Here is a 144,179-nt window from a genome sequence, read left to right on the forward strand (position 1 = left end):
TGTAAAAGTTAGTCTAAGGAATGCAAGTTAAAGTCGGTAGGTTCATTCACACTCTTTAGAAACCTCAGCAAGCGCGATGAATGTTACTGAAGTAGGTATATAAAAAGTTATTGTTACTAAATAATAAATTAAATACAACATAAATTAGATCAGTTTTTGGAAATATTTTGAAATTAGCGCACTAACCTTGCAATTTTTGTAATTCAAGATATATATATATATATATATATATATATATATATATATATATATATATATATATATATATATATATATATATATATATATATATATGGCATAGCAAAAACATATCTGTGTGAGAATTACCACAGTCCAGGAATATTTTCCATATGAAAAAAATTGTATATTAAATGAATAGTAAACAATACGCGCATTGTCTGTACTATAGAAATAGTTCAAATTATGAAAGTTCAAGTCACTATAACTGGAAAGAAAACTGTCAATGCGGCTGTCGTTGACTCGGGGCATGGTGGAGATTTCGCTGTTGGACCCATGGGATTCTCTGTTTTGGCATGGATAGATGTATTTCAGCCTGGGTGGTAAGTAGCTCGAATTCAGGACTGGACTGGGTATAGTATGCATTCGATATATCGGGAATTTCAGGTGTTACTGCAAGAAAAACTCTCACCGGCGATGTATACATGCTATGCTGGAAATCGTCTCAAGTGTGATGTGTTCATTCCCGTTTTAATGATCCTAGTGCTGATGTTTCAGAACGGATCCTTCTTGTGGGCGAAAACTACGAAATTCACAGAAGAGTTGTCCAGTCGTTCCGGAGTTGATGTAGCATAGCTGGGCAGCGTTAAGTCTGATGGTCGCAAGAATTTCGGTGCGAGTCTGTTCCGTAGATCTTAATTATGCGGAGTGACACTTTTATTCATGATATTCTCCACTATTCTTTTGTTTATTCTCCACCAACATTTATGAGAGAGAGAGAGAGAGAGAGAGAGAGAGAAGAAGAAGAAGAAGAAGAAGAAGAAGACTCTCTGAGATGTCACTCATAACAGTGTAGATACGGCTACATCTTGGGGAATATGGCAAACGGAGGTACGTCGAGATCAACTGTAAGAAAAGACAGACAGAGTCTCCTAATTCCTCGATGAATGATTCTTTTATTTAAATTATATATATAATGCATTCTAGAGATACATCTATAAGGCCTTTGTGTTTAAAATTTACGAATTACATATAAGATTACACTTTTCTTTCGAGCTTACCAACTTTATACTTTTATATAATTTCGGCATTTTAGAATATAATACAGATAGTTAAATCTTGATTAACTTGATGACAGCCAAAGAGTATACAATTCAATAGTTAGGATTAATCCAACAATCATTTTGACGAAATGAATTTCATTAAATTAAAAATAGAATACTAATTTGGAATAGGTTACTAAACAATATTAACCGCTCCGGTGGCCTAGTGGTTAGAGCGTCCGCCTCGGATGCGGGAGGTCGTGGCATCGATCCCCGGCCGAGTCATACCAAAGACTTCTAAAAATGGTACTAACAGCTGCCTCGCTTGGCGCTCAGCATTAAGAGTTAGTGTTAGGACTGGTCGTCCTGTTTTCAAGATAATGTAATTGGATGGGACATCATGATACATGTCTGCGGCATGATGCCCCAGTGCTAGACATTACTATAAACTGCCATAGGCAGTTGCAAAAATATTAACTTTACCGCTAAAATCTAAAATATTAAAAAGTGCATATTCTTTAAAGAAGTTTACTAACACAGACGATTCTTACCTGTAAGAAAAGACAGACATAATCTACTGATTCCTCGATGAACGATTCTGATTTTGCGCAAGCTTTTCTCTATTTATACGCAATTCTGAACCTATGCCCATGGCCAAATATGGACACACATCTAGATTTCTTGCGTTCGTTCGTCTCAAATCAGAACGAGGCTCCCGTCTCTTCTCACAGAAACTGACTGTTGACTACGTCATCAGACAAACAATTCTGCCACACCAGCTTGCTTAATCATTCAGAATAAATGTTTGGAATTCATTAGTCACGCAACCTGCACAACTCCCCGAATGTAATTTGTTTTCTGACTTTACCATAGAAGAGAAATGTATAGTGAAAGAGAGTTTTGCCTTTGTTCATAAAGACGAAATCTTTACTAAAAAAGTATATAGTTGTAATACAGAAATAAATAAAATTAATCTCAATATATTTTAATAGAAAATTACTTTCAATATAATTTAATGGAAAGTTACTTTTAACACAATTTAGAGAAAATTTCAATCTTATTACTTTTACAAAAAACTACTTTCCTAATATATATAAAGAAGTTTCATAAACAAATTTTTCATTACTGTTCCAAAATAATCTTTGGAAATCTATTGTCAAAGTTTACAGTTGTGATCAGATATAATTCTAAAATAATTATTTTATTTAAAGATTCATTGTAATTGCAACGTGCTCATTGACTTTTTGGACTAAAACACTCTTTTGGGATTATTTAGAACTCATTCAAAGACATTCTGGATTACACTTTTTTGTACAGGTGGCGCTATACAGTTTCGTATTTTCCACTGGCTATTTAAAAAAAGACCTTGTATATCTTAGGTATAATTAAAATAACCTTTAATTCCCTTTATTTGGTGTATGATTGATGGGTGTACTATGGGTTATAGAGTATACAGCTTGGCCTTACTTCAAATGTGCACCTTTCAAAAAAGTGCTAGCTCTACTTGGTCATTTTCACTTCCTGAACTTCAGAGGTAAATTGTATAAAAAAGAGCCGATAACTTTTTTTTACATTTTATATATTTGGTAATTCATTCATTGCACTTTCAGAAGCTGATATTGTCTAGTCTGGCAAAATTCATTTTCCCTATTTTAATAGCTGCTATGTATAGTTTACTTTAGACTAATTCAGGCTGATTTTTTAACACAAGGGAGCAGTCATTTTAGTTAGCAGTGTGCTTAAATCATGTAAAATTTCCAAAAGTACAATATCCAAAGAAATATCATCCACATTACATTACTGTAGCATATAGGTATGGCAACATTCTCTCCATTGTGCATGTTTTAAATGCAAACTACTTCACCTTACATACGTCACTCTCTCTAAAGTACTTATTAATTGGTGAGGGCGCCCACATCTGGACATTCAAGTCTATTTGAATTCATTTGAAACATCCTACAGTTCTGGACTTGTAACATTTAGGATTATTTAGGATTTGATTCACATAACCGTGTCTTTTAAATTTTCACCTTGGATTCTAGGAAAATTAGGAAAATAAATTGTTGATTTTCAGTTAAATTGTTCGTTTCACTTCCTTTCTGTTACACATTTTAAGACATAGAACCTTAATAACACACACACACACACACACACACACACACATATATGGTCCACGCTGGAATACGTGCCTATGATAACGACATTATACCTAGCTCTCGTTCACTAGCGCCTTGACCAACACGACCATGCGCTCATTCCCATGGTGGAACGAGGACAAAGGAAACAACTGGACGAATACGAGAACACACTCGCTAGGCAAACGGGATTGTACACTCAGATAAATGCACAAAGCCCCATTAGATTTGTATTAAAAGTGCAAGATATGAACAAACAATATGAATTATGAACACACAGACACACACAGAGACAGATATATATATTATATATTATATATATATATATATATATATATATATATATATATATATATATATATATATATATATATATATATATATATATATATATATATATATATATATATATATATATATATATATCATCATCATTGGCGACTCGGTCTCGAAAGACCATGCGAATAGCGCCCTTGGGGTGTTGCCTGTCTCTGTTGGCAACGTCTGCTGTGGCTGTGCAGGCCTATACGTGAGTGACAGTCCCTACTGCAGTTGGTGCAGACATACTGGGAAGTCTGCATTACTGTGGTTGCTGTTGCGTTCTTCTTTCTCCTACGTTTCTCTGCCACCAACTGGCCTCTCCTCGCATCAGCGACTGATATGCCATTGTTTACCATCAGTCTCCAGGTGCCTCGGTCCTCAGCCAGCTCTTCCCAGCCATCGGGTGAAATGTTGCATGCCTTCATGTCCCTCTTGCACACATCTTTGAAACGGAGTGAGGGGCGTCCGACTCTTCTCATGCCAGTGGCCAGCTGTCCATATAAGATGTCCTTTGGCAGCCTTCCATCCTCCATGCGTCGGACGTGACCCAGCCATCGAAGGCGGCGTTTAATTAGCAGGGAGTACATGCTGGGGGTTCTTGCACGCTGCAGGATCTCGCTGTGTGGAACACGGTCTTGCCAGCTGATTTTCAGGATGCGTTTTAGGCACCGTATATGGAAGGAGTTGAGCCGGCGTTCTTGCCTCATGTAGGTACTCCACGTCTCACTTCCATATAGAAGGGTGCTGAGAACGCAGGCCTGGTAGACTCGGACCTTGGTGTGCTCTGTCAGCGCGTTGTTTTCCCAAGCCCTCTTTGTTAATCGAGCCATGATGGTGTTTGCCTTTCCAAGCCTTCTGTCCAGCTCCATATCAATCGAGAGAGTGTTGCTGATGGTTGACCCTAGGTAGGTAAAGTTGTTGACTGCTTCCAGGGTGACACCGTTGATTTTGATTGAAGGGGCAATGGTGGTATCTTGCACGCGACATTTGTTTTTTCCAAGCTGATTGTGAGACCAAAGTGCGTGCAGGCAACAGCAAAACGGTCTCCCAGTCTCTGGAGGGCTTCCTCGGTGTGGGCCACAAGAGCTGCGTCATCTGCAAAAAGCATCTCCCTGATGAGCACAGCTCTCACTTTGGTCTTTGAGCGCAGTCGTGCCAGGTTGAACAGGCTCCCATCAGACCTGGTGTGTAGATATATGCCATCCGTGGACGTGTCGAAGGCGTAGGACAGGAGCAGGGAGAAGAAGATCCCAAAAAGTGTTGGTGCCAGCACGCAGCCCTGCTTCACACCACTGTTAATTGGGAAGGAAGTTGAGGATGATCCATCATACATGACTGTTCCCTTCATATCTGCATGGAAAGAGATTATCATGCTGAGGAGTTTTGGGGGGCAACCGATCTTACTCAGAAGTTCAAAAAGGCCCTTCCTGCTGACCAAGTCAAAGGCCTTGGTGAGGTCGATGAACATCATGTAGAGTGGTTGACCTTGCTCTCTGCTCTTCTCTTGGAGTTGTCGTAGGGAGAAGATCATGTCTGTCGTCGACCTGCCTGCTCTGAAGCCGCACTGTGATTCCGGGTACACACGGTCTGCCAGCAACTGCAGCCTGTTGAGTATGATGCGGGCGTACACTTTACCAACAATACTCAAGAGCGAGATCCCTCTGTAATTATTACAGTCACTGCGGTCGCCCTTGTTTTTGTAAAGGGTCACAATTGTGGCATCACGCATGTCTTGGGGGACTACTCCTTCCTCCCAGCAGCGGCAAAGTAGCTCGTGCAGTGGTTTAATCAATGCTGGTTTTCCACGTTTGATAGCTTCGGGTGGGATGCTGTCACTACCTGGTGCTTTGTTGTTTGGAAGGCAGTCGATTGCTTTGCTGAGCTCCTCTAAGGTTGGCACTTTGTCGAGCTCTTCCATGGTGGGCAGATTCTTTATGCTGCTGAGGGCTGCATCAGTGACTGACGTTTCTCGGGAGTATAGTTCTGAGTAGTGCTCCACCCATCTGGCCATCTGTTGCCCACGGTCTGTGATCTTCTCTCCCGTCAGGGATTTCAGGGGAGCGACCCCTTTCACTGTAGGGCCTAGAGCCTTCTTGATGCCACTGTACATGCCTTGGATGTGTCCGGACTCGGCACTTCGCTGGATCCCTTCACATAGTTGTTGCCAGTACTCGTTTGCACACTGTCTAGCAATGCGTTGGGTGTTACTTCGGGCACTTCTGAGAGCAGCAAGCGTCCGTTCATTAGGGCATTTTTTGTAAGCTATGAAGGCTTTTCGTTTCTCCTCGATTTGTGGTTCCATCCTTGATAGGTGTGCATTGAACCAGTCCTGGCTGGGTCGTTCCTTCTTGCCAAACGTTGACATAGCTGTACTGTAGATGGCACCCTTCATGGCGTTCCACTTGGCTGTAGCGTCATACTCAGGCAGGTCCTGGAGAGCATTGTTCAGGGCAGACACATACTCCTCTACCTTGGCGGGGACTGACATCTGTGCAGTGTTTATGCGAAGACATCCTTTTGGTTTTGTGCGGTGTAGCACATGTGGCTGTAGTCGCACTCTGCTGCTCACAAGGGCATGGTCGGAGTCACAGTCTGCACTGTGGTAGGTTCTGGTGGAGAGGACGCTGTTAAGGGCAGAGCGCCTGGTGATGACCAAGTCGAGTTGGTGCCAGTGATGAGATCTGGGGTGTTTCCATGACACTTTGTGTTGTGGCTTACACTTGAAGAAGGTGTTTGTGATGCACAGGCCATGGTAGGTGCATAGCTCCAGCAGTCTCTGGCCGTTTTCGTTGGTCTTTCCAGTGCCATGATATCCGAGGCAGGTAGGCCAGGACTCGTGGTCCGCACCTACTCTGGCATTAAAGTCGCCGAGGAGGAATAGTGGTTCATTTTTGGGGCATCCTTTGATCTGTTCGTCCAGCTGCCCATAGAACTGATCCTTCACGTCTTCTGATGACATGAGGGTTGGGGCGTAGACACTGATGATGTTGACAGGACCTGAAGTAGTGGTGAGGCGGATAGACAAGAGACGCTCAGTGCCCCCTGTTGGAGGTTCAACCGAGGCCAGGAGATTGTTTTTGATGGCAAAGCCCACTCCGTGCTGACGGGGCTCCTCAGGTTCTCGACCCTTCCAGAAGAAGGTGTAGTTTTCCTCTCTGAGGGAGCCACTAGAGGCGAGCCTGGTTTCCTGGAGGGCAGCTATGCTGATATTTAGTCTGGTGAGTTCTCTATCGATGATGGCCGTCTTTCTGGTGTCGTCCACTTCTCTGAGGTCGTCGGAGATGCCTGTACACATGGTGCGCACATTCCAGCTTGCAAATCGAAGAGCTGGAGTCTTCTTTATTGGTTTCTTGTTTCTTTTGTCTGGTGTGGAATTACCGTCTGCTTGTCATGCTGAACAACACACTGAGCTCCAGACACCCACTGGAGCAGGCAGACGATGGCGGGTCAACACCTTATTGACCGGGGGCTGCCCGGCTTGAGGCGGGCGATAGTTGGCCAGTGGGACACGATGATCCCTCCCACCGTCAAAGCTGACCCGTGGCGCCCCTTCCCTACGCCAATCGGGTGGGACTTATAACCCGTAAACTGTCAGCTTCCGTGTTGTTTCCTCACTCAGTAGCGAGACTGGAGTGTCCTCTCCAGGGCGCAAGCCTGGGCGTGGAATATGGAGATCCTGGGCTGCCCAGACGTCAGGATCCCCCTCTCGTCCTTGCTGGTGGGGTCCAAAGGAATGCTGAGCATGACATTTGGCACCAGTTTGGATGCAGGAGCTGCCGGAAGGAGGTCGTAGTCCACCCCCAGCCGCCTTAGGGGCTCCACTCCTGATTTTCTGTCTGGGTTTACTCCCGTAGCCTTTCCTTCTCCCGAAGATATCCACAAGGCAGTGGAGCCATAATCCAATGGATGGGACTTGGTTGGTTTTGAATCAGAGTTTCCTTCTCCTAGATGAACTGCCTGACAAGGCTAACGAGCTTCATCTGCCCGGGTTTGGGGTCAGAGTTTCCCTTCTCTTAGACTGGTTGCCTGCCAAGGCTAATGAGCCCAGTCTGCCCACCCAGCTATACCGCCGGGTACTCGGTCGCGCCACACAGCAGGCTCTGTTAAAACAGGGGGCACCGCGTGAAGGTGCTGCTGTGGACACAATAGTGTAGGAGAGGCCATATGCAAGTAACCTCCTGCCCCGCAGAGCGAGACAATGGTCCTGCGGCGATCACTACACCTGGGAAGGAGAGGCTATGAGACGCTTCACTTTCCTTTGGCAAGCGGGACGTCATATATATATATTCGTATGTATATTTAATTTGATTTTTTGTTTGTTTGTTTTTTAAAATATTTTTTCTCTCATTATATACTATTGTAATATTGTAATGTTACATTGTATGTTGGATTCAACCTTATCCAAAATCAAGTTTATTTTCTACTTAACCTGAATGTTTGACATTTTAACAATATTTTTTGAAAATTTTATTCTGTAAGCAACTAACACAGAGCTAAACTATTCTCTGTGTGTGTGTGTGTTTATTATCAGGATCGTTATTAATAGAAGTAAATATGTTTATTTGGGTATGGGTCTAGGTTATTGGGACTCTCCTACAATTTACCTCGTGTACCTGACATTGTTCAAGTTACCTGTTACATATTATAATTGTAGTTAACATTTTTTTTTGGTAAACATTAATTCAATTCTAGAAGGTTATTCTCCATTAGGTAATGTTTTCGTGTTAGAAAATGCTAAATGTGACATGAGGTGAAGTAGAAGTCTATATATTGTTTTGACTGTCTATTGAAAGCCAGCTCTCGACTGAATTATTCTGATTTTTTAAATATATACTGGGAAAACCATTTAAATTTTCATAAGAAGCCCGGAACTGCTTGCACAACATGTCATAATTATTATAATCTAGACTGTGAGACATACACTGGTTACAGTGAGAATATTGTTAGCAAACGTCAACCGTGCGAATAGTCTTTGTTAAATTTATAGTTATTTGTGGTTATAGTGGTTGGTATTTCGCACGTTTTATATAATCATGGAATAACCGACGTTTATTTTAACTTGCAAGAGCATCCGCGTCATAACCATTCACCTTATGAAGAACGTTAGGCTTCCACAAGTACTAAATATAACATTTCGTTAACACTGCACTCACCGTTGACGACTTTGTTTTGTATAAATTACAGAAGTTTTATGGTGACGGAACAACGTTTGTTTTGAAATGTTAGTGTTTGAAGGGATTACATAGTCATCAGCTGTTGAAGTCGGATTCAGTCTTGTTATGCTGTTTTAGGCATGGCTTCTCATTAGGAATATTTCTATTTTTCCCGCGAAATTCGGTTACAATTATCGGTTTTTAGTCATCAGTCGTAATTTTTTGGTTTCTGAACAAATATATTACTGAATTTATGATTATTATAAATTCCTGAGCACCAAAAGAACACTATCATATATGTAAGTTTGGAGGGAACCCATTAATTTTGTCGTAAATTCGAGTGAGCAGTTCCATGAGAGTGTTCCGGAACGCTATATTATCGCGGTACTTAACGTTCTTATCGGTATAGTCTAACGCTCTATTATCGCGGGCTCTATATTATCGCGGCAAATGGGATTTCCCGATTAATTTTGGACACGCGCCGTCTAGCAGTTGTTTACATATGTAAAGCTGTAGCCAGTAAGTACGCAAATATCGTACAGCACAATATCCTCTAAAATGTCTACATTTTTTATAAGTTTACAATGAAAAAGAATGAACATCACTTTTTTGTAAAGTACATTAATTTACGTTTATCATCATATAGAAAACTCCAGTCGAATTTGATATACCAGAATCGGCTTTGATTATGAAATATATTCAGCGTATTGTCTGATGTTTGCTGAGTATAGGTCATATACTGCTTGTGTCATACATGTCCTTACAAGGTTAAGGTTGCAATTTCATTGCATGGTAGCCAATATGGACCAAAATTTACAAAATGTTACTTATCATTATACTTCTCGTATATATATTAGATCATACTAACATTTAAACATTATTAAAATCAGTAATATTTCAATAATAATATTACTAATAGTTGTTATATATTCACAATTCATTGCCCACATTGCATTTAAAATTCATATAAAGTTAAATAATAATTGCTTTTAATTTGTAGTTTTGTTATTCATGGAATTACAGTTGAATTACATATGTGTGTTTGATTTTATTATTGGATCCTTTCATTTATTTTGGAAATATTATGCCAGTACAAGCGTGGACATTTCTTTTCATAGGTAAGTGGTATTTTATATTTATTATAATACCTGCGTGCTACCATACGTAAATTAGGCAAATACCGCGATAATATAGAGTTGTTTCCCCATAGTACGTTAATCTTGGTCAGTCACCATATGCTGTTATATTTACATTTATGAGCTTCGATTGACAAATATTTTTATAGGAATATAAAAAGGGAAAGTCATTGAAAATTTATAAATAATAAGTAAGCAGCAATAGAAAAACAGTTTTAATAAGTACCGATAAGAACATTAAGTACCGCGATAATACAGCATTCCAGGCTACATATTAAATTTAAAATTGTTTTGCTATTGCTGCTAACTTATAATTTGTAAAGTTTCAAAGACTTTCCTTCTTTCTATTCATGTTAAAAATTTTGCCAATCGAAACGCGTAAATGTAAATAAAGCAGCAGATTAATGTACCATGGGGAAACAACTTTATATATCGTGGTATTTTGCCTAACTTACGTATGGTAGCACGCTGGTATTATAATAAACATAAAATACAACTTACCTATGAGAAGAAATGAATGCGCTTGTACTGGCATAATATTACCACAATAAACGAAAGGATCCAATGATAAAATCGAACACAAGTGTAATTTAACTGTAAATCCATGAATAACAACAGTGTACTTCAACGCTGTATTATCGAGTGCTCTATATTATAGCGGCAAACGGGATTTCCCGATTAATTTTTGACACGCATCATCTAGCAGTTGTTTACATATGTAAAGCTGTAGCCAGTAAGGACGCAAATATCGTAAAGCACAATATCCTTTAAAATGTCTACATTTTTCTTATAAGTTTACAATGAAAAAGAATGAACATCGCTTTTTTGTTAAGTGCATTCATTTATGTTTATCATCATAAAGAAAACTCCAGTCGAACTTGCTATGATTATGAAATATATTCAGTGTATTGTCTGATGTTTGATGAGTATAGGTCATATACTGCTTATGTCATACATGTCCTTACAAGGTTAAGGTTGCAATTTCATTTCATGGTAGCCAATATGGACCAAACTTTACAAAATGTTGCTTATGATCCTATTTCTCATTAATATATAAGAATATAATAACAGTTAAACGTTCTTGAAATCAGTAATATTTCAATAATACTATTAATAATAGTTGTTATATATTCACATTTCATTGCCCACATTGCATTTAAAATTCATATAAAGTTAAATAATAATTGCTTTTAATTTGTAGTTTTGTTATTCATGGAATTACAGTTGAATTACATATGTGTGTTTGATTTTATTATTGGATCCTTTCATTTATTTTGGAAATATTATGCCAGTACAAGCGTGGACATTTCTTTTCATAGGTAAGTGGTATTTTATATTTATTATAGTACCTGCATGCTACCATACGTAATTTAGGCAAATACCGCGATAATATAGAGTTGTTACCCCATGGTACGTTAATCTTGGTCAGTCACCATATGCTGTTATATTTACATTTACGAGCTTCGATTGACAAAGCATTCTTATAGGAATAGAAAGAGGAAAGTCATTGAAATGTTATAAATAATAAGTAAGCAGCAATAGCAAACAGTTTTAATATGTACCGATAAGAACATTAGGTACCGCGATAATACAGCGTTCCAGGCTACAAATCAAAAGCAATTATTATTAAACTTTATATTAATTTAAAATGCAATGTGTGCAAAGAAATATAAATATATAAAAACTATTGTTAGCATTTTTATATTGAAATATTATTGATTTCCAGTAAGTGTAGTGTAAGCCGTAATCTAATTAGCTTTGAAATATCACTTGACAGTAAAAGTAATCAGATATCCCACACTGGACTAGAACTGATACACACCAACAGCTGGTTTATGTTATACATTCACTAGGGTTTAAGTTCCATGGGAAATATACGTTCAGGGCAGACTCTACTCCCCATCCAAGCTGTATTGATGTCTTGTATTTAATAAATACTATAGAACGCCTTCTGCAGTTATTCTTCAACAACAAATAACATTACAATAAGTTTAACTGTTATTATATTATTTATGTACGCGAAATATGATCATAAGCAAGATTTTGTCAACTTTGGTCCATATTGGCAACCATAGAATGAAATTGCCTGCTTAACCTTGTAAGGACATGTATGTTAGAATCAGCATATGACCAATAATTGAACATCAGACAATATACTGAATATATTCAGAGTTGGAATTTATAAAATGACAGAAATTGACTTCGGTAACCCATTTTTTAAAAAGAAGCTACAGCCTTTGTTGAGTTACTATTTTGTTTCCAATTTTATTGACTCTGTGTTATCATTGGAAGTGCAAGCTGCTTCTAATTCGGACCAAATTACAGACTGATAAGGAAACAATGTCATGCTGATTCAGACCTTTCATCTAAGATATAAATGTGACATTTACACTTGTTCAGTAATATTTCTTATTATTTCAAAGTTATGTTGAGCAGTTCCAAACTTCAGTTAGGAAAACAAAACTCTGATTTTATGTGAGATAATGAAAATTTTTTCCCAATACAAATCAAATGAAACGTAGCCTGGAACACTGTATTATCACAGTACTTAATGTTGTTATCGGCACATATTAAAACCGATCTGTTATTGCTGCTTTCTTACAAATTGTAAAGTTTCTTTGACTTTCCTTTTATCTATTCCTTTAAAAAAATCTCAGTCAGTCCAGTCTCATAAATGTAAATAAAACCACTGATTGACGGCTGACCCATATTACCATACCATGGGAAAACAAATCTGCATTATCCCTGTATTTGCCTAACTTAAGTATGGTAGCACACGCATATTATAATAAACATAAATTTCAACTTACTGATAAGATGGAATGTCTGTGCTTGAACTGGTTGAATATTTTCACCAAAATATAGGATCCAGTGACTAAATTAAATACACTAATGTCAGTTAAGTTGAAATCCATGATAAAAACAGTAGAAATAAAAAAATTTAAAAATATATATATAATTTTGTCTGAGTTTTAATTGTAATGTGGGCAAAAAAATCTATATATACACTGGAATCTATTATTAATGTTATTATTAAAACTGAAATATTACTGATTTTCAAGAAAAGTTTAACTATTATTGCTTTCCTATTTATGTAGGTTAAGTAGGATCATAAGCAACATTTTGTCAATTTTGGTCCATATTGGCTACCATGAAAACGAAATTCCAGGCGTAACCTTTTAAGGACTTACATCGTCATTGGTATATGACATATAATCATCAAACATCAGATGATACCCTGAGTGTATTTCATAATCAAGACCAGTGCAGACATAGTACGTTTGACAAAAGTTTTATATCTGATGATCATTGGAATTCCATGCACTTTACAAAAAAGCAGTGCTCATTGTTTTTCAGTGTAGAATTGGCAATAATGTTGACATTTTTGACGTAATTATGTTTGACAGATTTTAGTGATCCATTGGCATATTTACTGTAGGATAGCAGATTAGTGATGGTTGGGTTTTAGTGATCCATTGGCAAAATTACTGTGGGATAACAGATTAGTGATGGTTGGGTTTTAGTGATCCATTGGCAAAATTACTGTAGGATAGCAGATTAGCATTAGTTTTGAACCTGTAATTATAAGACTGCCATGTATGTTGGTCCAAAAAATTCTATATACATATCCACTGTGTATGTTGGATGAGTCTAAACACTGGTAGTCCTTTGGAGTGCCTAAAGATACTCATTTTAATTGAAATATCACAGATGATACAGTGGCTGTTGTGTCTGTGACATTATACAATATATACTAGCTATGAATCAAATTCAGAATTTGGAATTTGTTAGAATTTGGCATTTTGGCAAATCCTGACTTGACCTGTCACAGACAACAGTCAGAGTATTGCTAGCCCAACCAAGAATTCAACTTTGCCTACAAGACTTGCTCAGTTCTGATGATGTTGGAATCAACAATTTAACGTGCTATGTACAGCAGCTGCATGATTTGCTCAGCTTTGATCTTATTGGAATCAACAATGATTGTTATGTGGCACTTATATGTAGCTACAACAAATTGGTCTTAATGTCTGATGTTTTACTTACATGTAGGTACAATAAATTGTCTTTAATTTCTGATGCTTTACTTACATATAGGTACAATAAATTGTCCTTAATTTCTGATGCTTTATTTGTGCTGTTGAAGTAGAGGTTAGAGGCAGTTTCTCTGATCATGCTCAGTTGGTGTATATAACTCGGACAAAAAATTATCTATTTTGTAACTGGTGCAGTTTTAATGTCATGTTTAGGTGTTTTATGTTTGGTTTTGCAGACCAAGTTGCAACAAACTTTTGCCTTTTATTGCCTATCAAGTTCAGTTTCATATCACATATATATCTTTAAATATTGGTGAAGCAGCTGGCAAACGACCCAATGTTGTTAAAAGTCCTGAAATAAGACATTTATTGCATGAGATAATTTAAGTCCTTTTAATGTTGCCATGAAGTACTTTGTGCACACTGTACAATATTTTTAAAAATCTTTCAGATCTGTACCATTGTTTGGTAAATTAACCATACTATAATTGATGTTAGTAACATGGAGTCCCATCCTCTGTATGGCAAGAGAAAGAAGAAGACTGACAAAAATACAAATTCTCTCTTTATTAAATGGCTGACAGAATGGAGAGATGAAGCGGCAGAGAAAGGCTGTAAGAGCCACTTCACATTTAAAAAGGTAAGATATATATATAACAGATAAAGGTAATATATATAACATATATAGGTAACATGCTTAACATATAAAGGTAATATATGACATAAAGATAACACATATAACATATAATGGTAACATAACATATGAAGGTAATATGTATATAACACAAACGTGTTATATATAACTGGTGCAGAGTTTGCAGGGCTGGAAAATTTCTTTTTTTTTTAACTAGACCAGAAATGAAATTGTTACTGAATAGTAGAAGAATCAAAATCCCTCTAGATATTGAAATTTTAGAGTGCAGTTCTAGAAACTGAAGGTCCCAGGTGCAAACACATTTATTACATAGAGATATGTTGCAATCTTGCTTTGATGTAAATTTTTAATGGGATTTGGGGTGGGGAGTTTGAGTTAGTAAATTAATAATTACTTGTATTTTATTTTAGTTAATAATATAATAATAATCCTTGAGCTATTCCAGATGTGACAGGTTGGGCAGAAGGACCATTCGCCTAGACCATGTTAAAATTCAGTATAGAATACCTCATGAATACCTTATACATGCACTTGAAATAGAGAGAGAGAGAAAAAAACTGGAATTCGTCCACTCATAAAGGTTTAAATGATTGGTTTGCCTTCAAAACCCCCTGCTCTCCCAATGTTTTTTGTGTAATAGCTTGGGATAAAACCATGCTGTTTGTGATGAGATTTCTGTTTGGTTTAATTTTTGAAAACTGGTCACAGCTTGTGAAAATTTACCCTGCCACATGAAACAAAGAAATTACAAATGGTAAAGTCACTAAAATGAAAAGCTGAATTTGTAAGAATAAGAAATTTGGAAAAATGTTATAATTTTTTAAGTGTTTATTATTTTTCTCCAGGCTCTTTCGTCCCTTAAGAAATTTCCAGTGAAACTGGAGAGAGGAAAGGATTGTAAAATCCTTAAACATTTTGGTAGGTTGTTTTTTTAGTAACTTTATGTTTTGTCATGTATTACTCTGGGCCTAATCCTTGAAGGTTTCATATGCCTCAGTGGTATTACTGTGGCCATCCATTTAGTACGTATGCAAAACAAAACGGTCATTTTTCACCCCCTGCTCATTGCATTGTGTACTTTTTTCTACCTATCCCTCCTCCCCCATGTGTATATATGCATTTGCTTAGTACCCAACTAACGCTTCATAGTTTTACAGTTTTAACAGCACAATCAGCGGTGATATCCTCAACTGCCAAATCAGTTTTGTCATGTTCATTCTTCGTGTGGTGTTTGACACAGGCTTGGGATGCATGATAAATGCCACATCCTGGGCATATTCATTTCTTAATCTCACTGTTTGAAAGTGATGGATATGGACAGTACAGATCGAAGGAAGATTCCATTGGCACTTTTGCTGATACATATCCAATACACTGTGCCAGAGAACAAAAGTATGGACTCTTCTGGAAGTGCTGCTTGTTTACATCAGGAGCACTACTTGGTTTGAAATGCCAATAAGTTGACAGTGTTAGGGACCCCCTGGTTAGAAATTATAAATTCTTGAATGAAATGACTAAGTTTTATACGTTTTTTTATTTCCTTGAATCTGTTTGCTTTTAAAATATGTATGGGGGCACAAGCAAACAGGAAGCCCAAAGGTGTGCAAAAACTATAGGTTTGTTGTTGACTAAGGCACATATGTTTTACTCATAATAACTATAATATTGTTTGTGTCATTATGTGCGTATGTACTAATTTATCATATACCTCCTCCCCCCATATGCAAATATACACAAACTTCATTCCCCCTTCCCCCTCCGTATATACATACTAAATGGGTGGTCACTATTTCCTTATTACTGGATCTAATTCTTGAAGGTTTGGCATGCCTCAGTGCTGTTAAATGTTTTAACTACTTTTGTCAGAATAATCGGATTGTAACATACAGTGCAAACCTGCATGCTGCAAGCATGACCTATGAAATGTTCTCAGTCATACAGCAAGCAAGCATGGCCTATGAAGTGTTCTCAGACATACAGCAAGCATGCATGGCCTACGAAATGTTTTCAGTCATACAGCAAGCAAGCATGGCCTTTGAAATGTTCTCAGAAATGCAGCAAGCAAGCATGGCCTTTGAAATGTTCTCAGTAATACAGCAAGCAAGCATGGCCTTTGAAATGTTTTCAGTGATACAGCAAGCAAGTGTGACCTATGAAATGTTTTCAGTGATACAGCAAGCAAGTGTGACCTATGAAATGCTCTCAGTGATACAGCAAGCATGGCCTATGAAATGTTCTCAGTGATACAGCAAGCAAGCATGGCCTTTGAAATGTTCCCAGTCATACAACAAGCAAGCATGGCCTTTTAAATGTTCTCAGTGATACAGCAAGCAAGCATTGCCTATGAAATGTTCCTAGTCATACAGCAAGCAAATATGGCCTTTGAAATGTTCTTAGTGATACAGCAAGCAAGCACAGCCTTTGAAAGGTTCTCAGTGATACAGCAAGCAAGCATGACTGTTGAAATGTTCTCAGTCATACAGCAAGCAAGTATGGCCATTGAAATGTCGCAGTCATACAGCAAGCAAGCATGGCCTATGAAATGTTTGCAGTCATACTGCATGCAAAACAATATTTTTACCTCTTTTTGTGATGTTAGATGAGGTCATATAGAGTTATATTGTTGCCTTCCGTGCATCATCCTATAGAAATACATCTGTCTTACATGCATCAGTCCATAGTGAGATACAAGTCGGTCTAACTCCTTGATATACACAGTAAAAATCATTATTGCTTTAAGTATCAGGTCATAGCGAGACTTAAGTCTACCTTATTCCTTGATACACCACAGTATAAGTTATTGCTTTATTTATTATGTCATTGTGAGACACAAGTCTACCTTACTCACTGATTCACCACAATACAAGTCATATAGTCATATTAGTGACTTACATGCATCAGTCCATTTAGATCATGTCTATAATAATAATCTTTATTCAATGAGGATAATACATTTGGTCATAAAAGTCCCATCTGCCACTTACTGCTTTACCTTTTAACAGGTTATGTTATTAAACAAAATGACTAAACACACTCAGACATCATTGCACACTTTTATAAATTGAAGGTTCACTTACAGATTCCTAGATTCCACCCTTTTGGTTTTGAAAACCAAGGTATTTTACTCTAGTTTTGAAATCCTATGGAGAATCTGAACCTACAAAGTCTCCATATACAGTTAAGCTAGTCTGAACATGATGTTATGGGGAAGTTAAGTTTACTACAGTAATTATCCTTGAATTTTATTTTCCAGGTGACAAGATATGCAAGATGTTGGATGACAAACTTGATGCATACATTGCTGCAGGTGGTAAGTTGTTGCCTTGGCAACTAGAGAAGCTACATTTGGCCTGCCACAGGTCATTTTTTTTGGCCCGTGCTCACACAAAGTCAGTTATACAATTATAGTATATTTACATTTACTTATATATATATATATATATATATATCCCACAAACTTTACATTTTTGGTCCATGATGCTAAAAATGTTGGATCACCACTTGTTAGATAATGCATGGAATCCACATCAATGAGGTTAGCTTGCAATTGATTATTGGTTGAGCTTGTTACTTGGTAAATAGGCTTAAATAATTAAGACCCTGGATGAGTACAATAATGAGCAAAGTCCATGAATATTAATGAGGTGAACTTGCATCTGATTGGCTGAACTGGTCAGCATTGTAGCAAATCTGTTTCTGGTCATATTTCTATCCAACTTGTTAATTAGGCTTATATCATGAAGAGATAACATATTTTATTATGAGCACAATTTACACCTATTAATATGGTGATCTTGCATATGAATATCTGAGTTTCTTACCATTTGAAGGACTATTTCTGACCTAGTTTTAATCTAAGTTGGTAATATAATACCATCAGATGATTGATCATTATGAGCAAGACTTGTGCATATTTATGCGGTGATCATGCATTAGATTGACTCATTTGTCTACAGCTCTGGACACTGTATTTTTGTAACTTCATTACAGTCTCAGATATAATATGAGTATAATCATGGATCCAGGTGTCAGATATAATGAGTATAGTCATGGATCCCAGTCTCGGATATAATTTGAGTATAGTCATGGATCCCAGTCTCAGATATAATATGAGTATAGTCATGGATCCCAGTCTCAGATATAATATGAGTATAGTCATGGATCCCAGTCTCAGATATAATATGAGTATAGTCATGGACCCCAGTCTCAGATATAATATGAGTATAGTCATGGATCCCAGTCTAAGTTATAATATGAGTATAGTCATGGATCCCAGTCTCAGATATAATATGAGTATAGTCATGGATCCCAGTCTCAGATATAATATGAGTATAGTCATGGATCCCATTCTCAGATATAATATGAGTATAGTCATGGATCCCAGTCTCAGATATAACATGAGTATAGTCATGGATCCCAGTCTCAGATATAATATGTGTATAGTCATGGATCCCAGTCTCAGTTATAATATGAGTATATTCATGGATCCCATTCTCAGATATAATATGAGTATAGTCATGAATCCCAGTCTCAGATATAATATGAGTATAGTCATGGATCCCAGTCTCATATATAGTACGAGTATAGTCATGAATCCAAGTCTCAGATATAACTTGAGTATAGTCGTGGATCCCAGTCTCATATATAATACTAGTATAGTCATGGATCCCAGTCTCAGATATGAGTATAGTCATGGATCCCAGTCTCATTTATAATATGAGTATAGTCATGGATCCCAGTCTCATTTATAATATGAGTATAGTCATGGATCCCAGTCTCAGATATAATACAAGTACAGTCGGATTATGAGTATAGTAATGGATACCTGTAACAGATATAATACGAGCATTGTCATGGATCCCAGTCTCAGATATAATACGAGGATAGTCATGGATCCCAGTTCCAGATATTATATGAGTATAGTCATGTATCGCGATCTACAAGTTGAATTATAGTTTTACAAATTTCCTCATAATTTAATTTATTTTCGGTTTTAAAATAATAGTAATCCCTTGCAATATAATTTTACATGCAATATGCCCTGACATGTGGATTTGCAGTGAATATGCCCTTGATTACGGTGTTGACTGATGTACTCCAGGACAAGGGAGACAACTCTTTAACTCATTACAGTGTTGTTTTTTATGTACACCAGTACAAGGAAGACAGATCTCATTATACATTTATGACTTCACCTAACACCTTTAAAATAAGGAACAAATGATTGTCCTCTCATGAAAAGTCATTCCTCAGTTTTCAGGGCAAATGATTGTCCTCTTGTGAAAAGTAATTCCTCAGTTTTCAGGGCAAATGATTGTCCTCTCATGAAAAGTAATTCCTCAGTTTTCAAGGCAAATGGGATGACCTCATAAGTGAAAGATCATTGTATTTATTTCTTCATAACAGGGAGTGCAGTTACAGAGACAGACAGCACCTCACAGGACTCAGATGAAAGTGTACGGGTTGAAAAATTGCAAAATAAGAAGGTGTTTAAGCAATCCTGCAAATCCAGCTATCCTCAAAAAGTGACCAGCTCAGAAAGTGAAAGTTTTAGCAGAATACTTGATGTTAGTGAATCAACATTAGACAAAAGGCCTGCCTCAACATCATCATCAACATCAACATCCTTGGATTCTGAGGAGGAGCATGAGGGGAAGGTAGAAGAGGAGGGAAATGGACCACCACCATCCGTATGTATTCCTCATGGATTCCATGAGTGGAAAAATTTGAAAATCTCCCACTTTCCTGGAGTCAAGATTTTCATGAAAATGCAATCAAACAAAATCCAAATACTTACTCCATATTTAATTACAAATTCACAACAAGAAATTAAATTTTTTTACATGCTGGTAAAATGTTCAACCTTTCATATGTTGCAGGACAGTATATTTATTGACCTTGAATTATAAAAGAAAAATGTTCTAGGTCATTTTCATCTCAGATTTTATGTGGTGTCTTTTCATAGCAAGATTTTGTTTCAACTGATAACAAATGATGTTACATTTTAAAGGTCAATTGCAGACTGATGCACATAATTGAGTATGTAGTAAAAAAAAATATCTAATGTAAGCAACTAAGTTGTGGATGGTTAAATTGGCTTGAAGTCATTTTGCCTTCTATTGGTAGCAAAATGTATTTTCCTATCTTATGCAGGAATCTTTAATCCTGAATTGCAGAATCATGGAGTTTTCTCATGTGACATGATTATGATTAATCAATGAAATAAATATTTGTTAGTTAAATTTGTCTGAATCTTTTATTGATTAACAAGGGAAGTAATGGTACAGGATTTCTGTCATAGTTATACTGTTTAGTCTGGACAGTCTCTTTTTGAGATAAAGTCAGACTCTCACAGGTAGCCTGTATAAATTCTTCATTTAAGTTTGCTCAATAGAAGGTGTATTACCAGATTGGATTAAGTTGCATTGCTTAATAGATTTAATAGAACATTAGTAATCATCTTCTTGTGTAGTGTTGTCGGTCTTGGATCTATATGTCTTAGTCATGATTACTGCAAATCACTATGTTGTAGAGATGATGACTACAAATCTGTGTTTTAGTGATGATGACTGCAAATCTATGTTTTAATGATGATTACTGGAAATCTGTGTTTTAGTAATGATTACTACAGATCTGTGTTTTAGTGATGATGACTGCAAATCTGTGTTTTAGTGATTCTTGCAGATCTGTTTTAGTGATGATGACTACAAATCTATGTTTTAGTGATGCTTGCAGATCTGTGTTTTAGTGATGATGACTGCAAATCTGTGTTTTAGTGATGATTACTGCAAATCTGTTTTAGTGATGATGACTGCATATCTGTGTTTTAGTGATGATGACTGCAAATCTGTATGTTTTAGTGATGATTACTACAAATCTTTATGGCAGACCTATTCACAGGAAGTGAGTTTGAAAATGGACTATTGCAAGTAGTAAAAATACAAAAAAGAAAAACTTGTTTCATTGCAAAGAATATGCATGATGTTTGCTTTGATGCTTTACAGCACAGCAACACACAACACAAGTAGTTTATTTAGTGCTGAGGCAATTGAAGTAAAGTGTCTTGTGAAAGGACACCATGGTAGATGATCCGGTAAGTCTGATGGTTGGATTTGGACCTGGATGCTTTTGGTTCTGAGTCTGGCATGCTAACCACTGAGCAGCCACAGCTCTATGAAGATTTATTTTTAAATGATACAAATGTGCTGTCTTAAATAATAATCTTACTGGCAATATGTTTATGTGTCAAACACAATATTTCTTTTATCAATGAATTTATTGACTTTTATCTTTATAATAGCAACACAAGTCATGTAATTATTGTTACAGAAGAGACGAAGATCTGGAGGAGGAGGAGTGAGAGGAGGGCGAGAATACATCCCCACATTTAGATCTGGAGGCTATGCAATACTACTGACATTGTATACTGATATGAAGGTATGGTCATTATTGAATTAGGGAATAGTTTCCACGTGGTAAGAATGCACAAATGTAAAACATAACAATCAGGCTTGAATTAAGTACTCTGACAGGTGTAATATATTCAGCCCAAATCAGGTCATTTGGATACACGTCATATTTTCAGCCGAAATCAGATAGTTTTGATATTTGTAATATATTCAGCCCAAATCAGGCCATTTGGATACATGTCATATTTTCAGCCAAAATCAGACAATTTTGATATTTGTAATATATTCAGCCCAAATCAGGTAATTTCGGTACTTGTAATATTTTCAGCCAAAATCAGGCAATTCGGGTATCTGTAATATTTTCAGCCAAAATCAGGCAGTTTTGGTACTTGTGATATTTTCAGTCAGAATCAGGCAATTTGGGTACTTGTAATATTTTTAGCCAAAATCAGGCAATTCAGGTATTTGTAATATTTTCAGCCAAAATCAAGCAATTTGGGTACTTGTAATATTTTCAGCCAAAATCAGGCAATTTGGGTATTTGTAATATTTTCAGCCAAAATCAGGCAATTTGGGTACTTGTAATATTTTCAGCCAAAATCTGGCAATTTGGGTATTTGTAATATTTTCAGCCAAAATCATGCAATTTTTCTACTTGTAATATTTTCAGCCAAAATCAGGCAATTCGGATATTTGTAATATTTTCAGCCAAAATCAAGCAATTTGGGTACTTGTAATATTTTCAGCCAAAATCAGGCAATTTGGGTATTTGTAATATTTTCAGCCAAAGTCAGGCAATTTGGGTACTTGTAATATTTTCAGCCAAGATCAGGCAATTTGGGTACTTGTAATATTTTCAGCCGAAATCAGGCAATTCGGGTACTTGTAATATTTTCAGCTAAAATCAGATCATTTTTGTACTTGTTATGTTTTTAGTCAAAATCTGGCCATTTGGATACAAGTAATATTTTTAGCCAAAATCTGGCCATTTGGATACAAGTAATATTTTCAGCCAAAATCTGGCCATTTGGATACAAGTAATATTTTTTGCCAAAATCTGGCCATTTGGATACAAGTAATATTTTCAGCCAAAATCAGGCTACTTTGATACTTTTTTAAAATCTAAACTCAGGCTATTTTGTTACTTTTAATTTTTCATCCAAAATCTGACCATTGTTATTGTCTGCCAGCTTATTTTATCTGGTTGAAACCATTGTTTGGTTAGGCAGTTGTCCATGCAGTATGGGTTTCATTAAATACTTTGCATTTATATAGGAACTTGTGGGGGGATTAGAATGGCCATTACAACCAGGTGACTACTGAACATAGGTGACTGTTAGGACAGGTTTGACTGTATTTTTATTACAATAGTTTTGAATGTCAACCATACTAATAGAAGTCTAATAATTGAATATGAGCAGGAAATTTTGTGTTCTTTTCTTTCTATTTTATTTTTTAAACTATGAAAAATCTACCCATCTTATAGTTTTGACATCATCTTAGATAGCAATGTTCAGATTTGTTAAACAATAAAATATGACTTTTAAACTTTTAAGATTGCACTCAGTGCCTTTATGTTTTCTGATGGTGCTGCTTCTAAAACTTGAGCCATGTGCACAAAGTAACAAAAGCAGTTCTCCAACTGAGTTGGATATTACACAACAGCAACAACATATCAGTGGTATACATAGCAGAGTTTCTAAATATTTCACTTTTTAGACACTGGTACAATCTATTACCAAGACAATTTAAAATTAGTTTGCAAAACAAAAATATGCAATTCACTGACATTTCTTAATGAAGCAAATTAGTTCTGGTATCTAATTTGGAGTTTGAAACTGCTGAACTGGGCATTTTTTCCCAGCAATTTCCAATATACAGTGTGACCCCGCTATAGCGTGCTCCATTATAACATGAATTTGGATATAACACGGTTGTGGTGTGGCTCTTGAAATTTCATATACATGTATTTTTCTTGTACACAAAAAAAGTCTTTCTTAAAAGTACGAAAAAAATAGTAAAAGCTTTATTATCATTTTGGGGAAGAGATCACATATAAATAATACAAGACGATCATGGCGTGGCTCCTGAAATTTTGTATGTATTTTTCTTGTACACGAAAAAGTAGTTTTTTCTTCTTAAAAGTATGAAAAATAACGCATAAAAAGTTTATGCTGGGATCGCATAGGTCTTTGCCAATGTTGCAAATTTGGATTGTTTTTCCTTATTGGCGGCAAAACATACCATGTGGCGATTTTTTTTTATTGCCGATGTTGTTGGCTGTTTAAACTTTTATATACAACCATTGGTTTGGAGTGCAGAAATTCAGAGGCCCCATGAAAGGAGGCCGCAAACTGGATATAAAATGCACTGAAATTTATCTATTGTTACATAAACAAATTCTTTGTCCATGTTGACATACCATTTAAACAGTGCAGTGTTATATCATAATCCACTTATCATGACATCTAGCATGAGTACTGTATGTTGTGAAATATCCACTTTTTTGTTGTTGACATTACTGGTAACGGAGATCAACTGGATGAGGTATTATCTCGTAATCTGTCTTTCATTGGATTTTCGGCCACTCCTTAGTAATTAATATATTTACAAAGACTGACATTTGTATGTGGATGGTAAGTAAAATTCCTTTTCTTTTCACTCAGAATTAAATCCTTCAGAACACTCACATTTTCTGTAATAATCCCTGTCATCAAACCAGAACACCTGCATCTCTATCGTCCGTTGACCCTTTGTTAATTTTCAGACACATGCGTGAAAGGCAGCATCACGCTGCTACCACAAATGTGGAAGAAAAAAAATAAAAAAATAAATACAAACTACATCCTACTTATTGGTTTATTCAGTAGGCATGGAGGGACAGTAACTAGATTAGTCCAACCGACAGCCAATTCCTTTTTAAAAATGTACCCAGATAAGATAGTTTGCTGAAATTTCAAAGGAAACATTACCTTTGAAGCACTGATTGTTATGAAAACGTACTCAACAAATGGAAAAAAAAATCAGTCTCAGTCATGCAATACAATTATTTGATGTTGCTGCCACAATAAGAAATGGGCATTTGTTTGGTTTTCCAAGGCTGTCCTTTAATGGTGACTTCAATAACGCATGCACCCTTCATCAAAGAAAGACGACTACAATTTTTCAATAAAACAAAGAACTTTTCATCAAAGGTAGTCAGTACTAGACTTGTATGAAAGTGATGGAATCTGATGGATTTTTGCATTTTCCAGTGTGACTGGAATGTGTTAACTGTGCTGTGAAAGTTTTCTTTTTGTAGGGGAAAAAGTTTATGTTTACGAAAGCTACCAATGGCAGCTTAAAACGCAAACTAACTTTTACCAACTTGGGACATACTGAAAAGTAAATGTGCTTCGTCATTCATTATGTGATTGTGCTACATTTTCCCACTGAATTCAGACCAATATGACCTGTGACAAAATTATTGAATATTTTAAAGCTGTGTGTGTGCATATTTTTGATGGAATCACTTGTATTGTGGATTCATTGTATATGATGAGGTTCATGGGTGAGTACACGGTGTTGATACTATTCATGCTATACATTAGACATATATATATAAACAGTATTCATGTATATGTACCAATTCGTGGTTCTCTAAAGTAAAGTAAACTATTATGTATGTCTTCGCGGTTTTCACTACAGGTGTATTTCTCATTTAATATGCATCAATTTAAGATGATAACTGTGCCGATGAAGCACATATTTTACTGCCTGCATTTATTACCTACACCCCCTCCCCGCATTTTTTTTGTGTGGTACATGCATAATTTTCTTCAGCTAACTGACCTGGTTGCTTATAACAATGTTCGGTCTGTAACGTGGTCGGGTTCTATGGCTCCGAACTACCGTGTTATAGCGGGGTCACACTGTACCACCCATGTTAAATTATCATTTATTTTGTATTAAATTGAAATCTATAGACACTATAACTGTGAAACAGATTGATTAGTATATTGAGTTTCAAAACTAATTAACACAGACAGTCATAAATTTATCCATAGTGTTTTTCTTCAAGAATGGAAGAAAATTACCCTTATTCAGTATAGTTCTTTAACTTAAATATATTTTCTTGTCCAGGTTGTTTCATTTACAAAGATGTTTTCATGAGACCAAATAATTATATACACAAGATTTTGGGGTTTTGAGTCATAGTCTACCAGATTTTCAGGTTGTGAGTAATGGTATACAAGATTTTCAGGTTGTGGATGATGTTATACAAGATTTTCAGGTTGTGGATGATGTTATACAAGATTTTCAGGTTGTGGATGATGTTATACAAGATTTCAGATTGTGAGTAATGGTATACAAGATTTTCAGGTTGTGAGTAATGGTGTACGATATTTTCAGGTTGTGAGTAATGGTATACAGGATTTTCAGGTTGTGAGTAATGGTATACAAGATTTTCAGGTTGTGAGTAATGGTATACAAGATTTTCAGGTTGTGAGTAATGGTATACAAGATTTTCAGGTTGTGGATGATGTTATACAAGATTTTCACGTTGTGGATGATGTTATACAAGATTTTCAGGTTGTGGATGATGTTATACAAGATCTTCAGGTTGTGGATGATGTTATACAAGATTTCAGGTTGTGAGTAATGGTATACAAGATTTTCAGGTTGTGAGTAATGGTGTACAATATTTTCAGGTTGTGAGTAATGGTATACAGGATTTTCAGGTTGTGAGTAATGGTATACAGGATTTTCAGGTTGTGAGTAATGGTATACAAGATTTTCAGGTTGTGGATGATGTTATACAAGATTTTCACGTTGTGGATGATGTTATACAAGATTTTCAGGTTGTGGATGGTGTTATACAAGATTTTCAGGTTGTGAGTAATGGTATACAATATTTTCAGGTTGTGGATGATGTTATACAAGATTTTCAGTTTGTGAGTAATGGTATACAAGATTTTCAGGTTGTGAGTAATGGTATACAAGATTTTCAGGTTGTGGATGATGTTATACAAGATTTTCAGGTTGTGAGTAATGGTATACAAGATTTTCAGGTAGTGAATAATGGTATACAGGATTTTCAGGTTGTGAATACTAATATACAAGATTTTCAGGTTGTGGATGATGTTATACAAGATTTTCAGGTTGTGGATGATGTTATACAAGATTTTCAGGTTGTGAGTAATGGTATACAAGATTTTCAGGTTGTGAGTAATGGTATACAAGATTTTCAGGTTGTGGATGATGTTATACAAGATTTTCACATTGTGGATGATGTTATACAAGATTTTCACGTTGTGGATGATGTTATACAAGATTTCAGGTTGTGAGTAATGGTATACAAGATTTTCAGGTTGTGAGTAATGGTGTACGATATTTTCAGGTTGTAAGTAATGGTATACAGGATTTTCAGGTTGTGAGTAATGGTATAGAGGATTTTCAGGTTGTGAGTAATGGTATACAAGATTTTCAGGTTGTGGATGATGTTATACAAGATTTTCAGGTTGTGAGTAATGGTATACAAGATTTTCAGGTAGTGAATAATGGTATACAGGATTTTCAGGTTGTGAATACTAATATACAAGATTTTCAGGTTGTGGATAATGTTATACAAGATTTTCAGGTTGTGGATGATGTTATACAAGATTTTCAGGTTGTGAGTAATGGTATACAAGATTTTCAGGTTGTGAGTAATGGTATACAAGATTTTCAGGTTGTGGATGATGTGATACAAGATTTTCAGGTTGTGGATGATGTTATACAAGATTTTCAGGTTGTGAGTAATGGTATACAAGATTTTCAGGTAGTGAATAATGGTATACAAGATTTTCAGGTTGTGAATACTAATATACAAGATTTTCAGGTTGTGGATGATGTTATACAAGATTTTCAGGTTGTGGATGATGTTATACAAGATTTTCAGGTTGTGAGTAATGGTATACAAGATTTTCAGGTTGTGAGTAATGGTATACAAGATTTTCAGGTTGTGGATGATGTTATACAAGATTTTCACGTTGTGGATGATGTTATACAAGATTTTCAGGTTGTGGATGATGTTATACAAGATTTCAGGTTGTGAGTAATGGTATACAAGATTTTCAGGTTGTGAGTAATGGTGTACGATATTTTCAGGTTGTAAGTAATGGTATACAGGATTTTCAGGTTGTGAGTAATGGTATACAGGATTTTCAGGTTGTGAGTAATGGTATACAAGATTTTCAGGTTGTGAGTAATGGTATACAAGATTTTCAGGTTGTGGATGATGTTATACAAGATTTTCAGGTTGTGAGTAATGGTATACAAGATTTTCAGGTAGTGAATAATGGTATACAGGATTTTCAGGTTGTGAATACTAATATACAAGATTTTCAGGTTGTGGATGATGTTATACAAGATTTTCAGGTTGTGGATGATGTTATACAAGATTTTCCGGTTGTGAGTAATGGTATACAAGATTTTCAGGTTGTGAGTAATGGTATACAAGATTTTCAGGTTGTGAGTAATGGTATACAATATTTTCAGGTTGTGGATGATGTTATACAAGATTTTCACGTTGTGGATGATGTTATACAAGATTTTCAGGTTGTGGATGATGTTATACAAGATTTTCAGGTTGTGAGTAATGGTATACAAGATTTTCAGGTTGTGAGTAATGGTATACAAAATTTTCAGGTTATGAGTAATGGTATACAAGATCTTCAGGTTGTGGATGATGTTATACAAGATTTTCAGGTTGTGAGTAATGGTATACAAGATTTTCAGGTTGTGAGTAATGGTATACAAGATTTTCAGGTTGTGGATGATGTTATACAAGATTTTCAGGTTGTGGATGATGTTATACAAGATTTTCAGGTTGTGGATGATGTTATACAAGATTTCAGGTTGTGAGTAATGGTATACAAGATTTTCAGGTTGTGAGTAATGGTGTACGATATTTTCAGGTTGTGAGTAATGGTATACAGGATTTTCAGGTTGTGAGTAATGGTATACAGGATTTTCAGGTTGTGAGTAATGGTATACAAGATTTTCAGGTTGTGGATGATGGTATACAAGATTTTCACGTTGTGGATGATGTTATACAAGATTTTCAGGTTGTGAGTAATGGTATACAAGATTTTCAGGTAGTGAATAATGGTATACAGGATTTTCAGGTTGTGAATACTAATATACAAGATTTTCAGGTTGTGGATGATGTTATACAAGATTTTCAGGTTGTGAGTAATGGTATACAAGATTTTCAGGTTGTGAGTAATGGTATACAAGATTTTCAGGTTGTGAGTAATGGTATACAAGATTTTCAGGTTGTGGATGATGTTATACAAGATTTTCACGTTGTGGATGATGTTATACAAGATTTTCAGGTTGTGGATGATGTTATACAAGATCTTCAGGTTGTGGATGATGTTATACAAGATTTCAGGTTGTGAGTAATGGTATACAAGATTTTCAGGTTGTGAGTAATGGTGTACAATATTTTCAGGTTGTGAGTAATGGTATACAGGATTTTCAGGTTGTGAGTAATGGTATACAGGATTTTCAGGTTGTGAGTAATGGTATACAAGATTTTCAGGTTGTGAGTAATGGTATACAAGATTTTCAGGTTGTGGATGATGTTATACAAGATTTTCAGGTTGTGAGTAATGGTATACAAGATTTTCAGGTAGTGAATAATGGTATACAAGATTTTCAGGTTGTGAATACTAATATACAAGATTTTCAGGTTGTGGATGATGTTATACAAGATTTTCAGGTTGTGAGTAATGGTATACAAGATTTTCAGGTTGTGGATGATGTTATACAAGATTTTCACGTTGTGGATGATGTTATACAAGATTTTCAGGTTGTGGATGATGTTATACAAGATTTTCAGGTTGTGGATTGTGTTATACAAGATTTTCAGGTTGTGAGTAATGGTATACAATATTTTCAGGTTGTGGATGATGTTATGCAAGATTTTCAGTTTGTGAGTAATGGTATACAAGATTTTCAGGTTGTGAGTAATGGTATACAAGATTTTCAGGTTGTGGATGATGTTATACAAGATTTTCAGGTTGTGAGTAATGGTATACAAGATTTTCAGGTAGTGAATAATGGTATACAGGATTTTCAGGTTGTGAATACTAATATACAAGATTTTCAGGTTGTGGATGATGTTATACAAGATTTTCAGGTTGTGGATGATGTTATACGAGATTTTCAGGTTGTGAGTAATGGTATACAAGATTTTCAGGTTGTGAGTAATGGTATACAAGATTTTCAGGTTGTGGATGATGTTATACAAGATTTTCAGGTTGTGGATGATGTTATACAAGATTTTCAGGTTGTGGATGATGTTATACAAGATTTTCAGGTTGTGGATGATGTTATACAAGATTTTCAGGTTGTGAGTAATGGTGTACGATATTTTCAGGTTGTAAGTAATGGTATACAGGATTTTCAGGTTGTGAGTAATGGTATACAAGATTTTCAGGTTGTGAGTAATGGTATACAAGATTTTCAGGTTGTGAGTAATGGTATACAAGATTTTCAGGTTGTGGATGATGTTATACAAGATTTTCAGGTTGTGAGTAATGGTATACAAGATTTTCAGGTTGTGAGTAATGGTATACAAGATTTTCAGGTAGTGAATAATGGTATACAGGATTTTCAGGTTGTGAGTAATGGTATACAAGATTTTCAGGTTGTGAGTAATGGTATACAAGATTTTCAGGTTGTGGATGATGTTATACAAGATTTTCAGGTTGTGAGTAATGGTATACAAGATTTTCAGGTAGTGAATAATGGTATACAAGATTTTCAGGTTGTGAATACTAATATACAAGATTTTCAGGTTGTGGATGATGTTATACAAGATTTTCAGGTTGTGAGTAATGGTATACAAGATTTTCAGGTTGTGGATGATGTTATACAAGATTTTCACGTTGTGGATGATGTTATACAAGATTTTCAGGTTGTGGATGATGTTATACAAGATTTTCAGGTTGTGGATTGTGTTATACAAGATTTTCAGGTTGTGAGTAATGGTATACAATATTTTCAGGTTGTGGATGATGTTATGCAAGATTTTCAGTTTGTGAGTAATGGTATACAAGATTTTCAGGTTGTGAGTAATGGTATACAAGATTTTCAGGTTGTGGATGATGTTATACAAGATTTTCAGGTTGTGAGTAATGGTATACAAGATTTTCAGGTAGTGAATAATGGTATACAGGATTTTCAGGTTGTGAATACTAATATACAAGATTTTCAGGTTGTGGATGATGTTATACAAGATTTTCAGGTTGTGGATGATGTTATACGAGATTTTCAGGTTGTGAGTAATGGTATACAAGATTTTCAGGTTGTGAGTAATGGTATACAAGATTTTCAGGTTGTGGATGATGTTATACAAGATTTTCAGGTTGTGGATGATGTTATACAAGATTTTCAGGTTGTGGATGATGTTATACAAGATTTTCAGGTTGTGGATGATGTTATACAAGATTTTCAGGTTGTGAGTAATGGTGTACGATATTTTCAGGTTGTAAGTAATGGTATACAGGATTTTCAGGTTGTGAGTAATGGTATACAAGATTTTCAGGTTGTGAGTAATGGTATACAAGATTTTCAGGTTGTGAGTAATGGTATACAAGATTTTCAGGTTGTGGATGATGTTATACAAGATTTTCAGGTTGTGAGTAATGGTATACAAGATTTTCAGGTTGTGAGTAATGGTATACAAGATTTTCAGGTAGTGAATAATGGTATACAGGATTTTCAGGTTGTGAATACTAATATACAAGATTTTCAGGTTGTGGATGATGTTATACAAGATTTTCAGGTTGTGGATGATGTTATACGAGATTTTCAGGTTGTGAGTAATGGTATACAAGATTTTCAGGTTGTGAGTAATGGTATACAAGATTTTCAGGTTGTGAGTAATGGTATACAATATTTTCAGGTTGTGGATGATGTTATACAAGATTTTCACGTTGTGGATGATGTTATACAAGATTTTCAGGTTGTGGATGATGTTATACAAGATTTTCAGGTTGTGAGTAATGGTATACAAGATTTTCAGGTTGTGAGTAATGGTATACAAAATTTTCAGGTTGTGAGTAATGGTATACAAGATCTTCAGGTTGTGGATGATGTTATACAAGATTTTCAGGTTGTGAGTAATGGTATACAAGATTTTCAGGTTGTGAGTAATGGTATACAAGATTTTCAGGTTGTGGATGATGTTATACAAGATTTTCAGGTTGTGAGTAATGGTATACAAGATTTTCAGGTTGTGGATGATGTTATACAAGATTTTCAGGTTGTGGATGATGTTATACAAGATTTTCAGGTTGTGAGTAATGGTATACAAGATTTTCAGGTTGTGAGTAATGGTATACAAGATTTTCAGGTTGTGAGTAAACTGATCGTGAGTTACCTTTATTGAGTTCTAACCAGAATTTTCAGAGGGTGCAGTATGTATTATTTTGGTGCTTGCAATAAACATATATGCTGAGTCAGTCCAAATGCTCAGTGGATTAGATTCATCTAGCAGACTTTAATTTTCAAAGTCAGCTTGATATCCATATCTTTCCTTACGTGGAAGCTATGAAAACCACTCTAGCATCACAAGAGGCAAACATCGTGTTGGCAAAGCGTAGCTGCTTACCGGATGGACTAGCAAACTTTAAATGTTGTTAGATTGAGTGATACATGCATGAAATGGATATAAAAATTACTTATTGTCTCAGAAATAGTGAGTATTAAAATCGGAGTTGATGAAATGTGACCTGGTACTCGCGATTTGCATAGCTAATCGCATGAGTACATGAATCTAGCAATCCACATTTTCAAATGTTGCAGAGAAAAAATATAAAAAAATATTGAATGAAAGTCGTACACTGGTTGTAATCAAAATACAAAAACAAAAGAACACAAACATTTTCCATATTTATATATTCCGAGAACAACTTCTGGAGTTTTGTTGCATCATGGGATTACCATGTTGACATGTGCTCTCTGCTTGATAAATCAGACTGGCCAGATTGCTGGTTTTTACAAAAAGTATCTGACTTTCATTTAATATAATTGAATTTCTCTATAACAGCATTAAAGTGGAGTTTGTTGTTGATATGACATGACTAATGGACTTCTGATGTCGTTGTTTGAGATTCGTTAGGTGACTAGTAATGCAATTAAATCGTTTTTCTATTGATTTCATGCAGGTATAAGTCGATATAACATAAGTTTAAATTTTCTATGCCCGCTGGTAAGCGACTACCATATGTTGCTACTGCACCGCATTGGCAAATTCCAAATTTTCTATATACAATTGCAACGACCACACACCCCAACCTAAATGTCCCAAATATGAAAAATGGGGTGGGAATATTCAGAGGAAACCCGATTAGAAAATGGACTGCTTTTCGTTTTAATCCAAATTCATAGTCCAGATTGTTGAATCTCAGAGCTGAAATGAGAAATTGTCGTCCCTTGTATTATATATTAAAAAACTATTTGAGTCCTTCTATCAATACAGGTTTGGGATTGGTTAAACGAATTACAAGAAGACAAGTTCATTTTACAGAAAATTCAGTCCTTGTTTGTACAACAGTATATAATTTTGAAGGTCTTTTGTCAAAATTTAAATCAACCCTCTTGAAAATGTTTTTTAAATGATGGACTTTTAACTGGAGATTAGGAAGTTTGATTAATCTTGCTTGGGATTTTATTGGCACAGATAAATTCAGGGTTAAACTCTCTTTGTTGCAAGACAAAATTCTAATTATTTGCATTTGTTGTTTTTTATACTGTAATAGGAAATGTTTACTTTCTATAAGCTGCATATATATATATATATTAATTCCATTCAGTAATGGTCATATGTGAACCTTGAAAAAAATAATTTCATCCTGGAAAAACCCAGCAAATGATCTGGAAATTTATCTTTAGATAAGCGTGGGAACCATGTGTACAATACTTTCAGGTTGTGAGTAATGGTGTACAAGAATTTCAGGTTGTGAGTAATGGTATACAATATTTTTTGGTTGTGAGTAATGGTATACAAGATTTTCAGGTTGTGAGTAATGGTATACAAGATTTTCAAGTTGTGGATGATATTATACAAGATTTTCAGATTGTGAGTAATGGTATACAAGATTTTCAGGTTGTGAGTAATGGTATACAAGATTTTCAGGTTGTGAGTATTAGTATACAAGATTTTCAGGTTGTGAGTATTAGTATACAAGATTTTCAGGTTGTGAGTATTAGTATACAAGATTTTCAGGTTGTGAGTAATGGTATACAAGATTTTCAGGTTGTGAGTCATGGTATACAAGATTTTCAGGTTGTGAGTATTAGTATACAAGATTTTCAGGTTGTGAGTACTAATATACAAGATTTTCAGGTTGTGAGTACTAATATACAAGATTTTCAGGTTGTGAGTACTAATATAGAAGATTTTCAGGTTGTGAGTAATGGCATAGAAGATTTTCAGGTAGTGAGTACTAATATGCAAGATTTTCAGGAAATGAGAACTAATATACAAGATTTTCAGGTAGCAAGAACTAATATGCAAGATTTTCAGGTAGTGAGTACTAATATACAAGATTTTCAGTTTGTGAGTACTAATATACAGGATTTTTAGGTAGTGAGTAATGGCATAGAAGATTTTCAGGTAGTGAGTACTAATATGCAAGATTTTCAGGAAATGAGTACTAATATACAAGATTTTCAGGTGGCGAGAACTAATATGCAAGATTTTCAGGTAGTGAGTACTAATATACAAGATTTTCAGTTTGTGAGTACTAATATACAAGATTTTCAGTTTGTGAGTACTAATATATAAGATTTTCAGGTAGTGAGTACTAATATACAAGATTTTTAGGTGGTGAGTAATGGCATAGAAGATTTTTAGGTAGTGAGTACTAATATACAAGATATTCAGGTCATGAGTAATGATATACAAGATTTTTAGGCAGTGAGTACTAATATACAAGATATTCAGGTCATGAGTAATGATATACAAGAATTTTAGGTGGTGAGTACTAATATACAAGATATTCAGGTCATGAGTAATGGTGTAAAATATTTTTTGGGTTGTGAGTAACGGTTTGCCATACAGCATAGTATGTTATTGTAAATGTAAAAGATTCATGAGTAACATATTTGCATCAACTGTATGGTTGTATAGTTGTATGGATGCTGTCAGTTAAAGGTATGGATGTTGTCATTTAAAGGTATGGATGCTGTCAATTAAAGGTATGGATGCTGTCAATTAAAGGTTTGGATGTTGTCAATTAAAGGTATGGCTGTTGTCAATTAAAGGTATGGATGTTGTCAATTAAAGTGATGGATGCTGTCAGTTAAAGGTATGGATGCTGTCAATTAAAGGTATAGAAACCATTCCTCCATATCAGTGATGTCATTCATTTAGTAGATTTTAAATTCCCAATAAATTATATGCATGTTAGTAGATTTTAAATGCTAAATGGACTGTAGGAATTTTAATGTATTAAACTCTGAATGGACCACAGGAATGTTAGTGTATTAAACTCTCAATGGACTATAGGAATAATAGTGTATTCAACTCTGAACAGACTGTATGAATTTTAGAATTTAAACTCTGAATGGACTGTAGGAATTTAAGTGTATTAAACTCAGATTGGACTGTAGGAATTGTAATACTTTAAGCTGAGTGGGCTGTATGAATTTTAGAATTTTAAACTCTGAATGGACTGTAGAAATGTTAGAATTTTAAACTCTATATGGGCTGTTGGAATTTTAGAATTAAAAAAATGTTATGTATATTTAAATTGTCCTTTTTGTTGGCTTTTCATAATGACTGTATGTTATGTATATCTGTATTTTATATTTGACCTTTCTCCAAAATCAAGTTAATGGTGTACTTTAGAAACTTCCATAATGGAATTTTCCCCATTAAGTTGACAGTATTACCAGAAAATGGTAATTGCAACTGAGTGAAAGTAGAGGGGTATATAATCTTGTTTACTTAAGAATTATTTTTTCATGTCTTAACAGCGAAAGCAGAATCAGTCGTATTGTTGTATTCAGTTTTTATTTTGGTTGGTTTTACTTATTTATTTACAAAGTGCTCATAATTATTTTTGGACTAAACATTAATTTGGAATTATATTGAATTCAGACAAGGGCATTTTGAATTATATTATTGTGGTACATCAAAAGACTGTCAGCACATTGCCACTTCCAGGCCATGTGCCACATTAGCATGTTTGAAACTAAAGGCACATCAACACATTCATTATTGGAATTTGTTTGGAATCAGTGCTCAAAGAATTTTCTTTTACACACAGGCCCAGGGCTGGTAACTTAAATAAACTCACAAGATCTGACTAAAATTTCTCAGGCCTGGACTCCAATTTTCACATGCCCCAAAAAGTTTCCCCTTTTTCAATATTATCACACAACATTGCAATAGCTACAGTTTGAATATAAATTGAGTAGGGTTAAAAGAGGTTTGAAGGTAATGCAAGTGTCATTAGTGTTCACTACACTCACTAGGGACTGGATGGTCCTGGTGTACAAATTGCTGTGTTGGATGCTCTGAGTTAATCCTGATCAGAACCGAGTTGAAGTATGCCGATGTGGCCTTATCTGTTTTGTTTTGGTTTTATTTTTATTTTGTTTGGATGGTGTTCTTCAAAAAAGTAAAACTCCATCAACCAAGAGTTCTGAATTTTATTTTTTGTGGGCTTTGCTGATATTTCAAAGAAATGTTGCCGCTGTTCACAAACTTGTCAAAAATATAAAATGCATTTGACTTAAGTATTTTCTTTCAAGGCAATGATATGTAATAACTTATGTTCTTGTACACACATCTAGCATCTATTTTATTTACCTATAATGGGTTGTTCCACTTCCTGATCCTACCTATGCAAATTAGCACAGTGGGTTCACCCACTGCAGCCTTCAAACACATATACACTAGCTATTGTCAGCCAATTAATAATATGTGAAATCGTGGTTTATACCTAACCTCTTTGCTTTTAATTGCCTGTGGGATAATTATACATCATCCAATGATGGCCATTTACCATTCATTCATGCTACATGGAATGGGCATATATTTAAAGCAGTTGTTTTTTTGTTTCTTCTATTTTTGAAGATTACTGAAAATTGTGTTTTCTCTAAACACGACCATGTCAGGGGCTTTGGGAGTACAAAATCATATTTTTAGCATGACACACCATGCCTCAGTTTGATTAAAATCAGTTTCATGTAGGACAGTGGTCATCTAATTTGGATTGCGCCGTGTTATGGCAGGTATGTCAGCATCTTGAAAATACATTTAAACATTTCATCAGCATCATAAAAGTTTCCTCAGGCAAATTAGAAATTTTTTTGACAAGCCCGATGGGCACCTCACTTAGAATACATGACATGCCTGATCTAAAATTAGAGGGGCCCCTGGCGATGGGCTATCCGATTTTTTGAGCACTGGGAATACCACTGGAATTCAATGTGAACTCTGTACAGTTTGAATTTGTGATAGAACTTTGAAGACTATTTGGAATTTAATTCACAATACTGTAAGATCTTTTCAACTTTTCACTTTGTATTCTAGGGAAATAAATTATTTTTTGAAATTTACAACACTTGGTTTTTGTTCTTTTCTCTTATTTAGTTTAAGACCATAGTCATAACAGAATGGATTGTAGGAATTTTTGTGGATTAAAATCTGAATGGACTGTTTGAATTTTAGTAAATTATACTCTGAATGGACTGTAGGAGGTTTAGTAAATTAAACTCTGAATGGACTGGAGGAAGTTTAGTGTATTAAATTTTGAATGGACTGTAGGACTGAATTGACTGTAGAGTTTTTCACAGAGGAGTTTCGTTTTTGCTAATACTGATAAAAAACTCCATTTCTTCTTTCACACAAGAAAACCTAGATCATCTAATGGTTGTTTAATGTGAAATGCCCAAGTTTTCCTTTATAAAAGTTGCCATTATCAATCTCACTTTTTAACATGGTCCAAAATGTTAACATGCACATATTTCTAAGTTTGAATATCTCCTCAGTTTGCCAGAGATTGGGTACCTCCCCATTTCCTCTTAGAGTGAGTATCTCCCAAGTTTGCTAGAGATTGGGAACCTTCCCATTTCCTCTTAGAGTGGGTATCTCCTCAGTTTGCCAGAGATTGGATACCTCCCCATTTCCTCTTAGAGTGAGTATCTCCCAAGTTTGCCAGAGATTGGATGCCTCCCCATTTCCTCTTATTGTATCTCCTCAGTTTGCCAGAGATTGGGTACCTCCCTATTTTCTCGTAGAGTGAGTATCTCCTCAGTTTGCCAGACTGGATACCTCCCTATTTCCTCTTAGAGTGAGAATCTCCCAAGTTTGCCAGAGATTGGGTAACTCCCCATTTCCTCTTATCATATCTCCTCAGTTTGCCAGAGATTGGGTACCTCCCCATTTCCTGTTAGAGTGAGTATCTCCCAAGTTTGCTAGAGAACATCCAGATTAGCAGATTTTTGGCTCCATGCTAACATATACAGAGTTTAATATTAATTTTTCAAAATCTTTTTCTGATGGACAACCCTGTATCTTTAGTCCAAAATTAAGCACATATCCAAATGGGATATCAGAAAGTTCTCACTTTTCTTTTTCAGGTACAGTAGTTTACAGTAGAACTTTGATTATCCATCACCCTATTAACTGTCAGTCTCTGTTAACTGTCAGGGCATTGTATGTCAAAATGTTAAAAACAGGTACATGTACATATGTAGATACATGTATTATGATTATTTGGTGACCTGGTCTGTTGTATAATATTTTTGATGTACATATTCTATTATCTGTCTATTCTCATATCCATCATGGTCTCAGTCCTGCACCCTGATGGATAATTAAAAGTTATACTGTATTTTAAAATAAAAACAAATCAACAGTTAATTGCTTCTATTATCATTTGTGATATCTCCTGATATAACTTGCCAAAAACATTTATATTAATGAACCAACCATTTATTTCAAGGGGTTGGCAGATCAATAGTTCTATACTAATGAACCATACATTTATTTCAAAGGGTGGGCACATTCATAGTTCTGTTTTAATCAACCAACCATTTATTTCAAGGGGTTGGCATATCAGTAGTTCTGTATTAATGAACCAGCCATTTATTTCAAGGGGTGGGCAGATCCAGAGTTCTGTATTAATGAATAATTATCTTCTGTTTAATAAAACAACTAATGATAAGTGGATAGAAAGACCATTGTTTAGGTGAGATCTAGTTGGCATTGCTCTAGGCAGTGTGAAGTAAAGCTGGCATTGTACCAGTCAGTGAAGATATAGCTGGAATAGTTCCGGTCAGTGTAGATACAGCTGGTATTGTTCTGGCTAGTGTATGATACAGCTGGCATTGTTCTAGTCAGTGTAAGATGAAGTTGGTATTGTTCTAGTCAGTGTAAGATAAAGCTGGTATTGTTCTAGTCAGTGTAAGATAATGCTGGCATTGATATAGTCAGTGTGAAATATAGATGGCATTGTGAGATAAAGCTGTGGTAGATTGTTACATTCTTCATGCATGCATCTGTGAAAGTTATTCATTTGCTTTTTTTCTTTTGTTACTCTTTTCAGAGACCTGATTCTCAAGGATTTATGACAAAGACAGAACTTATTAGGGCTGCCCAACCATTAGCCGACAAATCCTTTACTGTGGTAAGTGAGTCAGAGGTGTCCCTAAACATTGCAAGACTGGATCTTAATGCCAATCTTCAAACTATTTGGAGCAAAACAGACCCATTTAAGGAGGACTACACAGCAAAATGGCAGCCTACAAGCTTGAGAGTTATCTCATTCACTTTGTATCGGTGATATTAGAACTAATTATTTAGTTATTATTTACTTGGTACTTATAAATGCAGTTTGTTGTTGGTAGTATCATTTGTGTTTATAGTAATGTAGGGGAATAAGCCTCTCAAAAACCTGGGAATATTTACTGAAAACAATTTCTATAAGCATTCTCTAATCAACAATTCAACTTAAAACCTTTACCATTGTAAAATTTGAGGGGTTGTGAGTATTAATAATGATTTATTGATTGATGATTTGAATTAACTTTAAGGGTATATGATCACATGAGAGGCTATTTAGTGTCAGTGCAATAGGAGTAAAGTGCCTTGCCCAAATACACCATGGTAGCTGATCCTGGGAAAATTTGTACTTGCAACCCATAATGAGTCTGACAATCTAACCACTGCATGATGTCGTGTTGGGTTTAGTGCCTTTTCTTTGTGCAAAATAGGATATGCATTAAAGCCAGTATATATAACTGGTGGAGGAAGAATCTGGGAAAATCCTGGTAAGAACAACTGTTGTATGGGAAACTCCTGGCAAGAATTCTTACATACCCACACTGGCTGAGCCCAAGACTCAAACCATTGCAGACAGAGGTGAGATGGCAGTGATCAGTAAAGATGAGCACTTTAGAATACTCGGCTACCCTGGGCCCCCTACTTCAGGTTGTAAATAAACATTTAATATAAAGGTCTATTTAACTCATTTGACTGTGAGACCATTTCAGCGTGGCCCTGCATTTGTTTACTGGGGCAACTAAGTAGTCTAAAGTGCTTGCCTTTAGTGATCACTGCCATCTCACCTCTATTTGCATAGGTTTGAGTCTCAAGCTTAGCTAACGTAGGTATGTGAGAAAGCTTGCCAGAAGCTTCTGATGAGTTGGTGGTTCTTATTGGGTTCTAACTCCATGAAGTTATAGTGGCTGTGATGTAAAACCTATCTTCCACTGAGAAATGACATTAAGCCCCATAACAACAATGATAACCTGCATTAGTTTTCATCATCCACTGCCCATTTGTTACCAGTCTGGAAACCATATTTCTGGTCCAGTTTTGACCCCGTTTAGAATATATACTTATATTATCAAAATCATAGGCATGTTCGATGACAATTAAGATCATAGGCTAGTTTGATGATGATCAAAATCGCTAGTGGGTTCAGTGATGATCAAGATCGCAGGCAAGTTCAATGATGATCAAGATTGCAGGCGAGTTCAATGATGATCAAGATTGCAGGGAAGTTTGATGATCAAGCTTATAGGCAAGTTTAGTGGTGATCGAGATCATAGGCAAGTTCAATGATGATCAAGATTGCAGGTGAGTTTGATGATGATCAAGATTGCAGGTGAGTTTGATGATTAAGATCGCAGGTGAGTTCAGTGATGATCAAGATTGCAGGCGAGTTTGATGATCAGAATTATAGGCAAGTTCAGTGATGATTAAGATCGCAGGCAAGTTTGAAGATGATCAAGATCGCAGGTGAATTTGATGATGATCAAGATTGCAGGCGAGTTCAATGATCAGGATCATAGGCAAGGTCAGTGATGATCAAGATTGCAGGTGAATTTGATGATGATCAAGATTGCAAGTGAGTTCGATGATGATCAAAATCATAGACAAGTTCAATGATGATCAAGATTGTAGCTGAGTTCGATGATGATCAAGATCACAGGTGAATTTGATGATGATCAAGATTGCAGGTGAGTTCGTTGATGATCAAGATTGCAGGCAAGGTAGTTGAAGATCAAGATTGCAGGTGAGTTCGATGATGATCAGTATCACAGGCGAGTTCAGTGATGATCAAGATCGCAAGTGAGTTTGATAATGAGCAAGATCGCAGGCAAGTTTGATGATCAAGATTATAGGCAAGTTCATTGATGAGCAAGATCGCAGGCAAGTTCGATGATGATTAAGATCACAAGTGAGTTTGATGGTGACATGATCGCTGGCGAGTTCGATAAGAAGCAAGATCTAAGCATATTAATGACATGATCTTTGCATCTTCTTGACTGATCTTGTTACTATCCTGAATGTCATATTTCAGATCAGATTTTTATCAAACTTGGAATGTAAGCTTAAATAATGATTATTTTGGTTCATTTGCATAATAATTGAAGTCATGAATGATAATAACATGATCATACATCTGACTGGCTGGACTTTTTCCACTTGAGGAATGGTATTTCCAACCAATTTGATAAAACTTAATAAATTGACTAATATAATGTTATTATGAATGAGACTTGTGCATATTAATGAGGTGATAAAGTATTTGATTGGCTGTGCTTGTTACCAGTCTAGAGCATCTCAGAAGTGGCAGGTCGCAGGTTCGAACCCCAGCCGAGTCATACCAAAGACTTTTAAAAAATGGTATTGACAGCTGCCTCACTAGGATCTCAACATTAACAGGTTAGTGTTAGGACTGGTCGGCCTGGTGTCAGGATAATGTGACTGGGTGGGACATCATGCTAAATGCAGACATTGTAACCACACTGAAGACATTGTAGCAATGTGACTGGATAATTGGTAAAGCTACATTAAAAATCCAAATTACACACACACACACACACACACATTCCACTTTAGAGACTGTTTATATTGTTTTGATGATACTTGGTAAATAGGTTTTTATCAACAGAATCCAGAAGGAGTTTTATTATAAGCAAAGCCTACATATGATAATGACATGGTCTTGAAGATGAGTATGTCAACACTTTAATGACTCTGCCTGATCAGATTTTAATCAAACTTGTTAAATAGTTTTATATCATCAAGATGTAGAAATTATGATCAGCAAGATATACATATATTCTTTAAGTAATCTTGTATGTGATTGGCTGAACTTACTGCAAGTCTAGAGACTGAATCTTGATCAAATTTAGCTTAGACTTAGTTAATCAGCTGATATCATCATGGTCTTTGACAGATTCTTTAGTAAGTGAGATTTAATGCTGAATAATGAGATGACATTGCATACAACTGGCTTAGTGAAATTATCACCTCTTAAGTTAGGTAGGCCATGTAAGTGAAATCAGATCCACATGGGCCTCTTGTTTTGTTAATGCAGCCAATGATCAATCAGTCATCTCTTTATAGCTAAGTCTTGTGATTAAATAATCATGGTTAAAATCTGTCAACCAGACAGATAAGTCATCCAGTATTGGGGACGTGGGATAAGGAGTGGTGGTGGTGGTTTTGGAGGAATATAAAACAGTGTTAATGAGATTTACAAGATCTGTGTGTATTTCCTTCAGATCATGAATTACCTACTAGTTCTTTTTTCATGAAGTTATAAATAGAAATGCAATCTATGCACTCTCAGCATTGGGAACAATGCTACTGCGGGAAAACTAGATGATTGATTAAGTTCTATTGTAATATTTTTGTATCTATTCTCTATGTTAGCCAGACCCTGGATGTCGCTACACTGCCTGGTCATCAATGGGAACTTTGATAAACAAAGGGTTGGTCATCAAGGAAAGTAGCCCAGCCAAGTAAGTAGTCTTTTCTCATGGATTGATACATGAATGCATTTTTTGTTTGATTGATGTAATAATGATTGATTGATTTTTTTTATCTTTCTGTATACATCTGTTTGTCTACCTACTGCCATCTGTCTGTTTTCTGTTTGTCTACCTACTGCCATCTGTTTTCTGTTTGTTGGTCTACCTACTGCCCTCTGTCTGTTTTGTTTGTCTAACTACTGCCATCTGTTTTCTGTTTGTTTATCTAACTCTGTATCTGCTGGAACATATCACACACAGTGTGTCTTTGGAAAAGGCATTTAGATTCCTTTTCCCTGTCTGCCACAGTGTGTCTTTGGGAAAGGCACTTAGCTTCCTTTTTCCTGCCTGCCACAGTGTGTCTTTGGGAAAGGCACTTAGCTTCCTTTTCCCTGCCTGCCACAGTGTGTCCTTGGGAAGGGCATTTAGCTTCTTTTTCCCTGCCTGCCACAGCATGTATTTGGGAAAGGCACTTAGCTTCCTTTTCCCTGCCTGCCACAGTGTGTCATTGGGAAAGTCACATGTATCTTCCATTTCCATGGCAGTCTTTTTGTGTCCATTGGAAATGCACTTAGCTTCCTTTTCCCAGTTTACCACAGTGTGTCTTTGGGAAAGGCACTTGGCTTTCTTTTCCTTGCCTGCCACAGTGTGTCTTTGGGAAAGGCACATAGTCTCCATTTCCATTGCTGTCTTAGCTTCCTTTTTCCGGCCTGCCACAGTGTGTCATTGGGAAAGTCACATGTATCTTCCATTTCCATGGCTGTTTTTTTGTGTCCATTGGAAATGCACTTAGCTTCCTTTTCCCAGTTTGCCACAGTGTGTCCTTGGGAAAGGCACTTAGCTTCTATTTCATTGGCTGTGTCTGTGTCTCCTTGGGAAAGGCACTTAGCTTCCTTTCTGTTGGCTGTCTTTGTGTGTCCTTGGGAAAAGCACTTAGCTTCCTTTTCACTGCCTGTCAGTGTGTCCTTTGGAAAGGCACTTAGCTTCCTTTTCACTGCCTGTCATTGTGTCCTTGGGAAAGGCATTTAGATTCCTTTTACCTGCCTCCCACAGTATGTCTTCGGGAAAGGCACTTAGCTTCCTTTTCCCTGTCTACCACAGTGTGTCTTTGGGAAAGGCACTTAGCTTCCTTTTTGGTTGAAAAAGTGTTTTCTGAGATTACTATGTATGCTCAGATAATTTTTAGTTTTTAAAACCCCATAGATACCATACATAGTTGCTTATAAGACAAGTTCATCTGCAATCAACATAAACCCTAAAATGCTGTAAAATAACACACTGGCAGATCAGGGTCTGTATATACCAGCTTATAATACAAGTCCAACTGCAAATATAGACCATGAAATGCTGTCACACAACACACTGGAAGATCAGGGTCTATTTTGTTTGTTCTGCTGATAACTCCTGAGAGACTTCATCAACCTAGGTTTGCAGGCACATATGTGACGGTCTCTGCAGTTTGCAGTTGAACTAGACTTTTTAGCAAGTACATATAGTGGTTAGTTTGTTGGTTGGGATACTATCCACAGACTATCTCACAAAGATTTAGATATTGTCATATATATAAACAACTGATTTTTTTAAATCTGTGATGTTATTATCTTCTAGTAATTTTTTGGAGAAAAGCATAACTGTATAGAGAAAATATAATGTTTGGGATATAACAGAAGAAGGTGAAAAGATATTCAAGTTATACATTCATCATGACTTACACCCCATTGTAACTTTTGTAAAGGCTATATTTCCTGATGATCTACAATTTGCCCTTGATATTGTGAGTGAAGGCGACATTCTCTACACTCTTAATAGAATCAAAACATAAAGGTCATCTGATACAGATGTGGATCTGTTACCTACTTGATTAACCTCAGTATTACTTCAAGTATCTTTCCAAATAAACTGAGGTGTTTTAAAATTACTCCTATTTTTAAACAAGTATGTAGAAGTGATCCTATAAATTATCGACCCATTTCTGTACTACCAACTTTCTACAAGAAGCAGTCAGGCTTCCACAAACACCATTCATATCAAGCAGCTCTTATAAAATTAACCAATCAATGGCTGGTAAAATTTATAATGGTAACCTAACTGTCATTATATTTCTAGATTTTAAGAAAGCCTTTGATCTAGTTTCACAGAACATTCTCCCAAATAAGCTATATTGTTATAGATTTCATGACCATACGAAAATTTGGCTTAATTCATATTTATGTGATAGGAGTCAACAAGTCTCTATGAAAAATATTTTCTCTACCCACCTCGGGTTATATAAGGCATGGTGTTCCACAAGGCTTTGTACTGGGTCCACTGCTCATTCTTTTAAGTATCATTGACCTTCCACTCTATGCTCAAATACAGTGTACTGACATGTTTGCAGATAATGCAACAATTTCTTCATCAAGTAGCAATGTTTATATCCTGGAATGCAAACTAAGTTCAGACTTTACGTCAACTGCAGAGTGATCAAAACAAAATAAGACAGAAATAAGCAAATCTAAGACAAAATGCATGCTTATGAGAACATCGAACAAAATTGCAAAGTTACAGAAGAAATACATATCACTCTCCATTAATAAGACAGTTGAAAATGTACACTTTGAGAAAGCTTTTTGGATTAATTTGTGAGAGAAGTCTTAAGTGGGAAAACAAGTAGGGTGTGCAGGTCACTAACGTCTAAAATTTCATTGCTTTGTAGAATTAAAAGTATATGACAAAGGACTCCAGGATTCTTTACTATAATGTTTATATACTTCCAACAGTTTACTACTGTTCAACAATATGGGGAAATTGTACTAATTCCCAACTAGACAGAATTCACAAGCTTCAAAATCGAGCAGCTTGGCTGATTCTTGATGTCCCCATTGAAGCATCATCAGACATGTTCACTTGAAGTCCCCATTGAAGCATCATCAGACATGTTCACTTGATGTCCCCATTGAAGCATCATCAGACATGTTCACTTGATGTCCCCATTGAAGCATCATCAGACATGTTCACTTGATGTCCCCATTGAAGCATCATCAGACATGTTCACTTGATGTCCCCATTGAAGCATCATCAGACATGTTCACTTGAAGTCCCCATTGAAGCATCATCAGACATGTTCACTTGATGTCCTCATTGATGCATCATCAAACATGTTCATAGAATTAAAATATTTAAAAATAGACAAGAATAAATTTTCTGAAAGCAGTTCTAGTTTTTAAATGTATCAAAGAAGATGTTCAAGTGTATATGGCTAAGTTATTCTACAAAGTGTCTTCTCCCTATAATCAAAGATTGAAGTTTAACAATGATTTAGAAGTATCTAAACTGTCATTGAACAATTCAAAGAAAGTCTGCACTCTTCATGGGCAAAAATATGGAACTCATTTCCTGCTCACATTCAATTTGCTGATTCAGTTAAATCATTTAAAAAATGTACATGCAGTATTTTAAATTACTTTTTAACAAACAAACTAGAAAATATTAGTTCTGGATTTATTACATATATAACTCGCTGAATGAAAATCTCTCTAATTTTGTACTAATGTTGTTTTATGAAAAAGTATAATACTGATGTCAACTTTACTGCTTGCCACATTTTTGCAGAATAACCTCATGGTATATCTAAGCAGAAGTGATCATTAACTACTATATATACATGGTGATGTTGCTGAAAATCATTCTCGAAACATAGTTATTGAAGAGATGAAAACATTTTTTATATGTAGCTAAATTCTCTTACTTTCATAATATATTTTAGGATGTATTTGTAAATGTTCTTACTTAAATGCAAGAGATACATTTGCATGAAGATATATGTATGTATACATGCATTTTATGCTTTTTTTTTGAGGGCCTCAAGGGAGATTAGATTTACTTAACTAATTGAGTTACCCTCTTTAAATAAAGACATCATCATCATCATTGTTATTATTGTATACATTTTTATAAAAAAAAGAAAAGAACTTCCAAATTTACACCTTCAGGTAAAGCCATTCTAAAGAAAAATAACAGAATTATTGTCAAATGTATTTTACTTTTTGGTTGTAGTTATCATTAGGTAAATAGATAATGCCCTCCATATTAGCTTTTATTTCACTGTCATCTTTTTAGCCTGACATGCTGCTTGAGTTTGATTGAACAGCTAATTTTATTTAGGTAACTTATTTTCTTTGATGATTCATAAATGTAGTTAAAGCTCACCTTGTTTTCGTGATAGAGGACTTTTTTGTGCTATCATTGGACAGCAGTATTCTGCCAGGATGATGATCTCATGGTAGGGGATCAGTTTGTATTGTCATTCATGGTAGTACTGAGGCATGATGATGATCTCATGGTAGAGGGCCAATTTGTATTGTCATTCATGGTAGTACTCAGGCATGATGATGATCTCATGGTAGAGGGCCATTTTGTATAGTCATTGATGGTAGTACTCGGGCACGATGATGATCTCATGGTAGAGGGCCAGTTTGTGTTGTCATTCCTGGTAGAACTCTGTCAGGGTGATGATCTCATGGTAGAGGACCAATTTTTCATGCTAATTCATGAACTTTCTGTGCTTTTAGTACAAACTTTGTTTAACATAGGTAATTTATATTTATTAATTCGTTGATAAATTTTATAGAACATTTTTGAGAAAAGCTGATTTGTAATGCAGTACGTAATTATTGTATGATGCCGTGTTCCAAGTTCTGAGGTTAGTTCAGTTGTCAAGTCCTTGGATGTGGCATCTTTGTTTCACAAAGGCTTTTTTAATGCCAATTTTAGATTTCAGTTTTTTTCATTAAGGTTCAGTTTAACAGACAGTGGTTGTGAACTTGCACATCGACTGGAGGCTGTGAAAAATGGAGATCTGAACGGAAAAGGGTCCAGAGGAACACAACAGGTGCCAGCAAGTTCCTCGGATGGAGTAGAACCTAGAATTCCTCAAAACCTTAATACAGCCAGTTTACAAGAGGATGGTGGCAGAGATGACAAGAGAATGACAAGTACAGCAGCTCCTCATTTAAGGTATGATGGTCATTCATTGCTGTAAACTAAAATACTTTGACACAACAGCAGGGTTTCTTGAGAAGGAAATTTATAATTAAAAGAGTTTCATTTATACAGCTTTAGTGAAAAGAATGTATTTGATTATTTGCATCTGATTACTAAACACAATTTGCCATTTAAATATGTCATAAAGATGACATTGCTAGTTGTTTTGTGGCTGTAAACAAGAAAATCTAACATGCCTTTTCATTATATTCCTCATTGTCCATCATGGGAAGACATCTGTTTTAGGGCTGTTCCCATTCAGTCATCTGTCCAAATAATGAAGAGTTAGAAGGATATTTTTTAATCATATGAGTAAGTTGTGAATGGTGATCCAGGAAAACCAAATCTTTGTAAAAAGTGCCTTTTGACACAAACATACGCATGCATACATTTCTGAAACAGCCTTGGCAATTATTTTTCTGCACATGGTTAAATATGGGTCAGAAGATGTCAAAAAGATTTAATTAATACTGTGAACATCCATATTGTAGTAAATTTTATGATTTCATTTTAATAATTCATCAAAGACAACTAGAACAACATCACAGGATAATTATTTTTCATTTAAAAATAAAGAAAGTGTATATATAATTCTTGATGTTTTGGAACTCTGTTAATTGCATATTCATGGGAAAGAGTGTATAGTTTTTGGTGTTCTGATATTCTATATTTGCATATTCTTGGGAAAGAGCATATTATTCTTGATGTTTTGGTACTCTGTTAATTGCATATTCAGTAGAAAGAGTGTATAATTCTTGATGTTTTGGTACATAATTCTTGTGTTTTGGTACTCTGTTTTGATACATAATTATTGATGTTTTGGTACTCTGTTTTGGTACATAATTCTTGATGTTGTGGTACTCTGTTAATTGCATATTAATAGGAAAGAATGTTTAGTTCTTGATGTTTTGGTACTCTGTTTTCATACATAATTCTTGATGTTTGGTACTCTGTTGAGGTACTCTGTTTTTGGTAGATAATTATTGATGTTTTGGTACTCTGTAAAAATGCATATTCATAGGAAAGAGTGTGTAATTCTTGATGTTTTGGTACTCTGTTTTGGTAGATAATTCTTGATGTTTTGGTACTCTGTTTTGGTAGATAATTCCTGATGTTTTGGTACTCTGTTTTGGTAGATAATTCTTGATGTTTTGGTACTCTGTTTTGGTAGATAATTCTTGATGTTTTGGTACTCTGTTTTGGTAGATAATTCTTGATGTTTTGGTACTCTGTTTTGGTAGATAATTCCTGATGTTTTGGTACTCTGTTTTGGTAGATAATTCTTGATGTTTTGGTACTCTGTTTTGGTAGATAATTCCTGATGTTTTGGTACCTGTTTTGGTATGTAATTCTTGATGTTTTGGTACTCTGTTAATTGTGTATAATTGTCTTGTTATTGCATGGTCTTATATCATATACATAATTATTCTGCATCCTAATTACACCACTACTTTGATAACTTGCAAACCTGCTTGTAATGCAGGGTCCGGTATGGATCCCATATATTTTACCAGAAAATACCCTGAAAATTGATCCATATTTCTTTAATTTTAAGAAAATCGCAATCAAAATTGGTAACTGAAATGTTGATATATCACTCGTTTTATGGTAGAAAATGGTAGATAGGACCTGGAAATTTAACCACCTTTTTGAAATTATCAACTTTTAATAAGATGTATAATTGGTTACATTTTCTTTCCAAATGACACTCTAAGTGCACTGTAATTAAAGATGTTCAAGGAAAGTTTGATCGATAAAAATGTCATGCCTAATGTAGGCAGTACATTAATATTTTAAAGCCAATTAAATAATTTTGATTAAGCAAAATTTGTGTTTTAATTCTGTCTTTTAGTTACTCTTCAGTGTAATCATCAAAAATGCAATTTGTAGTTAGACGTAAAATGTGTCAATCTACCGTAACAGCTATGTCTGTAAAAATTTCTCTGAGAACCTAATTAGGTACTGACCGTATTTTAATGATTGACTTGCGGAAGTATTTGTTGCATTGTTGCACTGAATAAAAAAGCTGGCCTTCTTTGTATTATTGCGTTAATTATGTCATTTGAATCAAATAAAGTAGGTGGAATACAAGAAATTTTAAAAGGCATACAAATCCTACATACTTAAAATCTAGTGGCCCGGTCGTATGTCAGGTAAACTCACTTCATTTGATCAGTTGAACACTGTTATAAATGTTATTATGTATGTAAAATAATTAAACTAGCTTAAATTAACCAACTTATTCATAATGGTGATTAAAGATAGCAAGGCAACCAAGTGAAATGAATACTTGTTAAAATAAAGAGCTTGGTTTCACAGATATGGACCATTGTGGGTAAGTGAGTTTCAGAGAATTCCTGAACTGGCACTTGGAGATATCATGAAGGATGATAAGAAGTTTCGCTATTACTTCCAATGAAATTGCGACATCAATATTGTACTAATTGAAAAATATAAAAAAATTGAGTTTTGACGTAGATGATTGTCTCATGAAATAAATGTCACTAAGTTTTGAAAGAAAGGAATCTTGTTTCGTGGTATATTGACAGTTAGTCTAGTTCCCTGCTACTTTGATTCCTGACCTGGCATTATACTACTAAATACCACTCTGGGAACCAGACTAATCAAGAAAGCAAAAAGCGGTGATCTAATACACAGGTGTTTTCACATACACATGATGGTTGTTGAAACCAGTTGGAATGATCTTTCACATGTTGGACATTTTGAAAATAAACGTTTTTTATGCAGAAAAACAAATAGTTTCATTAGAAAAAGTGTGCTATTAACAATTGTTATCAATTCCTTAACAACCCCAATGTTTAAGTGAGATCCCTCTGTAACTAACGTCCTCACTTATAGTGCAGTCTATGTTTGTGGACCCTTTTGTGTGCGAGTTATCGAGGGAGAGGTGTAGATAATTTGCATGCATGTATCTATTTATTGGGTTTAATAACACATCAGCACAATGCTTTCTATATAACATCATGTAAGTTTCGGTGTCTCCAAAAACGTTATACAAAACAAAGGTTAAGAAAAAAAGTGTTAGATCTTTTAAATACAAAAGTTATTTCATGTAGTTCTTTTTTATGAAGTATAAGACCTTTAAAACTGGATGATCGTAATGTGATTCATCCCCTGTCAAATGGGATGCATCTGTAAGTCACTTCATACAACATGCAGCAGGATGTATTGGGCTTATTCAACACCCCCAATCCCACAGTGGGACCTAATTATATTAATCTGTATTAGTACTGTGCTGGTGATAAATTATAATCGAAAACTGCTTTGATTACTTAAACTCATGTGATTATTAATAGAATATTCCACTGTTAATCATGGACCCCAAAAATGTGAAAGTAAATTAATCTGAAAGTGATAGAAAAACTTTTAATAAAATATATCAGTGGTGAAATTATAAATGGTATTAAAACAAAACTTAATCTGGATTTTTTTTGACAAATTTGGAACAAGTCTTCAAGCCTTTAAGCAAAGTCCTGATTGCATGCATGCAGCAATTTTTGACTCAGATAATTATTTAGACTTTCTCACTGATAGGTCTTTGTGCAGCCAGTTAATGCTAACTGTAAATTTTAACCAATTATGTAGCACTTTCTTGCATTGTAGGTTATTACACATGAGCCACTGGCCTGAGTAAAGTAAATGTTTGTTTCCATTTGATTTCTTTATTATAATTAATGCTTTGCAATTCATTTTTTGCACAGGCTAAAATTCTGCTATGTTACAGAAGACGGAAATGAAGTACTGTTCAAGGACAGAGCTCAGGTTACTGTGGATGGTAATTTAGTCAACTTTATAAAGCCACATCAGTACTCAGAATTCATTCATTTTTGAGGATATCAATTTTCATGCTTTTGCTTTTCATCATCACTTAAATTCATATGTTGGGGAAGTTTATCACACTGTTTCCACAGAAAGAAGTTTATCACACTATTTCCATAAAAAGAAGTTTGTCATACTGTTTGTGTAGAAAGAAGTTTATCACTGTTTCCATAAAAAGAAGTTTATCACACTACCTTGTTTATTGGGTCTTTCAATTGATGGTTCATAGTAACCATGTAATTAAGAAAATTGATATTTCATGAGCGATAGTGAATTCTCAATATATGACTATTGATTGGTAAATATTGTCATGTCATAATTAAGTACAATGTATTTCAAGCTGTCAGAAAACCTGTCTTTATTCTTACTAATTGGTACTATTCCAATTAGTAACAATATTGATAAAGATGTTAAAGATATTTAAATTCAGACATCAGAACTTCAAAATCCCATTGGTACTTGCTAATTAGAAGCCCCTTTATATTTCCATCTCATACGGTAATTAAAGAAATATTGAGTTCTCATTGCATTTTCCTTTCTTTCATCCAAATTAAAAAATAAGTTTCATTTATTAATTCTCTTTCTGCCCTTTTATGATTCAGCTTTATCACATAAAATGATGTAGACATAGCAGAATGCATTCATCTCCATTAGGGTTATTGCCCTTCAATGACATGGATTCATCTCGGTTAGGGTTTTACATTTTACATGAATGTAAAACACAAACATGTATATCATTTTGTTGATCTTCAACCGTAGTTGGTTTATAGCCTTTGTCACATAGCGGTAATGTGGTTACTAAATGAGCAACTTATGCCCAAGTTTCACTCAGCAATAACCCTGATTAATTAAAAATTACGACAACTTTTGTTTTTATATCAGGGCCTGGAAATACAGTGGTCTGAGGTCCAGGGCTGGTTCTTTTTAGCTGCAGACCAGTCATATATAAATAGTACTGGCTTGTCAGACCTTTGATATTCCTTATTTGATCTTATAAATTGAAGAAAATGTACTTTTTAATACTTGTAAATCTGGAAAGAGACATGAAAGTGCACTGATGAAAGTGGAAACTGCTTGACAATGGGAGACTGGTGGTTTAAAATACAGCTGAAATTCATCAAGTTCTGCTGATCATGTCGAATCTTGATCTTCATCCTTCAAACATTTATTCTCAACCAGTGCTAAAACTAAGCATCAATAGTATCGGCTTACCATATGTTCTGGATGTTACAACTCTAAGTATCGATTTACCAATGGAAGGCAAAAATCAACTACTGTCAGTAAATTTGTCTTGCTTCATGGTGTGTTGCACTGATGGGGCTTTAAACTTATCAGGTCCAAAAAGGACAGAAATTATGATAAAAATATAGTATTCAAACTTTCTAGGATCAGTGTAAAAATACTTCGCATTGGGATGAGTAGGACAAAAAAAGGTAATTTATGTTTTTTTCAGAATGTACAGCTTGCCTAGAGTCAGCCAATCATTGGAGTACCTTGTTCAAAGGCTAATCAAATTTTATTGAGAGCACATTGTTACGAGATTAGGCTCTTACAGAAAAGAGTGAAGACAACAAGCTTTGTAAAATTTAACAAATAATTTATTTCCCTAGAATATCAAGTGAAAATTAGAAAAAAGAACTTATGGTTTTACGATTTTTTAATCCAAGAATTAAAAAAAGAAGTTAAAGTAATAAAAAGTCCTGACTGAAACTGAGTTCAAATCCTGATTCAATCCAAAATGGAAGACGATGATGTCTGTTGTATCCTGTGAAGTGCTGTTATGTCAACAGTTTCTTGTTGACTCAGAAAATATTATTCCAGTTTTGAATTCTGTATAAATTTGAGTGAATGTCTTTGTCCAAGAATTGTGTAGGAGAACTTATGTATTTCCAGGGAAAACAATCACTTAAATTCAAAACAATTTCAAGAAAATAAAAAAATTAGCCCAAACTGGTTACAACATAAAACAGCTTGACTTTAAAAGTGTTAAGGCATGACTGACTAAATTCTTATCATAATATGAGTTATAAGACTAACTCAAATGCAAAACAGATGCGTGGATGGGGGTCAAGAGTTCACTTTTCCAGAAGGAATAGAATTTTGTTACATGATAATTATCATGTCGTCCAGATATGTCCTTGACTTAACTTAATAATTCTTACTCTGAGAAAGAATTTTAAATTTTTTTTTTTAAAGTTGTTTACCAAAACTATCACTGGTTCTGAATCAAGGTCTGAAACTAGATACAGTGTTTCTATTATTAGGTGCTCATCAATGAAATAAAAAAAAATATTTAACAATCAAACAGAACTGAACTGAATTTCTGGACAATGTCAAATCCAGTAAACAATATTACATTACAATCGCATGTAATAGAATTTTAAAAAGTTAAAAGTAACAAACAAAAAATTAAATTACATATACATAAAAACATGGAGAAGAGCTTATTAATTGCACTATAAAAGAAGTTAGTTTGTAAATAAAACATACCCCTCTCAATAATCTAAACCCTGATTGCCAGAGCATTTATAAAGCTGAGTACGCAGACAGTTATTCACCTACTCAGAGGGATCCAAACTAGTTGATTTCCATCCTGCTGAGACCATTGCACACTGCTTTCATCAGAGAACACATGACATTTGACATACACTCAAGAACCATGGCAATTTTCATCTGAGGTGGAGCAATTGGCCAAGTGTTCCGAGTTTCCTCTCACCTTTCCCACCCCATTTAGGAGTTGGACCCATCCTTGGTATATGCAGACCTAGTTAATTTAGGATCCTTCTTGCCTAGCAGCATTAAGTTAAAAAAATAATTTTCATGCTCTGTATATATGTTATAATAAAAATATTAAAATATTACTATCATATAACAATGTATGTAATTTCTTGCAGAAGATATTTTGGTTCGGTTCCTCATCAAGTGTAACTATCAGGAGCTCCTACAGTCAGGAATCAGATACAAGCTGGATAACAGCAGGTAAGGATCTTTGTTTCTTTGATGTTTAATGACATGTACAGTCAGGTGTTATATACAAGCTGGATAACAGCAGATAATGATCTTTTTTATTCAGATACAAGCTGGATAACAGCAAATAATGATCTTTGTTTATTTGATGTTTAAGGACATATGAAAGGTTGTGTCATGCTGAGTAAATCAGAATATAGTGACTTAGTCATAGACACACGACATGCCTTGTCTAGGAAGGATTCAAAAGCCCATACTCTTTTGATGGTATGTCCACAATTGCTAACTGCTGAGTCACCACTTCTTCATTTAGCTTGAAAGGTGTTTTCACCTCATAAGGTCCAAGGCAAGCATGCTAGATTTACAGCTTAAAGTATCATTTTTTTTGCACATTGTGAAATGTTTGCTAACCTTCTGTATCAGATTGTAAGACATTCATATCATGGATTTAGCTCACATAGGGCTGAGTGAGTTCATGGTAAGTTCATCAACAATTGCAGTTTTAAACTTCTCAAAATCCATGGACCACAACTTGTACAGATTATGCCAATCCACCAGAAAATATCCATACTGCAAAAAAGAACATTTCTCACCCACAAATACACTTGAGGTTTAACTGAGAATTGTTTGAGATGTTTGCATGCAAATTAATTGAGATCCAATGTTGAACAACACAGCGAAAACTGCTTCTAAAGTTTTTTTAACGTTATTGCTCAATCCATGGTCAAATTATTTCTCACATTTCTCAACATGCCATGCTGTACACAGGACCTTGGTACATAAGATCAACATGCTATTCTAAATACATGACCTTGGTACACATGATCAACATGCCATGCTATACACATGATTTTGGTACATATAATCAACATGCCATGCTATACACATGACCTTGGTACATATGATCAACATGCCATGCTATACACATGACCTTGGTACATATGAGCAACATGCCATTCTAAATACATGACCTTGGTACACATGATCAACATGCCATGCTATACACATGATTTTGGTACATATAATCAACATGCCATGCTATACACATGACCTTGGTACATATGATCAACATGCCATGCTATACACATGACCTTGGTACATATGATCAACATGCCATGCTATACACATGACCTTGGTACATATGATCAACATGTCATGCTATACACATGACCTTGGTACATATGATCAACATGCCATGCTATACACATGACCTTGGTACATATGATCAACATGCCATGCTATATACATGACCTTGGTACACTGATCAACATGCCATGCTATACACATGACCTTGGTACACTGATCAACATGCCATGCTATACACATGACCTTGGTACACTGATCAACATGTCATGCTATACACATGACCTTGGTACATATGATCAACATGCCATGCTATACACATGACCTTGGTACACCTGATCAACATGCCATGCTATATACATGACCTTGGTACACTGATCAACATGCCATATGCCATGCTCTACTTATGACTTTACAGTTGTTTATAATAAAACAGATCAGTGGATTAATAATTTGAACAAAAGAAAGTGAAAGTGAAAGGAATAAACAATGTAAATGCTTGTCAGTTAAAAGTACAAGTTTATTTTGTTTCAGTCAGTAGCTTGTACACTTAATAGCATTTCACAATAGATTAGATTCCACTCATTAAGGACCTGTTTGGAAGCCATTTTCTTCTTCGAATACATTACCCAGTCATAATAATACCTTACCTCACAAACCCAGCCCTCCTAGATAGCACTTTTAGCTAAAGGGAGCTAAAAGTTGTCTGCCAACTGATGTGTGATCTCCCCCTTACCTATAAGACCTGGCAGCCAAGTGTAAGGATATTCCAGTCATTACTTCTACGCTCTTTTCAACCAGAGACCTTGCCATCCATTTTCTTCTTGGAAGCATACCTGTTTTCAGTTGGGGGAGTCCTTTCATTTGAAGGAATGTTTACTCCATCTCTATTTCCAACTTTTCTTTCTTGCTTTCGGTGACATTTGTTCTTATTTGCTGTATGTATATAGAGCTGTTTGTCACTTGCATGGGCGGCCATTACGTCCCCACTGGATAGGTCCGGGCTGCTTTAATTACATGTACAAGTTTCTTATACTTTTCAGAACCCAGTTATTTATCTGTATAAATCCTTCTTACTGGTACATACAGATGGTCATTCTTTAAGCAGCATTTTTAGCGATGTGGCGCCATGCTTCCATGAGCTTATTGTAGACTTATACTTGTATAGGCCAACTCCAATCCTCATAGTATTATCTGTATATCGTAGTTATTTATGCTTAGAGATATATAGAACCTTTAGTGCTTTGTTCGCTATTTTATCCTAGACAATCTTAGTATCTGGATATCATGCTTGAATGATTATACCTGTCCACGGCATCCTTGACCTCTCTGACAAGTAATGTTGGCTAACATTAATTTGCTAGCACATATTTTTCCAGGTAAGCTTATTTTGGTCAGCTCTGGACCATATCAATAGCCAAACAAGACGTGTGCAGGCATATTGTGGTATATTTATTGGCATTATACTCTCAGTATGGTTCGTTTTCGTTAGACTACCTGTTATCACTTATTGGGCCAATGCTAAGCCTTAGCTCACACCAATAGTCCTTACAAAGTGTCAGGGCTAGGCCCCTCATGTTTATTTTTTCTGCTCATTATACTTAAAGGTTGAACTCTGGGCAAAGCAAAGAATTCAAAAGATGATGATGTCATCAGTCTACAAGCTGACCTTTGAGCCATACAGGAACTTTTGGCAGAAAATGGGGACAACTCGACCTCTCTTTCTTCAGCCATAAAGTGCTGGAAAACAACAAGATCAGAAATTGCCCCGGCACCCAAGTCACCTCCTCAAGACCCAATTTTACTGGCAATTATTGTCGGACTTGACTCTGTTTCTCTTGCAGAGCAGTGAGGGAAAGAGCTTAACTAGCAGCCATTACTTACCTCTAAATTTGTTACAACCAGCCTAGGCCATGTTCGAGTGGTCAGCAGCGGCAGCAACATCCTTTTTTTATGTCGCAATCACACAACAGCCCTTATCACAGTACGTCGAAACAAGCCTATGTCAACATCCCCAGGGACTGCTCTAATATATATTAATCCTAGGGACTTACTTTCAGCACAATGCCTTGTTTAGCTCTACAGACATCACTTCACTAGTCTCCCATTACATTGCCATGGGAAGAGCCTACCTCCTCAGTGACCATCTGGAGGTCACTGTTTCTAATTCGAGATGTACTATGAGTTTCGTGGATGGCAGATCTTGTCACTTTTCAGACTCTCTTCATACCCCTAAGGACAATGATGCGTGTTCTCACGGAATATCATCGATTCTGAACTCTACAATATTACATGAAGATTCAGTCTTCCAGGCCTCCATTGATGAAGTATTCTGCCTTTTACCCCTGGAGTTTTGCCCCCCCCCCACACACACACACACATACACCAAACTGGACTAGAGTCCCAACTTCTGTGGATTTTATGACAAGAAGGAGGAGCCTGCCTTCAGGTTACTCCCACAGCCTGGGAGAGTTACAGACATTCTGAACCAGCATTAACAGACTTTTCTTTACACAAAAACACCTTCCATCTCACTTCCGTCATAATTTCTACCGCTGTCACATGCCAGCCTTCCTCTTGGAAATACTAGCAATAGACCAGGATATCGCTGCTTTTGGGATGTCCAAACCACACTCTATTTGTATGGATTGAGTGGCGTTTGATGATACCCAACAGTTAGTGTGTGCAATATTGTAACCATGGGCTCTCTACTGGACATCGTTTCCATGGCAATTTTCCAACAAGCGGAATGTAGCCCCTCTCCTTCGACTTTGACTTCTACAGGATATGCATGGGTCAGTATCACACATTGCCCGTGTTTTAAATAGGGCAGCATAACACACCTTGGCCAATGCCATCACTGCCGCTACTAATCTGCAATTGGCTGAATGGGACTTGGTACTCGTAACCTCCACTTTTATAAAGGACCACCATAAAACCAGGTTGCATACTCAGCTTTTATCATCCAACCTTTTGTTTAACAGCCAGATTGAAGAGTTTCATGAACAGGCTACCAAAAAAAATAATCTCCTAACCTGCCACCACAATGTTTTTACAGGAATTCTACAGGAAATCAGGAATGGAATCCAAGAACCACCCATAGGACACAAACCGTTGGAAAACAATCCTACCAGAGATCCACTCAGCATAAGCCACAGTGATCACAAACTAAATCTAATAAAACACAGGGGAGCCTTTTGTTTGTCTCAGCGTTTCTCCTCTTGACAGCCTCCCTCCCTCCCCAAAAATGAAGCTGCCTCCAATCTACCCGTCCAGATATCCCGATAGGAGTAATTCTTCTTTTCTTTGCTGCCGAATGGGACAAAATTTGCCACAATGATACCTGGATTCAGCAAGTGATCTACGAGGGACTCAGCATCACATTTCACACTCCTCCAACATTCACCCATGTCCCATTGGATCCACTCAAAGCAACCACTTTACAGCAAGTAAAAGACAGCCTTCTTCAGAAAAGGGTGGTAGAACTTGTTTGAAACACTTTCTCTCCTGGATTCTATTCCAGACTTTTCCTGGTTCCAAAGGCAAATGGCATTCTGCGCCTATCATCAGTATCAGCACCCTCAGTCGCTTCATTCACGCTTTTTGGTTCTTAAAGGAAACACCACCGCACATTCTAAATGCCTTCCAAGAGGGAGACTTTGCCATCAGTGTGGACTTAAAAGACAATTACCTCCATGTCCCTATTCACCAGGCTTCCAGGAAGTTCCTCTGGTTCGCCGTTAACAATAAGGTATACCAATTCAGGGCACTACCATTCAGTCTCAATATCAAGCCTTGAGTTTTTACTTGTCTCATGAATCGCGTGATGGTGCATGTCAGGACTATTTCTATTGTGGCAACATCAAGTTACCTGGACGACATTCTACAAAAACATTAGGTGAGTTCTGTTTTACATCACTATATGATAACCCTTGTCACAGTCCTTACAAGTCTGGGCATTCTCATTAGTGAGGACAAATCCCACCTAGTACCTTCCCAACAATTGGTTCATCTAGGTATGAAGTTCAATACACAGGAAAACATGGTATGTCTCCCTCCGGATCGGGCAATGAAAATTTGCAACTTGGTGACTTCTTTACTTTTAAGAAGAACCATATCAACATGGGAATTCCTTCACCTCCTAGGTTTACTCAATAGGGCAGTGGACCTCCTTGTCCTAGGTTGCCTTTTTATGTGCCCATTGCAGATGCTTCTTCTGTCTCAATAAAGACCCAAATTTTGCCCACTGGACCAACCTTTAAACATTTGCTCACAACTGAGGCACCATCTGCAGCCAACCTTTCTTGGCTCACAGCAGGTATACCTCTGCACCTATCACCGCCCGAGATTACCATTTGTACTGACGCCAGTATGTAGGGTTGGGGCGCCCACCTTTTACCATCATTTTGGGAAGCCAGCAGTGCCTGGTCTCCCCACAAATGACTTCTGCACATCAGTCTTCTGGAAATAATGGCTATTGTGACAGTCTTTCATTGCTTGCAGGAATGCCTCACTGGCAAGGGAGTCCTGATTCTGTCTGACAACTCTACAGCAGTGACTTATCTCAAATGGCAAGGAGGAACCTTGCCCCCAGACCTTTGCGTCATGGTGTGAAACAACCTGAACGCATATGCCTACCCTCCAACACCACTGGTTCTAAGAGTGATACAGAAAGCAAAGGAATCAGCCTGTTACCTTATCCTCATGGCACAACTCCAATGGGAGAAATCATATATCAAAGACCTCATCAATCTTGCATCAGAAACCCTGCAGAAGGTTCTGGTCTTCCCCCATCTACTCAGACAACTGCAGTTGTTTCATTCCTGCCCAGAGCTCCTGAACCCTCACGTCTGGATCATATCAAACAGGCCCTCAGACTTAAACAATTCTCACAACCAGTCCTGGAGAGAATTGCTCAGGTGTGACAGCCCTCCACTCTAAGAGCGTATGAAAGCAAATGGCACATTTTCACCCAGTGGTGTGCAACCGATCATATTTTACCTCTCCAGGTGTTGATACCGCAGATAGCTAATTTCTTCCTCTGGCTCTTCAGAGAAAGAAAATTAGCTCCAAGTACGATCAAAGGCTGCCCAACCTCCAAATGGGTCGGCAGGCAGTTTGTAGCTCCCTCTAGCTAAAAGTAGTATCTGGGAAGGCTGGATTTGCAAGCTAGTGGTAGTATTCCTAAGGTATTACTATTATTATTTTTGAGGAAACATATTTTACTAATAAAAATTGGTATCACAATATCTAGATATACTGACATAATTCACTGTTATGTATATTTAATTTGTATTGTGTGCTTGACCTTTGTCCTTGACTGTGGTTAGAGTTTGGGCCTGCCTGACTATCATCATATTTCTTAAGTTCACTGATATTTGAGTTCAAGGTCTAGCTTTATTTACAAACTTAAAATGTTCCAGTAGTGAACTTATGACCCATATGCAGGTGATTTTGTTTTCTCTTAGTTGTTTATACAAGATTATGGTAAACAAAATTATTCATACTTTAAATTTAGTTTGAGGAATTACTTTTATTTGTGTTCAGATATAATTTAAGAGGAATCATTTATTTTGATTATTAATTAGAATTTCTATGTGTTTATTGATTTTTGGACTAAAATGCTATTTGGGGATTATTGTGAATTCATTCAAATATATTATGGATTATATCATTGTGACACATCAAGAATGTTGGTGCATCAACTCATTCAAGACTATTGGTACATCAGGAAATTCTAGATTATTTGGATTCATTCAAAACATTTTATATTTTGAACTGATAGAACATTTAGGATTATTTTGTATTGAATTCATAACAAATTGTTCCTTTTAAATTTTCAGTTTGTATTATTGGTAAATAAATTATTTGCTGAAGTTTATAAAACCTCTTGGCTTTGCTTCTTTATGTTAATTTGTTTAAAACCATAGAGTAATACCATCACAACTTGACCACAGAAAGGAGGGGATTAAACCGGTTCAAGATTTTAGCTCAGGTGATGATAAGATTAGCTTGAAATAAGTTTATGCATTTTGTAAATTGAATTGCATTGTGTGATTGACTCTGTCCATAATCGATGGTAAGAGTTTGAGCCTACCAGACTAATGTCATTTTTTAAAAAACCTGTTTACTTATATCTGAGTTTAGAACATTGGTTTTGCCCTTGAAAATTCCTGGTCTACCTGATGATTGTCACATTCTTTATTACAGTTTTAGTAAAAGACCTGACCTTGTTTACGTCTTAGATTATTGTAGAAATCAACTTTTGATCCTCATCCTTGTCCTCTTATTTTATCTTAGGTTTTTATATTAAGGTTGTGTACATCAGAATTATTCATTTATATCTTAACATTTGTAGTAGAATCAGTCTTTTTTTAGATGTGTTCAATTATAATTGAAAGGATTTATTTATTTAAATTAACCATTGGAATTACAAAGTACTTATTGACATCATGACTAAATCTCTGTTTTGGAATTATTTTGAATTCATTGAAGGACATTTTGGATTATACAATGATAAATCAAGACTGTCAGCACATTGGCACATTCTAGATTATTGGCACATAAACACATTTAGAATTGGAAATTCATTCAAAACATCACTGGAATTCATTTGGAACACTTTATACTTTTGGACTTGTAATAGAATTTGTATTTGGGATTTAATTCACAATACTGTAAGTTTCATTTAAATTTTCACTTTGTATTTCACGGAATTAAATAATTTGTTGAATTTGACTAAACTTCTTGGTTTTTGCTCTTTTCTATTACCTAATTTAAGACCATAGAGTCATCACATTTGGTATGATCTTTCATGAGTCGCGCTCCAGTTGCATATATGGTTACAATGTCCATCTCTGATGTAGGAGGCCATGGGAAGCTTGTCTGGGTCATACCATAGACTTATAAAAACGGTATTAGCAGCTGCCTCTTTTGGTGCTCAGCATTAAGGGGTTAGTGTTAGGACTGGTTGGTCTGGTAAAAGTATAATGTCACTGGATGGGACATGATGCTACGTGCCCACAGCATGATGCCCCAGTGCTAGACATCACTATAAACTGCCACACTGTAGATATTGTAATTGTAGTGATATGACTGAATTTTTTAAAACCAAATCTCTCACACACACACACATGCATGCATGCACACAGACAAACTAGTACTGATGTGATAAGGCAAAATTAAAATGAGTTTATAGTATGGTTTCTTATGAGTTATCTTAAAATGACATGGTCTGTCATGCATCATCTGTCAATCATTATCTATCCTTTATCTGTTGTCCCCCAACATTTTTATTTTCAACTTTGTCAAGTCCATCAAATATGGTTGCTATTAAATAAAAATTGAAAAATCTTGAAACAAGTTTTGAAAAGATTCATTTTGAGGTCATGTTTCTTAGCAGGCTGCTCTGGTATTTGACTGCGATGCAAATATTGGCCAGGAGATTGATCTAAACCCCACCTGGGCCTCTTGTTTCCGAGGTTTTTTGGGTAAAAGAGGGGATGCACAAACTGCATCAGAGCTCAAATTGCATGGGTGAATACAGAATTATATTGCTAAAAATTGGAATAAAACATAGTCATCAATTGGTAATGTTTAAAGTTCAATAAAATGACATTTTTGCTATTGAAATTTATATTTGAATATATATTGAATGTTTACTTCACGATGTCATAATCTTTATCGTTTCATACACTCTAAATGTTTGAGAATGTTATATTTTTGAAAATGTTGTGATTTCTTGTAAATTTTGAATGTCTTTTTGATACTTAGACCTTTAGGAGATGACTTTGTGTATGCCTTTATACATGATGCTGATGCAGTGGATGTGGCCACACTTGGAACTCAAGTTACTTATAAAGTAGATGCAGGGCCCATTCAACCACCTGTACAGTGTCCTGGTAAGTGAAAACAGTGTTGTATATGGGAAAATTTCTGTGTAGTATTATTTTTGTCCTCGTCTTTGCTAAGTCTCAATTCCACCCCATGGAAATATGTACACATGTACAGTGATCCTGAATATAGTAAACGGTGATGGCAAGCTCTGCATGCTTACATGAGTAGCACTGGAGTGTGAAAATAATGACTATGATTTGCTGTGCAGTTCATGTTTGAGGAAAATAAAATCTCTCATTGGTGTTATTGGTGTTCATTATCATAATACAGCAAAATGACCCTGAATTCATGCACTAGGAAAGCAGTAATGCATAAAAAATGTGCAAAATTAGTTAAAGTTGTATGTATAAAAATGTATTCTGCCTTTCATTGTATAGTTTTATTTAGCCATTGTGATAAGTTTACTAAAAAAACATCTAGAAAGAAATTTAAAAGTAAAGATATGCATTTTTTTCTAAATACCTCTGTTCATTCTAAAATCTGCAGACACATGTTGATACAAAAGGATACTTGGAAATCCCACTAATTACTTATAACAGAAACTCTTGTGGCCTATATAACAAGGCTGTAGTGGAGTTTTGTCATAAAATAGAGGATGATAATTCACAACGTCAGATGCCAGGTTAGATGACACCCCTAAAAAAAAAAAAATATGGAGCAAAGTTTCTGACTTCTTGGCTGTCAGAGTACAAATGGTTACAATATGTGACCAAAATGGGAGGTGTGTTATTATGTGATATTTGTAAATGTTCTGGGAAAAATAACCCTTTTACATTAGAAATTGGCTGTATAAATTTATGGATGTTGATTCATATATCACAAAGACAAAATCATATGCAGGCATAAATGGCTAATGTACTCAAGTCTGATTTCAAAGCTGCTGTATCAGGTATTTTTAAAAAAGTCTGAAAATTCTAATGCAGTATATTACTGACTTTGAAAACGTTCCTCATATTGCAGATTATGAAATGGAGTTCTTAGCATGGAGCACTATTCATACTTAGCATGGAGCACTATTCATACTTAGCATGGAGCACTATTCATACACAGCATGGAACACTATTCATACACAGAAAAATGAACAGATTAAGCTCCAGAACAACAGATTAAAGCTGATACAACTGGAGGGGACATTATTTCAGAATTTTTATTTCAACAGAGCCATAATTGAGTGGAACATTTCTGGCTCTGGTAACAATAAAAAAATTTCAATGCTTCTAGAGTCCAGCCTCATTTTACACAACAAGGCATAAGTATTTTTAAAAAAAAAATTTTAAAATTGTGACTCTTTTCAGCCATTAAGGGGACTTTAGCCTTTTATGTTTGGAATTTTGTATTCCTCTTCAAAACACGCACATATACATGCACACACACTCTCACTCACCCACCCACCCCCACATCTGCACTGTTTCCATGTGACCGAGTGCAGACATCATTATCATCATCTCCTTACTGTTTGAAATTTATTCTCATTTTTAAAAAAACCAATTTCAAACTTAAAGTAATATTCAGATTCTTTTGCCAGTTTTAGTGTCTTGTATTTTCTAATTAATTCTTTTGCCAGTCTTAGTGTCTTGCATTTCCTAATTAATTCTTTTGCCAGTTTTATTGTCTTGTATTTTCTAATTAAATCTTTTGCCAGTCTTAGTGTCTTGTATTTCCTAATTAATTCTTTTGCCAGTCCTAGTGTCTGGTATTTTCTAAATGATTCTTTAGCCAGTTTTAGTGTCTTGTATTTTCTAATTAATTCTTTTGCCAGTCTTAGTGTCTTGTATTTTCTAAATGATTCTTTTGCCAGTTTTAGGGTTTTGTATTTTCTAATTGAAAGGCAACAAAATATTTGGAGAAATTTCTTTTCTTACTTAAAATGACAAGTTTAACCAGTAGTTGTATATAATATCTGTGACATCTTCATTTTTTATACAAAATGAAGGTAACATTATTCATTCATTGATCTGACAGTTTTAATTCCTGCCTTATTGTCTAATCATTGTTTCTTGGGAATTATGTTGTGCCATCTGATCATGACAATGTCTACTGTATTGTGGTAAGTCTAGTGTCAGACAGAAAAAGTTAATTTTTGTGTCATGAGACTTATGGATATAAAAAAAACCAAAACATTTTTGGTGTCTAAACATTTATAGATGTGTAAAAATAAAATTGGCAAGATCACCATAAATCACAAAGCAGTGACAAGCTCTTATTTAATTACCATATCAATAAAATGTTATAAACTACTAGGATTGCTTTTATGTTGTTTTTTTTTTTGCTGTGTACAGTTTCTGACTTCTCGACCATGAAAAAAAAATAAAGTTAAATAAATACTTAATAAGTTATGGGCCGGTTACAGTTTACTGAAGATCTGTGCCATATTGTACAGTACATGCACAATGTATTTCTTGCTTAATATCACTGTATGCAGATTTTGCTTTACTCATCATTTTTATCAAATCTCATTCTTCCAGATCATTTTTAGCCACACATCCATTGCTGTTTTATTTACTTTGTTATGCATGCTCTGTACCATTTTGCAGTGATATAAGTGATCCTACAGGTAATGTAAACTATATGAAAAGACTCATGCACGATGAATATCTTTGACACATAACCAGCATTTATTCACTATCACATATTCATTAAAGAATTACCATCATATTACAGTTCTGAATATCAATCAACCAGATCATCATTGATTCATTTTATTTCTGTTTTGGTTGAACACAAAATCGTATTTTCCCACTCATTATGTATCCCATGTTTGATTTTGGCAAGCTGTTTCTTTCATCAACTGCTTTTGATTTTAATTTGTGGATTGTCTTTTGTTTTCTGACAGAAATTTAGGCCAGTTAATTATATAAGCCCTGAAACTAGCTTGCTAACGAAATTTTATCTGATGGCATCGCGGGTACCCCTTTATTCTAAAACATTAAAGTTTATAGTGTCTGTTACTAGATATTACCAGTAGGTTACTATGATAGCTGAGCAAATATATTTTTATTTATGGTTGCTTCCATCCAAGCATACTACCACTGCATTATTATTTATTTTCAAATTATTTCTGAGACATCTTTATTGTATTTCAGAGACAATATTGAATTATAGTACAGCACTGCCGATAATTCAAAACCACAATATGTACTTCATTCGGTGCCAGTTACAATCTTCATTACCATAAAATTGGCAAATATAGCCCCTGTAGGTTATCCGATTTTTTTAAGTTTTTCCCTACTAGGCCCCTCCACCACCCCCCCCACCCCCCGGTGGGGTATATATGTCTGCATGTTATGCACTTTGATTTTCACCATGTTGAAGTGATATATTAAAAGACTTGTTTCATATTTCAAACAACGCACTAAATTCGAAATAGTAAATGAATCTAATAATGATTTTATTGTAACGTTTTACATTTTAACTAAATTTTTTGATGCTGATTTTATTATGTTGATCTTGCCTGCTTGTTATTTTATCATCTTTAAAGATAGTAATATAACAATCAGGCAGGATCAACATCTTAAAATCAGCATCTTCAGTTCAGTAACTTACTAATTTATGAAGAGTGGCATTGTTGTTGTGTTTACTAAAATCTTTAACTGCCATTGATGTAATTTTAGAATATGAATTTCTTTTGTGTTGTATATCATTGTCTATAATATTAAAAAATGATAACAATTTTGTTAATTGGAATTTGCGAACTTATGTAAAGCTAATAAATAAATAACTGTTAATACATACGATACTGCCTGTAGTGCTGCCTCTGATATACTGTCATTGTTGGATTCAGAGCTAGATGAGTCGATTTTCAGAAGAATTTCAAATTTACCAAATCCTTTGCAAATAGTAGCCGGGATTGTTCTTGCCCAGGCTGCCAGTATTGTTTATTGTAAAATTGGAAGTTGTTTAGTTCATGCCATCTGGCAATTTAGGGGTAGGTGATTATTTTACTGATTTTGAATTAATGGATAGGTACAGCTTTGGTCCTGCATTTAACAAAGAGAACATGAGGCATCATTGTGGAATGGTTGAGACAGCTCAAGATGAGGAAACTAATTTTGAATTCAGCCAGATTGGTTGAAATGACTCTGCTGTGGTATGTTCTTTTATCAAGTGGAGTGCGTGGATTGAACTTTAGACAGCTTAGGGTTTCATTGGTAAACACAATGGATGATTCACCATACCCTGGTATTTTATACTGTGTTTATAAAGTAAAGAAGCCAACACAGATTTTGGTCGTTTAATAATCTTTATATAAAACCTGTGGGTTATGTACATCCACAGGTATTCAAATATATTTTTTACACACAATAGAGAAACTGCGGGTAAGACGTGAGTATGTGCTATATTTGTGCACGTGTTATATTTGCTAATTTCACAGTATGCCAAGATGCAAACAGGTTTACAATGAATGGGACTGATCAACCAATCACTGTTTTTGCTGTTTTATTACTGCTTCCACATTCGTATGAGTTAGGTATTAAAAGCAGAGTATGTGGTTACTGGTGACTTTTTGAAATTTTTAATGTAATAATGCATAAACTTCAAATAGCAAACTAGAGGAAAAACAGGAGAAGTTAATGTTAATATGAAAACAACATTTTTAGTAGATTTTTTATCAACATACATTTTATGTGTTTTGAGTGCATTGAAAACAAAGCAGGTCCATTTTTCCAAAAGGTGTATTCTCTTAATACTATAATAAAACAGAAGGTTTTGAACATGAATCAGATTCTACAACAATACAATGATAATTAATACAAGTTTATGTACTGTTAGTTAAATTAAAAGTTTTATGTCCTTTAGACCACTTGAGAGATTTTTTAAATAAATTCTACAAGCATTTTTGTTTCATTCACAAGATCATTGACTAATCACCAATGATAACTTTTTGGCAGTTATTAAGCTTTACGCTTTACAGTTTGTCAGTAGTTTTCTAGTCCAGATTTCTCCTTGAATCACTTTGTATTTTGCAAGAATGGAGAATGTCTTCTATGAGAATTAGAATCTGACAATTACAAAACACATGCAGTCTGCAAAGTACAAAGTTCAATACTTCCTGTGGCTGGATTTTTAAGGCTGGTGTCTGCTCTTCAATGCAACCCAAACTAAGTTCACCCCCAAAGAGGAAGTTTCTGAGTTGGACTTAAAATGAAAATTTCTTACTGAGCTTTATATTTTTTAACTGGTTTTTATAGCATTGAAAAAAAGTGCACATTTCTGCATTTTCAAATGAATTAAACAATAAAAAAAATGCATGTAAAAACTGCCTTTAATACGATGCTAATATAATGAAACACTACAAAATATCAAACTATTGAATAAAGTTTTTCTGTCAAAATCAGTTTTTGGTTAGTCCTTTTAATTTCATCTCCATCGAAGGTTGGCCTGTTTTTAATCAGTCTTAAGATCCCCCTTTTATCCCTTAATTACTTATAACATTTCAAAGAAACATCCTTCATTGGCCTTAAACTCTCCAGATTACAACTATAAAGAAATGAATTAACGGCTTGTTATGTATACATGTAAGTGTTCTTCATCTGATTGCTTAGCCATGCATCACTGCACTGATCATTGCACTGCTACACCATTGGAGGTCTTCAGTAGCCTGGTTTTGGATGGTTTATGTAATAAGTGGATAGAATGTGTAAAAACACCTTTTCAGTTTTTTCGATTTGTGTTGTTGTTGAGTCTTTCATTTTCAAAAGTGACATATTTCAGCTATAATAGGGTAATTGCAGTAGATGGTCTTAAAATGGTGTTTTGTCCTATCACTGGTGAAATCACATGTATGCGTTAGCATTTGAATTTAAATAAATGATATCCTTCCCTTTTTTTTTACTTCCCCATACATTTTCACTGCCATGTTAAAATTAAGGTCATTAAGGCAAAGCCCTTCTGTGCAAATTGCAGCAATGTAATTCAGTACCCTCTTTTATGGCCTGTTGCTTTATAAACCCTTGATCCTATTCATTGTAAAAAGTGACCTTTGAACAGTCTTAAAAAATGGAACACACAGTTTATTTATGGAACTTGAATTTATGTAAATTATCAGGGACAAATTCTTCAAGAGTCAAAACAATGATTTGTTTTAAAATATTCACGACAATATAACAAAGATAATAATTATTCCTTTCCATTAAGAACAATATATCAATGTGTTTGTCATTTTTTAAAATTCTTCATTGAATCAATATCGAAGAGCTAGAATATTATTCAATGTTTAAAGCATTTTATTCACTTGCAGTAGATACAGCACTAGAACAGGGTGTGGTTTGAGAGATGTGGGTGCTAATCATTAATGGAGGCAATTTTATGGAAAATAAAAAAGATGACAACAAAAACAACTACAACAAATTCTGCTACTACTAAATAAAAAGAAGTATTTGATGGTGATAGTGCCCTCAAAATCTTGTGCAATTTTCCCCACCTCCTTTTTTAACTTGTTTGTAACTAAGTACTTTGAAACAAAAATTAAGAAATGTGGGTATCTTACAATCCCCTCCAGTGATTTCTGATCAAGGATATGAAGTCATCCAAAGCCTGTGATTTGTTCCTTATGTTGTTTCTTTGGGGAAAACCTGCAGGTTGAATTAGGATCACTTATCTCTGATCCTTTTAGCATGGCCAACATGGGGCTAACTGGGCACTGGGTAATTTAATTGTTTCTGTTTTTTTAAAGTTCAGTTTATGAGTAGATTTTTCAGAATGAGCATAAAGAATTGGCTTATCTTTAAAAGTAATATGTCACAGATTTTGAGCCGTAAGTGAAAAACTAAATATTTATGACACAAACTACCAGTAGGTTTCATTGATGCTCTCCAGTCACCAACTATGTCCTTGTCAAGACAAAAGCAGCATCAAAGGGTGTAGACTGGGGCTCACGTACAAAAAGATAACAGCTGAATGAGTGAGTAATATGGAAGCATATCAGCACATATCATATCAGTTGGTTTTCAAGTATAACGGGCTGAAATTACATCCTTTCAGGACCACTGATAAAAGGCCTAGGGAGAACACTGATGACACTCCTAGGTGAACATAATTTTCACAGTTGGGTCAGTTCAACAGTTTTTAAAGCAATGAATTTATATGAACAAAAATACAATGCAAACTCAGTAGTTATATTTTGATTAGATGTAAACATAACTTTTTTTTACATATCATGCCTTAGAACTATTCATTGCACTGAATCATTTGCACAGTTGACTGGTTATATTTATGGATAAATTTTGATATTTTCAGAAACTAAAAAGAGAAAGCTATCCAAACAAAGTTCTGAGGGAAGGAGAGCTGCAAGCAAGCCAAGTGAACCTCAGTTATTGCCCCTTATCAGTTCTTTGTCATGCTTAAATTCTGATATGACTTCAAGAAGCTCAGAGAGGTCACCTACTACATTAAGCCCCCAGTCTCTGGGCACTGGAGGTTCCCAGACATCGTCAGTCAGTGAGAGTTCAGCTTCATCAACAAAAAGTTTCCCATGTCCAGATTTTGTGTTGAGGCCAGGAGAGTTTGACATAATACTCTGTATTGATAATCAGGAATATTACGGGGGGTAAGTAAGAAATTGAAACAAGATTATTGACATTATTATTATTATTATTATTATTATTATTATTATTATTATTACCTCACCTGGCCTTATGGCGTGGTCCTGAGTCCATCCTGTTATGCCTGTTAAAATTTGTTATTCACATCTTCTTCCAACGATTTAATATTATTTGACCATATTTTTTTGAAAGCATCCTGGTGTGAAACTCGTTACAAAAATTGGCTCAGATGATGCCATTTTGGCATCAGTATTGGTAATATTATTAAAAATAAACAAAATCTTTAACACATTTTGTAAAAAATATAATTAAAAAGCACTTCTTGGCAAGAATATGTTCAAATGATTCTGATCTGCCTTTTGATTTATCCACCATTACTGAAAATAAAAATAAGAAAAACTTTAAAAACTTCAAAACCACTCAACAGAATTTGAACATTTTTGATGGAAAACATCTTGACCAAGTTATTTTTCAAATTTGTTTAAATGATTCTGATCTGCTGTCTGAAAGTCACCTTTACACTAAATATTAAATAACCTTGAAACAAATTCCTCTCAAAAGAATTTGACAGAGATTCTGTTACATCAGTATGTACCGGTTTTTACCAGTAAAATTTTCCGTGTACCAGGAAAAAATGAGACTGTCAGTATTTGTGCATCAACAAACTGTAAAATGTGTTTTAAGCCTTTAAAGTTAACTCTCTTAAGATCAAAGTCTGTCAGAAGTTGATCTATTCTTTCTGCAGTTATAGTCCCATATCCCTGCAAGCTTTGATCAGTGATTGACAACAGTAGCGCAGCACCAGAAGAAGAGTCAGCTTATCTCGCTGATGGTTTCAGATGGCATAATGGTATATACATGTGATATAATTCTGTCTCCCTAATTTGTTGAAATAGATAACTTTTTGTTAGAGTTGGAGTTCCATAGTTATCAAATGACTGAAGCATCTCTTTTTGTATAAGTGCTCTGTGGGGTCCATTGTGGAAGTAAGGTTAGCTGTATTATTATTATTGCAGAAAGGGCAGCAGTAAGCCCCTGTTACATGACCTAATATAATTATTATTGCAGAAAGGGCAGCAGTAAGCCCCTGTTACATGACCTAATGAAGAATGGTATAGAGTGTGACCTTAGAAGGCTTCATGTAGGGGACATGCTGTGGATTGCCAGGGAGAAAACACATGCTGTTCCAGGTACTGATGTTCCTTTTTGTTTTGCTGGCATTAGTAGGAATGCTTGTAGGAGTTGGCATTAGACAAGGAAATTGCAGTGGACTGCTTACATTATTTTTCTTGTGCAGAGCTCTGGAGAATGTAATGTAACCCATTGACAGTAATTTTCATTTTCTCTGCCAACCTTCCATGTATTATTTTTCTCAACAAATTTTTCTCGAAGAAAAAAGAAAGATTATATCCATATTTCTGTACACATCATTGACTTCTTGCCTTAAACATTAAATTTGTGTTGAACAACAGATTGCATCTGTATTTATCATTGACTTGCATTGAACATGGAAATTCCTTTGAACAATGTCACATTATTGACATGCACTAAACATGGGAATTAATTTGCCTTAAACATGGCAATTAACTTGATTTAAACATGGTAATTAACTTGCCTTAAACATGGTGATTCACTTGCCTTAAACATGAAAATTGACTTTCCTTAAATATGAAAGTTATGTTAAACAATCTGACATCATTGACTTGTATTAAATATAAAAATTGTGTTGAACAATGTGACATCATTGACTAGTATTAAATATGTAAATTGTGTCAAACAATGTGACATCATTGACTTGTATTAAATATAGAAATTGTGTTGAACAATGTGACATCATTGACTTGTATTAAATATAGAAATTTTGTTGAACAAAGTGACATCATTAACTTGTCTTAAATCTAGAAATTGTGTTGAACAGTGTGACATCATTGACTTGTCTTAAATCTAGAAATTGTGCTGAACAATGTGACATCATTGACTTGTCTTAAATCTAGAAATTGTGTGGAACAATGTGACATCATTGACTTCTATTAAATCTAGAAATTGTGTTGAACAATGTGACATCATTGACTTCTATTAAATCTAGAAATTGTGCGGAACAATGTGACATCATTGACTTGTATTAAATCTAGAAATTGTGTGGAACAATGTGACATCATTGACTTGTATTAAATCTAGAAATTGTGTTGAACAATGTGACATGATTGACTTGTCTTAAATCTAGAAATTGTGTTGAACAATGTGACATCATTGACTTGTCTTAAATCTAGAAATTGTGTGGAACAATGTGACATCATTGACTTGTATTAAATCTAGAAATTGTGTTGAACAATGTGACATGATTGACTTGACTTAAATGTAGAAATTGTGTTGAACAATGTGACATGATTGACTTGTCTTAAATCTAGAAATTGTGTTGAACAATGTGACATGATTGACTTGTCTTAAATCTAGAAATTGTGTTGAACAATGTGACATCATTGACTTGTCTTAAATCTAGAAATTTCGTTGAACAATGTGACATCATTGACTTGTCTTAAATCTAGAAATTGTGTGGAACAATGTGACATCATTGACTTGTATTAAATCTAGAAATTGTGTTGAACAATGTGACATTATTGACTTGTCTTAAATCTAGTATTAAATCTAGAAATTGTCTTGAACAATGTGACATTATTGAATTGTATTAAATGTAGAAATTGTGTTGAACAATGTGACATCATTGACTTGTATTAAATGTAGAAATTGTGTTGAACAATGTGACATCATTGACTTGTATTGAATATAGAAATTGTGTTGAACAATGTGACATCATTGACTTATCTTAAATATAGAAATTGTGTTGAACAATGTGACATCATTGACTTGTATTAAATATAGAAATTGTGACATAAATGAAGTGCATCTTGAATAGATCTATACCATCTTTTCGTCACAGTACGAATAAGGCAATCAAACCAAGGTAACTGCACACAAACAAGAGACTGAGATAAAAGCAGAAATAATAGCAAAAGAGATTCTTAGTCAGATGGGAGGGAAATAGTGTTCCTGTTTGTGATAGAGGCATGTAGACCAGTGCTGGAGTCATAACTATGGAAAAATCTAGTATAAAGGTGGTGTGTTAAGAGTGTTTGAAACATCATATATTAAAATGTATAATGCAGTTTTCAGGAAAATTACAGTGTTTCATGGCACCCATAGTTTAAATGTATGTACATATGTATGTAAGCATGTAAGTATATATGTATGTATGTATGTATGTATGTATGTATGTATGTATGTATGCATGTATATATGTATTTAGTGGTTTAGTGGTACATCAGCACAACTCTGGCTATATAATGTAGGATAGGTTGAGGCATACCTAAAATGACAGCAAAAGATAAATGCAAATAAAGGGTAAAATCCCTAAATACATGGCCACATTTTGTATATAAACAAAGATCTTTCAAAGATCTTCCATGCACTCCGTGTCAAAAATTAGGTTTGTATTACATCATGGGAGACACCCTGGGTCAAAGTTCAGATTCATGTTACATTAGATACACCTTGGGTCAAAGTTCAGAGTTGTGTTACTTCATGGGATAGCACCCCAGCTCAAAAGTTCAGGTTCATGTTACATCATGGGCTGCACCCCAGGTCAAAGGTCAGGTTCATATTACATCATGGGATACACTTTAGGTCAAAGTTTAATTTCATGTTACATGCCATGTGAAAAAGAATGCTTCCATATGTTGCTTCCTACAACTATTCTTTGGCCCCAAGTCCACAGGGGACTTAAAAGTTAAGGTTTGAACTACATGTTGGGCTCTAGGTTGTGAAAACCATTATTTTTGGAAGTACAGAGACAGTATTACATTTATCTTCATTTTAGATAAGCTGAGGATGTCAAGTCTTTATAAAAATATAATTATAAATTAATTTATCACAAACCTATACCTGCTGAAAATGAATTGGTAGAATGGTCTTGTGGTTATTATAACAGCTTTGGGATTGGGAGATTCTGGGTCAGCATGTCATCAGTGAGCGATCACAAGCAAGGTTATTGACCTTTATTGCTTTTTTTTTTACTCCAATCAGAACATGCTCAGGCCATTTCATCAGTGATCAGAAAAACAATGTGGAGAAAAATCTGCCACTGCATAAACATGTTTTTTTTCATACCAAATGACTTCATCTGACATAACACATCATCACAGCCTTCATTACTCTCACTTATCCCAAATTTCTCATTGATAACTTGGAACTGGTTAAAAAATGTACTTTTACTTTCATGTAATTTGTGTAAATCATATCTTCAGAGCATCATAATATTTTGGCCTAGTGTGTTGTACCAAGTGAACTTAAATGTGTACTGAGTCCTTTGCTGTTTTCTGGAGATTTCTCTCTTTTTATATCTCTCTCCAACAAAGTATTTCTGAGATGGATTTCTTTAGGAAGAGCTATGAGTTCTGATAAATCTGCTTGGAGTTAACCTATGATGGACTTGTGTATAGCCCTGTGATAGTCATGTACTTTCAGTTAGGCTGTAGATGCACCCGTCATCATTACAAGGGAAGAATTGCAACTTAAGTAAATTATCGCAGCTGAAATTTTGTATACTTTGAAGACTTTAACATTTAGCCTTACACTTAACAGGAAGTGATCTCCATGTTATTTTAAAGTTTTGAATTAATATATTCTGACAATTTATGTAATTGATTTGACTGATAAGAAGGACTTGAAGAATAGTATCATTGATCATGCAATGCTTTAAAAATCATGCATAAAATTGATGTACTTAACATATTTGTATTCAGTTTGTCCATTTTTTCCAGGTCAGTTGACAAAGCTAAAAGGGAGAGAACTAGTACTTGACTACATAATAGAGAGAAAGAGAATGGATGACTTGGTCAGTAGTTTTGTCGATGGACGCTTCAAAGAACAAAAGGTATTTCCAGCATTTCAATTATTATCACATTGTTAAGTTTTAATTATTTTATTCTCACACTGTTAAGTTTTTTCTGTGTGATTCATCTTGCATGCATATCACTTCATGTGAATTTCTAAAGTGCATTTAATAAATCCTTAGGTTTGTATCTTTTAGAGAGCAAAGCCATAATGTTGTTACAGAATTTGTAAATGTGAGATTTGATTTATTACTTGATTTGCTTTATCTAATGCTAGAAAAAATATAAACATTTAAGCTAGTATATCAAGTGCTGGTGTTTTTCCATATTTTAGGAAACTATATCACACAAATGTGATATCAAATGCATGACTTGCTAGTATAGAGACTTAATGACATGGGGTGATCTGAATTTTACCAAACTACTGTAAGTATGCACACATTCTTATTTGCATACTGTAGTAGTGGAAGCTTGTTGGGAATTTTTAAGTTTCTTGCTTTAAATAAGAGAATGCTTTACACTAGGTCTGAGGAAGACATTAGAGTGGCACATAGTATTCAGATGATTTTTTTCTGAGCCATTAAACATTTACTGTGATTTCTTTAACACTGCATGGCTTTTTCCAGTTTTATATGACTGACATAAGGTGGATGTAATGATATCTATCCATTCATCTGTCTGTTAAAAATTTTGTTTCTGCCGAGTTACCTGAGTTCTCTGCCATCTACAGTTACCAAATCATGTGCTTGCACATAGGGTATGGAAGAGTTCTATTTATTATTGGTCCAGAATGTCAAAAGTCAAGGTCACTGACTGAACAAACAAAAATGGTTTCCACATAATTACTTGATTTCTACACCATATGACCAGACTTTATGGATTGCATGAAATTGGGGTAAGGAATACCTCTATCAGATTCAGAGTCAAAGGTAAAGGTCATAGAGTCAGAAAGTATAAAATTGGATTTTCACAGCACAATAGCATTAGTTCTATATCACTTTTAAGGATCAAACTTTGTGGGTGATTTGCACTTGGGTTTAAAAAAGACAATTGATTGGGTGTCAAAAGGTCAAAGTCAGTACGATTTAAAGAAGGCAAATGATTACCACAGAATAACATTAGTTCTGCATCACAGACGCTGGACCAAACTTTGTAGATGGCTTGCACTTGGTGTCAGCATCTAGCCTACTAATTTTGGGATAGACGATCAAGGTCATTGTGACTAAAATACAATACAGTTCTGCATTTAAATTTTTTAGCTATCAACCATGTATCTTCACCAAAGTTTGTGACATGCCTTCACATTTGGTAAGAAAGAAGTCTGTTGATTTGAAAGAAGAAAAATGTTTCTTTTTGCGTAACTTTAGTATCTTGACCAGAGTTTATGGATGACATGCATTTAAGGTTTGGAAGAGGCCTATTGCTTTGAGTGTCAGATGTTAAGGTCATTGTTAGAGATGTCAAAATTTGGGGAAATTTCTTCTGGGTACCCGTCAATCCTAATGATCCGTTACTCTATCAAAAGGAAGTTGTATTAAATGTGAACCTGAACTTGCTTTGTTGTAGGTTCACACATGCCAACCCACAAGAGAGGTATAAGTGTAATTGTTACTAATATAAGTGGCAAAAAAATCATAATCTGAGCATAAAAAGAACAGTCTATATATATCATGCTATAATTGCAGAAAACTGTATGAAAAACATACATATTTATTTATTTAATGTACATTTATTTTTGTTACTTACCGCAGTTAAACTTTTTGTCACAAATCAGCTAAATCCATGTTGATTAGTAGTTAGTACAAGGGTACAGCACAGCACCCATTTCAACTAGTCTACATGTCTACAGTAACTGTCGCAAATAGTCGTATAGTCCATAAATGATTGTTGTAGTATCCTCTACCTGCCATGGTTTGTTCCTTAATGACAGTCTGGTGCAACATGTTTTTAAGATTAACAAAATCCGTCTCCTCTAGCATTTGTCGAGTCGTATAACATCCATCAGTCACATTGATACAGTCCATTTGATTATTATATGTGGCGCCATTTATCATCAATTTAGACTGATCTGCTATGAATGTAGTATCAAAATAGGATGAATCTGTGACAAGTGGTTTCACATTCAAGAATCCTGTCTGTTTTCTTGGAACCGTTTCATGTAAAATTCATGCAAAAATCACCATATTTACACACATGGTGAATTTTTATTTGATTCTTTTTCAGTGTTATTACATAGCATAGATTTCCTTATATTTAAATATTTAAGTGAAAAATTCATTCTGTATAGTTGTCCATTTTGTTCATTTTTTTCCTAACATGGTGCATGCTATGGTGACCAGGTTTTTTTGTTGCCTTTGCCATGACAAAAATATGTGTCTTGGGTTTTCCACTAATAAAAAAGGTTCAGTAAAAATGACATTAATTTAAGTCAGACATTTATATTGTGCTTTCTTTTATTTGAACTTTAGTACATATTTAAATTTATTTTGTAGAATATTTCTTAAACAGTATTTACTGTCGCTGTTGATGAAAGGTATTGACCCAAGTAATGTCATCAGAATCTCAAAACAAGCGTGTTTAAGTCGCAAGAAAAATGGCACGAACCAAAGATGGGCACAAAGTTAAGATGGTCTAGCTTGAAATATCAGCGTTGATTCTTAAATAGGTCGCGTGAGAAAGGAGAGAAGTGTCCTCTCTTGTATTATTATACAGTACATGTATGACAATTAAATTTTAAGCAACCATACGAGCCCCTGTGATGATGAATAAATGAGCACATGACACAAGCCTCAAACTGTAATCATTAATCTTTGTCTCGATCTGAACTGAAAATACTTTTTTTTTATGAGTACCCGATTGTTCATTTTATTACCCAGGTTATTATTAACGGGCAGTTACCTGCATACCCTGGTACCTACTGGCATCTTTAGTCATTATGGCTCAAGGAAAAACATGTTCTCTTATTTGTCCAGAATACGTAACCTTACATGCTCCTACCGTCCTAGTTGTAGATAGATACCAGAATTGAGGGATGTAACCTGTAATGCATCGGGCATCTGATTCCACTTCTAATCGTTTCACTCCATTCAAACTAGGTAAAATTTGGGCACCATAGCAAAAATTAATTAACATTTGAAAAATATAAAATTGTGAATTGATCTTTAAAATTGTTTAGATATGATGCCATATACGTGTGGTCATGTGATGTCATATACATGTGGTCATGTGATGCCATATACATGTGGTCATGACATCACAGTTTGCTATAAAATATCCATTTTGTGTTACATTTAGAGTTAGTTTTAGAATATTCATGTGGTCCACATGCAACAACCAATTTCATATTTTTACATAAAATATAGATGTATGTTATTGACCTATTAACAGAATTAGCCAATAGTTCTACTGTAGCTTGTTGACATAAATGATTAGAAACAAAGGATTTGTTCAGTTTGGGACATATGGCTTCTATTGACATATACAATAACTTTTTTGTCTCAATGTTGACATAAGTATGATGAATTTTGTATTAACAATAGACCATGGGCCCAGGACTTTGCATTTTCATCAACATAGGTGGTTTGATGATGTAAGTGTAGCTGATATAATTGGGTAGGATTGTTCTAGAATCTTGTTTTGGTTGTCACATGTTGACCATGTGAAAAACAAGGAAATTTAAGTTTTAATGGACTATCCTTAATTTCCAAGTCATTAAATATAATTGAACACTTGGGGAAATAAATGCAATAATGTGGCATGAATTTATTTACAAAGAAATCTAGAACTGTTTCCTGATTAAATTAACCACTGAAATTTAAAGTATAAATACGATATATTTAAAATAAATTAATGAGATAATGTTGAGTTCTAATTGGTTAAGTTTCATTCCAATTATTCTCGAGACCCATCTGATATAAAAAAGAAACCAGTGCCTGTTGACAATAAATGTATCAAAAACGGATATCCTTAGTTGGTAAAGTAATAAAGCCATGCTATTTATGTAGTTGTCATCTTAAGAAACAGTTTTTTTAATTATTAGTAACATTGATAAGTCCTGAACAATACAGACACAAAACAGCTTCTGGTGTTGAAATTTTGAACATTTGTAATTCTTTATACACAGTATCAGTGTTCATCTATTATTGTAATTCTTTTTACATGGTATTAGTGTTCATCCATTATTGTAATTCATTATACACAGTATCAGTGTTCACCTATTATTGTAATTCTGTATACACAGTATCAGTGTTCATCTGTTATTGTAATTCTTTTTAAATGGTATCAGTGTTCATCCATTATTGTAATTCTTTATACACAGTATCAGTGTTCATCCATTATTGTAATTCTTTATACACGGTATCACTGTTCATCTATTATTGTAATTCTTTATACACAGTATCAGTGTTCATCTGTTATTGTAATTCTTTATACACAGTATCAGTGTTCATCCATTATTGTAATTCTTTATACATGGTATTAGTGTTCATCCATTATTGTAATTCTTGATACACAGTATCAGTGTTCACCTATTATTGTAATTCTTTATACACAGTATCAGTGTTCATCCATTATTGTAATTCTTTATACACGGTATCAGTATTCATCTATTATTGTAATTCTTTATACACAGTATCAGTGTTCATCTGTTATTGTAATTCTTTATACACAGTATCAGTGTTCATCTATTATTGTAATTCTTTATACACAGTATCAGTGTTCACCTATTATTGTAATTCTTTATACACAGTATCAGTGTTCATCCATTATTGTAATTCTTTATACACAGTATCAGTGTTCATCCATTATTGTAATTCTTTATACACGGTATTAGTGTTCATCCATTATTGTAATTCTTTATACACGGTATTAGTGTTCATCCATTATTGTAATTCTTTATACACGGTATTAGTGTTCATCCATTATTGTAATTCTTTATACACAGTATCAGTGTTCATCCATTATTGTAATTCTTTATACACGGTATTAGTGTTCATCCATTATTGTAATTCTTTATACACAGTATCAGTGTTCATCCATTATTGTAATTCTTTATACACAGTATCAGTGTTCATCCATTATTGTAATTCTTTATACACAGTATCAGTGTTCATCCATTATTGTAATTCTTTATACACAGTATCAGTGTTCATCCATTATTGTAATTCTTTATACACAGTATCAGTGTTCATCTGTTATTGTAATTCTTTATACACGGTATCAGTGTTCATCCATTATTGTAATTTGTAATTCTTTATACACGGTATCAGTGTTCATCCATTATTGTAATTCTTTATACACGGTATCAGTGTTCATCCATTATTGTAATTCTTTATACACAGTATCAGTGTTCATCTGTTATTGTAATTCTTTATACACAGTATCAGTGTTCATCCATTATTGTAATTCTTTATACACGGTATCAGTGTTCATCCATTATTGTAATTCTTTATACACAGTATCAGTGTTCATCTATTATTGTAATTCTTTATACACAGTATCAGTGTTCATCTATTATTGTAATTCTTTATGCACAGTATCAGTGTTCACCTATTATTATTATGAAGGTATATGCACTGTCTTATTTAGATGAAAATTATAACAAAGTACATAAATTTTCTGGGTCAATTCTGGCAAGATTTTTGAAAATGAAAATAGGTGTGAGATAATCAAGAGAACTCTGTGGAAATGTACCTACATCATTTAAACAATGTTGCAAAACAAAAATCAAGTTTTATGAGTTTTACCATTGACTATTATGAAAGTTGCATGCAACTGCACAGTTTCTGATATATATGTTTTGGCAGCTTGTGTGGTATGAGCTTTTTAGCTAATATATCAATAATACAAGAATATAGGTACCACAATGGAACTGGAGAAGAAAATCACAGGCTATTTAATGGTTGCTATCCTTTGTTTAAAATGTTCCTGAATAAAAGTCAAAAACATATTTTAGGAAGAGAGTGGGGTATTTTATTCTGTAAGATTCATCTAACTCGTTTAACTCATTCAGCCTGTAGGCATGATGAGGCTGTACCCTACTTCCTTGCTCTGCAGCATCAAGGTCATTTAAGATACACCAAATAATCTGGACGTTCTAGCTGCACTTCAAAATACAGAGGGAAAAACCTAATGTTTTGGACTCATTTTTTTTCCACCCAAAATTTACTTTTGGTCGGAAACCAATTTTGTGTAAGGCAGATTGGTCTGAATTGCACACAGACAGGTGAACCTTTGCAAAAACTAGGATAAGGTGGGCATTTGGAATAAAGAGTGGTCTCCATACAAAAATGATGGATCTATTAAGCAAATTAACCCAACTCAAACGTTTACCCTTCTGCTCATGCGCAAGCAAAATAACCAATGGAAAATGATGTTTCTAATACAAATTTGCATTAGTCTAATGGAAAATCTGTTGAAAGTCGATTTAATCAGAAATAGACCCCAAAATGTCTTTCCTACTTGCATTTCAGGCAAAAATGACAACAAAAAACTATAGGGCCAAATGAGTTAAAGGGCAGAAATGTATTCATGCTGTACCTAACCCATTTCTACATGTCAGTACTTAAAACACTCATGAAAGAGATAAAAAAATCTAATATTTTTCTTAAAATGTTATTTTAAATTCTGGGCAGACAGTATAATACTTTACTTCCCACAAAAATTTCTTGCTTTTTTTAGGCTGCAAGACTAGTGTTGTTTTATTTTTTCAGGTCTTGATCTTTATTTTCTCAGTTGTCCCAGGCTGCAAGACAAGTATATTTTAGTAAACCCTGATCTTTATAACCTTGGGATAGGTAGGTTTATGTGGTCATAACTTGTGCAGTACAAAACTTTTGTGTTATTGCACTGATGATTAACAATTGGTATGTTGTTGTGGTTACAGTTCCGGTTGAAGCATTGTGGACTGAGGCATCCAATCTACTTGGTAGAGGACTATGGCTCTATGCAGCACTTCAGTATCTCAGAGGACAGAATCAAACAGGCCATTACAAATACACAGGTTAGCAGTACCAATAAACATTTGAATCATATCAGGCCATTACACATACACAGGTTAGCAGTACTAATAAACATTTTAGTCATATCAGCATCAGTTGGAAACAATAATACGTTATCATAAATAAGGTCACCAACACCATTTGACAGGTAGGTACCCTTGGTATTTTATTAGTATGATGTAAGCATCAACAAAAAATAATTGCCAGTATGTAGACACCATTACAGTGATAAGCACAATGAATAAACATGTATTTGACAGAACAGAGGTCAGGTTAGGGTTGACGAGGAGATCTGCAAAAGTTTTGTCACTGGTCTTGACTTCAGATCAGGAGGATTTTCATAATTCAAATTTTAGCATGCAAATGGATTATGTTGAAATTTGCACATTATCAGATCACACCAGTACTGTCGCATTAATTTGTTGCCTTTCATATTGACCGTATATGTAGTACAGTTAATTCTAGCAATTCTTAGTACATTGCATTGTTGCAGTCCTCTTCATTGTTAATCTCAACACTTAGGAGCTGATGTAACATTACTTTTGGATCCAGATTTCCTAGAGTCTTCTCAAATTTTCCTCAGAAAATGTCTTTTCATTGGAATGGAGCAATAGAAAATATCCATTCAGTGTCTGAATTGGAATGTGGCAGTATTAATAGAACACATTTGAATCTTAAAGAAGTTTAAATTGTTTCCTGCCCATGAGCCAGGCTGCTGCTTGTTTGCCAGAACTACTCAAGATTTGTGCTATCTGGGTCAAATTTGGGAAGTCCTTTTTAAAATCAACTTTATGGGAATGGCAAATTGCATATTCATGTCCATTTCAACTTGATTCCAACCACACAAATCTCCTATTTCCCTCAATTATTGTATTTTGTGTGATATTTCAGTTGTTTAGGCTTTGGCATTTTGGCGTTATGAGGTAACACATGCATGGGTGCCTTGGCAAACTTTCAGTACCATGCCAAGAAGACCTGTTTTAGGTTTTAGGCCACTTGAAGTCATTAGTAATGGCTCATCCAAGTACAATCCATAAGCATCTTTAATCCTTTCTGAATTACTTCTGATCACAAATAAGATAATCCATCTCAGTAAACTTTAAAGTTATAAAAAAAAACCACTGACACCAAAATGACACTGCCAAAAAAATCCAAGCAGTATTGTTTTATGCTGCTTAAACTCTTTAATAATCTGATTATAATCATTAATTTCTTTTATCCTTTCTGATTTTTGATGGATCTCAATTATGTTATGTATATATAGTTTATTTTGTGTGCTTGACCTTTGTCCATGATTGAGGGCAGAGTTTTGGCATGTACCTGCTTTTATCAAGTTTGTAAGTTATATATAGGTTGTGTACTGATATTTGAATGCAAGTTCCTTTAGGTTTTTAGAAACATAGAGTTTTCTGAAATTAAACTTCTAAAATGAACATCCTGGTAATTTTATTCTCCTTTAGGTTTTTATATAAATATGTTGTCAACAAAATTATTCCTTCCTTCTTTTAATATCAGTTCAGAATCATTTCCTGTTGTGTTCAGATATAATTTTAGATGAATCATTTATTTAAATTATGTGATGGAATTATAATGTGCTCATTAACATTTGGGACTAAATCATTGCTTTGGAATTATTGTGAATTCATTGAAAGACATTTTGTATTATATGATTAGATACATCAAGACTATTAGTACATCAGTACATTCAGGACTTGGAATTCATTCTGAATTTTCTATTCTTTTGGACTTGAGATAGAACATTTAGAATTATTTGGGATTTAATTCACAATGCTTTAAGTTCCTTCTAAATTTTCACTTTGTAACTTAGATAATTCAATTATTTGATGATTTGACAAAACATGTTGGTTTTGATTGTTTCTGTTACTTAGTTCTAGATGATGGAGTTGTAACACATAGTATAATTCAGTTATTATTTTTAGGTCATTGAATGTCATATTAGCAATTTGAGTGTCATGCTCACATAAAGGCAGTTTACAGTACGTGCTCACTTGAAGTGTTTACCGTATATGTATTACATTGGAAGCAGTGTGTGAAGAAAAACAACTGTTCCAGAATTTTTAAAATAATATTGAGTATGCAGGAGATTTTAGTTGGTGATAGAAAAGATTGGAGATGCACGTCAAGTCAGGTTGAAAACCTTCATGGCTGAGAGGTTCACATGTATCAATAAACAGGTAAGCATCACGAATAAACAAGTCAGAATACTATAGATTCTTCATTCTGAAAGAATCAAATGGTGGTTTGTTTGCATCTTTGTTTTTACAATCATCTGTTTGTTTCCTAATGACATAAATTGAAAAACCAGTATCATAACTTTAGAAAATTAAAGCAAGATGTTAAAACTTAATGTGTACAATAAAATAATCTAAAATGACACAGTAAAAAAAAATCTATGTACTATGTAAACTACAGTCTTTTGACCCAGATGATTAAGCCTGTATGATAATATGTTTGTATGTATGCTAATACCCCAGGGTACCTATACCCTTTACAGGTGGTAGACGGGTTTCAAGTAAAGAGAACAAGGGATACCAAGGAAACTGTGGCCTATCTTACAGTGATGACAAGGTATCTACAGAGTTATTTCAAGGTAAGTTGATGACAAGTTACCTACAGTGATACTTCAAGGTAAGTTGATAAGGTATCTACAGAATTACTTCAAAAAGGTAAGTTGATGACAAGGTATCTTTAGAGTTACTTCAAGGTAAGTTGATGACAAGGTAAATACAGAGTTACATCAAGGTAAGTTGATGACAAAGTTTAAAGTTGTCAACATTCTTTTGAAAATCATTTATGTCTGTCTCCATTCCTGTAACTTCTATAGGACTGTACAATACAGCTTGAACTGTCTGCATTCCTATAATTTTACAATTTATATAGGACTGTACAATACAGCCTGAGTTGTCTGCATGCCTAAAATTTGTAAAGGTCTGTATAATACAGCCAGAGCTGTATGCATCCCAATGATGTTAATAGGTCTGTACAATACAGCCTGAGCTGTCTGCATCCCTATAACTTATATAGGACTGTACAATACAGCCATAGCTGTCTGCATTCTTATTATTCATATGGGTCTGTACAATACAGCCAGAGCTGTATGCATCCATATAATTTGTACAGGACTGTAAAATACAGCTTGGGCTGTCTGTATCCCTTGTATTTTTATAAGACTACAAAATACAGCACACCCTGTCTGCATGCCCAAGTGCTTTAGCTGGAAAATTTTGTAACTTTTTCTTCTACTATGCATGGCTGTAAAAGATAATAAATCAACATGAAAACATTGTCCCAAATAATTGGTATAATAAACATGAACAAATCTGTGATACTAATCAAACTGAGGGCTGATGAATGATCTCAAAGTTCAGGATTGTTGTGTTGTTATGAGAAGGCAAATTTCCTCCATTGTTTTCAGAGAAAAGGAATATTTTAATCTAATTTTTTTCCCTCAGACCCAATTAGAAAAATGCCATTACCTCACTAAAAATAGAGCACTCAAACCCAGTTAGAAAAATGCCTTTTCCCTACTAATGACAAATGCATTTGCCTCACTTAGTATGGATTGCTAATATAAATATACCCTTCTAACTGAGGTATCCTGTGTGGTTGATGTTTTATAGGCAGGTATCTTGCATGCTGAGGTGTCTTGTATCTTTGGTGTTTTATAGGCAGGTACCCTTCATACTGAGGTGTCCTTTGTGACTGGTGTTTTGTAGGCAGTTACCCTTCATGCTGAGGTATCCTGTATGGTTGGTGTTTTCTTTTATGAGTATTTTGTCCCCTTCTAATAAAGATTCCAGTTTGTTCCTGTAAAAAAAGGAGTGAAATAGCAATTATGTTTTTAGTAACAACTAATCACTTAATTTTTTTTTGCCATTCTAGGATAAAATGTTGCAGGCAGTGAGACTTGATGAAGTCCAAGAAACTTCCAGACAATTTGATATAAATTACCCAGTGCTGAAACTTGTAACATTTGAAGAATTCAACCAGTCATCTGCAAAGAGCAAGGTAATTCCAAAAGTTTTCAAGTCAAAAATAATTTTTTATTCAACTAAGTTTTCATATGTTGACCAAATCCATTAGTTTGTCATATTAATACATTCATGCCATATGTAGTTGGTTACAAGAGGCCAATTGCAAACAACACAGATTCTGATCTGACATTGCATAATGTGCTGGCTGATCAGGGTCCATGTTTGATCTACTGATTACTTATAACAAACTGCATTGACCCAGATCTGCTGGATGTTCATGGGTCATTGCAGTTTGCAGTTGGACTCAACTAATACAGAGATATTGCATATTAAAAAATAAAAGGAATATAATGGCCTGCTCCTAGAATAGGCACATGCCCATGTAAAGAATTGCTGATTTAGACATGATAGAGTCTCTGGTTGTCTCCACCACATGGGGGCAGTTCATGCCAAATTTGGGATCTTCAGCGATTGTAAAATTGACATAATGTCAATGCAGTTTACAAGAAAAGGTGGGAAGTTAGAATTCGCTCTCACGCATGTGACGATATAATTTGAAAATGTTCTGCCTTCGGCACTTTCAGAAATACCTTATGTATCCATGATATAGTATGCAAGTCTTTTGAAAATGTTCTGCCTTTACTTCAACACTACTAGAAATAAGTTATGCATAATTGTAGCTCAGAACCAGATCTGCTAATTGGCTTGTAAAAAGTCTACATAGGGTAGTGTTTGTCTGCCTTGGATTTCAACATGATAGATGATTCATGAAGATGTGTGACTGATGTTGATCACTTCATTATTTACTGTCGAGCCCACATTACTGGAAAACAAAACACTTCTGCTGCTGAAATTTTAACATCAACAGCTTGTGAGGATTTTGGTTAAATATTCTCATTTGCATATACTTCATATACCCCTTGATATATTAATATGTGGCATGAATCATTATGAAGCAAAGATGGTTAATTCTGCAACAATTCCAGTCACCCTTTTAACTTAGGTTTTAGTCATGGAAAATTTGCATAAAATGTTTGATTTAATTTTTTGTGTGTGCTAATATTTCCCCTTGATAGATTCAAATCTCACCTGTGTTTGCCCCTATTACTTTGTCAAATTCAGTTCAAGAAAATTTGCAGGAAGGTTTTTTTATATGGAGTTTTTTTCATTTGTATTTCTGAAAGCCATTTATGTTTCTTCATTCTTGGCATGCTCATTGTCTGAGTATAAAGCTTGGGGTCAAGGTCACAGTCATACAAAATTTGCATTAAGGTTTTTATTATACTGCTTGCTTTTATTTCCTAAATCCTATATTGCACTGTGGCCTTGGGTTCAAGTTTAGTCATAGAAACTGTGCATTAAGGTTTTCAGTAAAATGTTGCCTGTATTTATCATTATGAAGCTATGACAATTCGTTTTGTGATATGTTTGTTTTCCCCAATGACCTTGTAGTCAAAGTCTCATGAACAGGAAATGTACTTTCAGGCTATATTTCCTAAACCCCTAAATGGGTTTTCATCATGCTGAGGATGAAATCATTATAAAATCAAGACAATAAATTCTGTGACATGTACTTGTCCTTTGACCTTGGGATCATTGTCACAGAAAATTTGTTTTTGGTTTTGTTTAAAGTTTTTTTTTGTTTATTCATCCTAAAACTCATGATGGATTCTTCTCTATGATGAATTATTGTGAACCTAAGACAATTAAGACAGTTCATTCTGCAACATACACACTCACCACTTTGGTCTTGGGGTCAAGGTCACAGCTTTTGAAGAGGATCTAGTTTTAATTTTTTTATTGGTTATATTTCTAGAATCCTTGTGATGTCTATATTTACATGTGCCCAGAGATGTTATATGTTTGAAGATATTGTGTTAAATGTTTATTTCCTTGGACTTTGGGAAGAAAGAGGCTATGTGGTAGTGGAGAGTTGGTTGTTTTTTGATCACAGAAGTTTACTTTTTGAATATTTTCTCACTATTTTCCATAATATGCCCCCTTGTAGCCATATTCTTAGACTTGCTGTGATCCATGGATTCAGATTACACTGAACTACAAGTTGAAAAATTCCATATTAGTTATGTCTGTAAGAAATATCTGTCAGTTAGTTTCACCTATTACCATTTCTTTCACTACGTCATTCTTTGTGTGTCGAAGTTCAGCATGTTACATTCACCACCATTTCTTTGGCAAATTGCATGCCTATATTACCTTTATTATTCTCCATTCTCTGGTTGCTTCATAGAACCATCATGATGCATATATTAAATATGGAGTTTCAGGTTGTTGTTTTTTTCATGGTAAACAAGCTTCTTTTCATTGCATCAAGCTGGTATGGATCCATATTTGTTTGTGACTTTGTGACCCATTACTACAATATTTAAATGCTAAAGGTATGTGATTCACACTCTAATGATGTCACAATGAATTTATTGCCATACATTATTTATGAAACATGCATACTCTGGAAGGAAAGTTGATAGATTGGCTGAGTAATTACATGATAGTTTTAGCACTGTCTTGTACCTAGTTGCAACCTTCCTAGCATTGGCATCTCATTTTCAGCTGTCATTGGTCTGACACAATTTTTCCATTGTAGACTTATTGTTTTGCAGAAAACTAATATATTCCAGAGTTTAAGTGTCAGAGTGTTTATACAGTGTAATAAATCACATGTACAAAAATTTTGTATGGATCAAAGTATGCTGAAACCTATTCATGAACAGTTGCTGTAGTAAGAGTATTGTCAGATGCATTGCCACATTTGATTGCTGGGTGGATTCAGTCTGCCAGATCTGATTGGTTCATTACTGTCACATGGTTAAAAACCAAAGATTATATATAGGAGTAGCTGGTAGTACTTGGCAGAGCTTGGTCATACTCAGATTTGAGCAACATTCTTCCAGAAATGTATTTCTGGCATGTAATCATTATTAGTGAATCCTAAAACCCATCACTTTTATAGGCGAGAGAATTTCTAAAAACTATTTAAGTAAATATGTAAGAATTATTCCTTTAAAGAGTAATAGTAATTATGATTATTAGTATATTTTAATAGTGCAGATACAGATATTTTGGCAATTACATAGCTTCAAGCTATCGGGAAATACTTGAGTAGGTAAATTCATCTTGCAGTTATCTCTCATTACATTGGTAACCTTGGTGAAAATAAAATACATGTAGATCTTCAAGTTGTTTGTAACTGATTTTCAACTATGATTTCAGTTTTCAAATATGGAAAGACAATTTTTGTTGTGAAACATTTGACTGAAATGATTTTGTCACTAGCCATCAAAACCTAACTTCAGTCTCTATTTCTTACTATGTAAGAATGCAAGCAAAGAGTGTTTCCCTGCTGGAGTCAATAAATAAGTAAAAACCAAATGATTATTATATGCTGATGACATCTATCCATCTTCCTCCTTATGTTACTTTCATTAAACATTTTTGATTGATTTTATTCTTGAGTGGAACTTCATTGAACTCTCCTTAGCAGATAGGAGGAGGTCATACAGTATGTTTAGATGAATCATTATAATATGTTTGCTCAGCCTTTTGACAATTAGGTCAGGGTCACATATTTAACCGTGGGCTCACCATGCAGGTAATGGACTTTCTTGTCGTCGTGTCAGCTTACTTGTTTGTGTAACCTCGCTCATTTAGTCTCTGTTCAGATTTTTTCACATACCAGTGTAGTCTCCCAAAGAGTTTTACAGTTTTGATATTAGTGAGTACAGCAGTTTGGGAAGAAAATTCATGAGAGAGACTACATGAGTGTGGTGATGTGGAATAGTTACTGACATTAAGATGACTGATTAAGCTAACGACCTCTGCAAGTCACATGCTCAAGAATCCATGGTTATGGCCAGCAAATGCCACCCTGTATTTGAGGTGGCAGAATTTTGATTTTTCAATTGATAGTTGGCTCAGACATCATCCAGTAGCAAAGTGACATATAAGACACAGGCTAGCTGTGCTATCTCATTTGTGCACCAGCAGATCAGGGTTCATAAGTAGGTGAACTTTGCTGTGGTAGATCTGAAATATGTGTTAATCTGATTAGTGTAGACCCTGATTTGTGTGACAGCCTTGTTATGGCAGAATCAGCATCTGAGCTATTCTGTGTAATGTTGGTCCTGATCTGTATGTCAGCTCTGTTATGGCAGAATCAACATATGAGCTATTCTCTGTAATGTTGGCCCTGATCTGTATGTCAGCTCTGTTATGGCAGAATCAACATCTGAGTTATTCTGTGTAATGTCAGTCCTGATCTTTGTGTCAGCTATGTTATGGCAGAATCAACATCTGAGCTATTCTTTGTAATGTCGGTTATGATCTCTGCATGTACTGTGCTGTAGCAGATCCCAAAACTGCCATTTTATGTAGTGTAGACCCTGATTTTTGGGTTCATTATGCTTTAAATTAGCAGATCCCAAAACTGCCATTTTGTGTAGTGTAAACCTTGATCTGTGGTTGCATTATGCTGATGCAGATCCCAAAACTGCCATTTTGTGTAGTGTAGACTTGATGTGTGGGTGCATTATGCTGTAGCAGATCCCAAAACTGCCATTTTGTGTAGTGTAGACATGATGTGTGGGTGCATTATGCTGTAGCAGATCCCAAAACTGCCATTTTGTGTAGTGTAGACCCTGATTTGTTGGTGCATTATGCTGTAGCAGATCCCAAAACTGCCATTTTGTGTAGTGTAGACCCTGATTTTTGGGTTCATTATGCTTTAAATTAGCAGATCCCAAAACAGCCATTTTGTGTAGTGTAGACTTGATGTGTGGGTGCATTATGCTGTAGCAGATCCCAAAACTGCCATTTTATGTAGTGTTGACCCTGATCTGTGTGTGCATTATGCTGTGGTGGTGGTGGTGGTGGTGTGGGGTTTAACGCCATTTTTCAGCACACGATAGGCTATGTATGGCGGACAGTATTAATGGTGGAGGAAGGACCCAGGAAAACCCCGGGAAGAACCACTGACCCACAAGAAGCTACTGGCAAGCTTTCTCACATACCCACATTGGTTGAATCCGAGACTCGAACCCACGTAGACAGAGGTGAGACGGCAGCGATCCGTAACGGAGAGCGCTTTAGACCACTCGGCCACTCGGGGCCCCGCATTATGCTGTAGCAGATCCGAATCAGTGACATGGTGTATAGTGTAGTCCTTCATGTGTGGGTACATTGTGATGTGGCAGACCTGAATCAGTGACGTTGTGTATGGTGTAGTCCTTGACAGACCTGAATCATTGATGTTGTGTATGGTGTAGTCCTTGACAGACCTGAATCAATGACAATGTGTATAATGTAGTCCTTGACAGACCTGAATCAGTGATATTGTGTATGGTGTAGTCCTTGACAGACCTGAATTAGTGGTATTGTGTATAGTGTAGTCCTTGACAGACCTGAATCAGTGATATTGTGTATAATGTAGTCCTTGACAGACCTGAATTAGTGGTATTGTGTATAGTGTAGTCCTTGACAGACCTGAATCAGTGATATTGTGTATGGTGTAGTCCTTGACAGACCTGAATTAGTGGTATTGTGTATAGTGTAGTCCTTGACAGACCTGAATCAGTGATATTGTGTATAATGTAGTCCTTGACAGGCCTGAATTAGTGATATTGTGTATAGTGTAGTCCTTCATGTGTGGCTGCATTGTGATGTGGCAGACCTGAATTAGTAACATTTTGTATAGTGTATTCCTTGGCAGACCTGAATCAGTGATATTGTGTATAGTGTAGTCCTTGACAGACCTGAATTAGTGACATTGTGATAGTGTAGTCCTTGGCAGACCTGAATCAGTGATATTGTGTATACTGTAGTCCTTGACAGACCTGAATCAGTGATATTGTGTATAGTGTAGTCCTTGACAGACCTGAATCAGTGATATTGTGTATACTGTAGTCCTTGACAGACCAGAATCAGTGATATTGTGTATGGTGTAGTCCTTGGCAGACCTGAATCAGTGGTATTGTGTATACTGTAGTCCTTGACAGACCTGAATCAGTGATATTGTGTATACTGTAGTCCTTGACAGGCCTGAATTAGTGATATTGTGTATAGTGTAGTCCTTGACAGACCTGAATCAGTGATATTGTGTATAGTGTAGTCCTTGACAGACCTGAATTAGTGACATTGTGTATAGTGTAGTTCTTCATGTGTGGGTGCATCATGATGTGGCAGACCTGAATCAGTGATATTGTGTCATACATGGTTAATATGTCTGTTGTAAAATCCATGCTTGTAGTTTTCAAATTTTTAATAATAAGGCAGTTTTCGTATGGTTTTCCCTGCAGATTTGTGATGTCAGCTTTTCTAAAATATCTGAATCACTTGTTCCATTTGATCTTATCTGATCTTGATGAAACACTCTTTTGAAGACAGTTTTTCAGTTCATTCTATATTTATCAATTCTGTTTTGTATATGATCAGCATGTCAGAAGAGGCAGTCATACACATTTTGCAAGGTTCAAACAGTTTCCAAAACCCAGAGGAAATATTTCTTTTTTGGCAATTGTTTGAATTTAGCAAACTATGTGTAAAATTCTGGTTTTGTATATTAAACATCTGTCTTTTCTTTGTTGTTACAGGCTTTGACTGTACAGGAGATGTTTGGGAGACAACTTATTCAGCTGTATGGAATGTCTGCTCATAAAGCAAGAGCCATTGTCAATATTTATCCGACACCTTCACAGTAAGTCATGGCTAGGTCTCTGAATGTTCCTCTTCTCTCTGTATTTCTGTCTGTTTTACCTGATTATGCAAATTGTGTACAAGAAGGACAGATAGAAACCTTATGTTTATATGGACACTGTCCATATTTGGTGCTCAAAGTTTTTATTGGAAAAGTCTTTTAAAAGTTGTGACAGTCTAAAAATAGTCAGTTTCACCAAATGATAAACAGCCTAAAAATGGAGTCATGCTACCAAACAATAAGCTATAGCCTAAAAATGGAGACATGTTTAACAAATGATAACTGTTAAATAGTGTCTCTCCCCCAAATAATTTATGCATGCTAAAAATGATAGACATTGTTAAGATTTGTGAAACGAACACTGTTTATCATCTGCAGCCTACTTAGCTGGATTTGTTATAGTATTTGCCTAACCTCCTGTTAGTTTGTATCGATTTTAAAAACAAACTGCATCATGTATATAAAAAATACACAAAATGTAATAATTTCATTAATCAGTTTCTAACCTGATTGTTGCCAGGGGTGTCTCTAACACTGTCATCTTATTTGTGTTTCAATCCAAACAGTTTTCTGTGTGAAAAAAATGAAATAAAAAAGTCCATTTTCTGTTAAGGGGTGAGCTTGCTTGGACTAGACTTACATTGAAGGTAACAGTGATCTTTTGTCTGCATGCAATGTTTAGTTTTAATAATTCTCAAAATATTGATCCCAAGAAAAGGGCAAGTGTTAAAAGGGTGTAATTCCAAAATTTATGTAATTATTCACAGTATATTGAAGATGATGAACTGCATAATTCCTGTTATAAGACAAATAGAGATATACCCATGCAAATCTATGCATCATTTCTGTTATAAACAAATGTAGATACACCCATGCAAATCTATGCATCATTCTCAAGGGTCGGTGGTTCTTTCTGGGGATTTCCCGGGTTCTTCCTCCACCATTAATACTGGCTGCCATGTATAGCCTATCATGTGCTGAAAAATGGCATTAAACCCTACAATAACAACAACAACAAGACAAATATAGATACACCCATGCAAATCTATGCATCATTCCTATTATAAGACAAATATAGATACACCCATGCAAATCTATGCATCATTCCTATTATAAGACAAATATAGACACACTCATGCAAATCTATGCATCATTCCTGTTATAAGACAAATATAGAGACACCCATGCAAATCTGTGCATCATTCCTATTATAAGACAAATATAGATACACCCATGCAAATCTATGCATCATTCCTATTATAAGACAAATATAGACACACTCGTGCAAATCTATGCATCATTCCTATTATAAGACAAATATAGATACACCCATGCAAATCTATACATCATTCCTGTTACAAGACAAATATACTCGTGCAAATCTATGCATCATTCCTATTATAAGACAAATATAGACACACTCGTGCAAATCTATGCATCATTCCTGTTATAAGACAAATATAGATACACCCATGCAAATCTGTGCATCATTCCTATTATAAGACAAATATAGATACACCCATGCAAATCTATACATCATTCCTGTTACAAGACAAATATAGATACACCCATGCAAATCTATGGCAGATGTCTTAGTGCAGAATGTCTTTTTTGGAATCCAACATGAAGGAGATGACCAAGTTAGAGACCCCTCAGGTGACAATCAAGTTAAATTATAAATTGATGAATGAAAGAGGGGCACAGATAGCCAGAAAGAGAATCAGACAACCATCATGATTTTGGTGTCAATTTTACTACACTTGAGAGTCATTCACGGAATCATGCTGCATGCAAAAAAATAATGAATTCCCAAATTCTCAAATGACTTAAATCTGGAATAAAGTAACCTTTATCCTGTTATGTGCTAGTCATGATATCAGCAGTGGTGTCGATAACAGTCCTATACTGCTGGTCATGATATTGGAAGAACCCTATCCATTTGGTACAGTTTGGCCTGTAACAAGCATTTTAACATATTTTAATGTATATTTTTAAGATAAGCTTTACAAATATATGTGAAGAAAATGGGAGCCCAAATGGAATTCTTGTAATGAAAAGTGGCACATATACAAAGCAACCGTAAATTCTTTAAACAAACACTCAGTGAAGACAGCTTTCTCAAAGAATTTCTGGAATACCCTCTTCCCCAACAGTAATAATGTGACAACTCCCTTCCTTATATTTAACATAAACTCTTATCAAGATAGTGTACCAAATTTCACAAATGTGTCTGAAATGGTCTGGTAGATATTGACTATCAGGAATGTGAATGAGTGATGGTGGATGGAGACAGTTTGTTTTCATATGCGGATAACTTCTGATATGCTGATCAGACAGAGATCATTCTTTTACCAGACATATTGCCTAGTCACTTTTACCAGACATATTGCCTAGTCAAGATTAAAGATTATACCAAGTATAATGACTGTACCTCAGATGGTGACAGAGAAACGTAGAGTAAATGCCATTTTCAAACCTGGAAATATATCTAATCTGACAAAGCTGAGTCATATATAGGGCATAAACTCTTGTCATTATACAAGTGCAGTCCAAGTTAATAATGAAATTTCAAATGGTTACAAAAATATGAATGGGAGATGAGTTTGATGGATGAAAAGACACTTTTATAACAAAAATGTGGATAATTTTACCATGTTGAGACAAACTCAATGTTTTAATGAACACAATGTCTAGTTATAATAAAAAGCATACGAGTTTCATGATATCTCAAATGGTTTAAGATATTAAATAAAAATAAATGTGACAGATGGAAAGGCTGAGTTTAATTTACTGGTATTTCCCCAAATTTTGCTTGCAGGGATATAGCAAGAGTTATCATTGGTGTCTGTCTGACAGTGGGTTAACATAATGCAACAAAGACACAAGTGTAAAAAATTAGTAACAGTGATCTACTTCCCCTTGGGAGAGTAGCACAATAACACAAGGAATAAGCAGAAATGGTGACATATAAGTATCATGCCTACAGCTGGAAATGTGCTAGGACAAAAGCTTAACCACTTGTATGCAACAATATTATTAGAGCCAGAAATGTAGGTCACTTTGACCAGTTTTCACTGGAATAGTTTATAAGTATTAAGATCACTTCATACATACAGCTCGAGATTGAACAGTAAAATAAGACTATTCCTCTGGGGTTTAAGTAAATGTAAAATAAGAGTTTTAAATACTCCCTGCAGACTTTAGCCTAGAGGCTGTCTCTGGACCTTGCCTCACCCCATCTGGTACTGGCCAAAATCAACTCAGTACTATTTAGTGACAGTGGCATAATGGTAACTTACAATGCTTGCAAACACACAGAGACAGAGTGCAAAATATGCACACATAATGTTCTGGTTTACAAACCAACTGAGTCAGCCAGATTTGCTTACCCAGGCATGATGTTTATTTGCCTACACACGTATTTACTAATTTGTAGCTAGAACAAAAAGTAGTACTGTGAGAGTGAGGCCCTTGTAAGTCAGTCCCTAGGGCAGTAGTACTGTGAGAGTGAGGCCCTTATAAGTCAGGCCCTAGGACAGTAGTAATGTGAGAGTGTGGCCCTTATAAGTCAGGCCCTAGGGCAGTAGTAATGTGAGAATGAGGCCCTTGTAAGTCAGTCCCTAGGGCAGTCGTAATGTGAGAATGAGGCCCTTGTAAGTCAGTCCCTAGGGCAGTGGTAATGTGAGAGTGAGACCCTTGTATATCAGTCCCTAGGGCAGTAGTAATGTGAGAGTGAGGCCCTTGTATGTCAGTCCCTAGGGCAGTAGTAATGTGAGAATGAGGCCCTTGTAAGTCAGTCCCTAGGGCAGTAGTAAAGTGAGAGTGAGGGCCTTGTATGTCAGTCGCTAAGGCAGTAGTAATGTTTGAATGAGGCCCTTGTAAGTCGGTCCCTAGGGCAGTAGTAAAGTGTGAGTGAGGCCCTTGTAAGTCAGTCCCTAGGGCAGTAGTAAAGTGTGAGAGTGAGGGCCTTGTATGTCACTTCCTAGGGCATAGTAATGTGTGAGTGAGGCCCTTGTATGTCAGTCCCTAGGGCAGTAGTACTGTGAGAGTGAGGCCCTTGTAGGTCAGCTCCTAAGGAAGTAGTAATGTGAGAGTGAGACCCATGTAGGTCAGTCCCTAGGGTAGTAGTAATGTGAGTGAGACCCTTGTAAGTCAGTCCCTTGGGCAGTTGTAATGTGAGTGTGAGAACCATGTAGGTCAATCCCTAGGGTAGTACATGTAGTAATGTGAGAGTGAGGGCCATGTAGGTCAGTCCCTAGGGTAGTAGTAATGTGATAGTGAGGGCCATATAGGTCAGTCCCTAGGGCAGCAGTACTGTGAGAATGATGCCTATGTATGCCAGGCCCTAGGGCAGCAGCAGTGTGAGAATAAGGCCTTTGTAGGTCAGTTCCTAAGGCAGTAGTAATGTGAGAGTGAGGCCCTTGTAGGTCAGTCTCTAAGGTAGTAGTAATGTGAGAGTGAGGGCCTTGCAGGTCAGTCCCTAGTCCCTAGGGTAGTAGTAATGTGTGAGTGAGGGCCTTGTATGTCAGTCCCAAGGGCAATAGTAATTTGAGTGACCCCATGCAGGTCAGTTCCTTGGGCAGTAGTAATTTTAAAGTGAGGCCCTTGTAGGTCAGTTCCTAGGGCAGTATCACTGCGAGAGTGAGGGCTTTGTAGGTCAGTCCCTAGGGCAGTATCACTGTGAGAGTGAGGGCTTTGTAGGTCAGTCCCTAGGGCAGGATCACTGTGAGAGTGTGGCCCTTGTAGGTCAGTTTCTAGGGCAGTATCACTGTGAGAGTGAGGGCTTTGTAGGTCAGTCCCTAGGACAGTTGTAATGTGAGAGTGAGGGTATTATAGGTCAATCCCTTGGGCTGTTGAAATGTGTAGGTCAGTCCCTATGACAATAGTAATGTGAGAGTGAATCCCTTGTAGGTCAATCCCTTGGACTGTAGTAATGTGAGTGAGTCCCTTTTAGGTCAGTCCCTATGGCAGTCCATCCATAAGAACATGCTTTAAAAAAAACGAAATCTGGCTTAAAGAGTATAAATCATGACAGATGGGGTCTTTGGAGGCAAGAATGAGTATGCTTGGTTTAAACTAGTTAGTAAAGAGGTATGTAGCCATATTTTGATGGTGTGTAGGCATTACACGAAACTTAATAACTTACTGAGCCAGACTACAATAGCAAAAAGCCAAACAGCTGGATAATCTACATTAATACTAATGACTTAGCCATGCAGGCCCATGACTTCATCATTGTATGGTTGATGCCAACTACTGTACCAATGCTCAAAACAATTGTGAATGCAGTGTTTCAGTCAGGTTTGAGAAAACTGGGTTAAATTACTCCCTTTTGAAAAAGTGGGCCATTGGTGTGATTATAATGGGTCAGCATCATAAAAAGAGATCATTTACATCAGGGGTCTCAAACAAGTGGCCCACCAAATCATATTGGCATCACAAGGTGTCATGAGAGATAACAAAGGTGGTGTGGCCCTTGGCCTATCACAAGTGCTCTCATATGGCCCTCAGGGTGGTTTGAGACCCCTGATTTACATGGTCCATTTTACCCATTATTTGCATGAAAAGCCAAACATATCATCATATTTCTCTTAAATACCTCTGACTATACACTAATTGGGTGCGACAAGTCAAATTCTTCAATTTTCAGCCTTCCAACACTATTATCATCAGTCTGTGCAATGTGTGAGTATGTGAATTGTTGTTTTCATCAGCTGACTCCACTGGAGTCAAAAGGGCAAACCTTGCTAAACATTATCAAACAAGGGAAAGCATCATTATGGTACTTTTTTTAATCATTTTCAATCGGTCTAAAAGTTATCCCTAGGGTGTATGACCATCTTCTTAACGCATGACTATTCTCTTCTACACGCATTATCATCTACAAAGGATCTTGTTATAGTCCCTTCAGCTGGATTCTTATCCTGGTGATAAAATTTCTCAAGATTTAAGTCATGATTTCCAAATGATTCATTTTCTTTGTCAGGAAGAAGTGACATTGGCTGTATTCCTAGAGATATCAATGCGAAGGCCACTTTAGTGGCATCATTATTGAATCTCTTCTTCACAAGTTTTTTAGTAAATTCTGTTTTTATTTTGGTATGTTCCTCTGAAGCAACTTTGTGGTCATCACTTCAGAGATTGTGTCAAACACTGCTACAAATCAAACTGTGGGACTAGTTGCACTTCTGTCATACACCGCTACAAAACAAAAACTGTGGGGCCAGTTGCACTTTTGACACACACTGCTACAAATCAGACTGTGGGACTAGTTGTACTTCTATCATACACTGCTACAAATGACACTGTGTGGCTAGTTGCACTTCTGTCATACACTGCTACAAATCAAACTGGGACTAGTTGTACTTCTATCATACACTGCTACAAATCAATCTGTGGGGCTAGTTGCACTTCTGTCATACACTACTACAAATCAAACTCTGGGGCTAGTTGTACTTTTGTCATACCTGCTACAAATCAAACTGGGACTAGTTGCATGTCTCTGTCATACACTGTTACAAGTCAGCTGTGGGGCTAGTTGCACTTCTGTCATACACTGCTACAAATCAAACTGTGGGACTAGTTGCACTTCTCTGTCATACACTTATACAAGTCAAACTGAGAATATTCACAACAGCATTGTGTCAGTGTATAAAAAACATGTATTCAGAGATATTTTTTGTAGCTTTTAGAGAGATCGTAAGATGGATAGGTTGCAAGGCTAGTTACATGATGACAAGAATCTTTCTCATGTGCAGACTTATTATTCCACTGTAGTTCATTTTTGTTGTAAATACAAAAGCCAGTGTCACAAGAACCAGATGGGTATGCAGCATTATTACATGTTAATTAACTGTGCCTGGCCTTGGTAATTTCTCATCAAAGCCAGATTGTGGAAAATATTACTTCAGGTGGGATCAAATTTGTAAAACTCTTAGTAGGGAAATGAGGCTGCCTATAAGGAAATCAAAATGTGTCTTTGAGTTGTACAGATTATTGTCTGCACAGAAGATATTGTAATGACTTTTGCAACTCAGCATCATTGTCGTCATGTGATAATTTATAATAAAGTAGATTCTCAATTCACAAAATAACTAGTCTATACAAAATTAGATAATCATAGGCCTCTCTGCATAGTTATAATATTGTTTGTTTCTTTGATTTCTTAAATCTCCTGTTTCATTACTCAATACCTCAGTTAAAAACTTAAACTTAACATGTATTATTTTCATATGGAATAATGTCAGATATATACTTATTCCTGTTTTTCATATGGGATTATGTCAGATATATACTTATTCCTGTTTTTCATATGGGATTATGTCAGATATATACTTATTCCTGTTTTTCATACGGAATAATGTCAGATATATACTTATTCCTGTTTTTAATATGGAATAATGTCAGATATATACTTATTCCTGTTTTTCATATGGGATTATGTCAGATATATACTTACTCCTGTTTTTCATATGGAATAATGTCAGATATATACTTATTCCTGTTTTTCATATGGAATAATATCAGATATATACTTATTCCTGTTTTTCATATAGGATTATGTCAGATATATACTTATTCCTGTTTTTGATATGGGATTATGTCAGATATATACTTATTCCTGTTTTTGATATGGAATAATGTCAGATATATACTTATTCCTGTTTTTCATATGGGATTATGTCAGATATATACTTATTCCTGTTTTTCATATGGAATAATATCAGATATATACTTATTCCTGTTTTTCTTATGGGATTATGTCAGATATATACTTATTCCTGTTTTTCATATGGAATAATGTCAGATATATACTTATTCCTGTTTTTCATATGGGATTATGTCAGATATATACTTATTCCTGTTTTTCATATGGAATAATGTCAGATATATACTTATTCCTGTTTTTCTTATGGGATTATGTCAGATATATACTTATTCCTGTTTTTCATATTGAATAATATCAGATATATACTTATTCCTGTTTTTCATATGGGATTCTGACAATCGTATACTCATTATTCCAAGTATGAAAACAAAGTCATATGGACAGCATTCTTTTGCATGCCAGAGCCCAGCAACATTGAATGAATTGCCCACAGTGATCACATTCAAGAGGGCTCTCAAAACTCACTTATTTTGACTGCAAGAACAAACTTAAAGACCTAATAATGTTTCCTACCTGAAATATTCTCAGCATGTTTTTTATTTTTTAAAAATGTTTTTCTAATTTCATGTTGTTTGTTTTTGTAATAATATTATTATGTTTCTTATCTTATAGGCGTTGTCTAAAGTTGTAAAGCGCTTAGAGCTTCTAAAGATTAGGCGCTATACAAAGTCCTCATTATTATTATTATTATTTTTATTTTTAATATTATGTCAGATATATACTTATTCCTGTTTTTCATATGGAATAATGTCAGATATATGCTTATTCCTGTTTTTCGTATGGAATAATGTCAGATATATACTTATTCCTGTTTTTCATATGGAATAATGTCAGATATATACTTATTCCTGTTTTTCATATGGGATTATGTCAGATATATACTTATTCCTGTTTTTCATATGGAATAATATTAGATATATACTTATTCCTGTTTTTCATATGGAATTATGTCAGAGATATACTTATTCCTGTTTTTCATATGAGATTATGTCAGATATATACTTATTCCTCTTTTTCATATGGGATTATGTCGGATATATACTTATTCCTCTTTTTCATATGGGATTATGTCAGATATATACTTATTCCTGTTTTTCATATGGAATAATGTCAGATATATACTTATTCCTGTTTTTCATATGGAATAATGTCTGATATATACTTATTCCTGTTTTTCATATGGAATAATGTCAGATATATACTTATTCTTGTTTTTCATATGGAATAATGTCAGATATATACTTATTCCTGTTTTTCATATGGGATTATGTCAGATACATACTTATTCCTGTTTTTCATATGGAATAATGTCAGATACATACTTATTCCTGTTTTTCATATGGAATAATGTCAGATATATTCTTATTACTGTTTTTCATATGGGATTATGTCAGATATATACTTATTCCTGTTTTTCATATGGGATTATGTCATAATATGCAATTATGTCAGATATATACTTATTCATGTTTTTGATATGGGATTATGTCAGATACATACTTATTCATGTTTTTCGCAAACATAAATCTTCTCCGTATAACATTTTTTGTACTACTTTTTAAAGATTTGACAGACACAATGAAGTTTTATATACTAAAATATAAAGAATTTTTTTGAAAATAAAGTACTGTATACTAAAATTTAAAGAATTTAAAAAAAAATAATGGTAATTTTATTTGCTGTTTGCTTCTGTTACAAAAGTATATCTATGTAGCATTTAAATATATTCTATTCAATCAGATTATGGCAGAGTTTTAAAAAAAAGTGAGAAATTCAAACGAAGGCATAGTATGCAAAAAAAAAAAAGAAATAATGTGAAATACTATCAGTCTATGGCAGTTTGCTTATTGTGACCCTTTTTTGACAGATTTGGATTTTTTATGTTTGTCAGTCTTAATAGATCTGATTTCTTCAGCAAAAAATAAATTTGTTGTCTTACTTTCTCCTGTGCTACTCTCTTGCAAACACTGGAAGAATACATTGGCACACACATCTTTTGTTGTTGACGTCATAAATGCTGATACTGTATTAATTTAAAATTCTTTCTTGTAAGCTGTCATAAAAGTAGAACGTGGATCTGAAGTTTTATGGATTGTGAATAACTTTCTTCATAACTTTATAGTCATACATAAGTGGACAGACTTGGATGAATAAAAAAATATATGTATTTTTTTATCTGTAGACTCAGAAAGAAATGATTTGGGAACTTAACGCTTTATTTGTGAATATTTTCATTTGCAGCCTTTTCTCAGCCTATGATATGTGCACAGTAGAGAAGGAAAAAGAAGGCCTGCTTAGCATGGTCAAGTGTGGAAAAACACAAAGGTAAGGACATTGTACCCACCAAGATCAAAATGTGGAAAAACAAAAAGGTAAAGGACATTTTGCCTACCAAAATCAAAGCTGACCACAGAATATGTTCTAGATTCATCAGTGAGTCTCATGTTTTTAAATAACAGTGAAATCTGTCTTTGAGGACATCTGCATGTAAGGACTCATGTTTCTTAAACTAAACCTGAAAGAATTCCCAGTGAAAATTTATGCATAATTGTCTGTATGTGTAGGATACCAGTCTAACATGGACAGAGGATTGTCCTGTACATCTAGGATACCAGTCTATCATGGACAGAAGTTTGTCCTGTATGTGTAGGAAACCAGTCTATCATGGACAGAGGTTTTGCATTTGTTGGTTGTGTTGCCACTTTTGACATAGTGGTGGTTATTTCATGCTGAGGAAATGGTTGCTAAGTGCATTTCCCAAAAATACACTGAGGTGTTTGATCCAGGCTGGCCTGGGTGGGTATTGAACCCACAACCCATGGATTACAAATCAGATGCTCTGTAACTGAGCTAGTACAGTTTCCCGTGGAAAGAATATTGTCTAGAATGTGAATGTGTAGATCACCACACTAACATGGTTGTCCTATAGGTTAAGTCATACTGCTTCTGTTTTCAAATTCCCCAGTTATTTTTTAAAGTATGACCAAATGTGTTGTGTGCCACCATTTTCAGTGACTGAAGAGTTAGTCAATCAGTGCTTGTGATGCATGGATTATTGATAAAGTAGAACAATATACCGTCATGCAGCATGAATATCATTGCCATGTATTATTATTACACTTAAAATTAAATGGGTTGATGGGTAATCATCAGAGTTAACATCAGTCACGTAATGGCATCATGATATAGATATTACAATTAATGTAATTTACTGGAATTGAGTTATTGTTATGTTATTGGGTGTGACAGTTATGGTTTTGATTAAGGACAACAGCAGTATCTGTATTTTAATTAGAAGTCTGGAAGCAATGATCACTAATTATATAGCAGAGGCTAGCAGGCGGTTACTATCATGGTGGCTCTCTTAAAAAGCACACCAAGCCATGACTTTGACCATGTATTTGTAGATCTACACTTTTATTGTGGATAAATTTATATCAAATACATCAGTTTAGCAAAAATTATAATTTTAATTTATTAGCTTACATATAAAATTGAAATATTTGCCTTGCTGGGGACATCTTTTTGCTCTCCCAGTTTGTTTTCAGACACCAGTTAAAGTAATTTAACGTGTTTAAAAAAAAAATTATCTTTTGGCATTCAAAACCATACAGAAAAAATATCCATTCATTTTAGCATCTCTACATTTTCTCTAGGAAAACAGTTCATTTCAACACAGAATTTCGTGCTGCAACTTGTGTGAAATTCTCTTTTATAATGCTGATTAATTGATGTTAACTTCGAAATATTTATTGTATATACATATAGAAATGAAGAAATCTGTTTGTTGACATTTTTCTTTTTACAAAATATTCATTTAAAACCATGACTGTCTTTTATAGGCAGTGTATATAATAATAATAATGAGGACTTTGTATAGCGCCTAATCTTCAGAAGCTCTAAGCGCTTTACAACATTAGACAACACCTATAAGATAAAAAACATATAATAACATTATTACAAAAACAAACACCATGAAATTAGAAAATTATTAAAAATTAAAAAACATGCTGAGAATATTTCAAGTAGAAAACATTATTAGGTCTTTAAGTTTGTTCTTGCAGTCAAAATAAGTGAGTTTTGAGAGCCCTCTTGAATGTGATCACTGTGTCTTTGTGTCTAAGTTCAGTGTGCAATTCATTCCACATTGCTGGACCCTGGTATGCAAAAGAACGCTGTCCATATGACTTTGTTTTCATAGTGGGAATAATGAGTATACGATTGTCAGAAGAGGAGCGTAAGTATCTTGCTGGTGTGTACACATGGGTGAGGTCAGACAGGTATGTTGGACTAGAGTCCGACAGTGAAACGTAGCAAAGAAAACAAATTTTGTGTTTGATTCTGGATCGAATGGATAGCCAGTGTAGGGTACAGAGCAGCGGGGAGGTGTGCTCTGAACGTGGTACTCTAAGTATGATCTGAGCAGCTGTGTTTTGAACTTTTTGAAGTTTCTGGAGTAGATATTGAGATGAACCAGACAGAATTGAGTTACAATAGTCCAGTCTTGAAAGTACTAATGAACACACAAGTGTTTTAGTGGCATCAACTGAAAGATATTTGTGAATTGAGCTGATGCGTTTCAGCTCAAGATATGCAGCCTTGCATATGTTCATGACATGTTGGTGCAATGTGAGAGGACTGTCCAGAGTAACACCTAGGTTTCGTACTGATTGTGTGAATTTAATGTTGGCGTTGCTGATATTTATTGTTTGAGGTAAAGGATGTAAATGAGAACATCTTTGTGTTGTGATCAGAATGGCCTCAGTTTTATCATCATTCATTTGCAGCCTGTTACATGTCATCCATGATTTCACATCAGAAATGCACCTCTCTACACCTTGGATGGTAGCATCAACTTCAGTTTGGTGGCTAGATTTGTATATTTGGGTGTCATCAGCGTACAAGTGGTGAGACACTGGATGATGATCTATGACACTTGAGAGCGACTGAGTGTACAGAATGAAGAGAACAAGTCCAAGAACAGACCCCTGTGGAACACCACAATATAGATCAACTGGGCTGGAGTGTATTCCATTTGCAGATACAATTTGTGTCCTGTCGACCAAGTAGGACTTGAACCACAGTAAGGCTGTATCATGAATGCCAAATACATGCTGGAGACGGTGAAGTAATATATCATGGTCTATTGTGTCAAATGCTGCAGACAAATCAAGGAGGGTGAGGACTGTAATCTTTCTGCTATCCAACTCAGAGAGAATGTCATTAACTACTTTTAGAAGTGTAGTTTCAGTACTGTGGCAAGGGTGATATGCAGATTGTACATTGCTAAAAAGACTGATTGAATTGAATGAGATACAAGCTGGGATAGAACAACCTTTTCTAAGATTTTTTATATGAATGGGAGATTAGAAACTGGGCAATAGTTCTTTAAATCGTTATGGTCTAGTGTTGGTTTCTTCAGCAGAGGCTTTACAATGGCAGTTTTGAAAAATGATGGAAATTCCCCAGATGAGAGAGAGGTATTAATAACATCAGTTAGTGAAGGCAATACTGGATCTAAGCACTCAAGCAGTGATGTTGGAATTGGTTCACATGACTTTGATGCACTCTTCATCACAATTGTACATACGAAATCCAGAGACAGGTATATCATTCTTTTGGTTTTCCAAATATCGGTCACTATATTTAATTTAATGATCTTTTTGTTTCGTAATGAAAATTTTATTTAGTGTATCTGAAAATTAGAGTCAGAAATAGAATTACTGACCACAAAATCTTATGTTGCATTTAAAAATTAATCTGACAAAAAACTAATTGAAATTAGTCCAGACTCTTAGGGCAAAAGCAGTAGTTTTAAAAAGTGAAAAGGTCAGATACCCCACTTGGTCAGAGGTTCACCATACCAGAAAAATAAAATGGTTAGATACCCCACATGGTCAGAGGTACAACTTTACCAGAAAATTATAATGGTTAGATATCCCACTTGGTCCTAAGTACATACCCCACATGGTCAGAGGTACAACTTTACCAGAAAATTATAATGGTTAGATATCCCACTTGGTCCTAAGTACACCTTACCAAGAAAATAAAAAGGTCTGATACCAAGCTTGGTTAGAAATACACCATATATCACTTATCATCACTCATCTGTTCATAAAATGATATTGATAAATTGTTTCAAAATCTTTCTGCTCACACAGAATACCTTATACGATCATGTGTTTATACTGAATACAGCCCCTTGTACTTTATAATGTTGCACTTCTCAGGCATCCCAATAATAAGAGTTTTAAAAAATATTTGGAACAATTCATTAATCCAGCTGTCACTGTTTGCAGTAATTTTTAATGGAAATTTTAATTGTGGCTGCTTTTACACTTTGACTACTTGCAAATTTATCACAATTGTGAATGTTTCAGCTTATAATAAAGCTGCTATTTTTTCAGGTGAATTTATAGATGACAAGTTTTTTTAAAAATTAGGATTAGTTAATATTTTATCATTTAATAGGCCAGTGTTTTCTTAAAAATCTTTTATTGTATTCATGTCCATTGTGAGCTATATAATTAGTGTATTATGTTGACAGAGGAAATAAAAAATAGGAATAAAATTAAAGCTAGTTTCAAAAGCAGGATAGTTAAAACTTGGGACTTTTATGGAAGATGAAATGAATACAGTTGGAAAAATAAGGTAGGAAATGCAGGGATAAAGATTTATTCTGCTTGCATTAAAAACAAGATATAGAATGTAATCCTGCCCATCCGTGTATAAGTAAGGCATTTTTGCATGTCATGCAATTGTTTTCTGCTTATGTACAATGCACACATAATTGCAAACAGATCTACATCCATACTGTGGACTAGTCTCATTCAACCACTTACATGGCTACAGGAAATTTCTGCGGTACATTTGTTGGAAATCTCACATAGGCACATGAGTGGGCTGAATGAATGATTCTAATAGTGTACCACAAGATAAGGAGTTTGTATTGGTCTCTTTAAATAATAAATAAAATGAATAGCATATTGGGTTTACGGTTGTGTTATGCAGTGACAGATCTTGGTCTGTGTTTGTATATCATACTGGATTTACTATTGTGTTATGCAGTGACAGATCTTGGTCTGCGTTTGTATATCATACTGGATTTACTGTTGTGTTATGCAGTGACAGCTCTTGGTCTGTGTTTGTATATCATACTGGATTTACTGTTGTGTTATGCAGTGACAGATCTTGGTCTGTCCTTGTTATAGTCAGAAGCATATGATACACAAATATAAATGTGAGGTACATCACCAGTATACCCAGTATGTATGGTACATTACCAGCATGCTGAATATGTAAGATACATTACCAGTATTCCCAGTATGTAAAGTACATTACCAGTATGCCCAGTATGCAAAGTACATTACTAGTATGCCCAGTATGCAAAGTACATTAGCAGTATACCCAGTATGTATGGTACATTTTCAGTATACTGAATATGTTTGGTACATTACCAGTATGCTGAATATGTAATGTACATTACCAGTATGCTGACTATATATGGTACATTACCAGCATGCCCAGTATGTAAAGTACATTAGCAGTATGCCCAATATGTATGGTACATTACCAGTATGCTGAACATGTAAGGTACATTACCAGTATGCCCAGTATGTATGGTACATTAGTAGTATGTCCAGTATGTATGGTACATTACCAGTATGCCCAGTATGCATGGTATATTACCATTATGCTGAATATCTAAGGTACATTACCAGAATGCTGAATATGTAAGGTACATTACAAGTATGCCCAGTGTATGAGATACTTTACAGAGTATGCCCTTTATATAAGGTACATTACCAGAGTGCTAAATATGTAAAAGTACATTACCAGTATGCCCAGTATTCAAGGTACATTACCAGTATGCCCATTATGTGAGGTAGATCACTAATAGTCCCAGTAAATAAGGTACATTACCAGTAATTCAAATATCTTAGGGATATTACCATTATTCCCAATATGTAAGATATATTAGCAGGATTCCCAGTTTGTAGGGTACATCACCAGGATTCCAGATATTTTAGGTATGTTACCAGTATGCCCAGTATGGAAAGTATATTACGGGTAGAATTGGGTACCATGACAAATTATGTTCATTTGTATACTGCAGTATTTCTGAATGTACAGCAATACATACTGTGGTATACTGCATTTATATTATGAATAATGGGGAATAGACCTGGAATTTATTTAATTTCTAGCTTTCAAATAGCAGGAAAAAATATCTTGTTCTACCCATATTTTTATTTGATAAAACAATTATCTTGAGGTTCAAGAAGAAAAAAATCCTGACTGGAAAGAAACTTGCAGCTATGTGTATATTATTTGTTCTAGAAACTGTTATCTGAAGACTTTAATTAAAGTGGGATCATTTCACAATGGCTGACATCCTGTAAAAGACACTGTACTGAGATTAGATGGCTTGGTGATAAAAACAGGAAATGTTGCCAGTGAAGTATACAATTTACTAGCTACACTATTGATACAGTGAACGTTTGAGTGGAATGCCAACACCCAGGCAAGATATTTATAACAGCTCTAGTAAACATAAAACATGCTGACTTGACAAATGAGAAAATATTTAGTGGACTTGAGAAATTACATAATAACTGATCTCTCGAAAAGCTTAGGATGATTCTTGCTTGTGCAGAGGAATACATGTATGTACTTAATACTATAATACACACATGTAAACTAACAAAATTTAATTTTTTTCTTCATTTATTAATCAGAATTTTTTCCAAAAGTTAGATTTCCAAATATCTTTCATAACATCCTGTTCAGCCACCATGTGGCTTATATGACACATATCAGACTTGTGAGATAAGATCCACAAATATAAGTATATTTATAATATTCAAATTAATTTGTGATAACTGCAACTATTTTGTTAAATAAAACAGTAATGTTTGGAATTAATTTGTCAGGAAAACTGAAAAGATGCTTAAAATATCATTAAATTCAAACTTACTCTCAAATTTCCATGCATTCCTTATGGAAACTAATGAAGTATCAATACAGTGAAAAGTACTGTGGTGCATACCACTAAAAAACAATAACATGTGCCTCTAATTCCCAGTGTTGCCAATATGTAAGGTATATTACCAGTGTTGCCAATATGTTGTTGTTGTTGTTGTTGTGGGGTTTAACGCCATTTTTCAGCACGATAGGCTATACATGGCGGCCAGTATTAATGGTGGAAGAAGAACCCGGAAAACCCCGGAAAGAACCACCGACCCACGAGAAGCTACTGGCAAGCTTTCTCACATGCCCACATTGGCTGAATCTTAGACTCGAACCGCCGCAGACAGAGGTGAGATGGCAGTGATCCGTAACGAAGAGCGCTTTAGACCACTCGGCCACTCGGGGCCCCTTGCCAATATGTAAGGTACATTATGAGTATTGCAGATATGTAAGGAACATTACCATTGTTGCCAATATGTAAGCTACATTGCCAGTGTTGCCAATATATAAGCTACATTACCAGTGTTGCCAATATGTAAGGAACATTACCAGTGTTGCCAATATGTAAGCTACATTACCAGTGTTGCCAATATGTAAGCTACAGTACCAGTGTTGCCAGTATGTAACGTACATTACCAGTGTTGTCAATAGGTAAAGAACATTACCAGTGTTGCCAATATGTAAGGAACATTACCAGTGTTACCAGTATGTAAAGAACATTACCAGTGTTGCCAATATTTAAGGAACATTACCAGTGTTGCCAATATGTAAGGTACATTACCAGTATTCCCAGTATGCAAAGTACATTACCAGTGTTGCCAATATGTAAGGTACATTACCAATGTTGCTAATATGTAAGGAACATTACCAGTGTTGCCAATATGTAAAGAACATTACCAGTGTTGCCAATATTTAAGGAACATTACCAGTGTTGCCAATATGTAAGGTACATTACCAGTATTCCCAGTATGCAAAGTACATTACCAGTGTTGCCAATATTTAAGGAACATTACCAGTGTTGCCAATATGTAAGGTACATTACCAGTATTCCCAGTATGCAAAGTACATTACCAGTGTTGCCAATATGTAAGGTACATTACCAGTGTTGCCAATATGTAAGGTATATTACCAGTGTTGCCAATATGTAAGGTACATTAACAGTGTTGCCAGTATGTAAGGTACATTACCAGTATGTCCAGTACATAAGGTAAATAACAGCCATGCCTCATTGTAGAAAAGGACATATTTAACACAACTATGTTTTATCTCAAGTATTCTGCATTTATGTATTTTATCTTTTTTTTCTTCATATTTCAGGAATATGGGACATTCTCTAAGCAAACAGATATACCAGCTGTATTGTACACCCACTGGTCTGCATTGACATGGAATTATTATAATGTACACCCACTGGTCTGTATTGACCTATATCCACTGGTCTGCGTTGACATGGAATTATTGTCTTGTACACCTACTCATCTGCATTGACATGGAGTTACTGTGTTGTTCACCCACTAGTCTGCATTGACATAGAATTATTGTATTGTTCACCCACTAGTCTACATCGACATGGAATTATTGTATTGTACACACACTAGTCTGCATTGACATAGAATTATTGTATTGTACACACACTAGTCTACATTGACATGGAAAATTAGAATCTTTTGATAATGCTTAGGACCATACATCTGCATGGATTAAGCTGGTGTAGAAGTTTGTTTGAAAATAAATACTTTTGTGATATGTGTTTTATAATTGCATGTGTCTTTGTGTGTGTGTATGTATGTATGTATGTATGTATGTATGTCTATCTGTTCTGTCTCTGTATGTCTTTCTGTATATATGTATGTATGTCTTTTCTCTGTCTGTCTGTCAGTATGTATGTATGTATGTATGTATGCATATGTGCATGTCTGTTCTCTCAGTATGTATGTATATGTATGTATATATGTATGTATGTATGTATGTCTATCTGTTCTCTCTCTGTCTGTCTGTATATATGTATGTATGTCTTTGTCTGTCTGTCAGTATGTATGTATGTATGTATGTATGTATGTGTGTATGCATATATGCATGTCTGTTCTCTCAGTATGTCTGTCTGTATGTTTGTATGTATATGTATGTATGTATGTATGTATGTATACTTGCATTCTTATATGCCCTGGACATAACTTAAGCATTTCTGAATGAGCTCTAAGTTTAAATTCTTAAAGAAATTTACATGTGGTGCCCTGGCAGGTATATGGATCTCCATTTATTCATCTTGGCTGGGTTAAAACAATAGCAGGACATACAGTATTTACAATAGGACTTGCAGTAAGCATCTAGAATTCTGGGATTTAATTTGCAGGTTTTCAGGTGTGTCTTTTCAAAGTAATTTACAAATTAACATGACACTTATCAGGTGAGTCAATATTTTGCACAGTTCAATTTTTAATCTCAGGTCATTGCTCTTCCATCAGAAATAATGCACAACCAAAATCCTAAAATGTCTTAAAACTATATAGGCTTAAAGTTAGCAAAAGAAAGCAGAGAAACCAATAAGTTTGGTAAAATTAACGGACACTTTTTTTCTCTAACTTGCCAAGTGAAAATAAAAGAGGAACATGCAGTAGTGTGAATCAAATCCCAAAATGTTTATAAGTCTATAATTTTACATTGTACTAATTTAATTACAGTATTGAATGTGCCTGTATTCCAGTAGTCTTGATGTATCACACTGATATAATCCAGACTGTCTTTGAATAAATTCACAATAATCCCAAAGTAGTAGTTTAGTCCAAAAATATCATTGAGCACTTTGCAATTACAATGAATAATTTTAATAGATGATTCCTCTCAAATTATACTGAGCAGAACAGTAAGTGATCCCACAGACTGAACATTAAAGAGGAAAAAAATAATTTTGTTTACTCATTCATATATACTAGCTGAACTTGATCTAAGACACAATAATATACCCAGGATATGGGTCACAAATTCACTGCCATAATATTTTCAGTTTGTAAATAAGGCTAGACCTTGAACTCAAATATCAGTAAACAACTTATTTATAACTTACGAACATGACAAAAGTCAATCATCATCATATATATATTTCTATAAGAAAAAGAAAAGATTTCTACAATAAAGCATTATTTTACATATTAGTCAACTATATATATGGTACTAGTGATAATCCTTTCCCTTCATTGCCTAATGTCAGTGTTGTATTCCCACAACATCAAACTCTTCAGCAATCTCTGATATTTTTTTTCTCACTTTGTCAATGAAAGCAGTTTGTGATAACTGAATATAATAACTGAAGAGGATTTGAACTAATATACACTTCTAAATGTTGCAAAGCCAGTATCAAAGTCCAACATTCCTTCTCAGTTGTGGATTAGTTCTCTGGTGTTTATTTTCAAAAAAAATTCAAAAATTGTCATTGATGATCTACATCATTTTTGTTTTCTTGAATCAGTACTTCACCAACCCTTACATGATTTGCATCAACAGACGTTTTAAATAACAACTAAAATCTGGAACAGAAATAACTGGTGCACTCTTAAGTATGGCCTTTTATTTACCAAAAATACTCCTGTCAGATCAGTCTTCTTACTCAACAAATTTGTCAGGGGTGCAGCAATTAAGGAAATATTGGAGTCAAACTTCTGATAAAATCCAGGCATAACCAAAAATCACATCATTTTCTTTTTATTATGAGGCACTTGGAATTTAAAGATGGCCTTGACCATAACTTCTACAAGTTTAAATTGACTGTCTCCCACAATACGTGCTGAAAATGTAACACAGCTTGGCTAAACTCACTTTTACCTAAATCAATTGTCAGATTTAACATAACGGAATCAATCAAGGATTTACAGATGGTTTCCAAGGGATCTTTCCATGTGTCTTTTGTAGATGATGATATAATCATTGTGCACCTCACAATTATCTAGACCAGGCATTATCAGGTTCATTAAATGCTGGGATATTTTTCATCCCATATGGCATGCTGGTATGTTGAGGGAGAATTTTTCTAGAAAATGACATAAGTTTACATTGATAAAATCCATCTGGAGTTAGAAATACCAATTTCTTTTGCTCTTTCCTTTAGGGGAATTTGCCAGAGTCCTTTCAAAAGGTACAACTTTGTGATGTATTTTGCATTTCCAATTTTGTTAATGCAGTCATTGATTCTTGGCATTAGAAGTAGGAATTTCATGTTTGAATGGATTCTTCCCATAATGATGCTGTTCCCAGGTGTAGAACCAACAATCTCAGCATCATGATAGATTTTATTATTTTTGTGTTGGGATATCAGAAAAAAAGTGCTCATACTCACATAATAGTTGCTTTACTTCACTCTTGTCATTGTAGAGGTGAAAGTTTCTGGTCCAGATTATTTAATATTTTTGAAATAAAAAAGAAGATTGATTAAACCAAAGTCACTATGTTCTGATTGCATTCCATCATTTTCATCCTCACAGTGCAGGACAGGTACAACTAAATTGATTTATATGACAGAGTTGCTTCTGTTTCTATCTCCCAGGAGTGTTAATGATGTAATTTAAGTCATATACTTTCTTTTAAATTGTATAAGGAGCATGAAATGTAGCCATGAGACGATTTTGACATTTGGGCAAGATAACCAGAACTCAATCACCAGGCTGAAGACCCCTTTCTTTTATATTTCTGTCATACCTTATTTTCAGTTTGGACTGAGTAGGATGGAAATTAGTTCTTGCTACTTCACAAGCATTGGACAACATATATTTGAAATCAGAGATGTAGTCAAGAAGACTGATCTTGTAATCTTTATTTGAAAGAAGTTTTTCTTTGAATAAATTCAGTGACCTATGAACATTGTGTCCAAAACTAGTTGAAAAGGACTAACAACAGCAAATGAACAACCATATCACAGACTTTTTCTGAATCAAAACAATATATCTGAATTATATTCAAAATTTAAATGAATTCTTTCTAAAGCCCGTTGATTTTCAATGTGAAAGGCAGAAGATTTACATTGTTGGGTTGTTGTTGTTGTTGAGTTTAATTATAGTGGCGTGCGCACAATTGTGCATGTGCCACTTTTTTCTGACTGCATCGCAGTCTGCTAGTTGTTCCTGGGGAAGGGGATGGTGCCACCTCCCCCAGGCTTTTATGGATTCAAGGAACCCTGATAGTTTGGCCTCAATCTGTGGGTCCATAAAGGTCCCTACAGTTGAATGGTTGGCTGTTATTAGTGGGAAGGAGAGCTCGGGAACGGTCCTGCTTGCTTTACATCGCTGGTTTCTTGTTGCATTTGCCTGGTGTTTCTTGCGATTTTTTTTTGTTATTTTTATTTTATTTATTTTTTTTTTTATTTTTTTTTTCTTCTTCAAAATGTTCTAAAAGGAGGGGGGATGTTCTATGCTGTTTATAGAGGTTCTTAGTAGAAATCATGTATGAAGAGAGATTTTCAAGGTTATTATGGTATTACTAGTTGAGGTGTTTAGGGTGTGTTTCCTACGTTATGTTATTTATAAGATTTTAGAAATTATCTCTTTAAGTTATTTATTAATTAATGTTTTCAGAGATTGAATGTTATTTATACTTTATTTAGCAAGAGACCGGAGTCCTAGCCGATGACACGGTTCGTTCAGGACATCTAGGACCGGAATCCTAGCTGATTACTCAGTTCGTTAAGGACATCTAGAACATCCGATTTTGCGGTTTCCTTAGTTTTTTATAGGTGCTTCGTAAGTGAATTATTTATTAATACTTTTATAAAATTGAATGATATGTTATGGGTTTTTATGTGGTGGCTTCTAAATTTATTTAGCTAATTACTGGGTCTTTTGTATTTGTGGGGATAGTAATTATATTTTGTTCCTAAGTCCTGCTGAGTCTATGAATTGATTTATATTTTATATGCTGATTGTTTATTTTTATTAAAGTCCATAAGTAACTCTGGGTATGTGTGTGGTGATCCAATCTCTTTTTGGTTTTTGATAAATATTTTCTGAGCGGGTTGATATTTTGGGCATATATTGAATACATGGTGTAGATCTTCGGTGGTGTGGCAGTTAAAGCAGTTAATGGTTGCTGGTTTGGGTCCTATAAACCTTCCAAAACTGCTTGCTAGTTTAGTTTTTCTAGTTATTATCCTGTTTATGGTTTTCTGCTCTAAATAGGTACCCTTAGGTAGCTGTATGTTCCTATCTACATTTTTTTGGGTTTCATGGTGCTTTTTACCTTTTGTGGAGGAGTTCCAAAATTCTTGCCATGTTTGGTCTATATATGTTTGTGCGAAGCTTATTGCTTCTGTAGAGCTATAGTTAAGCTTGATAGAGTTTTGATCTCCTAGTTTGGTTTTTCAACTTTGTCTGCTGTTTCGTTGCCAGAGATTCCAATGTGCCACGGTATCCACATGAGCTCGACTAATTGATATGCTGTGGTGATATCGTCGATTAATTGGCATGCTCTATCAATGAATTGTTCCCTAGAGTGTGTATTGCGATTTTGGATCGATTTGATAACACTTAGGGAATTGCTTATAATGACTGCTTTAGGTATTTGGTTGTCTTTGATCCATTGTAGTGATTCAAGTATAGCCCAGAATTCAGTGGTGTAAATGGAGCAATAGTCAGGTAATCTGGATCCTGTTTGTATATTGAATTCAGGGATGACTATTGCTGCTGATGTTCTTGGTGGGTTGTTTGTTTTTGATCCATCGGTATATATTTTAACATAGTCCGGGTATTTTTGGTTGATTTCGTTTACCAGTACAGGTTTTAGTAAGTTTTCTTGTCCTTCTTTATTGCCTAATTTGGTAGCTTCAGTGTTAATCCTTGGTGGTTTTTGTAACCATGGTGATTTGTTCTGGTCTGTATTGTTTGTTACCTGTTTTTTTAGTAGAGGTATCTTTTCTCTTAGTTCAAGGATTACTTTGCCACTTGGTGTGATGGGTATGATTTTGGGTTTGAAGACAACTTTACACTTATTTATGGCTATTTTGGTGGGACGGTTGTCTGGGTGGGTATCTAATCGAATGGAGTATCGGAGGAGCAGTTCTTGCCTATGTAATTTTAAGGGTAGTTCTCCTGTTAGTGTTTGTAGTTCTTCTAATGATGTTGAGGGGAGTGTTCCTGTGTATAATAGTAAGGCTTTTCTCTGGATAGTGTCAAGTTTTTGTAGTACAGGTTGCTTAGCCAAGTTATATGCTTGGCAACTGTAATCCAGTTTTGATCTAATTAGGCTTTTATATATCGTGAGGAGGGTTTCCTGGTTGGATCCCCAGTCAGTCCCTGTGATGTTCCTGAGTAAATTGAGATCTTTGTTACAATTCTGGGTGAGTTGTTCAGTGTGCTGTTTCCATGTGAGGTGGTTGTCAAAGAACATTCCTAGGAATTTTACTACTGTTACGTATTTGATTAATTGATTTTGTATATAGAAGTTTGGATAGACTAGGTTGTTATTTCGTTTGGGGGTGAATATGATTGCCACAGTTTTTTCATGAGATATTTTGAAACCCCATTTGTCCGCCCATCTCCCTATGTTGTCTAGGCTCTGCTGGATTTCTTTAACTACTGTGTTATTGGCAGGATTTCCATTCCTCCATATGCCACTATCATCTGCAAATTGTGACAAGTTTATTTTTATGGAGGCTGCATTGAGGTCAAGGTTGTTTACCATTAGGTTAAATAGTAAGGGACTTATTACACTGCCTTGTGGTGTTCCATTTTCAAGTGAAAATTCTTCCGAACGGGTGTTGCCTATTCTTGTGGTAATTTTCCGGCCTGTGAGGAAATCGCCAATCCAGTTGAACAAGCGTCCAGTTATTCCAAATTGGTTTAACTTGGCCATTAGTCCAATGGTCCATACTAGGTCGAACGCTTTTTCTAGGTCTAAAAAAGACGCTAGGAGGTTGCAATCGGTTTTCCTATGTGCGTTAAAAGCGAGTTTGATGTCTGTTTCCAATCTGAGAAGTTGGTCAGTGGTGGACTGTTTGTTCCGAAAGCCACATTGATTTATGGAGAGTAGGTTATTGGTTTCTAGGTGGTGTTTTAACCTATTTGCGATTATTGTCTCCATTATTTTGCAAATATTGTTTGTAAGGGAGATGGGTTGGTACGAATTTATGTTGTTGGGATCTTTACCTAGCTTGGGGATTGGAATTAATATGGCCTGTTTCCATTTGGTGGGTAGTTGGCCTTTATCCCATATCCTATTAAAGAGTTTGATTATGGCTATTTTTATATTGATAGGTAGTTTTTTGTAGATAATGTAACCTAACTGATCCTTACCAGGGGATGTTTCGTTTTTGGATCGTAGGGCTATCTTCCATTCATGTACTGTGGTGTCGCTATTTAGGTGAGATTCTTTTGTTCCTAGGTCTTGAAACATTTGAGGTTGTGTTCCCTCCATTAGTTTTTTGTGTTCTTGAAAGTTTCTGGTGGGATTATTATTGCTACTCATGTTCGAAAAATGCTTCACTAGGAGGTCTGCCTTATCTTTATTTGTTATGACATTTTTAATTTTTGGGGCTGAGGTAGTTGCTTTCCCTTTGATGGCTTTTATCTTGTCCCATATTTGTTTTGAGTTTGATTTTAGACTCAGTTTAGAGCAAAAGGTTTGCCATATATTAATTTTAGCAGTTTTTATAGTTTGTTTTAGTGCTTTTTCTTTATCTTTATATTGCTGGAAGTAGATAGAATTTTTGGTGCGTTTATATTTATTTAAGGCCCTTTTTTTGTCTTTATGTGCTATAGTGCACTGTTTAGTCCACCATGGTACAGGGTTTTTATTTTGGATATTAGTTGTCTTTGGTATGCATCGGTTAGCTGCTTCTATAATTGTGTCTGTTACATTGTTGGGTACCTAATTCATGCATAATGTGTTTGAAAATTCCAACAAAATTGTACCCTTGATCAGCTGGGCAAATTTCTCTCTCATTTTTCTCTTCACCATTGTCTTTCTCTCTTTTATTTTTCTCTCTGCCTCTCTCTTTCCTCTCTCTGCATTTGTATTATTTGTCTTTTGTTCTTTCTGAATTTGCCTTTCTATCATTTTTTTCTGAAGCCAAAGCTTCAGTAATTCCAATTGCATGTTGTTGTTTTTTCAAACTGTAATTCCTTTAATTTCTTATCAAGACTAGAAACAGACTTACTCTACCAAAATATCACTTCCCACAAAATACCAAACCAAGATATTCTTTATGACTTCATTTGATAAAGAGGCTTTAGCTTCAGAAAGATCATAATGTCTGGCAAGCTCAAGCAACCCATCCTTTTTTAAAAATACTTTAACCCTTCCTAGGTAGGATTTAAAATAATGTTATCCACTTTAGATGACATTTTAAATGCTGGCTGATTTCACTAAAGATTTTTCATGTATATATGATTATAATCTTTACCAGAGATAGCAAAATTTCAGAATCATTCAATTTAAATTTGTAAAGACAATTTTTCTCTATCTCTGAAATGTGTACAAGAAATTCAGATCCCAGATGAGGTCCCAGTTTCTGTTGTGACAGAAAGAAGCAAAATGGACAAGTTTAGTAAAATTAAGTAATTTTTGTCTCTAAGTTAAAACATGAAAATTTAAGAGGAACTTATAGTACATGTATTGTAATTAAATTCCAAGTGACCTAAATGTTCTGTCACTAGTCCAACATTTTGAGTTCCGAATGAATTCCAATAATCTTGAATGTTTTGATGTACCAACAGTCTTGATATATCACAATTATAGAATACAGAATGTCATTGAATGAATTTACAATAATCTTATCAAAAAAAGTCAATGATTACTTTGTAATTCAAATGTGTAATTTAAATGAACGATTTCTCCCCAGTTATACTGTATCTGAACACAGTAATATATGATTCTACAGACTGAACTTAAAAGATGAAAGATATTTTTGTTTGCCTCATTCTAATATACTAGTTTCTCTTGACCTAAGACACAATAAAAGGCCCAGGATGTTGGTCACATGTTTGTTTCCAGGAGATTCTAAATTTATAAATAATGCTAGACCTTGAACTCAAATATCAATAAAAAATTTATTTATAACTTACAGACATGATAAGCAATCAGGTACACACATAATCTCAAGTTGTGGACAAAAGTTAAGCACACAATATAAATTATATATAACAAATCCGTATGTATCCAAAACTTTAAATATTTAGGTATTGGCACATTTTCAAGTAGGTGACAATATTCAGCTTACTGAAATCTCAGTTGTCAAATTTAAGGTCTTGTACTTCTTTGAATGGAGTTGCATCGATATATGTTATACTTGGATGCATTAGAACGGAAAATCTGGATGAGCAGTGATCAAAATATTTGATTGGTAAATAACAAAATTACCACAGCAGTTTGCTATCCAAATCTTACAACATTGTGTAACCATGTTTTTAAGTTAACAATTGAGAAAAAAGATTTTGCAATGAAAAACCCTCAAAACTGACCGCTTCGGTTGCCTAGTGGTTAGAGCATCCGCCTCGGATGTTGGAGGTCGTTTGTTCTATCCCCAACCAAGTCATGCCAAAGACTTATAAAAATGGTACTAGCAGCTGCCTCGCTTGGTGCTCAGCATTAAGAGGTTATTGTTTGGACTGGTCATCCTGGTGTCAGGATAATGTGACTGGGTAGGACATCATGCTATGTGTCTGCGGCATGATGCCCCAGTGCTAGACATCACTATAAACTGCCACACTGCAGGCATCATAGCGATATGACTGAAAAATTGTTAAAGCCACGTTAAAAATCCAAATCACACACACACACACAACTGAGAACTATTGGGACCCAAACAATTTTTTCTTATTGAACATAACTTGTCAGGATTTTATATGTTCCCCCACATCACCACCTGACTGTGTATGGGGAATTGCTTTAGAATTATTTTCCATCCTGAGATTTATGTATATTCCCTTACTTAGACACAACACACACACAGATACATACACTCACAAATATTGTACACAAAGAACCACTCATTTGCAAACTCCCAATGTGTTTTAAATTGCCTTTTTGTTTGATGTGAAATTAAAAAAAATATACGAAATCAAATAAAAAGATGATTTAAGGGTCCACTTTTTCTTACACTCAAAACTTCTGTCATTCACTTTGGCAACATATTTTTCCAGCCTTTTGTGTAATAAAACAAATTTATAATAGGTGAGCTTTGGAATTTTTGATGCACAATTTGATCTATATATAACATTTTGCACATGAGGTCAATAAGAACATCAAACTTATTTCCCTTAAAGACATCTTTTAGTGTAATTTTAAAATTTGGATCATAAATTTAAATCAATTCCTCAAATAATTTACAAAAATGTTCAGTAACTGAACAGTCATAGAATAAGTGTTCCATTTGTTCTAGTCCCTCCTTACAGAAGATGCATTTATCATTGTCACGTAATCATTGTTTCGAAAACTGATTTGTGGCAATATTTCTGTGTACATATCTAAAAGTTAATCAGTTTTATGTCTTTTGTACAAATTTAGCCAAAACAATAGAGATCTTTGCACATCAAAACGGTGTATAATAAGGACACATCTAATCCAGGATTTGTGTTTTAATGCACACAAATGCGTGCAATTGAATCATATTTAATCCCCCTTCCTTAAAGGCATCTCTAAGAGTATATTCTTGTTACCCTCTTGGTTTTGCCACCCCAAATGAACTTGTAACATAATGTATTCAGTTCATTTTCTACATGGGATTGAGGACTTGGTAGCACAGCAAAAAGATGAACATTTTTGCAAAATCAAGGATTTTATCTTAGTAAGTTTTCCAATAAGGGATAAATTTCTGTTCTATCGTCTGATCAAATTCATCACTTTCTTCAGCTTCGTCAAATAATTTAGTTCTACCATATCCTCCAAATTCAGAGAAAAATCTACTCCACATAATATAAAATTGGACGTTGACCACTAAATATCAATTTCTGAACATATTTTTCATTAGAATTATTTTAATTTCCAATTCAAACAGCTTTTGATTTAGCAAGAATGCAGTACAGAAAAAAAGTGCCATGAGCATACTGCATAATTTGAACTCCATTTAATACTCCATTTAATTATAGAAAAATCCTGTAATGTTTGTGTTCGTTGCAAGAAGTTCAATTCCTATTATAAATATGTGGGTGCCAAAGGGTCTCCCTGGCTACAATCCCTCTCCAAATTAAAGAATGAGGGTAAATGTCCATTAATTTGTTGAATAGTCTCAACCACTGACAAATAGATTTCCCAAAGTTAAAAGATTTCAGGGCTTTTTCTGGAGTGTCCTATTCAACCGAGTCAAAAGATGTTTTCGAAATCTTTCAGTAGGAGAAGCCAGTTTCATTTTTTACCAGAACATATTGCATCAGGTCAAACAGAATTCTTCTATTTTCACCAACAAATCTCCCATTCTTAAAATCCTTTTGAGTGTCTCTAATAATAAAAAGTAGGCATTCTTTTATTTTGAAAAGTTTTCTGTTTACTGCGGTTTTCGCATTAAATAAGGTCTGTTTCTAAGTGCTTATGTGATGAGAGAGTAAATGTAATTATGAGAGCAGCATTGTGTGTTGTGTAAGAGTGCATACAATTAAAAAAGCTTTTATTTATTTTTTTGTATTTAATGAAGAATTAGAACAACAATATGTTCCTTCAGAAAATCATTTTCTGTCACATAAAAAAATTAATTTATTCCACATAGAAATGTAATCCTCATTATAAGAAATTTCTGAGATATTTTTATGACTTTACTATAGGTTCATTAGAATTATGAATGATGCTCCACAAGTTTTAAATACTCCGTATAATGCCTACGATTGCCAGTTCAAGAGCCTGCTTTTGAAGAAGGCATGGAGCCTTGTTTTGTTTTCTTATGTTTTCTTTAACTAATGTGGCTTATGTTAATGACTCCAGTTCATGCGCCATAGCCAAATATCGCTCATTTTTAGCGATTTCGAAGGTTTTTTTTAGTCTCTGTGAAAGATCTAAAACTTTAGGTTATGTCATTGAGTGAATATCTGTATAAGATCTAGAACTTCAGATTATGGCATTGAGTGCATTTCTTAAAATGCTGCTTTGTCAGTTTCCGTCGACAAAACATCAGACGCGAGGCCATACGCTTGGTCTATAAAGTCCTGATATTTCATTTTTTTAAATAAAAAGCAATGTTCTATTGAATAATGAATAACATCAACCTCAATTAAGTAATTAACACATGCACTGTCTTTCTAAAATTGCTTACCTACTGGTAATTATTAATAATTTGCCTTAAAAACTGGCTCCATTCTCTATTGCAAAGACTTTAGGTTAGTCTATTATCAGCCCAAATCTGTGTTCGCGTACGTGTCTAGTACTGTTATAACCTCGAATATCCATGGGACATTTTCTGGGTCTTTTTCTCACAAATTAGCTAACTTTAATTAATCTATTCTGCGTATGTCAGAAATTTTGCATCTAAATACATTTGCAACCTTGAATATAGTCTTTGTTTTATGTTTGTTTTAAGCATAAAACTGACATTCGGGATCAAAATTTGTGTTGGTATTCGGAGTACAGAGGTTTCGATTTACTGGGATGGTTTCCAGTTTGAGGAGTTGATTGTATTTTTAAAAAGGAACAGTGACACTTGCAAACAATATTATAAGTTGTATGTGATTATCAAATTCAATAGGGATCGTCGCAGTGACGCCACGTGTAGCAAGGTTTCTGGTTGGTTGTCAGAAGGACTATAAGCTTATTCAATATTTGACGACTAACTTTGATGTTGTCGAAAGAATCATCTCTTCTTCTGTAACTATCTGACTCCATTACTTTAATTTAAGGTTGATACAACGTTCTGAAACTGACGATGATATTCATTTTGGTGTCTTCTATGTTCCTCCATCGGTTTCAATGTTTTATACTAAAGAAGAAATGGATATATTTGGGTTCTAAATTAATGTCATGTGTACTTTTAAATGAACATGTTTTAATGGGAGATTTCAATTCCAGAATTCATAAAATCAATAATTATTTGATAAAAGTTCCTTCTCAAATACGTCGATTTTTGTGCCGAATAGTTTTTTTTTAAATTCTTTTTTTTTCTTCTTTCTTTCTTTTTAAAAATAATACCGCACAAATTCTCGACGAGTATAAACTGCCTAAGAAACGAGTAACACTAGATCAGGAAATTAATACCTCTGTACAAATACAGACATATATAAAATACCACTGTGCAAATACAGCCATATATAAATAAATAATAATCTTATACTAAATTGAACATTATTGATAATTCAGATGTTTCTAGCAACTCTCTAAAATATAGTAATTTCTACATGTATGAACTTTACCGACTTTTTACGATTGGTCTCTCCTTGTTAATTTCCACCTTATAGTTTTTGCCACCAAACGAAGCAAATTTTTCTGTTGATAATATTACATAATCACAATAACTGAGATGGCAAGAAAATAAAAAGGCGGATTTGTTAAAAGTATTGATATCAGTAAACTAGAAGAGATATTAAGGACGACTCCGGATCCACATAATCGTATAATTCATATATTAGAATAATATCACTATCATCATTAATTAATGACACTGCTTCAGAATGCTTTGTAATAATGATAATAATAATAATAGCAACAATGACAAAAATAACAATAATAATAATAACATGGCTTGGAACAAAATGCCAAAAGGCACTCGGAAAATATCACTATACGAAAAATGTGCATGACAGTAGTCAAACAAACGAATAGGACAAATTTTACCCATCTTCATTTTAATTCATACAGTAGAGGCAGTCATTTATAATCTTAATGCCATCATGCTTTTGCATGTGGTGAGCAGTCGCTTCATTCGGTAATGCATTTGCATCATAGTTCGTCGCTTGACATCATTCATAGATTCTCCGACGATACCTATAGCCCGTCATATATTGACCAATTGAGGCTTGATGCAAACAGTTTGTTTAAAGGGGAATTTTTTGAGGCATCATCACCTAAGGGGTGTTCATTAAGGCATACACATCATACCTAAGGGGTGTTCATTAAGGCATACACATCATCACTTAAGGGGTGTTCATTAGAGCACCCGCATCTGAATATATTTACTTCCAAATTCAATCTGATTAGGTGATAATTTATCTGGCTGATGTGAAAAATATTCCTCAAATTATTGCCGTCATGAAGTTTATAGCACAATTTCGAATATAGACCAGTTCAGCTGCATAGAGCAATTTCTAAAAGCATAACAGAAACACTTATATTTAAGCAATTTAACACCAGTTGACACGTAAATGAAGGTAAACAGGAGCTGATGATCAAAGTGGATGGCATTTGAAAAATTCAGTCATACACCATCTCATCTATAAAGGTTCTTTCTAAAACAGTTATGACTGTTGGATTTAAAAGCAGTAAGGTGTTGAACATCTGGAATGTACAGGAGGAATACTCATTCCATAGAAAGTCACTGTATATTTCCTCTTTACCACTTGCCCAAGAGGAAACGTTGTAAATTTATAATGTCTAGAAGCAGGAAATGTTTTCAGGTGGTCATCATTTACCTAATTGGTATGTGCTTTTAAGAAGTGAAGTTACTTTATTAGATGATGGCTGATATTTTCCTTGATTTAAGCAGATTTTGTTTCAGATGATGCTGATTGCAGTTGCAGCATCAGAATTAATTTTTAAGCCAGTTCCCGTAATAGACTTATCAACACGTGTTACAATAGGATTGGGTTGGCACACTTAAACAGAGTTGCTTGATTACCCCAGGTTTTCCAATATTATCTACCTCAAAAGCCATGTCGCCTCATCTAATTTGCTCAGCCATAGATGTAGAATATTTGTCAGTGAGTGAGCTAATCTTATGTCTGGAAAATGTCAAGAATTTTTTTGTATTTTGAAGATTTTCACGGAATGCTTTTTGTTGATCCATGAATTGATAGCATTTGATGAATATAAGTTCACATCAATAAACACTACAGTAGAACAATAACAATATAGATTTTAGAGAATCGATTGAAAAATCTTTTAATTTGCGATAGTAAAGAACAAGTCAGTTCAAAAGTAGATGGATACAGTTTAATGATTGGAAACTAATGTTTTATGTTTTGCCACATATGTGCAACCATTTAATATACAGGAAAATTTATGGAAACATATTTTTCTGAAGTTAATTTATGATAGTGTCATATATATACGATGTACCATGTGACAGCCTTTAAATTTAATTAGTTTATATTAGTTGTTGAAAAATGTAAGTGTACAATAAAATCTTTTAGATCAATCAGAGTAATCAGGGATGGTCCTGGCTTTTAAAAAGCTGTCGCCAAAAAATCGCCAACCTCAATATTTTGTCGCCAATTTTCAAAAAGTGTCGCCAGAACAAGTAGTGTACATTTTTGAAGTGTTAATTTAGTCTACTAATGTAACAGACAATGAAAATTACAAAAGATGGGTTAGTTAATACTCTAATTACAATAAGCATTAACAAAATGTTACAAAGTGTTATATGAAGATCCGTCGCGATTTTAGGGCTGCCAACTTGTTGAATGCAGTTTTAAAGTCTAATTTTTCACATCTGTACATGCTGATTCTCATTAAATTATCGAGAGATGAGATGCAGAGTTTATTTCTGATGTCAGTTTTTATGAGGTTCATTTTACTGAATCCACATTCACAGTCTACAGTGCTGACAGGTGACACCAGTAGTCTCTCGGCAGCCCCCCCCCCCCCTTATGGCTAGCTTCACAAAGCTTGAAGTGAATTGCTTCCTAACTCCCAAGAATGATCACTGAATGCTGTATAAATTTTCTCGACAAGCAAACTAGGATCTCCATTCCCACGAATGAAACTTACATGAGTCAACACCTGGCAATATTGGACCGTATATATAAGCATAAATTCACACCCAATTTAGGGATTCTTTCACTCCTGTATTTTGAGAAATAAATAATTTTATTTTATGCTAAGCAGTGAATTACTTGATTTTCTAATTAAAATATTATTGATATTTCACTGCAGTGAAAAAATAACAATATTTTCTCACTACCGGAACTACTTTTTGGGGTCAGAACATACTTACCTCTCTTTGATTTTGCACCTTAGCAAATTAATAGTTAATAATTAGCAGATTAATAATCCCTGTCTGTTATCCTTGAAACTTGTAGTTTGTTATTCTGGAAATATCAGTTAATTTTCATCAATCTGATGTGGAACTAATTTTGTGCGCATGTACACATAGCACAGCAGAACATGTACGGTAAACAGCTGACATTACCGTAAGAAATCTTCTCATTCACTGTGTCACAAACTTTAGGTAGCCAACGTATGTGAGCATAAAATAAAAAGAATATTTGCTTGAAACGAGTGAATAACGGATACATTTCATCTCGTGGGTGAAAAACTCTAGCATTTTCACTCGTGGCTACGCCACTCGTGAAAATACTGAGTTTTTCACCCACTCGATGAAATATATCCGTTATTCACTCGTTTCAAGCAAATATCCTCTATATTATTAATTATGCAAAACTTTTTTTTTTTTTTTTTTTTGCTATTTCTTGTTGCGGAGTTAAAGTCTCTGCAGCCATAACACGGATTGATGGCAAAAGGAAAAGATCAATGAGTAAAATGCTGCACTGGCGACAGATATCACTGTGATTGAGGTTTCTTCCATTTGCTTTGTATTTATACGCAATAGTCGGTACTTCAAAGGTTATCAGTTTTCTATGAAGGTTCAGCAAAACTATTGTATTGGTATATGTAAAAAAAATAAAAAAAAAACAACAACAGAAGGATTAGCCATTCAATTAATTGTATCTGTTCTATTCGCATCTTCAGAAGTCGGTCAGTTGTAGGTATAGTTCGGTAGCATAATTGACTATATCACAGCATACAGTACTCAGCCCAGATGTCAGCATAAGCAGATTATGATGTAACAATGCACTCTAAAGATATGGTTGTCAATACGAACAAACGATCGTTTGTGATTGATTCCAATGCATTGCTTAGTCAAGTTTGTGGCTTCCTTTCATTCTCCCTTTTAATTTATCCAGTCAAAATCCATGACTGTATGTACAAATTAAATCACCAAAAAGTCTGTCGCCAAAAAATTCGCCAGATGGGATATTTTTGTCGCCAATAAGGAAAAAAATCGCAATTTGCGACACTGGCGAAGCCCAGGACGATCCCTGAGAGTTCTATTAAGTATAAATAAGACCATCTTTTGACCCAATATGAACTCTGTTAAGTCATCATCATTGGCGACTCGGTCTCGAAAGACCATGCGAATAGCGCCCTTGGGGTGTTGCCTGTCTCTGTTGGCAACGTCTGCTGTGGCTGTGCAGGCCTATACGTGAGTGACAGTCCCTACTGCAGTTGGTGCAGACATACTGGGAAGTCTGCATTACTGTGGTTGCTGTTGCGTTCTTCTTTCTCCTACGTTTCTCTGCCACCAACTGGCCTCTCCTCGCATCAGCGACTGATATGCCATTGTTTACCATCAGTCTCCAGGTGCCTCGGTCCTCAGCCAGCTCTTCCCAGCCATCGGGTGAAATGTTGCATGCCTTCATATCCCTCTTGCACACATCTTTGAAACGGAGTGAGGGGCGTCCGACTCTTCTCATGCCAGTGGCCAGCTGTCCATATAAGATGTCCTTTGGCAGCCTTCCATCCTCCATGCGTCGGACGTGACCCAGCCATCGAAGGCGGCGTTTAATTAGCAGGGAGTACATGCTGGGGGTTCTTGCACGCTGCAGGATCTCGCTGTGTGGAACACGGTCTTGCCAGCTGATTTTCAGGATGCGTTTTAGGCACCGTATATGGAAGGAGTTGAGCCGGCGTTCTTGCCTCATGTAGGTACTCCACGTCTCACTTCCATATAGAAGGGTGCTGAGAACGCAGGCCTGGTAGACTCGGACCTTGGTGTGCTCTGTCAGCGCGTTGTTTTCCCAAACCCTCTTTGTTAATCGAGCCATGATGGTGTTTGCCTTTCCAAGCCTTCTGTCCAGCTCCATATCAATCGAGAGAGTGTTGCTGATGGTTGACCCTAGGTAGGTAAAGTTGTTGACTGCTTCCAGGGTGACACCGTTGATTTTGATTGAAGGGGCAATGGTGGTATCTTGCACGCTGACATTTGTTTTTTCCAAGCTGATTGTGAGACCAAAGTGCGTGCAGGCAACAGCAAAACGGTCTCCCAGTCTCTGGAGGGCTTCCTCGGTGTGGGCCACAAGAGCTGCGTCATCTGCAAAAAGCATCTCCCTGATGAGCACAGCTCTCACTTTGGTCTTTGAGCGCAGTCGTGCCAGGTTGAACAGGCTCCCATCAGACCTGGTGTGTAGATATATGCCATCCGTGGACGTGTCGAAGGCGTAGGACAGGAGCAGGGAGAAGAAGATCCCAAAAAGTGTTGGTGCCAGCACGCAGCCCTGCTTCACACCACTGTTAATTGGGAAGGAAGTTGAGGATGATCCATCATACATGACTGTTCCCTTCATATCTGCATGGAAAGAGATTATCATGCTGAGGAGTTTTGGGGGGCAACCGATCTTACTCAGAAGTTCAAAAAGGCCCTTCCTGCTGACCAAGCCAAAGGCCTTGGTGAGGTCGATGAACATCATGTAGAGTGGTTGACCTTGCTCTCTGCTCTTCTCTTGGAGTTGTCGTAGGGAGAAGATCATGTCTGTCGTCGACCTGCCTGCTCTGAAGCCGCACTGTGATTCCGGGTACACACGGTCTGCCAGCAACTGCAGCCTGTTGAGTATGATGCGGGCGTACACTTTACCAACAATACTCAAGAGCGAGATCCCTCTGTAATTATTACAGTCACTGCGGTCGCCCTTGTTTTTGTAAAGGGTCACAATTGTGGCATCACGCATGTCTTGGGGGACTACTCCTTCCTCCCAGCAGCGGCAAAGTAGCTCGTGCAGTGGTTTAATCAATGCTGGTTTTCCACGTTTGATAGCTTCGGGTGGGATGCTGTCACTACCTGGTGCTTTGTTGTTTGGAAGGCAGTCGATTGCTTTGCTGAGCTCCTCTAAGGTTGGCACTTTGTCGAGCTCTTCCATGGTGGGCAGATTCTTTATGCTGCTGAGGGCTGCATCAGTGACTGACGTTTCTCGGGAGTATAGTTCTGAGTAGTGCTCCACCCATCTGGCCATCTGTTGCCCACGGTCTGTGATCTTCTCTCCCGTCAGGGATTTCAGGGGAGTGACCCCTTTCACTGTAGGGCCTTAAGCCTTCTTGATGCCACTGTACATGCCTTGGATGTGTCCGGACTCGGCACTTCGCTGGATCCCTTCACACAGTTGTTGCCAGTACTCGTTTGCACACTGTCTAGCAATGCGTTGGGTGTTACTTCGGGCACTTCTGAGAGCAGCAAGCGTCCGTTCATTAGGGCATTTTTTGTAAGCTATGAAGGCTTTTCGTTTCTCCTCGATTTGTGGTTCCATCCTTGATAGGTGTGCATTGAACCAGTCCTGGCTGGGTCGTTCCTTCTTGCCAAACGTTGACATAGCTGTACTGTAGATGGCACCCTTCATGGCGTTCCACTTGGCTGTAGCGTCATACTCAGGCAGGTCCTGGAGAGCCTTGTTCAGGGCAGACACATACTCCTCCACCTTGGCAGGGACTGACATCTGTGCAGTGTTTATGCGAAGACATCCTTTTGGTTTTGTGCGGTGTAGCACATGTGGCTGTAGTCGCACTCTGCTGCTCACAAGGGCATGGTCGGAGTCACAGTCTGCACTGTGGTAGGTTCTGGTGGAGAGGACGCTGTTAAGGGCAGAGCGCCTGGTGATGACCAAGTCGAGTTGGTGCCAGTGATGAGATCTGGGGTGTTTCCATGACACTTTGTGTTGTGGCTTACACTTGAAGAAGGTGTTTGTGATGCACAGGCCATGGTAGGTGCATAGCTCCAGCAGTCTCTGGCCGTTTTCGTTGGTCTTTCCAGTGCCATGATATCCGAGGCAGGTAGGCCAGGACTCGTGGTCCGCACCTACTCTGGCATTAAAGTCGCCGAGGAGGAATAGTGGCTCATTTTTGGGGCATCCTTTGATCTGTTCGTCCAGCTGCCCATAGAACTGATCCTTCACGTCTTCTGATGACATGAGGGTTGGGGCGTAGACACTGATGATGTTGACAGGACCTGAAGTAGTGGTGAGGCGGATGGACAAGAGACGCTCAGTGCCCCCTGTTGGAGGTTCAACCGAGGCCAGGAGATTGTTTTTTATGGCAAAGCCCACTCCGTGCTGACGGGGCTCCTCAGGTTCTCGACCCTTCCAGAAGAAGGTGTAGTTTTCCTCTCTGAGGGAGCCACTAGAGGCGAGCCTGGTTTCCTGGAGGGCAGCTATGCTGATATTTAGTCTGGTGAGTTCTCTATCGATGATGGCCGTCTTTCTGGTGTCGTCCACTTCTCTGAGGTCGTCGGAGATGCCTGTACACATGGTGCGCACATTCCAGCTTGCAAATCGAAGAGCTGGAGTCTTCTTTATTGGTTTCTTGTTTCTTTTGTCTGGTGTGGAATTACCGTCTGCTTGTCATGCTGAACAACACACTGAGCTCCAGACACCCACTGGAGCAGGCAGACGATGGCGGGTCAACACCTTATTGACCGGGGGCTGCCCGGCTTGAGGCGGGCGATAGTTGGCCAGTGGGACACGATGATCCCTCCCACCGTCAAAGCTGACCCGTGGCGCCCCTTCCCTACGCCAATCGGGTGGGACTTATAACCCGTAAACTGTCAGCTTCCGTGTTGTTTCCTCACTCAGTAGCGAGACTGGAGTGTCCTCTCCAGGGCGCAAGCCTGGGCGTGGAATATGGAGATCCTGGGCTGCCCAGACGTCAGGATCCCCCTCTCGTCCTTGCTGGTGGGGTCCAAAGGAATGCTGAGCATGACATTTGGCACCAGTTTGGATGCAGGAGCTGCCGGAAGGAGGTCGTAGTCGACCCCCAGCCGCCTTAGGGGCTCCACTCCTGATTTTCTGTCTGGGTTTACTCCCGTAGCCTTTCCTTCTCCCGAAGATATCCACAAGGCAGTGGAGCCATAATCCAATGGATGGGACTTGGTTGGTTTTGAATCAGAGTTTCCTTCTCCTAGATGAACTGCCTGACAAGGCTAACGAGCTTCATCTGCCCGGGTTTGGGGTCAGAGTTTCCCTTCTCTTAGACTGGTTGCCTGCCAAGGCTAATGAGCCCAGTCTGCCCACCCAGTTATACCGCCGGGTACTCGGTCGCGCCACACAGCAGGCTCTGGGGGGTGCGTGGCCTGGGCCTGACGTCCCGCTTGCCAAAGGAAAGTGAAGCGTCTCTCATAGCCTCTCCTTCCCAGGTGTAGTGATCGCCGCAGGACCATTGTCTCGCTCTGCGGGGCAGGAGGTTACTTGCATATGGCCTCTCCTACACTATTGTGTCCACAGCAGCACCTTCACGCGGTGCCCCCTGTTTTAACAGAGAGTCTGTTAAGTGCAGGTAATAAAATCTGGTACCTTAATTAGAGTTAAATTAAGTGAGAAATAGTAACGTGTTTTAGGTCAGTCTCTCTGTGAAGTGTAAATAAGACCATCTTTTGACCCAATATAAACTCTGTTAAGTGCAAGTAATAAAATCTGGTACCTTAATCAGAGTTAAATTAAGTGAGAAATAGTAACGTGTTTTAGGTCAGTCTCTCTGCGAAGTGTAAATAAGACCATCTTTTGACCCAATATGAACTCTGTTAAGTGCAAGTAATAAAATCTGGTACCTTAATCAGAGTTAAATTAAGTGAGAAATAGTAACGTCTTTTAGGTCAGTCTTTCTGTGAAGTGTAAATAAGACCATTGTTTGGGGAAATCAGAACCCCATTAACTGTAAAATAATAAATATGCTACGCAAATCAGAGCTCTGTTAAGTGTCAAATAAGGGGTCGTCCATTAATTATGTCAACAAAATAAGGGGGAGGGGATTTGAAGAAGTTTGACAATTGTTGACATGAGGAGGGGGGTCCAGTTCAAGATAAATTGACGTCAACAATGTTATTTTTTACAATAAATTTAATAAATCAAAAAATAGGAAATTAGTCGGTGCATTGGTATGGCACACACTCGCTCGCCCGTCAACAGCCCACCAGTTTAATCCTAAACCGGTTGAGCTCTTGCCAAGGAAGTCATATTCTTGCATAATCATATTTTGTTTTTATTGGCAAAATATGTCACCTCTATGTTACTTCACAAGTTATGTTGAAGAAGCATGTTCAACAGCACCAACAACGCGATCTTGGGCCTTGGCAATTACCACATGCTCCTCAACTGCAAGGAATTCGGCCAATACGAGTGGCTGCCAAAAGAAGAGAGAGAGAGCTGATGGCAATTATTGCTCATGGAGAGATGTTAAGTGCAGAATGGTTAGATGAAGATGATGTTGACTTGTCGGGTGTATCGGTTCCACAAGAAATTAATGAATCAGCCACTATGCCCATTATAACAATTGAGGAACATTTGGCTTCCCCATGGGAAGATGATAGACGCTAGAATATAAACTCTCGATTTTTTCCTGAATTCAAATTTTATAGTCAATTTTAAATATGTTAAACAAGTAAAAATATGTATTAAAATTTATTTGTAGACCTTTTAATTTCCATAATTCTATTTTTAGCATAAAAGCCAGCCGTATAAAATATTGTTAGTTGGGGGGGGGTACAATTTTATTAGGGGGGTCACTGAAAGTTTGACAGTTGTTGACAAGGTGGAAGGGGGTGGTAAAAAATTGCCTAAAAATTGTTGACATAATTAATGGCTGTCCCCTAATAAAATCTTTCAGACCAATCAGAGCTCTGTTAAGTGTTGAATAATCAAATCCTTTGGACCAATCAAAACTCTGTTAAGTGTAAAATTATAAAATCTTTTGGGCCAGTCAGAGCTATATTAAGTGTAAAATAATAAAATCTTTTAGGTCACGTGTAAATTATAATATGGATATAAATTTGCTGACATGTTATATCTCATATTACCCTTGATTTAATAGAACATCATTCAGTGTGATCAAGCTCTTAGAATTATTTGCACGGTCTTAAACATACAAAAATAACAACCAGGTAGGAAAGATCCTGAACCATCACACGTATGTCAGATTAAACCTGCACTGAAGTTAACATTTAGGTGGGGAAAATGTAATGACTATTGCATGCTTTCCATTTGTATTTCAAACAAATTCACACAAAACATATTTTCCAAATTTATTCCAAACTGATTAGTGAGTCTTTTTCTGATTTTAATTTCTACAAGCTTTTTGGGATTTCTATTGATATCGGTGTCACCAGCAAGAGTTGGAGTAATGAAGTGGAACCTAGACAGACAAATGTATCGATACACAGACTGACATATGTTGTGTCCGCTTCTGTAACCTGTATGTAATATTTCACTGTATTCCTTTCGAATGGTAATTTATACATGTTTAGCTTGTTTATATGGATATAAAGACAACATGGAATATCAAAGACAGCACAGAATATCGCATTTAATTCTAAATTCGTTGACAACTGCCATGACAATTAAGGTTTATTATGATCAGTTGAGATGCAGAAGCCATTTTCTGAGGTAATTCAGTCTTGAAAGACAGATGGCATCATCGTAGTGTCCATATACACTTGCAGGTGATGCAGCCATTGTAATCACGTGCTACAACTAAACGCCGCATCCAGCAGAATTGAGGACATCGTATAGACTGACAGCCTGAAAAAAAGTAAATATTGTGCTTACATTTTAAGACTGAAAGTAGCATGGTAGAATGTCTAACATAATACAAGTCTTATATAATTGTAATCATCCCCATGAACAACATTTGTATTTTGTGTCATAAAGGTTACTTATAATTAAAACTAGGTAAAATAATCAATTTGATTACATTACTTTAGATTATTCATGGAATTCTTAAAAACAATTTTAAACTTTTTTGCCCAAAGGTGTTTAGTGGTTTGATTTAGGTCAGCCCTCTGAAAAGTGTTTAGAGATCTGATTTTGGTCAACCCACTTAAACGTGTTTAGTGGTTTGATTTAGGTCAGCCCTCTGAAAGGTGTTTAGATATCTGATTTTGGTCAACCCACTTAAACGTGTTTAGTGGTTTGATTTAGGTCAGCCCTCTGAAAGGTGTTTAGATATCTGATTTAGATCAGCCTTCTGAAAGGTGTGTAGTAATCTGATTTTGGTCAACCCACTGAAACGGGTTTAGTGATCTGATTTAGATCAGCCCTCTGAAAGGTGTTTAGTGATCCGATTTAGGTCAACCCCTGAAACGTGTTCAGTGATTTGATTTGGGTCAGCCCTCTGAAAGATGTTTAGTGGTCCGATTTTTTAAATAATGTTTTAATTTCACGGTTCCACTTCAGAATATTAGTAATTGTAACCCTAAATATTTGATTTTCATGAAGTTTTCTAAAGATATACGGTCCAATAAATAAGACATGCTGGTTTATTGCACTTCTTTCTTGTCATTTGTATTAGTTTGCATTTCTTTATAGGGAATCACATGCCAGATTGTTGTGCCCATTGTCCTAGTTTATTAATTTCATTTTGTATTAGATTAGTATCCTTCTGAAGTTTGATTCATATGTATCATATACAGTCATCTGTAAGAGACACATTTCCAAAAAGGAATCCAGCCATGATGTCAAAGATGTACAAGGAGAAAAGCACTGGTCCAAGTACTGTGCCGTATGGTACTACAGAAGCTACATCGAACCATCCAGATTTGAACCATTTACCACGACATATTGCTCTCAAAACAAAAAGTAATTTTGTCTAGTGATGTGAACTTATTACCCTATTGAACAGTAATTACTAGTCATTGTGCGATCACCTTTTCAGAGCATATATTTACTAGAATCTGATCATTTGGGATAGTGCAGATGTCCGAGCATTGTTGAAAGGTGCTTAGTTGTCTGATTTAGGTCAACCCACTCAAAGGTGTTTAGTGATTTGATCTAGGTCAACCCACTGAAATGTGTTTAGTGATCTGATCAACGCAAAGAAAGGTGATAAGTAATCTGATTGAGGTAAACCCACTGAAAGGTGATTAGTAATCTGATTGAGGTAAACCCACTGAAAGGTGATTAGTAATCTGATTGAGGTAAACCCACTGAAAGGTGATTAGTAATCTGATTGAGGTAAACCCACTGAAAGGTGTTTAGTGATCTTATTTAGGTCAAACCACTCAAAGGAGTTTAGTGATCTGTTTTAGGTCAACCCACTAAAAGGTGTTTAGTGATCTGATTCAGGTCAACCAAAAGAAAGGTGTTTACTGATCTGATTTAGGTCAACCCACTAAAAGGTGTTTAGTGATCTTATTTAGGTCAAACCACTCAAAGGTGTTTAGTGATCTGTTTTAGGTCAACCCACTAAAAGGTGTTTAGTGATCTGATTCAGATCAACCAAAAGAAAGGTGTTTACTGATCTGATTTAGGTCAACCCACTAAAAGGTGTTTAGTGATCTGATTCAGGTCAACCCAAAGAAAGGTGTTATGTTGTCTGATTTAGGTCAACCCACTAAAAGGTGTTTAGTGATCTGATTCAGGTCAACCCATTGAAAGGTGTTTAGTGATCTGATTCAGGTCAACCTACTAAAAGGTGTTTAGTGATCCGATTCAGGTCAAACCAAAGAAAGGTGTTTAGTGATCTGATTCAGGTCAACCCACTGAAAGGTGTTTAGTGATCTGATTCAGGTCAACCCACTGAAAGGTGTTTAGTGATCTGATTTAGGTCAACCCACTAAAAGGTGTTTAGTGATTTGATTCAGGTCAACCCACTGAAAGGTGTTTAGTGATCTGATTCAGGTCAACCCACTGAAAGGTGTTTATTGATTTGATAGGTTAATTCTGAAGATAGTTTCTCAAAAATGTACAATCAGAACGATAAGCTTTATACCGTGGAGCAACATGGAACTCCTATCCTAAGCACAGTACATCTACATTATTCATTAGGGGCCCCGAGTGGCCGAGTGGTCTATAGCGCTCACCGTTCCGGATCACTGCCATCTCACCTCTGTCTACGTGTGTTCGAGTCCAAGGCTCGGCTAGCGTAGGTACGTGGGAAAGCCTGCCAGTAGCTTCTCGTGGGTCGGTGGTTCTTCCCTGGGTTTTCCAGGGTTCTTCCTCCACCAGTTATACTGGCCGCCATGTATAGCCTATCTTGTGCTGAAAATGGCGTTAAACCCTAGGACAACAACAACAACATTATTCATTGTTGGTGCTATTTGATAGATGCACGATGAAGCCATGTCAGTGGAGTGTGGAAAAACATTGCAGAATTGGATGTTTAGTGTTTCATCTTTCATTGCATCTACTTCTATTTTTATAACTAAAAAAATGGCGAATAATTATGGAGACCATTTTGTCTGGTTGTTGATGTGTTTCCAGCCTTATTTCGAATATTAGGTTAGGATTCCAATTATATTAGTGACGTATTTTTTACGTGCATTTTTTATACATGTTCTTTAAATTTAGCTTTTAACGGTTTCTATCTTGTTATTTATGTTTCCGTTTTGGTGGCTTAGTGCTTAGAGCGTCTGCTTCGGACGTGTGATGTCGGCGGGTTCGAACCCCTGCCGAGTCATACCAAAGACATAGAAATGGTACTAACAGCTGCCTTGCTAGGCGCTCAGCATTAATATGTTATTGTTTGAACTGGTCGGCCTGGCGTCAGGATAATGTGACTGGGTGGGACATCATGCTATATGTCTGCGGCATGATGCCCCAGTGCTAGACATCACTATAAACTGCCACACTGCAGACATCGTAGCGATATGACTGAACATCTGTTAACAATCCAAATCACACACACACACATTATTTTTGTCTTGACGGTACGCTTAGCTTAAGAATGGGTTTTGTTATTTCTCTGAACTATTTTTATAATTTTGTTTTTATACAGGATATCGACACCGCAAATGACCTATTCATTTTTTTAAAAAAGTCTTTTCAGCTGTAGTTAGAATTTTTTATATATATTTTTCAAATTTGTCTCTATCTCTTTTGTTTTTAACAGCACTTAAAATATTAGAATTTTACAAAGGCACTAGAAGGGGATGAGGCACCAATTCCTTCCCCCAGGAGTAATTAAACATCCAGCTGTGCTGGAATAAACCGTTGAACATGACATAACGGGCGAAATCGACGTTAATTTAACTTACCTACCTAAGGCACTAGATTCGGATCACTCTGAATCAAGATGTTCTTTATAAAACAAATATAAGCTTCGACGGTTTTGTTTTTGGGTGTACGTGTATCAATAGGGTACAAATGGCAATATCATGGACAATAAACTAAATGGATGAGAGTCTGAAAATTTGCCTGTTAATGAGGCCTATCACTAGTTAGGAATTCGACAATTTCTTCTAAGCTGTGGCCATTCATAATATCAATTACGAACTTGTCCCCTGATTTACTATGCGTATTCCCCAGTTTGCAAATTATATTTCTCCGATGAAGTTAATTATAATATAGGTGTTTTGTCATCCAAATCACAAGAACAAGAACTGTTATCGATGTGTGTCAAACCTAATTATTGAGAAATTGATCTTAACTTTAATCAGATTATCTTTAACTTCTATCGTCGGCATAATTTAGTCTCTGAAGACAATGGATTTGCGTTCTGAGGAAGTTAATTGACGAACAGCGTTTGTTGTGGCTGAATAGACCCACTTGAGTCCCCACATGCTGCTGTGTCTTGTCTTATCTAGGGGCTCTTGAACTCTCTAGTAGTAGCGATTGTTTTATTTTGCATCCCTAAAGTCCTTGGTCGAACACGTGCTTCCAGTGATTGCTGTCCTGAGCAAATGTTGCCCAGCTGTTCAAATCGATGTCCAGCACCTTGATTTGTAATATTGCACGCGTGTATGAAGGTGTGAGACCTGATGGCTTTTAAACAGAGACCATTTCGCCATAAAGGATGTCTTTTGGTATGCATCCCTCATAAATTCGGTATACATCCAAATCATTGTTTAATTTTGAACGAACTTCGTAACAATGTTTGTTAGGGTAGGCTTTATGAAATTTATGTTCAACATCTATCTGTCCACCTTTCCAGAAACAGTATGGCTTCTTGGCATCTTGGTAGTAAGCCTATTTTCAACATCTCAAGATAAGTTGAAACAGTTTTGGTCATACTGGGTATAATTCGACATGCTGATTGCTGTGTTAAAGATGTATCGAATTGATAGTTTCCATTACAACTGTAGGGAAAGTATATTTTTAACTTTTCTCATGAATGGTTGAAGTAACTTTTGTTTAATTTGCTAAGAACAATTCTAAGGACATGCTGTACCAGATCTGTGTCAGCGTCCTTAGCAACCGGAAAGAAAACATTTTTAAAAAAATACTTTTTACCTACAAAATCTTGGTCAGTTTTGGTCACCCGACTGGAGACATATTTCCAGCTTCCCAAGTTTGGTAGTCCCAATTTTGATCACATTTCGAATGTTGTGTGTGTGTGTGTGTGTGTGTGTGTGTGTGTGAATGTTGGACAAATGATGCTGATATGCAATTCAAACTGGATGAAAACATCAAAAAATAGAAAAACATTTAAACAATTGTCTAGTATATATAAATCTATGCCACTGGAGGAAATTACAATATAAATTATCCTTCGGTTCCACGGCTTTGCTCTTCCATTTGGCTTTTAGGTAGATGTCAGCTACCTGAGTGATCTCTGTCACATGTTATTATATTTTTACTACTTATTTGAGCTTCTAAAACGTGTTGTGTCCGACTATTTCGTATTTTCCTATCAATCAGAGCAAGACATATTTTAAAGCTGTTTGTGGGCCGAAAATTTGTTTTAGAACATCCTAAGCCCCCCCCCCCCTTCGGAAAATAAAATGAAAAGAAAAAACTTGGTTCGTTGCTTTCTGAGTAAGATGAGGACTAATTGCTATATTTCTATTGCTATATATTTATTTATTTCTATGGAAATGATCCTAACAATAAACCCCAGATGACAAGCTCATCTTGAGTAATCTTCAGTCTTCATCCGCCGTCTCTTTTTAAAAAGTAGCCATAACTTTAATAAATGCCTGATTGAAGTCCACCAGTAGAACAAACTTCATTTTAACAGCTTCCCGTCCTTGGAAAGATGTAACTCCAGGGTAATAAGTATGAAATGTTGTGACTTAGCTTTGCCGACGTCATATTTTGTGAGCTATGTAGTTTATTGAAGCCATTGTAAGCTCAGTGATATGTAACGAAGACGCGTACGTGATTTTAGTGTCAGAAAAAATAAAGCTAGGAAGAAAACAGCCTGCTGTCTTTAATACAGTTTGTTTTAGCAGAGAACATTGTTCTAAATTCATCAACATAATTTCAACTACTGATTCAATATTTATGGCACCAATGAATTTAAAATAAGTTTACTGTTAGCCATCAATGATAGAAACTATTGACTGCTTCTCGTATTTATTTATGGTTCGTACAACCTTTAAAAATTCTTGAACTTGAGAGGATGCTTTGAAGACTCCTTCAGTTTTGAAGACGGTTCCATTTTCCAAATATAAGGTAATTTTATTAAGCAGAGTTCTTGAGATATTTCACAGTTTTTGAAAATGAGACGATACTTTCGCTATCGCTAAATTAACACAATCTTTCGACTTTCTACATCTTGAAGTCTATTTCTTAAATGTTAGACATTATTGTTGTAGTGTAAAATAGTTAACCATATATAAATATCTGCTTAATAAAATTACTTATATTTTGAAAAATGGATAAATAAAGGGATCAGAGAAACAAGGGCTATTTATAAAATAATTTTGTTATCTTGTGACTAATTAAATTTGAAACTTGATAATGGCAACCAAGACTTCATAAAATGTCATGTTCTTGTGTCCTCATTTTTAATATATACATAGATAGATTTTTGTATCTTTGAAAGTAAAAATAAAACGGTTTCCATTAAAGAAGAAACTTGTATAAAAATTATATAGACTTTGTTAACTGAAAATTGGAGGCTTTTCTTTAGAATCAAGAACTAGATTTGGAAACGATACACCTTATTCCTTTCAAATGTGCACCAATGACTAAGTTTAATTTTATTAAGTTTTCCGTAATCCGTTATTACCCTTTGTTTTAGAAGAGTTTAAACTAACTAGATTCACAGAAATACATGCAAAATTCAATGTGAATAATTTTTAGCTACGCCATTCCAGTGGGTATCTTTATTTTTCATGTTTTTTGTTGGATAAAACTTGTAATGGTAGTAAAAAATTTAGCTAAAGCGAAACTTTTGGAAATTTATATTAATTCTGTGTTTGCGAATATGTAGTCAGGCGGAAACGGCATTTTGCAGACGTCCCATTACATGTGGATATACAGTCAAGGAAAGTAAGAACATTGGCAGTTTAATAAAGATGACAGCTTACTCGTGATGCATTTCTCTTACTAGTGACTCATTTCTGCTTACTAGGGACTCATTTCTGCTGCTGGTGTCTCATTTCTCTTCCTAGCGTGTCTCAATTCTAAACTAATTTGGTGGAATGGACCGCCATAAAAGTAAATGTATGACAGGTATTTCCTTTTAGCTAGGTTCGAATATAATTCTTCATAAAGATGTAATTATGGCACATGTCACAACATGACCCCCAACATGCATGAACCTTAACATTAACACATATAGATTAAAAACTACTTACATTCACAGGTGGGACATGCACGGGAATCCTTTACCTGGCCGTAAGCGCAGGTTCCACGACAGTCCAATATTTTGCAGGAGTATGTACTGTCCGCTAAAATAAGTAAGCATCAGCTTTAATGAATGAATGAATGAATGAATGAATGATATGAATGAATTATTTATATATATATATATATATATATATATATATATATATATATATATATATATATATATATATATATATATATATAGAGAGAGAGAGAGAGAGAGAGAGAGAGAGAGAGAGAGAGAGAGAATGTACGCTGTATCATTGATATACCATCAGATATCAAATTTTTTCCTTAAAAGAAACGAGGCTTCCCGAGTTTCCTTTCAATGAAGCGTTTATACAACGAGTGGTATATCAAATATACAGCGTACTATACGAGATATCTAAATTTTTCGTTAAAAGAAACCGGGTATGCCGAGTTACCTTTTAATGAACTAATTATAAAACGAATGGTATATCAAATATAAAGCGTAATACACATATTTGCCTTCTGAACGGAGTCAAGATTGACACAGATAATGGCGTATTGATGGAGGAAATCAACTCTTCACGTCTCTGTACAATGTGTCAGCTACAAAATGTATTTCTTTGCCTTTTGCGGCTATTCACGTTCCTCTTTGAAAATTAATAAGTTCACTCTTTTAAGCTTCTGTTTTCATTCGTATTGATTAAAAAATTATAAGATACATTACAAACACAGGATGGTTAACTTCTTAGACAGTAAAATCGGAGAGTGTACTGAAACAGAGTTATGCTTTATTTAACATTATTTAAAATAATAACCAACCATAACATTTTTGTTCTCTCTCTCTCTCTCTCTCTCGTTCCCCATTCCGTTGGTTATTTTGACAGTAACTCCTACCTTAATTCATAGGTTCAGACATTGTCGCATAAAATCCGCTGTTTTTATCTTGGATTCATGATCGTATCTTGATACGATGATCGATCGATCGATATAAGATAGATTTTTAACGTAGCTTTTCAGTCATATCGCTACGATGTCTGCAATGTAGCAGTTTATAGTGATGTCTAGCACTGGGGAATCATGCCGCAGACATGTAGCATGATGTCCCACCCAGTCACATTATCCGGACACCAGGCCGACCAGTCCTAACACTAGCCTCTTAATGCTGAACGTCAAGCTAGGCAGCTGTACGTACCATTTTTATAGGTGTTTGATATGACTCGGCCAGGGATCGAACCCACGACCTCCCGCATCCGAGGCGGGCACTCTAACCACTAGGCCACCGGAACGGTCGATAAATCGAGAGAGAGAGAGAGAGAGAGAGAGAGAGAGGATGTTTGGGGGTGGGGGTGGAGAGAAGAGAAATACCACAAAGACATTTCTGTTATTATCAGTCAATCCCTGTCTCTATGTTGGTCAATTAGACTGCTGCCTGATCAAACAACACAGTGAAAGTAGGGGAGGGGGGAGCGGTCTTCGGATATTTTAATATTTAACCTGTTTTAGAATTTGTGTGCCTTCCAACCAAGAAATGTACTGTACAATCTTGACATGCTATTGCAACTTTGTACCATTGTATTGTGAACACTGTAGATAAATCCCATAGAAAATGTAT

General features: G+C 35.5%; 1 protein-coding gene and 1 long non-coding RNA gene across 4 annotated transcripts in view; one reads left to right on the forward strand and one right to left on the reverse strand.

Annotated features, from left to right (window-relative positions):
• Positions 1 to 8,994: 8,994 nt before the first annotated feature.
• On the forward strand, positions 8,995 to 112,706 carry LOC149804513 (structure-specific endonuclease subunit MUS81-like). Of its 3 annotated transcripts, none has more exons than XM_089940960.1 (21): positions 8,995 to 9,128; positions 14,454 to 14,642; positions 15,503 to 15,575; positions 17,911 to 17,967; positions 20,064 to 20,347; positions 21,987 to 22,094; positions 39,664 to 39,744; positions 43,287 to 43,375; positions 48,158 to 48,379; positions 52,129 to 52,202; positions 55,141 to 55,225; positions 64,070 to 64,197; positions 71,429 to 71,738; positions 72,802 to 72,923; positions 76,551 to 76,663; positions 83,506 to 83,622; positions 86,136 to 86,231; positions 87,524 to 87,649; positions 94,218 to 94,321; positions 104,232 to 104,315; positions 112,278 to 112,706. In XM_089940960.1, exons 2-21 carry the CDS (start codon positions 14,505 to 14,507, stop codon positions 112,342 to 112,344), a joined length of 2,478 nt encoding a protein of 825 aa, XP_089797086.1. In that variant the 5' UTR covers positions 8,995 to 9,128; positions 14,454 to 14,504; the 3' UTR covers positions 112,345 to 112,706. The 3 variants fall into 3 exon arrangements, with proteins under 3 accessions (XP_089797086.1, XP_089797079.1, XP_089797095.1); XM_089940953.1 differs by having other exon boundaries at positions 9,002 to 9,348; XM_089940969.1 differs by lacking the exon at positions 8,995 to 9,128 and adding an exon at positions 10,610 to 10,698.
• Positions 112,707 to 135,390: 22,684 nt separating this feature from the next.
• Positions 135,391 to 144,179, reverse strand: part of LOC149804514 (uncharacterized) — a 9,571-nt gene continuing 782 nt past the window's right edge. The window contains exons 2-3 of the long non-coding RNA XR_016413941.1: positions 142,567 to 142,659; positions 135,391 to 135,625 (exon numbers count right to left, since the gene is read on the reverse strand). This is a non-coding gene — a long non-coding RNA (uncharacterized LOC149804514). The remainder of the gene's footprint in view (positions 135,626 to 142,566; positions 142,660 to 144,179) is intronic.

The sequence above is a fragment of the Sinohyriopsis cumingii genome, chromosome 2 (assembly GCF_028554795.1).
Source record: "Sinohyriopsis cumingii isolate HCF-2022 chromosome 2, ASM2855479v2, whole genome shotgun sequence".
Lineage (NCBI taxonomy): Eukaryota > Metazoa > Mollusca > Bivalvia > Unionida > Unionidae > Sinohyriopsis > Sinohyriopsis cumingii.

Bases quoted from the DNA above. Each gene is read 5' to 3' on its own strand.
- LOC149804513 (XM_089940960.1), top strand. From the start codon at position 14,505: ATGGAGTCCCATCCTCTGTATGGCAAGAGAAAGAAGAAGACTGACAAA. The intron at 39,745-43,286 runs GTAAGTGAGTCA...TCTCTATGTTAG, and splicing joins CCGACAAATCCTTTACTGTG to CCAGACCCTGGATGTCGCTA. The intron at 64,198-71,428 runs GTAAGTGAAAAC...TGATATTTTCAG, and splicing joins ACCACCTGTACAGTGTCCTG to AAACTAAAAAGAGAAAGCTA.